Source organism: Channa argus, chromosome 19, assembly GCF_033026475.1.
Source record: "Channa argus isolate prfri chromosome 19, Channa argus male v1.0, whole genome shotgun sequence".
Taxonomy (NCBI): Eukaryota; Metazoa; Chordata; class Actinopteri; order Anabantiformes; family Channidae; genus Channa; species Channa argus.
Window position 1 is genome coordinate 15,506,947 of NC_090215.1, and position 106,146 is coordinate 15,613,092.

At 43.7% G+C, this 106,146-nt stretch overlaps 2 protein-coding genes across 2 annotated transcripts; one reads left to right on the forward strand and one right to left on the reverse strand.

Annotated features, from left to right (window-relative positions):
- Positions 1 to 8,637: 8,637 nt before the first annotated feature.
- Positions 8,638 to 95,205, forward strand: gli3 (GLI family zinc finger 3). Its single transcript, XM_067485853.1, has 15 exons — positions 8,638 to 9,081; positions 24,806 to 24,979; positions 41,164 to 41,409; positions 54,856 to 54,961; positions 71,801 to 72,006; positions 75,120 to 75,281; positions 78,525 to 78,726; positions 80,217 to 80,436; positions 81,514 to 81,627; positions 82,484 to 82,624; positions 88,376 to 88,525; positions 88,624 to 88,788; positions 88,880 to 89,170; positions 90,116 to 90,509; positions 91,022 to 95,205. The coding sequence occupies exons 2-15, from the start codon at positions 24,847 to 24,849 to the stop codon at positions 93,382 to 93,384; spliced, it is 4,893 nt and encodes a 1,630-aa protein (XP_067341954.1). The 5' UTR covers positions 8,638 to 9,081; positions 24,806 to 24,846; the 3' UTR covers positions 93,385 to 95,205.
- Positions 95,206 to 96,238: 1,033 nt separating this feature from the next.
- Positions 96,239 to 105,357, reverse strand: prpf4bb (pre-mRNA processing factor 4Bb). Its single transcript, XM_067485854.1, has 16 exons — positions 105,209 to 105,357; positions 103,522 to 103,600; positions 101,838 to 102,973; positions 101,327 to 101,500; positions 100,978 to 101,136; positions 100,692 to 100,773; positions 100,378 to 100,579; positions 99,200 to 99,273; positions 98,961 to 99,051; positions 98,699 to 98,846; positions 98,428 to 98,565; positions 98,157 to 98,310; positions 97,953 to 98,067; positions 97,723 to 97,874; positions 97,516 to 97,602; positions 96,239 to 97,424 (listed from the first exon to the last, which is right to left on the reverse strand). The coding sequence occupies exons 1-16, from the start codon at positions 105,265 to 105,267 to the stop codon at positions 97,221 to 97,223; spliced, it is 3,054 nt and encodes a 1,017-aa protein (XP_067341955.1). The 5' UTR covers positions 105,268 to 105,357; the 3' UTR covers positions 96,239 to 97,220.
- Between the last annotated feature and the right edge of the window lie 789 nt (positions 105,358 to 106,146).

The following is a 106,146-nucleotide window of genomic DNA, read 5'->3' on the forward strand; positions in this document are numbered from 1 at the left end:
ACAACGTGATACAACTGACTCAGTAAAAGAAAATGTGGTAAATATCAGTTTATTACTGTCAATATTAGTACTTGACATTAATATATAGGTAGTGAATCAGTCATGTGGTCCTCGGGGGTCTCAGTCAAACACAAAACAATGGAAACTAGGGCTGCAGCTTTTCATTGTCAGGTTTTTGTCATGTGTCATGTTATTTTGAAATAGCCTGAAATAGTTTTAAATATACACTACCCACCACTATTGAAACAAACCAGTAGTTTCCTCCTACATGTGGTGGAGCAGAAGCATTAAGCATGGATGATCATAACAAAATGGGCCCCAGGGCACAGACAGGTATAAGGCCTCCCATCAGTCAAACCGAAAGAAACAAAACTACGAGGCGTGTAGCTGACACGTAAAGCTACACACGAGGCGATCGTGCGAACTATTTTTTGGTCATTTTTGACAAATTTTTTGTGTCATTTAGGTCATTAAATATTCATTTTCCTCACTTTTCTGACACCTTTGTGTAGTTTTGGTTGTTCTGGTTTTTCTCCCCCCCATGTTTTTTCCCTCATATCAGTCCTCAGTTATTACTAGTTTTTTTCTCTGGGATTTTTTTTTTGTCTTTGATAATTTTTTAACAGTTTGTGGTCATGTCCGTTTATTTTTGTTTAGCATTTTATGCTCTTTTGGCTATTTTGTCTCTTTTTCTATGACTTCGAAACAAGAGATATTACCACTCAGAAGCTCTGCCCCTTTGACCTCTGGGGCCTCTGGGCCTGTACCTGGTAGGCCTATTCAATGACTAAAAGTACTAATTCATACCAATTTGTGTGCATTCTTTTTCCTTGTACACGCACATATAAAGACACAAAGAAATCATATTTTATGTTTTGAAAGTACTTGAGCTACAACTCAGTCTCTCTACATACAGTAACTACAGACTGTCCCTTCGGGTGAAAGCTTTTCTGCTTTGTCCCACCCTTTTAAATCCTAGAATGGATTAAAAAAAAAAGAATCAACTAGACAGATAAACAGTGAAAGCTTTTTTTTTTCTACAATCGCATGCTGGGAATTTCCACCACAAGGTGGCAGCCCTTGCACAGACTAATAAGCTTGTGGCATGGCAGTGAGAGTTACCAGCAAACACACAAGTTGGAAATGAAACTGCCTCCATCTAGTGGCAGTCTGGATGGTGGGAAATGTCTGGAGGAGGAGCTCTAGACATCCACATTCAAAGTGTAAAATAACTTATTCCCAAAGAACTGCTAATAGACAGACAGATTGATCGTGAACTGCTTTAGTAATATCTTACTGTTCTGAAGAACCATGGTACTCACCAGCAGGGAGAACAGTGAGAAGTAAAAAACCGAGCAGGTCTGAACTGTGTAGTGAAGGATGCAAAAGACTCACAAGTAGAGCAGCACCTGTGGTTTGGGAACATCCCATCCATCTTTCTGCACAGAGGGAATTGTGCATGTGTATGTATGTATGTGTGTGTGTGGGGGGGGGTATTCATGAAGGATATGTGTGGGACAAAGAAAAAGAGGTATAGAGGGAGGACATGCTGAAGTCTATGAGTAATAGGTAAGACAGAGTAAACATATGTGACCCTTTGACACTAAGCAGACTGGAGGCTGGTTCCAAGTGGCCTTTGGTCTGGTTCTGTGGACCACAGAAAGCCTCAGGGAGAATGGCTTTTGTAAAACAACAATGACCCACTGGCTTTGAGCACGATAACAAGCCACATGAAATCATCCCGAAAGTTAAAGTGGCTCGCTGGCCAATTTGAAGCAGATTGTAAACAGTGAAGTAATGCACATAGGAAAGGAAATGGGAGAGGAAGGCTGTGCTGCGTCCAAACAAACGGGATCTTTCTACCACACCATGGTTTAAAAAGAAATGTAATGGAACTCAGACCTCCACAATTCCAGCCCAAACAGGGAGCCTCTTATCATCTGCCATCTCTCCCACAGCTAATATTTCACTTCAGCTCCTGGTCCCACAGAATGAGGGACGTTTCCATTTCACGTCAGTCATTTCCAGGCCTGTGTGTTACCTGTGTGGTGATAAGTGTTTGACTGACTGGGAATGTCATTAGTCACTGTCCGGCTTGGAGTGACAGCCACAGATTGACGCTGATGATGAGAGGAGCAGAAGCCCGGTGTGTTCAGGGACAAGAGAAATGGATAAAGATAAATACACATGCACAAACATACTAGCCACATGCATGTGTTGCGGTGAATTTAATAAACATTTCTTGTCTTTGTAATGACCCAGTGACGGATGACATGCCTATCCAGTTTCACATGTTTTCTCTTTACCATATTTGGTAATGTGTAATTTTATGCCACATATAACTGCAAGAGAATTGTTTCAGTACATTTTCTACAAAAAATTCTATTAAATACCAGGCAAATTAAAACATTAAAATTTTACTTTACTGTGCTGCACTTTTGTAAAATTTTACATTTCTATGTTTATATAATTAATTTAAAGTCCAATTAAATTAATGGTTAGTCATTATTGGAAACCTCCGTATTTAAAATTAGTGAATGTTCAGTTCACCTTCTGTGGACCCATTGAAGGACTACAGGCATTAATTGCCTAGAAAGTGCGGAATCCCTAAATTATTACTGTTGTTTTGGCATGAAGCACAATATAACTAATTTAACAGGTAGCCTAGATGTTTGAGAACTCTGTTTCAATCGTTAATGTGCAAAATGTTACCTGAGGTTGAATTGTTGTGTGTGAAATTTTGTTGTTTTGTGATTCATATTCACTATAGTTTTAAAACTTTTAAAATCAATGCTGCAGCAGTAAGAGTAATAGTAGTATTTATGACGACGCAGTTGAGTTTGCAGTGCTTTTTCAGCCTTTGAGAAACAAGTTTCCTTTTACCATTGGTCTCACGATGGACTAACTTTAAAAAAAGAAAACAGGAAACAATGCAGCACTACAAGGCCAAGAAGTTCAATCTCTGGACATCTCTGGAACATGTTTTCACCCTCACAGTTTCAACCCTTCCTTTTACCTCCTCTTCTAAAAGCGAGGCAGTAAGCCGTGAGATGGATGGGCTGCGTGTTGCAAGGTTACCAAAAGCGAACAGAGTCTGACTGCTGCTCTACCTGAGGAGCAAAAACAAAAGAGCCATCTCTACCTGTAGGACTGTGGGAGTCGAAGCTTTGATCTGGACCAGAAAGAGAGAGTAGTTTGATGAAATATTGATGCTTTTTTTTAACTGTGTCCTGTGGGAGCTCAGTCTGCTCTCAGGATGTGTGCGCTGATCCACAATAGTGCTCCGTGCCTCACTAGATGAGAATGGACTTGACTATACGGCTCAAGGACCCTGATTGGCCCTAATGGGCCTAATGATGACCCCCCATTCTCACCTGAATTGGTCTGGGACTTTTTTTTTTGCTGATCAAAAGAAGAGCTATGTTTAATCAGTCAACATCAATAGCAAAAAACACACATAACGTGTTTGTGTGTCTGACAACATCTTTACAGAGTCTTGACAGCAAAGCCTGCACATGACTCAAATCTTTATTTGGTGTTGGATGAGTTATCGTTTGCCCTTGAAACAAAGACGCAACAGCTATAAATGCACACATTGCACACATTTATAAGTGGAGAAAAGCAAGCACTGTTAAAATCATTTAATTTGATGCAAAGGTCTAAGAGTTGAGATAAATTTTAGATCAAAAAAATCTTGAAATAAATAAACACTGGGAAACTTTGTTTAGAGCAGCTTTTTTCGCCCAATATTTAAACAGCATGGCTTTGTCAAACCCAGTATCAGACCATGCAATATGACTTCGACTGAGCCCTCAGAAAGTTTGATGTGACTTTGTATGAAACTGACCCACATTCTTCAAGCAACAATGATCTCCATGCAAAGAAAGCTGAATATTGATAATTGCCTACAGTGGTTTTGTATGAAAGTTAAGAGGCCAACACTCTGAAATTAGACCAGAAAAGAGAGTAAAAATTAGGGTAAGTGGTGGGGGTGGGGTGGGGGTGGAGGGGGGATTTATCACTCTCTCATGCTCACGTTCATACACAGAGATAGAAGGGGGGCATAATGACTTCTGTGGAAAAAAATGATTATTTAAACTTAGAGGAAGGAGAGAAACGGGTCAAAGGGGGGGAGGGAGGAGGGGTCTTAGGAGGAGCCAGGGGCAGGAAATAGTCTGGGAAAGGTCTTGCGTTAAAGTGGAATTAACATGCCTTTCCATTGGAGTCCATTAGATAATCATATTCATACCACACAAGGCTCTAAACCCTCTCTGTTTCATTATTCCCTTTTAATCCTGCCTGATAAGGGGGTGCAAACGTCGTGGTTTTATTATGTCGTTATTTGGAATCCACATGAAATCCCCACGGGATGCTATCACGGGGAAATTGCTTAAATAATAGTATGAGTGGATATAGTTTTGCGTTTATTATTTCTGACGGATTCAAAATAACTGCAAATATCCTTTTTTTTCTCCTCATGATTGGGGGGTTGAGAGTCTTATCATTCATTCACACTAATGGCCCACTCAAGCCACCCGATACCTCCGGCGGGGGGTGGGGATGAGGGGGGGGATGCTGGTAGGGAAGAAGTAGAAGTGCTGTGTTTAGTGTCCTGTATGAACAAGTGTGTACACAGGTATAGAACATGCGAAAGAAGTGAAGAGATGAGAAAAAGTAGGTGCACACTGAAAAGAGCGATAACACTCTGATACACTCTGTGGTGTGTGTGTTTGGCCCTGATCTGGCAAACAGACCTGTAATCACTTGTAGTCCTAAGGTTAAGAGCAAGCAAACACGAAATCTGTTAAAGGCCTTAAAGGTGACAGTGTACAAAGAGACCGAAAAACACGAGGAGTAAAAGAGCGGATAATATCTAGTTGTTGTACAAATACTTAGATTTGTACACAGTTAACTGATTTCCTCTTGTGACTTACAGTTGAAGGACAAATCCAGCTCCAGACAAAAAAGGAAATATTCACATATCACCGCTAGGTTCTGGTCTCACAGCAATGAGGCAGCATGACTAGGCTGGGAACACATCCTGGAGAACGACTCCTGGGCACTGGAAGATACTGATGAGTAAGGCTGACCCCGCTGACAGACCCCGCTGACTGACCCCGCTGACTGTTTACATTTTTCTAACTATTTTAGATTGTTTCTAGCCAAAACCTTACTGGTGGAAAGCTGTAAATTATTTGTAAAAGAAATGTATCAAAGTAAGTAGTACTGTGGTCTCCTCTGATTTGAAGCAGAGTAAACGTGTCCCGGGCGGCTCTTTCAACAAGTGTTTCCGTGGATCTCATGACAGGACGTGTGTGTGTTTAGGCAAAAAGGGGCCCAGGCTGGTGTCAAAATGGGCACATTAATAATCCACAAGTTACTGTCAATTTTTCCTCAAAGGGACCGTACCTCCACTGGCCATTTCATTAGGTGGACCTGACATTGTAATGGAATGCAACACAGCAGCTCTGTCGTGAATTCTGCTTTTACAGTGTTCTAATTTCTACGTTTTTAAGTTGAAACTGTCACAAAGGTGATTTAAGAGGTGGTTCTCCTGTTGAAGCCTATTGAATGAGGGGTAGATGAATGCAGATGAATACTTTTTACACTGCTTTTTACACTATGCACTTGCTCAACAGCTATAGTTGCGAATCGTGATGTTACATTTCAACTAATACAGTGTTAATTAAGTGACTGCTACTGGTATGAAATGCACGAAATGCACGAAAAGCAAAAAAAAGTGTGCTGTGAAAATTCAAAATGTTCTTCAGATTGTTTTGCTGACACCTGCGGTAATTGTGCAGTTGTGTACATGAGACTTGAATGATAAATACAATATTCACAGTACTTTTGGTACTTGAGGGACTTCTGAGTAACTTCCACTTATAATGAGATATTTTAATGCTGCAGCATTGCTCCTTTATCTTATTTTTCTTTGATGCTATAACACTGCGTCTCTGCTGTGAGAAACACAGGAGCTTCTGTTCTTCTGCACTTCATGCAGCCAGTGCATTTCCAGCAGTCACATCTGTGTGGATATAATATGCTTATTCTACCATATCCATTTCACAGTGACATCTGTCCAGTGGCGAAGAAGTAAAGGCAAAAATCCAAAGGCCTGCACAACATTCGGCCAAGTATTGATTTACTGTTCTTCGTGTAACATATGTGGACACGCGGAGCAATACATATAATTTCAGTGAGATCATGGCTGAAACTGGAAACACGGCTCTTATGGTCAGTCATTTATTTGAAAAACAACCACAGGACACAGACGCCGATCTTGAACGTGCAGCATTTCTTTCCTATTCTTGATTGCGCTCTGAAGAAAAGTGACAGCATGTGAGTCTGTGTGCATGCCTGTGATTGGTCATTGTGTGTGTGTGTGTGTGTGTGTGAGCATGCCAGAGTGTCTACCTTAGTGAGTGCACCTCCCTGTCTGTAGATCTCCAGGTCTGGAACAAACAGTAGTTCCTTCTTAATTGGGGTGAGATCTGGGGCTTAAAAGGGGCCAAGAAGGGACCCGAACCCCTTTCTTTCTCCTCCAGAATCGCTTTGGCTACAGAGGTGCTTTTGATGTGTGCTTTGGCTCTGCGAGTCCTACTTTGGAATATGTTCTTGGGAGACCATTGGTTACTTGCCTCCAGGCAGAATCTCAATCCCCAGGATCCTGGCCCTCTTTGATGAAATACTTTCGGGAGCCGCTAACCCCACTGATGCCCATGTGCACCCCTCCCCTCCTCCTCTTTTACCCTCTTGTTCTCCCCCACCTCATCCCCACCTACTCGCCCTCCATTCCCCCCGCGCACACCCACCTCTACGTTCCTCAGATTCTCTTTGAGAGATCCATAACAAGGACTTTATCTCTGTGTAGTCCAGGCCAGATGAGCACCGCCTGACAAACTGACAGGAGAATTAGTCATGTCTTACAGAACACCTTTGACTGTCTCCTCTCTCGCCCTGACTTCCTGTCTTCACGGACAGTGTACTGACACTGCTCTATATCACAGCTCAAATACTATTGTTGTGCATTGTTCTGCATTTGTTATTTACTGTTATTTATTAAAAATGCATTTCTCTTTAAAACCACTGCATTTGAACATTTTTATTCTGACATTTTGTGAATGAAAAGGAAACAAAGGGCAAAAAAAAAAAAAGAAATGTAATCTGCCTGTATCTGGAGATTTATTGATGAATTATGACAGAATTGGAGTTGACTCCGAACCACGTGCTGCACGGAAATACTTAAAATTGTTGTTCACACATTTGTCATAGTTCGTGGTTTTGTTAACTCGCTCAACTTTGACGTCCCAATATCCGTCTGTCAGAATCTGAATCAAACATTTAGAGGCTTATTGATGACATAGATGCTGACAGTTGTGACAGAAAATCTTGGGCTCTGATTGATTCAGGCAGTAATTAGTCGGTGCAGACTCAATCGGCACAATGAGCGAGTGATTTTGACACGTCCCTATTTTAAACAAAAACTCCTCTACATTACAGTTTTCTTTATTACCCACAAATGAACGGATGATAAACACGCTAACGATGGCTTGATGGACTTGACCTCTCGACCACACACATTCAAATCCTGGTTAAGCGATTAACCAGTGATTTTTCCTTTTCCAAACTCCCACATCTTCATTGATTGAAACAGCACCCCAAAGACTTCTCTTAGCACATAATTTCCCTCTATATTGATTATGTATATTGATTATACCTAACCCTACAGGAAGACTATCCTTGTCTTTAACACAGCAATAGGTATCACTCTGAAAGGCTTAGCCAGGGAGACTATTTTAACCCTCATAAATCAACAGTTTCCAATAGGTGAGTCAAGTTGCTCTAATGTAAATGTTTTCTTAAGGCAGATAATTAGGAAAGAGGCCTGGGGCAGTTAAGACACTTTAGAGTTTAAGTGTATTCCTCCTGAAATATCATATCATAGTTACAAATCAGATTTGCTTGTGACTTTGATTCTCACAAACCAATCCATCCAACTGTTGTCATGTGAAATTTAAAAATGAGGCGTGAGCATTTAATCAAATCAACCGAGTCAAACAGGCTCCTTTTTATATGTTCCACAACTTTATGGTTTCGTTTTGTTTTTGTAAACATACATAGATTAGAACTGCATATTTAAACATTTTTTAAGAGTTTATTTTTTTTTTTGACTGACTGAAAAGATAATTTTACTCACTTAGGAGAATGGAACAAACACAATGCTAAAAATTCAAATAGATTATTAATTTTAAGAAAGTAACATAATGTAACTCCAAGTAAGGCTACACATCACACAAATATGACTCAAACAAACAGGAAACATAACCACAAACAACATTATTTTCAGTATAACCGAAAATTATGAAAATGTATTCATGTAAAATGCAAAAAAGAAATTGCTTAACCAGGGTCAGTTTTGTACTGCTGTGTGTGGTGAAAAGGCCTCTGAGGAACCAAAAAAAAGTGGGTAAATTGTCGAGTGAATTGAGTTTAAATTGAGTTTGTATCTTCTTTTGCTTAGAATCGTCCTTTAACTTTCCAAAATGTAAAGACTAAAAGAAAGAAAGAAAGAAAGAAAGGGGGTACACAAAATGAAAAAGGAGGGAGGCAGTTAGCAAAGGAGGGAGCAATCCGAAGGGAGGAGTCAAGCGAGGGAAGGAGCAGCTGGAGTCCCGCACTTCGCCCTCTCTCTTCTCCTCGAAAAAGCGCACTAAATGTAATAACTCTCCATGCGCTTCTGTGACGCTTCTGTTGTTTTACGCACATCTGCGGTCTGCTATCGGCAGATATTATCGGCAGACTGATGGTGTTAGTCCGGCGGTGGTTGAGCACAGCAACAAACTGTGAGAAGGAGGAGAAAGACAGACAAGAGGGAAAACTCTGGCAGCGCCGCTTTGGAGTTGGACTTGCAGCGTAAAAAAAAAAAAGAAGAAGAAGAAGAAGGAGGAAAAAAAAAAAAAGAAAAGTCCTAGGCAACTCCAAAGGCACATCTGCAACTTAGGAAGAAAGACGACAAATCCTTTTTTTTTCTGAGAAGATAAAAAGTCAAGGACTACAGGAGAAATCACCAAGAAAGAAGTAAGTAATCTTGTAGAAATCCTTGTTGCGCTTTAAATTAATTTTTTTGTTGAACGGTACTTTTAAATCTTGGAAAGCCAGTCAGCAGAGGGTTCATATGTCACAACGATGGGATTTCATACAAGTTTTATAGATGCAGACATGAAGCGGATTAACTTCAGGAAAAAAAAGTCGTGTGAAACACCACTTGTGTTCGAAAACAACGATGAACAAACTCTTCGGTGCCGGACTCCAGAACGCACCGCAGACAGTGTTAAAGTTGGCCTCGCTGTGATTGAGTCTCTGTAAAATAAGTAGTTTGTTAGAGAGCACGGATGACACACTTAACAAGTTACCAGACAGACACATGTGCATCTTAAAACTAGTTTGTAGGTGCACAAAGTTTGGCAATGACGGAGGCGTTTGGATCCTCGATGTGTTAAAACGCAGCGAAAAACACGTGTGTTCAGTGTCGAGCTTTGAACTGAAACTTCTTAAACTGTTTGAGAGATGAAACTTCACTGGACCCCTGCCTAAAGGAACCAGCGTGAGGGTGAGGAGAGGGGGAGACATGCATATTTATGTGCATGTGCGATCATATTTCAGTGTCTGTTATTAATTGAGTTTACTCTGTCTGAGTTCTGCAGACTTGCAGAAAAGGTTAGTGAGGGGCATGCTCAGACACCATTTAATTTAGTTTTTTAAATAAATCCAAGCCTGTGGCCGACCCTCCACTTGACCTGTAACATGTAGACATATTTAATTTTACAGCCATCATGCCTCTTAAACATTTTCAGATGACTGCCTTCTGTAATGTTGAAGCTTAAGCCAATTTGAGGCCTTTTGTTTTGATTTTAGCAAGACATACTGCACTGAAGATATTTTCCATTAATTTCAAATGTTTAAACAAGTGAAAATGATGTGCCACTCAATGTAAAAAAAAAAAAAGTTTTCATCCTTTTCCTTTATCAGTGCACTTTCACTTTGTTTTCTGTCTTTATTTTATAAACCTGACCTCTTAACCAGTCTTTTGTTTTGCTTTCATTCACATTGGAAAGTGTTCAAATGATCTGGTTCACGTAAAAATTCTAAATATTTTAGGCTCCATCAGTAGATAACGGCGTGTTTGAAGGCATGTGCATGTGCTTAGAGAAATTTAAGCCCATTACAGTTGGTTTGTAGTACGGCAGGGGTCCATGTGGTGAGTTTTTTTTTTTTTTTTTTTTTTTTTTGGGAGGCCCCAAGCAAAATGAAAATTAGTATAAATCCACAATAATTATATTTATTACAAATCACAGGAATTGTAATTGAAAACTGCAGGAGAATGTCTAATATATTTGTAAGATTCTCCTCTTATTGTATAGATATTGATTTAAAAACAAATCCAAGCCCTAAAAAAACAATTCACATGGACTCACGCAGAGTGAAAACAGAAAAACGGACGTCTGTGTGTTCATTTTGGGGGACCGGGACATGAAAACGTTCGTGAGCCCCAGAGCCTCCACATGTGCAGATATTTGTTTGAAATTTTCCCTCCTGTCCTCGCCAGCTGTTCCACATTTTATCTGCTTGTCTGCTCTCGGGTTTCATACACCCTGTGAAGGTCCGAGGTGCTCAACCATGCGGTGCAGCTCAAATCCTCCTTTTTTTTTTTTTTTTGACACTTGACAAATTATTAACGGAGGTCTGGCTGCCTTGAGACGGAGCGTGTGTATGAACACCCCAAGTAAGATGTTTAACAGCACAAGTTCACACAGATAAAAATCTCCTTATAGTTATTTTTATGAGGCAGATCCACCATTTATCTTGGCTGTAGATTTGGCATTGAGCATAGTTTTGTTTTCAGATCTTGGTTATATTTGTCGAATAAAATAATGGACTGTCATGTTTAATATATTTTCAATTTTTTTTATCTATAATAATAATATTAATAATAATAATAAAGTAACTGAGCTTTGAAATGGGCATCAAAATGTCAACATAATGAATAAAAAACAGAGATATCAGGCCTTCAACTGCTCAGGCCTAATATGTTATATTTAAAAATGACTAAATTAGAATAATTACAAACTTTAATTGTACACATTAAACAAAAAGAGCAGCTGTACTTTTTACCCTGTATATTTTGCATTTCCTGGCCTGCAACTTCTTAATTAAGCATTTTGAAATGAAACTAACTATTAAAAATGCAATCTAATTAACTCTATTCAAGGCCAGTATTATGATGCCGTCTAATTTTATTTTGGAAGTGTAGACCAATTTTAAAATGATCGACACAAGTGTGATCAATCACATTTGCCACGACGGAGTGTTGGCAGAGAATGCGTCACAATTTTGAAGAGTTTAATAATCTACTGAACACATAATTGATGGCTTTACATTCTACCGTGTGAAAACTGTCCGAATCTTATTTATAACAAATATTAAAAAAGCTTACATATTGCGTAACATTTGAATGTTTATATTAGATTTTATGTGCACACTAAATATTATTGCTACTAGTATTAATTTTGTTTTCCTAAAGGCAGTAGCCAAGGTGATCCTGATGTCACACAGGTGCACCTTTTACCAAGAGCAAGGACTTTGTCTCATTAAGATGCAGCAGTGGGGATGAATGCAGCTGTGTTTAAGATGGAAATCTGCTGGAATGAGATGCACAACTCAAGCCATACACTTACTGTAGCCAGCAAAGATGTATTACTGCCGCTCCCTGCTTCTTCAGCCTCATCTGAGAGGAACGGGCGGATAACGTTTCCCACTGCATGAGTCAGTTCGTCAGATAGCAGCAGCAGCAGCAGCAGCAGCAGCAGCAGCGGCAGAAGCATACTTCTTTAAGTAAAATGATGTACAATGACACTGGCCCAGGACACCCTTGACCTGGTGACCTGGCTGAATAAGGGCTGTCATGTGAATGCATGGAGATGGCAAACTATCAGCTTTAGTGGCCCTCTTCTCTTTTTTAAGGCCTTCCATTCACAGCTAAAGGCGAATTGTGTCCTCAGGCCTTTTGCACCCTGCAGGAAGATTACCTGCTTGTATGCTAAAGGCCTTAATGACATGTGTTTTTAGGCTAATGCTGCATCCTGAAACCCTCAAAGAGGTGGCAAATGTTTTGTTAAAAGGAGGGTAATGTAAAGGAAGTAGATTTTGCTAATGATAAGTCACTTTGCTTGATCTGCAGGTTGTTGTGGCTTGTGTGGTTTTTTTTTTTTTTTTCAACTTTATAAAAAACTTACTTGTTTCTTGGGAACTTAAAGGCATCACATTGAGTTAACAATTATTGCATGTTTTATTTGTTTATGGTAAAATATAAAACAGCCGTCTGTCAGGTTTGGAGTAATTTCCTGTGTGATATGATTAGCTGTTGCTTCCCTTGCATTTAACTGGTGTAGTTGAATAAATGGCCCCCAAAAGAAATCCCTCACTTTGATGATTTGGTACTTTGATATGTTGACATCAAATGAAACAGACACAGTGGGGAGAGAAAGAGGACAAGTCAGAAAGAGCTAGTGATTGAGGGGAAAAAAAGCTGTTCATGAGAGTGGGTGGAAGTGTGTGTGTGTGTGTGTGTGTGTGTGAGGTGGTTTGTAAGGCACACTATGAAAAGTTGGGCTGATGGCAAACCTGAGGAGCGTCAAAATGTCTGGATACATTTGCGTGCGAGCAGAGACAAGAAGGGGTCTTCTGGTGCGTTAGGGCTTCTCCTCGGCCTCCTAATCCCCAGGCCCAGCCATCCCTTCAGGGCATGCCTCAGATCTGGTGCTCTGGCTCTCCGCGCGGACGACCCAGCTCTGCCAGCAGATTTAATATGCTATGTGTTCCTGCTCCCCCGACTCCCCTCCACCTCAACCATCATTGTCCCAGAGTGGGACCCTTGCTCCCCACTTCAAGAAGCCTGCTAAAGGCACCTTTCAAGCCGGGTGATGTCTTTGGAGAAGGCGTACAGTGGGGGGGGGAGAGAGCATGTGAGACCCAAGATATTGTACTGTAATTTTAGATATGTCCATTACTCACATTCAGGAATCTTAATACACTTGAGGCTTTTGCAAACAGCACACTGACACAAGAGTCATACGCTCAACACCCCGTCACACTCCAAATATGTGCATGTACATCTATTCTGCTGCCCATTCACACATCGCTGCCTCTCCCTCTCTGATACGTGTCTGTGTATGTACGTATGTATATGTATATAATATATATGTGTGTGTGTGTGTGTGTTTAGCTTTATGCCACCTCATTCACATTTCCCTGGCCTTGTGGAAGCAACTGCTTATTTTTATTTGTCTGGAGAAACAAGAAATGAAAGGAAAAAAGAAGGAGCTTAAGTTTCCTTAGCTGTTGCTAAGAGAGAGCTGGTTTGTTTTCCATGGCTTTGTCTGTTGGAAAATGGACCTGACAATTATTCTGGTCAACTAAACTCCCAGAGTGAGGCACCAAAGACTGCAAAAAAAAAAAAAAAAAACGGAGGAAAAACAGTGCTTTAAATCTGAATCAAGTGACACGAATTTACGATCACTGAAGTTGTGTTTGACAGCTTAACACACGCCCTGTTGTAGGTCGTGGTAAATTTTATTGCAAATATGCAGGTATGGCTGTGGGAATGTAGAGTGGGCCAGTTAGCGGCCGCGTTTTCTTTTCTCACACACTTAAGGCCAAACAGGACAGGTCGTGCCTGCATGAGGGCGCCGGTCATTCCCCTCCTATGTTTGCTGTAGCTGCCGTAAAAATGTATTTAAGTCTGCAGTGTGAAGTATAGCAGCAAGAGGTGAAGTGCTGCGGTTTGGGGCCCATTTGCTTGTGGGCCGTGTGTAAAGTTTAGCGCCCAAAGACACAGTTTCCTGGGGCTGTTATTGCAGATGTGGCATTGTGTCAGCTTTGATGGGAGCTGGTTGTGGCATCCATGAGGGGGTCTGTGCTTTCTCATTGGAGGACAGTTGAAGCGACCGCTTGCTGTGAACAATGATCTGTCACTTACCCCGTTTCCTAGCGGGAAGCCATGACTGAGCCTCCCGCAACTCCAACAACGTGCGTGCGCACGTTTTCCCCACCAAATTTATTTGAGTAAGAAACAAGGTATATTCAAAACAAAACTCCTGTCCTTACTTCAGTGATTGAGTTACTTATTGTCATGCAATATTGCTCACATTGTGAACCCCATGTGTTTGCAGTGCCGTTCTGCTTGCAGTGGTAGTTATCCCAGAGTCCTGTTGCATCTTGGAGTGGAGGTCAAGAAGGGGGGTCAATTGTTTCAATGTCAAATGTAAATCCCAAGGTTAATACCTGAAAGGAACACAGGCCCAGACAAAATCTCTGCTCTCCAAACATGTTTAGATGAGTACCTCTTTCCCCCAGATTCTTCATTTCCGTCTGCTGTGGACAAGTTGGAAGAGGAGGGGTGCTGGCATCCTGCATAAACCCCTCTAGTGTGTTCTTCTCAGCAATGAATGCTAACAGACCCCTGGCTCTAATAATGCTTCATCTTAGAAAAACAAATGAGGAACTCTACTATCTGAGCAAATTTCTGCCTCAACCTGAAAGAGCCCTTCTTTGACAGTGCAGCATTTGAAGACTAATCGTTTTTTCTCATGCAAAGCATGCTGTTTTAATAGCCAGGCCATGGAAAGAGAGGGGGCTGTGTTTTAACAATACTCCGCAGGGAGTGAGGAACAGGGTTTGGGGAGGGGAGGTAGGCTTGATGGGGTGGTATTCCACTTCTCCTTTGCTCCTTAGACAAAGCCCAGTTCCTTTCAGGGTTGCATGGGGGGTAGGGTACATGAAGAAGAGGAGGGAACATCCAAGAGTTTGAGTTCCTTTAAAAAAAAGAGATGGACTCCAGCCGTTTTTATTGACAGTTTGTCATCATGGATCCTCCACTTTCCAGGGAAAATGTAGGGCTGGCCTTCCAGTGACAGACCTGGAAAGAAGTGGGCCTGAGGAAATTTATAGAGAAACAGAAATATTAACGTGTACATGAGGCCCTAAAACGGCTTTGGCTATTCCTGCCAGACTGGTGTTTTTATTAAGAGAGGTCGACATGCTTTAGAAATATATCTTATTCATGAACATAGCCAGCTTAGACTTCCCAAAGAATTCATTATATTCCCCCAGATGCGGCTTTGCGGGTTGCAGCCGGCCCATCGAGGATGTGGAGCGTGGTGCGCGACATTGTAAAGCCTCCCTTAGTGGGCATGGTAGTGCGAAGGGTACCATTTGTCAAAGGTGCTGGAGTATTTTTCCCTCCTCAACACTTTCCCGGCTCAGTCTCAAACTCATTGTCTGAGCAAAGGCAGGACATTAGTCACCGCAACACCACGGGAGCCTGCAGGGCTAAGGACCAGTGCTCTGGAGCCCGGGCTGGGACGGAGAGGAGGAAAGAGGGGAAAGGGGAGAATGGAGGGAGGGGGGGGAGCAACGGAAAAGGTGAGAGAAAGGAAGGAAAGAGGGAGGAAATCTAGGGTAGATGGAAAGTGAGGAAGAGACAGAGCACAGAGTATGTGTGTGGGAGAGGGAGAACGACCATGGGGGGGTTAGAGGGAGTGGAGTCTGTAGCTCTACCTCAGGGCTCAGTATGTAAGCCCCTGTCTGCCCCCCCAAAGCTGCTTTCACAAAGAGATTTACAAGACAGGTCTTCGGTGTGCTTTGCTGCTCTGCATTGTGAGTGAGTGAGTGACTCTGTGTGTGTGTGTGTGTGTGTGTGTGTGTGAGAGTGTTGCTGAAACGGACCTTTGTGTTTTTCGAGACATGTTTTCTTTCTTTGCATCCTCTACTGTATGCAAGAAAGATATTAATCCAGATTTATCAATTCATGCAGGTCAGACTCACAACAGCCCCAGTGGAGCAGTGTGAATAACCTATTCCCCTCTGGTTTCAGCGTGTGTATGTATGTGTGTGTGCATGTGCAGGTGTGTGCATTCATGTGTGAATGTATTTCACAGATTCACACACACAAGGGATCCTGTTAGCTTTTGGAATTATTTATAAAGCCAGGCTTTGTGTGGCACCCTAAGTCCCTGTCTCCTCCCATTACTGCCTATGACTCTACCTGGTCTTTCTTCAGCCCGCAAATGCTCCTTCACCCACCCTCCCAGCACATTGAACTGAGTTTGGTGTTATAGCTAAACCCTTTTACAGCTTCTAGTTTCCAATAGAGAAGCGTTTAGTTTTTCTTTTAGACTGGGCATTTTTTTCCTCTAGAAACAGAGTCGTCTCGTTTAGGAAGTCATAATTTATGGAGACAAATGCAGTGTGTACACTTCAGAGAGACACACAAAGTCAGAAAAACCCATCCCACATGGCCTTGATTACCCTGTAATCCAGGAAAGTTTTTTTTCCCCCCTTTTCCTTGCACGGACCAAGTGGGGGTGAAGGTTTTAGTGTTTTTGAGATGGTTTATGTTAATGTTGCTTTTATTGAAACAAGCTGGAATGTGATTATAGTTCTGCTTGGTACATATGAGCAGAGAACTGCTCTAGTTTCCACCATCTCCCTCTGGCATAGAGATCAATGCAAACCAACTAACGCAGGGTAATAAGCCATTAGTACACACATTGTTTGAGAGATTTACATACATCGACCAGCAGACTTATAAACTAGGATCTGTGTCCTAGAGGTAAGAGTAATTGTATGTGTGAGTGATTTAGCTGAATGAGTGCAGTGCGTGTGTGTGTGCGGGTTGTGCTGGGCTTGGCGATCTTGTCCCTGTGACTGCCAGTTCTGTGTGATAGGTGCCAGATTGTGTAGCTGGGAGCCAGGTTGTCTCTGCTTGTCAGGAGAGCACAGTGGAGGAGGGGAGATGTTAGGATGATTACAGTACACTGTTCCTCTGATCTGATTCATCACTAACTGTCTCTCCTGCAAAGGGTGAACTTATTATCCCTGTCTCAACTTCCACCGTGGAGCCAGCTGCTCTCTATGCTTCCCAATTAACCCCAGGCATCCGTCAAACACTCCAATTAAGGCCTCCTCCTCCTCCTCCTCCCCCGCCTCCTCCACGAATGCATTTGCCTGCGTTAGCCGGCCCGGGATGCTCGAGCATGTGGAGGTGAGTAAGTGAGCGAGCGAGCGAGCCGGCAAGTGTTGAGTGTGTTTGTTTAGGAGCTGTCCTGAGCAATGGCTTTACAGCTCCCAGATTTATTTGAGGCGGGGCTGCAAACAGCTGAAACGAGCAACTATTCCCAGATGTTTGGCTTCCTCGTGATCAAGTCGGCGGGCCTGAGGGGGCTGCTTTTCTAATGACAGTCTTGTTCCTCACTCGTTATGCCGGGGATTTTCAGGGGGCCATTTTGTGACTGTGAGCTTTTGGAGTTAATGTGAATTATTTATTTCTTTTTTGTTGAACAATTGGTTTATGACATCTGATTCCATATGTGTGTCTGATACTGCGTTGGTATTTGAGTTGCGTGAGTCTTATTCAGTGGGCTGGGAGTTTCTTCCAAAGTCAGCCCTTCAAAATCAGAAATATTCAGCTGTGTGTTTTTGATGCATTGGTTTCTGATGAGCAACACCCTGCGCGTGTGTGTAGGAGTGTTGCTGTAGGTGAGGTACAGGTTTGGTAGTGCTGCCATATCCTTTGAGACTGCTTGTGTGTGTGTGTGTGTGTGTGTGTGAGAGAGAGAGTTTGTATGTGCAGAGGGATGGGGGGCTTAGTGGCTGATATGAAAGTGAAGGGAGAGAGTTGTCTCCTGATGCTGCCGTTGGGAGAGCCTTGAGGGAGCTTGAAGTCTCTGGGAGCTTCAGCTGTCTTTGATCTCACACCTCCACTGTGGTATACTCCACATTACTCAATCGAACACACTCTCACCTGCCGCCAATCCTGTAACACAGACCCACGGTTCACATGGATGAGACTCCGAGCTTGTCCGCTTCACTTACAGCTGAAGGCCAGTGAACCCATTCACGGCATAGTTTGTTTTCTTATACGAGTGGAAATGTTTTACTTTCTAATTTTTTTTTTAAATGGTCAATAATTCTTTGCATTTCTATATTAAATATTAAATGTTGCTGGTAAATTGGCCATTTAGTTTCCAGAGGCCAAGTTCATGTATTTTTGTATTGTTGTCCGACCAAAGATGGAAGCATATCAAACAAGTGTTTCAGAGCTTGCTAATATGCACATTTTGAAATGCTTTGTAATTTTACCAAGTTGATGGAGACGGACAACGCGCACACACACTCATTTTGCCGTTGGATTTTTCTGTTTAGTTTATTACCGGCACAGCTGTCACATAAAGGGCATGTACATTGTTTGAGTGCACTCCCACCCCTTTGTACTCCTGTCCATCACTGACATGTTGAATTAAGGTTGGAGTGCTGATAGAGTGACCTTATTTAAAGATACTTTTTCAGCCTGTCTGATGAAAGATAAGAAGAATGGAGAGATACATCAGAATGATCCATTTTTGCATCTGTGGAATGTGTGACCCAGTGTTACCCTTTTGGATCTGTTCCCATCCACACAGGAAGTCTAGCATTAAAGCGATGCCATTTCTTCATTTTCTCCTCCTTTTTCCCGCTCTCGCCCTGCATTCCTTTGACTGAGTAAAGCTTCATTCAGCATTCCTTTACATCCCAATTTGTTTGCCCCCCCCCCGCCCCTTATTTTTTTTTCCCCAAGTCTCCCCCTGTTTGGGTCTAGCTTTATCATGCGAGAGCCAAACACCAAGACAACTTCATCGCATCCAATTTTCACCCCTTTAATTTGGTTTGGATGGCATGGCCGCAAGGGCCAGGACGGGAATTAATAAGAGCCAATAAAGCTCACCACTGGGGCATCGAGGCCAGTCTTTAAGTAAACATTATGACTTCTTGAGGGGGGATTCAGGGGCAACACTTGATGAATTGTGGCGGAGCTTGGGAAGGGCTAATTTCTCACTTAGCCGTCCTGATGGGGCTAGCTAATAGGACTTGCTTTGCCTGGCTGATTGTCTGCTGGCTTTATTATTGCGTATTATCGCACTGCCCCCTGGCTGTTGTTAGTGCTCGGCCCTGGAGACGCCAGTGCCCGTCATTAATCACATAGCAGCCCTGACTCACTCCGCTCCAACACTTACCCAATGACAGGAATGAAGGAAAGGAAAGGGGGATAGAAAAGGGGAGAGGAAAAAAGGAGAGTAGGAAAGGGGGGATGCCTAACGCAAGGGAGGAGGAAAACTGATTTGAAGAGAAAGGGAACTTCAAGCACAAGTGGGCAGGATAGTTCCACAGTGACTCTGTAACCTCCCGCTGCACGGCTTGCTCTCCGTGGCTCAGTTACCTCAAATAGGGCTGTTTGCTGTTATACACTTCTGTGTAAGGCACTGAGGATAAGAGTGTATTCTGCAGTCCCCTGGGCTAAGTGTGAAGACCTTCTCTCAAAGCCATCCCTGCTGCCACTGCACTCAAACAGGACCATCTATCTGCTTGATCCTTCTCTGAGTGCACGTGTGAGGAGGAGGCAGAGAGAGGTGTGTGTGTGTGAGGTTTTCATCAGTACAGGAATTTTTCTTCCTGCACTCATCCTCTCCCTGGGGTCCCCCCCCCCCCCCACTCTTATTTATGTTCTGCACACATTGATCGCACTTGCATATTGGAAGGCGCGTAGAGCACCTGGTGAATCTACTCCTATACACATTGTCACGCTCACTCAAACAAAGTCTAAACAGTCAGTCTTTCTCTCTCTGTGCCATGGTTACACACACACACACACACACACACACACACTCATTACATAGAAATTGCATTCTTGAACAATGCAGCACACGGTGTGACATGTACTCTTTTGCTGTGGAAACAGAGCGAGGGATGTTATCATCTCACTCTAGTTGTGGCATCGTGCCTTCTCAATCTTCGCGTGAAGAATGCCTCCACAAACGCTACACTGTTTTTACTGGAGATGAGAGGCCCACTGACAGCATACAGACCCCACTCTCCTGTGCTTTACTGTGTTTGCCATGTGCAGGGGTAAACTCAAGTGGAGAGCATGGGTGTAGAGTGGTGGCCGTGACAGGAGGGTAAGTAAAGGTTTAATTGTGCTCCATGTTAATTTCAAAACGTCTACATATAGAAAACAATTTTTCTGTCTTTCCAAGGACCATCATAGTATTTTGCTGAAGTAATATATTGCATTGTTTGTTTTGGCCTCTGGTAAATGGCTGAAGAAGCATATTCTCAAGAATCAACAAACCTGTCTGATCAAACAAAGGCTCTTCCATTTAGCATGGGAAGAAAGTGGGGGGAAAAAAGTGGACCGGGGGGGGCCGATACTGCTTAACTGGGCCACCACAGCAACAAAGCTGAACGCATTACCCATTGTCTTCGTCTTCAGCGCCCCACTTGTCCTGATACAAGTAGCTCATGAACAAATCCAAAGTCAAAATATATAAATAAACAATTTATGAATCGGGGGGCTGTGGGGAAGAGGCACAAGATTTCCATTGTAGTGGATGCTTTATTTGGCCCTTATCTACTGGGTAGCAAGTGCAAAAGAAGCATCGTGTAAGCATTGTGATTACATCGTGTGGGTTTGTTACCCAGGAATGTAAGATGCACTCAGCTCATTCTGCTGTGCAACACACAGGGTCCCTCACCAGTTCTCCAAAGCATCTTAAGTGGAAAGGTCTGAGGGACCAAGACGCATGCGAAGATAATCGTATTAGCTCCGCTGAAAGCTGATGATGGACTGTGTGGTTGCACTGTTTGCCCTTGACAAAAATATGAACAGTCATTTGCACAGACTTTGAATTTTCCCATTTTGATCAGTGTATTTGTAACAGCAGCTGGGATTTTTTTGTTGCAGGACTGTAAAGTAAAACTTTTAAGGCAGAAATGCATAAAATGTTAGTTTTCCCCCTTGTCACATTCAGAAGGGCATTTAGTCAATGGTCTCAAAAAAATTTATCAATTTAGAACGTGGCTGTAAAAAGTGTAACTCGCACATTGTGGTAAAATAATACAGAAACATGTAAACGACTAACAATGTAAGTGGCTCAACCATGTCATACCACACAAAAGGGTGAGAAGGCCCAGCACTAAACCAGTTTGCATGTGCATATCTGGGATTTGGGGTGTGTGTGTGGTGGGGCGTGTGTGTGTGTGTGTGTGGTGGGGTGTGACTAATTCCTGCTAAATGGCCCTTACTTGAGGGGCTGGTCCCCATCAGCTGTAGGCCAGACTTAGTGCCATCTGGGCACAATGTTAAGTTTTACTGGTGAATGGGAGCCACGGCCACCAAATCCCCAAGCCCTCAACCTCCTTCCCCTATTGCCTTCCAGGGCCGAGGGCAAATCTAAGTGTAGTGCTGAATACAGCATGGAAGCCTAAGTATGGGGGTTTCTTCAGACACCCTTTGAGTTCGGGAACACCTCTTGAGTAGGGATTTTAAACCCATGACAGGTCCTCTAACCACCAGCATGCACTTCCACTATCTCCTTAAGGGGCCTCACCCACTCATTGACCTTATCCAATGCAAACTCATGCAACCTGAGCCAGTGCATATTGTTTTATTGCTAGATTCAACTGTTCTCTAAAGGGTTCAGACTCCTCCTCCTCCTCCTCCTCCTCTTCGCCCCTCAGTGTTTTAGTTATTCCAGCTGTGCAGGAGCCCTTAATGTTGTTGGCATAGCTGCAAAATGTGCAAAAACACACGTTGTACACACAGGAAAACATGTGCAGGCATGTAGGGGCACAGTGAGGTGCAACACACACACACACACACACACACAGTCTCACGCTCCTCCCTTTCTCCATTCATTTACTCCCCCTTTTATCCCCCTTTTTGCTCACAATCTCCCACAATCGTCTCCTTCTCCCATCTCTCCTCTCCCATCTAACTCGCTGTGCTGTGGTGTGTTTGTGCAGCGTTGATAAGCCTAAGATAGCAGATCTCGGTGGTCGCTGATGTAATGATGATGAATGCTACGCCGTTGCCAGTCTCCCCCCTCGGGGGGCCCTCGACACTGAACAGTCGCCCTAATGAAATGAACACAAATACAGTACCCCGTCTGTGGGGGGGGGCAAATCTAAGGAGACACTTCAAGAGTTTATATGGAAATATCTCCTAGGTTTTGGTGTGTGAGCCATTCATTTGTAAAAGTGTTCCAATGACCAAATGAATTGAAGGTACACCTAAAGCAGTTTCAGAAAATTAAGCTTGTACAGAAATACAAATATCAAAGAGCAGTGCTTTTTGATGCTGTTAGTACTTTATGCTTGCATGAAGGAAAAAAAAGATTTCTTTCTATCGAAGGCAAAAGTTTGTGTTTCACTTTGATGTGTACAATTTGCAGATGACTTTCAACTTAGTGCCTTTGTCACCAAGGCGTATAATTTATGTTAAGTTGATTTACTTAATGTGCTTATAAAATAAGAATGTTTTTTTTTTTCTGAGGGAACAGTCTGAATTGTGGTATTTTAAACCTGTTTAATCGCCTCCCTTTCTGTGTGGAAGGATTAGAGTTGAGTACAAATAAAGATACACCCTCTTTCTCTCTACTCTAATTGGGTGTAGGACAGATATTTCATAGGAAGGACATTAATATGAAATTAACATTTATTTTGAGCAACAACAGCCTTGTAATTCCTTCTTTTGTACCTGGCCTCTGACACACAACTGATGCAGGATGTCTAGAGTAGGCTCCATACAGATGCTTGTTTCTAGGCTGTCTAACGTAAAGGTCTGGTTTCAGCACCAACATGTAAGTTGGTTTGGTTTGTTTTCTTCAGTGAAGGGTTCCAGAAATGTCTATAGGGGAGCCAAATTACCACACGCAACCTTTTTTCTCCCACATGGTAATTTTATCAAGGTAAACAATGATGCAAGTTTTTCTGTGTTGATGAATTTCTGATGGATTTGGGAGAATGGGACAGGGTGAAAATCAACAGCACAAAAGGCGAACGCAAAGACAGAAACATCTGCAGGATTGGGTGTGGGCGTCCAGGTCAGAGGGATTATGGGTGAAAAGGTCCTGCTTTTAATTGCTGCTTTGGAACTGTGGCCTGCCTTGTGGAACACAAAAGGCTGGTCAGACACGCTTCAGTGGCTTGGACTTGTGAATATTTGCCCGACCAGTGGAATGCCCCGCTTTCTCCTCACCTCCCCTACAAACCCCCCAGTCCTGATCCTCATATTCACAGCACTTTCAGCTATTAAAAAAAAAAAAAAAAAAAAAAAAAAGTTTTCCCTTCTGGTCTGACTTACCCGAGGGCAACAACAAGACAAACATACGGTACATGCAGTGTACGCACATTGCCCACAGAAAGTGTGTTGGGACCACTTTAGTAACATCTGTACAGTAGGTCCTCTCCTGGTTTTTATCCACTGCACTGCGTTTGCTCAGGTTCCGTCATTAAAATTATGTAATGTCAGTTTCAAAGGGGAAGACCAAAAGGTTTCTGTGATCATTTCAGTTCTTGGAAATAAAAGTAAAGGAGTAGCACCTATGATCAGCACGCAGACATTCTGTACATGGGCTGCACATATTTTAATGATTAACTGGCTCATACTGCAAAGACTCCGAGAAATGAAAGCATCCACTCTATCAAACGCATGCTATGCTGATTTGAGTTGATATCTGTGCAACTAGGACAAAAATATCTTTAGTTGTGGATGAGTGCTACACATGTACTCATGTGGGAGTGATTAGAGGACGAGCTCTTGTTTAATTCTGTTTTGATTGGTGGTGGCGGTGGTTGGGGGGTAATTGCATTGTGTTTTTTTTTTTTTTTTTTTTTTCTGTCTTTTTCTTTTCCTTCTTTTTGTAAGCCAACAATTACTTTCAGATGTTGTTGTTGGGTCAGAATGGATGACAGACCCTGGTTTTTCAGGGGGTTTGAGAAAAAAACAAACAAAGCGCACAGTGTTTGTCTGAAGTTTACCCCTCACCACTTCCCTCTTGCCTCTCCTCCTTGGGGAGTTGGTAAAAATCAGCTTCCCCCTCCTTTCTCTTGTAGTTTCAGCAGCACCCTCCCCCATTTGCATTATAGCTGACTTTACAGCTGACCTTTGTATCCATGCATGTTTATAGGGTGGAGGACAATTAAATAGTACACTGTGGTAATTAGCTGGTGTTTATTGGAAAGAAAAGGCTAGTGAGACTAAATATTTCCAGTCATCATCCAAGAGTTTTGGAGTCCAAGTAAAGGTTTTGTATTGGACCAAATGAAGCTGTCCTATACTTTGTGTAAATGAGTGGTTGTGGTGTATCACCGTGTTGTCTCCATAATCAGAGACCTTGATGACCTAGATAGAGCTGAGTTTGTAGACAGCCTCTGAGGTGCTGAACTGAGCAGCATGTCTGCTAGACTGTTGGCTGAACCCCTTCTAAACCCACAGACAGTATTAACTTGAACCACCTTTATTCTTTGAAAGAAAAATTGCCCGGCACCATGATATTCCCAAAAGGGCCTTCAAACAACCCTTGTTTTTTCAGGACTGTGAATGTTTCTCTCTCTGTGGTATCCCCTTAAGGTTTCTTCTTTCTTTCTGGAAAGACTGCTAGAGCAGGATTATCAGTATATCCACAAACTGCCTTTACTTCTATTCTGAGATATAAAACCTTGTCAGGATGTCCTGCCTTGCCTATGTTTATAGAGTTGTTGGATTTTTGCCAAGAAGTGAGAAGTTTATTGTGACACAGTTAAAAATGAATTGAGCTAAATTTTGGGTTTGGATATTCAACCATAGTTTGGCTGAGGACCAGGAGATGGTTGATGGCTTTGCCTTTGCATACCTGTATCTCATTTATATCTTCTTCTTCATCCCCACCAGTTGTCCCATCTCCATGAGGTATTGAGGAATGAGCAATCGCTATGGAAACCCAGTCCCAGGCCAGTTCAGCAGCTGAAAAGAAGAAGAGGGTGGAGACCATTGTGGCTACCAAGGGTTCATCGACGCGCAATGACATCAGTGAGAAGGCAGTGGCCTCCAGCACAACGTCAAATGGTACGCCGGACCTCTAACTGCACACTCATCCACTGTGGTTTAATTTAAATTTAATTTGTGGTTTTTTGAACACACCCAGTTGCTCAGCAGATTGCTCCATTAGTCAGCTTACTAGTAGAGTAATGGGAAGATGGAGCCCCAAACCATGAATGAATATGATGCCACAATCACTAAATAGATGTTATTAAAATATTATGACACTATAGACAGTTAGAAGTAAACCTAGAAAAGATAATACATGTTCAAAACTACTTCTTATTTGTTTTTTACTGGTGACCGGCTTATTTTTTGTTTTGTAGCTGCACCACAATCTCTGCATGCTTATGTCTTTTTAAAAATAGTTTCCTTGATTTGTGGTTAAACATGCCCTTGAAACAGAAGTTTTAACCAACTTTGTCGTAAATCTTTACTTTTTACATCTTATTGTCAAGCATTTCTTAATACTTATATAACATAAGACCTTTGCAAGCTTAGGTAATGATAATGAGACCTAGCTACGGTGCAATACGTGACCAGCCATCCCTCAACATATCTGAGCATGTTTTTCATTACTTTAAGAAGGAATTGCCAGACTTGGAGGTTTAGACACGCACAGATTCTTGGTTATGACTGTTTACTCTCCCCTTGTTCTCATGCCCCATGGTGAGTCATGCACAATATTCACTGGTAGCAAAACTCTGTCATGTTTACATAGCAATGTCTTCGACACATGCTATTAAACGTGGCATGGAGCTTAATGTTCATTAGGCTTTTCATCATTCAGCCTTTCATTCTCATTTCTGATGCTACAAGGCCTGTTTTTCACTTGAAACCTTGGAGCATCAAGATTAAGTCATAACAAAACCAGAGTTGAGATCACGGCAGCCTAAGCTGCAGCTGTGCTCATTAGCACTGAGAGGATTTGGAAAGTTTGGGGTATGGAGGGCTGCCTCTAGTCTCTGGAGGTGGTGGCTTGATCAAGGGTTCTCTGTCACCAAACTCGAATCTGCTGATGTCAAATGCGATAGTCCAAAACGTGAATGCACAAACCGTGCAGGAATGGGTAAAATAAGTTGCTGTGACTTCTCCCCATATGGGAGTTATCACAGGAAGTGGGTAAGGTAATGCATTCTGAAGCATCTTGTGAACATTCTCACTCTTAATCATTCCCAGATGGCCAGCGCTTTTTTATTAATTAAAGGGGCAGCAAGGAAAAAAACATGCAGAAAAAACATGTACGTACGTAATTAGGCTCAGTGATTGTGGATGTTTTTTCAAGTGCTGGTACTTACAGTTCTGAATAGCACAGGGTTTGTCGTAAAAACCTTGCGGGTGAGTCTCCTCGCCACGTCACAGGATACCCTACAGCTTCAAGCAATATTGCGCTCCTTAAAATACTGTAGTCTCCTAATTCACCAGACGATTGGGAGGTATGATACTTATCAGCAAAGAAAGGTCCCTTTTAGGTCCCAGTGTCCCTCTCAGAATCATAAGATAGCTTACACATTCTTTGTGTGGTTATAATTACAGCACATTCCCAAGTCGCCCCCAGAACTCATAACCTCTTATCAGGTGTAACACTACACTCACCTCAACTTTAACCCCCGTAGCCCCTGCCCCACCGCTTCCATCCAAACAAAAGGTAATTGTGAGCAGCTGTGGAACCCCAGTGGCCGGTTCTTCCTAGGTAGGCCTTGTGAAATATTCCCCCCATTGAGTAGAGCAGTGGCCCCTGATCTCAGTGCAGTGAAAACCCCGTCGTGCGGCCGGCAACAGTGTGGTACGATAAGTTGTGAGAAGTGGGAAAGACGTGGAGAGGGGGCAGGTGGAGTCGACACGCTTGGTTTTTGGTTTAGTCTTCAAAGCTGAAGCTGTGTTTGGAATCAGCTTGCAAACCGATCTCAGTCCGATCAGATCTTAAAGCTGATCAGTGGCGACTTAAATCCGTTGTGATTATCCGAAAACTAATATGAAAAGATTTTTATTCGAGTTATGTGCACGACAAGGATGATTCTCAACTTAAAAGTTTTTTTTTCTTTTTTTTTACTTTGTCTTTCCCCTTTGTCCCTAATCTGTAAGTTTTGTCCCAAGTTGAGCAGGCTCACAGTAATTATTGAGTCCTGGTCGAGCGTTCCCACATGGTAGACTAAATGCTGGCTTCATCCTGTGTGCCATTCATCTCTGTGCCCCCTCCTCTTGCACTGACAGTTCAAAAGGGCCGACTGTGCCACAACAATGCTGTGATTGGTGCTCTTTAGGAGGGGTCCAGTGGGGGTGCTCTCCCCTCCCACCCTCATCATTCGGCACGCAGGTGGACCACAAAGTCCCCTGATTCTTTTGTTGGGTCCCAAGCTTAAAAAAAAAAAAGTATCCATGCTCCTTGGCTGAATAAATCCTGTCGTCATGGGATAATTTGCAAATAAAAAAAACAGAAAAAACAAGCCATGGGCTAAAAGGTTGGTTATTTGGTTAAAAGAAAGGGGAAACATTTGTAGTTGGTTGTACTTTTTTTTTTTTTTTTTTTTTTAATTTGGGTGCTTCGGAAAAAGTGACTTACTGTAGGACGAGACTTAAAAAAATGGGGAAGAGAAGAACTGGACACAGTTCAGAAAATTGTCAGGGAAGGCTGTTTAACATAACAGAGCCCTTGTAAAGCAGTCTATGAAGTGGGTGAGTTGGGACCTCTTAATGGTCATGCTTAAAAGGGCAAGAAAAAGGGTCTCCGAGGCAAACGAGCGATGCCTTTAAGGGCTACAAATGTTAGGGTTTCATGTAGGTTACCAGTTTAAAAAAAGGAGAGTGTGGCTAAAGTGTTTTAAAGGAGAAAAAGAACACTCGACTGCTTTGAAGAAGGAAAAAAATCTGACAGGAAGAGAAGAGAGAAGGGGTGAGATAGAGAAAAGAGTGAGGGGCCACCTTCTTTTTAGGCAGCCATTTAAATGATCAACAATAAATAGAGGGGAATGTCATCTGACAGAAATAAAGTTCCCGTTAACAGCAGGGATGGAAAGTAATTTACAGATACGCTGTCCCCACCATCTTTGTGCCTCCCAGATAAGGTTTCATTTCAGAAACGGATAGGAGACATTTTCACTTACGGGCCCCCATTCTGGGACACCTGTGATAACAGCTTGTGGACCCCTAATTGAAAATGGGTTTCAAAATGGATTTTCACTTTTCTTCCTCCCTCCTCGCCCCCTCCATTTACCCCCCCCCCCAGCACCCCACCTCCTCCCTCATGACTAACCTCCCTCCACCCCCATCAACACCCAGCTCTATCCCTTTTTTTCCCCTTGGCGTTCCCTTGTCGTTGGCAGAGGGAGGCAATATTGGAAGGACAGGGAGGGAGAAGGGAGGGAGGCTTGTGGGGAAATGGAGCGTTGGGAGCGGACTATCCCTCAGCCCGTGTCACAGCTATGACAGCCGTGTGATCCGTCTTATTAATGAAATCATTGATCACTTGATGGGACTCATAATCAACTGTTTCTCCACTGTCCTGCCCAATCCCCTCCTCCTCTTCCTCCCTCCTCATGTTGTCAGCTCTGCTTCCCACTTTGTTATTTTAAATCCCTTTTTTTTATGCCAAGTAAAAGAAATGCATTGGCAATCTGATTATTTTTGTGCAAGAAAAAAACAAACAAAACAGATTAATAAACATAGAAAATTAAAAAGAACACCCAAAAAGACTGACAAATGACTCGGCATCAGATTTGATGGGGATTCGATTTGCACGAATATAACTCTTCATTATCTTCAACCGACTTTTATTCTTTGACAGGAAGCAGGCTGGTGGTTACTTAACAACAACTAGTAAAAGGTGATCTCTGCCATCTGTATTTGTGCTGCATGTATTTCATGGGGACCAGAGGAGGAAGCAGGGGGCCCAATGTGTTACCCTGCTCTGGGCTCTGCCTGTGGGGCCTAATGAGAGAGGACTGATGGAGGGATAAGGGACCTCATGGGAACTCCGGCTGGCCCACGGGTCAAACAGCACAATGGAAGAGGCGTTATAGAGCCTGACACACAACCCCACGCAGGAAAACTGGCTTTTAGTGTCAAAAGACCTCTGTGTAGTACATAAATAATGCATATAAGTGCATAATTTTATTTCTGCAAGCAGAATAGCATAAAACAAAATACAAATGTATCTATAAAATTGTTTCCAAACAAAATAAGGAAACTGTACCAGAAATATAAAATGTACCTGTAGATTTGGGTTTGTTGTGCACACAGAGTGGCTGTGCTTGGTGAGCCGTAGCCATTTCATGGGCATCTGCACTGCAGGCAATTTCCTGCAGCAACAGGGGAACACACTTTGGCAGAGCCACAGGACTGGGGCCTGAGGTGTGGGATTAGCTTAGCCTCACTGCTACTTAGGGCAGAGGGGAACCACAGCTGCCCGGCCCAGTCTGGCCGCTCTTGCCTGGCACTCTTCCACCTGCATATATATCTGCCTGCTGGAGCTCCACTTCTCCTTCAGTGCTGGAAGATGCATATAAGCCACTGCCTCAAGACTTTTGCGTGCTGTGGAGATGCCGCCAGCCAACTTCACTGTAGCGGAATTAAAGCTTTGGTTTTGGCCACTGCTCATCCTACTTGTTGTAGCACATTTTACACCTATCGAACTTAATAAAAACTTCAGGACCAGGCCTTGAAGGAAACATTAGCAATTGCTACGATCTGGGAACACACCACAGTGAATTAAGGAACTAAGAGCAACATGAGCTGCCAGCTGATAGGAAAGAGTATGAATAGAGGCATAGTTAATAATCCTTGTTGCAGCGGAAAAGTGTATGAGTGTGTGAAATCCGAATCATTAATTCAGTTTGTAGCAGAAACTACAAAAATTTACTTTGAATTAAAAATTCGAACAGCTGACAATGTCGGTTTTGCAAGTCAGTCACATATTTTTAATGCGTTGTGATAGCTCAGGCTCAACATCACAATGGCTCCTTAGTTGAACCTGAGGTTATTTTCACTGACCCGCTGAGAGCCTGAAAGGCCCGAGATTCAGAGGTCGCCAGGGTCAGGGACTTGTCTCCGAACAAATGACCAGCCTCCCAAAGCCAAATCAGCCTCCCCTGTGTGAGAGAATTGTAGTACATCAACCAGCCTGGCCCTGCTGCATTGCAGCAGCATTGTGGCCATGCAGAATCTCGATCTCACTCTGAGAGGGAGGCGCAGGGGTGACCAAAAGCCCCATAAACTCATAAGCCCATAAATTGGGGAAACAGTAGTTGACTATTCTACCACTCTTTCCATTTGTTGGTAAGCATGAGTGGCCTCCCTCCTGCCAGGACGAACAAAGCAGGAAAGTTCCTGACCCTGCCAGGAGGATTTATTGTGGTGTGTTCTTTTCCGTGTCCTGTCTGTTTTGTTTGCTCACTCACGCCCCCTTACCACAGTTGGGTTCTTGTTCGGTAGGACTCAGAGGATGAAGGAGCAACTAGTGGCCTTGCCACCAGAGGTGGAGTTTATAGAAAATAACTGTGCATGGAGATGGATGGCTACAAGAGAACTGATCCTTGTGAAACAAAAAAACCCACTGAAAGCACTATGGCATTTATTCAGTTTCAATTTTTATTTTGGTAAAATTTCAATAAAAGATTTTTTTGGCACTTTGTTTTAAAGACCCAACACATAAACATAGTTTGCTTGAAATCACATAAAAACTGCAAAAATGTCTTAATGTAATTTCTGTTTTGGTTCATATGTTTTTTTTTTGGTTTTATTTTTTTATCTAAAAGCCGCCTGAATGTATCAACCCGCTTTGCTCCAAACTCACTGGATTAAATCAAGACATGCTTTCACGTTCGAGAGTGCAAAAGGCCCTATACCCTAATCTCTATCCCCTGACCTCCACACCCCCTGGGCCTTGACTCTCATCGTTCTCTCTGCTTCCCCTCCCTTTTGCTGCCCAACTCTCTCCCTCGCAGTGCGAAAGAGGAGCTAGGATCAAAGGCCATAAACCATGGCAGTGATTTCTGGTGATTGATTAGAAGCAGAGGTTGAGAAGCAGCAGCTCTCTCCCCTCCGTTCTTCCCACCCTCCGGTGCTGCGCACGCACTCTCCCAGGGCTCTCGTAAATAGCTCAGGTTTTAAGTGTGAAAAGAGTTGCCACGATTGGCAGACAGAGCCAAAAACACATCCGTGCCGGAGCAACTTGGCCGGTTTTTCTACGTCTTCCTTCTGGATAGCAGGGGGGTGTCAGCTGATAAGTCAGTTTCTTGGATCTGGGGTGGGACAGTGTAATCCCCTCACCCTGGTCTGTTCACAGAGCTGGAGGAAAAGAGCAGAGGAGAAGAGGAGGAATTGATTTTCAGAGAGAGGGCATGCGGAGAATTGAACTCAGATGTGTAGCTGAGACAGGGTTTGAAAGAAACATTCTACTTGCGGGGAAACAAATGTCTGTAGCTTACAGCGGAGGCACCATGCAATTTGAACTTGAGCAAGTCCTTCTAATGTTAATCAATTGCATAGTTGTCTTTCACCTTTCTCTCCCTCAGGCTCACAAGCAAGTGGCCCTGTAAAGGTATTTTAATAGGCCATGGCCATTCAGTGGCACGGAGATTAATGCTTGAACTGAATCTCTCACGTGCATGCTTGTGCACCGAGACACAAACAAACGCACCTCTCTCAGTCTCTCTTACCCCGCCTGATCTCACCTGGAGCTGCACTGAGTCTAATGATGTTCGGAGTGTGGGCCTCGCAGCCACAGTCCCGGGGAGATGTGTCTCATGTCAGACTTTGCGCCAGACAGACTCCAATAAGGAAAGAGGGGGGGTGGGAAGGGTGTTCTTCAATGCAGCTGGAGCAAAGCCAAAACTAAAAGTGCAATTCTCTGAAGGTTTTGTTTTTCCTCTATGGTATTTACAAAGTGATTGAGCACATTTTTGAGTGTCATGGAGTATCTCATTACGCCCTTAAAAGCTTTTTATCAATCCACATGCTCTAAAATATGTACACATGTGTTACATACTGTAGACTCTCAGTCATGCATGAATGCAGACATCTCTCATTTTCTGTCACTTTCATTGATGACTGTACACTCTGTCATTATTACTTGGCGACCTCATGACTTCATCTTTGGTGCTGTCAGGGGCGGCCCACATTATGTCTCCTCACAGCTCAATGGGCTCTTTGTTCTGGCTTGCCTCTGGAGCAGCTCAGCATGGGGCTGCGTGAGTCCAACAGTCCCGCTGCAGCTCTGAATGGAAGGTAGAAGGATAGATGGAGGTAGGTAGTGGATGGAGAGAGGGAGGGAAAGGGATAAGGGGGAGTTGGAGGGAGATTGAGGAGATTTGGGAAATACATGGGAACTGGGAGAAGATCAAGGAGAGTGAGAGGGGAAAGCTGGAAACCAAAAGTAAGTATGAAGGCATTAGTGGGAAAAAAGTGAGAATGAGATACAGGAGGAGCGATGGAAACGGGTAAAAGAGGAGGAGTAAAGGATCGGGGGGGTGGTGTATCACAAGCTATAGGCAAATCTTAAAATAGCGGTAAACAGCCAAGTTTATTTTTAATTTTAATATTTTTAAACAGTGCTTTTCTTCCACCCCACTGATTTATTCCACTAAGTGCACCAGATTATGAAGGCAACGTGTCACCCGAGCTTCAGCGGCCATGAGCAGGATGTAGGATTAATGGCAAAGCAATGCAGAGATTAGAGAAGTAGGCGAGAGTGGAGCGGGGAGAGAAGGATTCCACTGGCGGGAGTGACAGGAGAGGTCATACATGAGGAGAGCTCATTACCCAGAGGGGAGAGCAACAGGAGGGGAGAGACAGAAGGAGCAAAGGAAGTGAGGGAAAATGGACAGATAGTGTTGAAGGGGGGGATATGATGAGGAAAACTGAGAGGTGGAGAGATCAGAGAAAAGAAAATGAAGTAGGAGGCTACTTTATGTGGGTGCCGACAGAGGAATGTGCACCACGTTAGGAATGTTAAAGGAGCAACTTTCACTTTTGTATATTTGCACTAGATGGATCAATCTCAGAACGGTTTTATCCATTAGGGCAAATGTGCCATAACATAGAAACTTAATTGGTTCTCCTGGATAATATGTTCCTTTGTCTCAATATTCTGGAAAAAGTGTCCAAATATAATTGCTGAATTCAATACACATGTACCCAGAACCGTAAAGAGAACGGATTTGAATGCATTTCCATGTCTCTACATTGTTTATGTTATGGTAGCATTTTGTACCATTTTATTTTTTTCATGTCTGTCCAAGCCTCAGATGGCCCCCCCCTACTGACATCAAAATAAAATGAATGGGCTTAACCGTCAGATGCCTCAAGTATCTCATCCCTCTGTTACTCTCTATAATATAAAATTGGTGAGAATGCAGGGACAAAGTGGCACTGGAGGATATTGGATATGGTCTAACCTGTGACATATACGTAATATGACTGGTTCTGGTCACTAGTCCAACATATCATCCAGACCTTCAACTTTCCCCCTGTAATGTGTTGTCCTTTGCATTACAGAGGTATTTTTCTAATCCCACACAAAGTGTGGTGCATCTTCCTCTTCCCTATTGCCTCGCACCTACAGCCCCTTCTTAGCAGACAGTGGTTCAGACTGTTTGGCCAACATGTCAGATCCTCTAATCTGCAGAGCTTTCCCTGTCTGCTGCAGACACTGTAATGAAGGGGTCCAGGTCTCACCTGTAGTTTAAGGGGAGCGGGGGGTGAATTACACCCTGTTTATTAAGTGGAAACGCCCATTCATATCACATGCTGGGGGCAGGTGAAGGTCAGGTCTGGGTTTTTGTTGCAACCATAGCCCAGCTGTCAGTCACATTGATAATAGCAGGTTGGAAGGCAAATGATGATTGATCAGTGTATAAAGGTTTCTTTGTGAGGTGAATTGGCACCTTTTAGGTCTTTATGGAAAATGAGCCAATGGTATTTTAAATGATTAATGTGTCAGGCTGCAAAGGCAAAAAGATTTGAAATTCGTTACAAAATGGTGACTAAATATGTGTGCAGAACAACCCCATCATTGTGGAAACACACTGAAGGAATCAGTTGGGTCGTGTTATTTCACGGCATTTGGCTTGTAATTTGGAACTATGATTGTCATGCTCTTCAGTAAAAAGGCCTTATGTCCGAATGTGACGTGTTAGAAACTGTAAGCATTACCAGCTGCAGCATCAAAGGCCCAGGCGTGCTGTTCATTTAACCCAGATCTGTCACACTCCTGTGTAGCCCCTGATTCAACCTGTAATGTAGACATTCAGCAGAAGGCATTAAACTGAGACTAATGTAGAGTTATGGGTGCAAATTAACTCCCAGCACCTTTTCTACTTGTGTGATGTCAAAGGTTACTGACTATGTTTGAATATATTTGGCTGAAGTTCTGGCGAACGTGAATACGGTGAATAAAAAACATTTCCACTGATTGTAGCCTACAATCCCGTACTAACACACAGAGATCTGCATACTGCACGCCAGCTTTCTGACACCTGTAAATGTTCAAAAATAGTGTACAGAGCAGAAAGGTCTAAAAATGAACATATCAATTAACAAGACGCACAGTGCTGTTTTATGCTGCATGACATAGAAGTTTTAGCCATTAATGTGGATTGAGACCTTTACAAACATAACCTGGAAATGTTATTCAAAGCACACATTTGCCACACTCAGACATTTTCATAATTAGCCTGCTTATTGTGGATTTAATAATTTCAAACATGGCTCTCTGTTTACTGAGCTGCAAAGCAGGTACAGATCAGCAGCAACCGAGCCGGCAGTGAATTAGACAGACAGATCAGAACATCCGCAAGGCTAATCAGCACAGAAGTGAGAGGGAGCGAGAGTCCACTCTGGACTCAGACATTCACCAGTCATTGATAAAGTGCTTAGCGGCAGGAAAATTAATGAATCCGGCCTGACTGGGAGAGGGGGTTTTGGGGTTGAAGGGGAGCGAGAGGAGAGAGGAAGAAGGAGGGCTGTTGTGGGTGTGCAGGGGGGTAATCCTGTTCCAGCTAAATGGCTGATCCCTCTCATTCCTCAGATATCAAATGTCAAAAGTTAAATTAGCCTGCTAGCCTCAGATAGGAGTTAACATGCTTTTAAACAGGGCGGGGATCCCTGCCCCCTCTGGGATGGCGGGCAGGTGCCTTTTGAAGTGTCTAATTATCCAGCTCCTAGTGAGTGCTGCCTAACTATCTTAATGGGGGCCTCCATGCCTCATTGCAGTGTACTCTTATGCACTTAAACACAGTGACAGGAATCTGTGAAGGTGCATTTTTACACAAACCAAAAAAGGGAAAAATAAGCAATACGGTCATAAAGCTTGAGCTTCTAGCAGTTAAACTAAAAGAGTTTTATGATATTATTCTATACTGAAAGGTGGGAAACATTCACAGTGGTATGTTGGATTGTAATTGATGTGCTTGAAATGACTGTATTACTTTTTTTTACATTTTATCCTAACCATTGGCTCTGTGCTTTCTTTGCCTTGGCTGGATATCCATTTCTCTTGGCGAGCTGCTCCTAATCTGACTGCCACAGACTTGGTCGGGATCACTCTGGGTCAGAAGTGGGATTCCGATGCTGAGGCCCTGTGGAAAGCTGGCCCACTCTGGGCCGCTAGGCAGTGTGCCCAGATTTACCCTAAAAGACCCACTTTCCCAAATGAACACAATGTTGCCCTCATCTGCTGTAGCACACAATAAATTCATATTGTTAAAGAGGACAGTGTAAGTAACTAACAGGTTATGGCGGCTCATAGCTGGCTTGTGACTATCTGCAGCAATGCTAATGCAGTGTATAAGCCAATCAGAGCACTAAATGGCATTTTTGCTTTGAAGCTCTGATCAAATGCATCTCTTGGTGTTTGATTCCTCAAAGAATGCAGGCCAAGGTGCCCTCTGAGTGAAAACCTTAAAAGCCATAACTATCCATGGTCAAAAATGCATCAGTGTGCATTTTGCAGTCAGGGCTTTCAGCTCTCTCACTGCGATGCTCATTGCTCCCTCACAATGTGGCCCTGATGAAATGGTAGTGGGGATTCGGTCCGCTCTATGGTGGGCCTGTGCCCCTAATGGGTGAATGAGGGGGTAGCTAGGGGGAAGCGGAGGCTTGGCACGACATACCCCTGCTGTGAGGCTGATTTGAGGTGAGTGCAGGAAAGAAGGAAGGAGCCAAGCAGGCTTTGATTTGCCCCTCCCCAGCCCCGGGGCCTTGAGGCTGGGACTGCGAGATGCTGAGCTCTGGGGGTGTCCCAGCAGACCCCCGGCGGCAGAGAGAACAGGCTGGGCCGTGGAGCTGGGGGTTGGGGCGTGGGTTGTCGGGAGCCAAATTGAGATGTGGGAGTCGTCGAATTTGCCTAGATGAATATTGAAGAGAGCATTTGCGGGCGCTGTTTGGGAAATCAGCAGCTGACAATAGACTGCTAACCAGGAGAGGGAACATCCTGACCTGCCCGTGCCTCTCTCTGCAATTCATCCAAACATCAGTCATTCGCTGATGGTTAAATTATGTACCACTGCGTATTCGCTCTGTGGAGACGGAATCAAACATGTGAGCAAAGTTAGAGTGGGTGAACTTTGTTTGTTGAAGCTCTACAGAGCTCAGATAATTTGGCAGGCCCACAGATATCAAGGTAATGACTTGATTCTTCCTTTTGACATGTAGATGATCTGTTTGTCATGTAGTTTCTCGAATCTTGGGCAGATACAGGAAGGCCTGTTAGGACTCAGTTACCTTCACATAATACACACCTAAACTCTCTTTTTTTTTTTTTTTGGTGGGGGGGGGAGGCACCGAGCCTCTTGTGGCACTAAAGCCAAGGAGTTGATCAGAAAAATACCTCACACAATTGCAGTAATCCCTTACGCTGTTATGTTGGGTTTGGTGGAGTTTGAGCGGTCTCCAGTCTCCCTCGTCTTTCAGTCGGCACTAATTGTGAATGATTCCCTCTGTCTATAGCGCCAATGCCAGGGCCGGTGAATCAGGTACATAAGCCTAAGCTGCTTGGAGAGGTGCTCTTATTAAACTCTAGCCAGCTGCTGGAATTTTTCTTCCCCCTCTTATTGTTAATTGGGGAGTCTCGAGTCTTTCCCGGGAGTTGATTTGCACCAGAAAGAAAAAAAGGAGCAAGAGATTATTGCAGAGGAGGAGAGGAGCTTTGAAGAAGTGTTTTGTGATTTCACTGTATATCCTCTACTCCTCTCCTCCTTGTTCGCTCTCCATGTGCTCCCCAGCCAAAGCCTGTTTGTGTCACTGACAACAGTGCTTTGAGAAGTTCGAAGGTGGAACACTGCATATGTCTGGCTTTGGCTCAGAGGTACAACAACACCCCCTCTGATGTTTTCGGCTTTTAGGAAAGGCGATAACAGGGGGGAGAGTGGCAATGTTCAATGTCCCTTTGTGAACCTATGAAACATACATGCCCCAGCTTTAGAGACTCTATCTGACGGAGTTCAGGCTGGAGGGGAATGCGATGTTGAGAAAGGACAGATTGGCATGTGGAGAAACAACAAATCCTTGTTCTTAACCTCTGCCTCCAGAAAATACCTTAAAACACAACAAACCAAGGGTTTTGTTTCTCTCTTTACTTCTTTGAATTGGCTGGGCACCCTTAACTTTAGCCCCAATTGTCCCAGAGCCCAACTCTCAGAGGAACTGGCCCCACTCCATATCTCATTATCTCTTTTAAAATTTCATTTTGTCATTGCATCCACACTCTTTTTATATCGCCGTATTGAAGGCCATGCATAGGGTTTTCTCTGAAGGTATTCGTACCAGATCTTTACAATAGAGACCCCAGACAAGGGGAAAAAAGGGAAGAAACCTGGGCTTTAGGATTTAATGAGTGGCTTGCTGGGGGTGAAAGACGGATAGAAAGCAAGTGGGGGAGAGCGAGAGAGAGTGCATTTGTAGAGAGGGAGAGAGGAGAAAGAGTCGTAAGGGAGGAAGAATGCAGGAATGGAGCACCAGGTACTATTATAGTGGCAGAGAAAGCTCCTGAAATACTAGAGCTGGGGCGTGTGCTCTGATCAGGACGGCAGTGAGCACAATTACCTTCTTTTCAAATCCTTCAGTGACACTGCGGGAGGAAGGACTTTGAAACTTGAAAGGCAGGAGCTCGCTTTCAACCTCAAATGCGAGCAGGAAAGGGTTCTGAAATTTGTTCAGTGCTCCCCATCCACCATTAGCTTGTTTCTTCCTCTCGCCTCCAGGCATTTAAGCGCTTTTTGAAAAGATGTTAAGAAATTCAATCACCATAGAGAGAGAGAGAGAGAGAGGGATAGTTCTTTTTTCTGTGTTTTTTTTTTTTTTTCAGAGGCATGCTTTCCTCTGGTCCACAGAGGACAGGCCTGCTGCTTTTGTGTTGGGCTGAATAGACCTGCAAACTGGTAGAGGACTGGATGTGGCAACCATGGGAAAAGAGAGGGAAATAAAAGAGGAATGAAAAATGAGGGAGGGAAAAAGGGAAGGGTCTGTTGGGCGGATGGTCAGAGTTAGAGAACTGTTGCAGGGTTGAACTTTTCAAAGTAACTTGTTGTTTACCTGAGTCGGCTTTGTCTTCATTAGCTCAGTTTTGACAGCTACTTGACAGGTTATAAGGATACAAAAAGTTTCCAGCAGCAGGTAGAAGCAGCACAGAAGAAAATCTTTACTTTAGACCTCTGGTCCTCTTCCACCAGGCGGAGGAGTCAATTGACCCTTGTACTGCTCAGTGTTTGTTTAAGTATTTAAGGTGCTATGAACTGAAGTAATAAAGCCCCTTAAGGTAGTATATGGTAGAATGATGAACCCCCCTGTGAGCTTGCCATGGTGACCAAAGGGGGTTGGTGGGACTGTGACACTGCTGTGATTGAACTATTAGTCGCTTGACCTCCCTTGGAGGAGAAAAACATATGAATAGCAGTGGGGGTCACTGGAGGAGGTGAAAAAAGAAAGATGGGGACAGAGGGGGAACAATACAAATTAAAATAGTGACAAATAAGCAATGTACAGTATATTTGTTTTTTTAAATTAAACTGTTGTATCTTCCTAGTTGTTTTTCATAAGTTTGACAGAATGTGTTTCAGGCTAGTTTAAGTGTCTGGCGGCCTCCTAACTGCGATATGATCGAAGGCCCTAGTGGTGGATTTATTTATAAAACATTAAATATCTGTATGAAAGTAAGAAATTTAACGCTCATAAATATGTATATGAGTGTTTTTACTTTCCCAGATATAATGCTAGATTTTGTGGACATGAAAGAGATGAGAGAAGTCCGCGCTGCACAGAGCTACATGCTCTACGCTTAGCGGTGCTTGCTCCCAGCGTAGTTTACAGCCTTGACTTCTTTCGGTCCATGTCAGGAGATGAACCCAATTCTGAAATCCCTTTATGTTAATATTGCGCTTTGCAAGAGCAGACCTATTAATCCAGCTTTAACCGTATAAGTGCCATTATTCCCTTAATAAGATCACTGGCTGTGCAGTATAGGATTAAATACTTATATCATAACTGACACTGTCATTTCCTGCGGATGAGTGCGGCTTGCCTCTCCGGCAGTCAGTTCCGCGTTAAAAATCCCTGATTCTGCCGCCAGTGCTGCACTGGGGCACAGCTGGCCTGAATGCAGGTAATGGATGTGGGAGAGTGAGGAGAATAAAAACAGGACCCGTGGGTTGGTCCTCCTGCTTTCTCTTTTCCTCTCTCAAGCTCATCCTCTCTTTCTGTTTCTCTCTCTTAACCGCCCCCTTTCTGATCGCTTTCTTTCTCCCATGAAGTGCTGCAGCATTATGGCGGTCCTCTTCAGTGCTTAAGGTAGTACTCTTTAATCTGGCCCCTCTCCTCTGTTCTTAATTAGCAGTTGGATGCTGTTAGGTTGCAGCACATAGTGGGGGAGCCTCGCACTGCTAATGCTACAGAACCTCTGGCGCCAGCTCAGCGGCATTTTGCCAGCTTCCCAGTGTGCGACATTAATGCAAGAGAGAGCACTGGGATGTGCTGACGACTGGCCCTCTCAGTGATGAAATCACAATTGCTCGCAACCAGAGCCATTCACACCAGCAGCTCATGAAGGAAACAGGGCCCGAATAGACTTTTTGACACTATAATGTGCCATGTATCTGGCCTTTATCAGCATGTGCTGACACATCCATTTGTCCTTAATTTAAAACAATACTTCAACAAGAAACTGCCAAGAATCAACTTAGAGTGTACGTTTGTGCTCTAAAAAAAAAGCACCATAAAATCAAAATATTCTAAATCAGTCCGCAGATGCATGAAAAACAGTCAGTGTGAGAAATGTGTATTTCATGAATTATAACTTTTATAAAACATTATATGCAATGGTTTAATTGCAGATGAACAGAAATTTTCAGCAATGACAAACTATAATACACTCAAAGTATTAAATAAAGATCCAACTTTATTTTATGTTTTATTTTAAAGATTAAATTGAAAAAATATATATAGATATAAAGAGATAGATAGATAGATAGATATCTTGAATTTTGACTCTGTTGTGCTCAAAACAAAATGAGATGAAAGTCTGCATGGTATTGTGCTAGAGAAAAGATTAATATTGGATTGGGAGCCTAGCTGGCCCTTAAACATTTCAGTTCAGAGGTCAGGCAAAAGGGCAAGGGTCATGTCTTTCTGGTGGACTTCATCCCTTGAACTCATCTCCACAATTATCCCCTTTATCCTGCATGCTAGAAAGCTTTATGAACTCTCACTCTCTCCCTTACCTAATTTTGCCCTCAGAGAGATAAATATTTAGTTTGACAACAGAAAGACACTGATTAATGGAAAACGTAGAGTGCTCTCTGGGAGCCCATGTTGCGACTTCCCTGTCTTAATAAAAAAGAAGAATCTTCAAGAAACAGATGTTTGGTGAGTAAAATTAAGAGGTTGGAATTTTTTTCATCCATGGTTTTCATTTGCTCAAAGCTGTCCGCCTCTAAACTCCCACAGCTGGAGCTGTGCAATGCAAAACCTGGCACATTTACATCCATAATGCCCAGTAGGTTTCAGGTGCACAAAGTTGATCTCCTGCTCCTCCTTCTACCCATTCCCTCTGTTCTTCTTCTGTGTGTGTGTCTGTTTGTGTGTTTAAGACAGAGACCAAGCGGGAATGAGATTCTCATACTTGCTCCCAACTTTCACTTTGGAGAAGCTTAAGCTTCATTATAAGCAGATATCAAAGCCTAAAACATAAGATTCACCTCCTCTAATTCTGTTCATTCTTGCAGAGGATGAGAGTTCGGGAACACCTTACCACCGTGAGAGGCGCAATGCTATCAGCTCCCAGGCCCCAACCCCCGGTGCGCACGACAGGAGTGTAAATGAAGAGCCCTCCACCTCCACAGACGAACGCCCCTCCCTGCTCAAGAAGGAGCTGCACGGTTCCATGCCCCACCTGGCTGACCACGCTCTGCCATACCGGGGCACTCTGTTCACCATGGACCCCCGCAATGGCTACCTAGATTCACACTACTGTAAGTCCTCTTGCAACAGAAAAGTTACCCCTTTTTAAAGTGGAAAACTTGTAGATATTTTAAAAGTTAAGATACTGCACAACTCAAGGACATGATTGTAGCTCACAAAACAGTGGAGCCAAGTTTGTCTCCACTGTAGGTGAGAGGCAGGACTGCCAGATGCTTGATTAAATCTGACAGATTAGCCTCTCTTGCACTCACTCCCCGCCTCTACACACACACACACACACACACTTGTGAACACATGCACGCACACTTGTCTTGTTTTGTGCCTGGGAAGTTAGTATGGGGAACGGCCAGCGTAGCTTCTTAATTCCCTCATTAGGGGCCTGTCTGAACATAGTACTCCACTTTCTCTCATCAACACACACTTCAAAGCCCCAAAGCAGTGCCGAGTCAAACCTCACCCCCCCCCCTAGTCTGCTTCTCTCTCTCTCTCTCTCTCTCTCTGGGACTCAGAGACGATGTGAGAGAAAGGCAGTGAGAGAGTGAGAAAAAGAGACTAATGGAGATGAAGCTTGAGAGATTGAGGTGAAGGGAGAACTGTGGCTTGAGTAAGTTAGTGATAATTTTAAAAAAAAAAAAGGTGAGATAGACAGTAGTTGTTAGATGAAAGTGAAGCTGTGTGTGTATGTGGAAAGAGAACAGGAGATAGATGATTGGGGAGTAAAAGGTTGATTGGGAGGTTAATTCGGCAGCCACTGTAGCCAGGACTAGCCCACAGACAAGGATTTGATGTGATGGCTTGTTTAGTTTGGTTCAATTGACTCTGAATTGGGGCAGACAGAGTTGGACAGAGTGATTTTAATCCAGTGGCAGTAATGAAAAGTCCAGTGGACCCCAACCTTATACTGTAACTCTCTTTATTCAACTCCCTTTTGCTTGGGTGCTTAGGAGTCACCAAGGTGCCTCTTTAAGGGAAAGGTTACTTAAAACTAGGTAATGGTGCTGTGGACAGGACCCTCGAGGCCAGAACATTACTGCCCATTAGATCCTGACCTAACTCAGCAACACTGCCACTTCTCATTTCGTGTATGTATGTGTGGGTACGTGTGAAGGAGCTCTGGTGGTTCCAGACCACTAAAGCCTTGGGGTAGGAGTGGGGAGGGGTCACTCTGAGACTTAGGGTCATGTGGAAAAGTCACAGTCTGAAATGGAGAGTTCAAAAGCAGCAGGAAAATGTCAAAAGGGCCGCAGAGCTTCAAGAGGCTTTCTTTGTGCTCTGGGATTGAAGAGGCTGGAAGGCTGCAATCAAACGAAGCAGAGCAGAGCAGAGCACAGTGATGCTTGCTGGGAAATTGTCGGCATGATGCACATAGATTTTACTCTCCTTCTGCCCGGCTTCTTCCACTGTGTATCATAAAATTCTTTAAATGGCAAACTATCCTCCAACAATTAAACCACTGACTTTAATTTACAGGTTCTTTTAGTATGATTTTTTGCTTTCTGATATCATTTTGGACTGAATCTTATGACTCTGAGAAACCGAGTAACAATTTGTATTTTATAGCCAAAGGAATTTATTAAACTGTAACTGCAGCCCAAATGTCTGTGTACATATATGTCAGAATTATACAAAATATTAAAAACTGATGAGGTTTTTTCTTTATATTCTTGACTTAATATCATAAGGTCCAAATGGCTTCTATGTTTTTTATTGATCTTCCGTGGCTCTCCTCCGGAAGACCTATGATCCAAGATGAGAGCATTGCTGTGTAAAACACCTCCTCCTGGCCTCAGGTGTTGAGGACATGGGGTGTCCCTGAAGGCAGCGGTCCCATTCTGTCTGATTGAACCCAGTACTAGAGCTCAATCCCCATGAGCTCCAGCGGTCTGAGGGTCAGCACAACGAAAGGGTTCCCCTAAAACGCTTCCCCTCCCTCCGTCCCTCCCTCCCTGAGCTGCTTTGAACAAGAGGCTTGTAGTGGCTGTCGTGCAAGGTGTAAAGACACACACACAAACACACACAGAGCTCTTACTGCACCAGTAGCAGCCCCTCTCTATGAGGGCTTTGTCACCTCCTAAATTCATCCCAGGTGTGTGTGTGTTTGTGATGGAGAGGGGGCCCTAAGCCTTTGTGCTGTGCTTGCATAGCAAGCCACGCCACGCAGCACACAGCCAGGTAAATCCGATTACTCTTAGTGCTGGTGGATGTCACTGCTTAATGGGCCTAAATGAGATGGCACCTGCAGCCTCCCCACACCTGGTCGCTGGGTCGTTGACGTCGTGGCGAAGCTCTGGGAGGCGTGGGAGTTGAACAATGAGAAGACAGAAAGAGGGGTTTATCTTCAGGGGTCTGCGCTCTGGGTAAATCTCTGCTATTCACCCAGACTTGTGATCTCCCACTTCTCTTATGTCCGTGGCCTAAGACTGTGTTTACTCTCTTTTTTCTTTTTTTTTTTACACCCACTTCAGTGCAGAAAAGAGGAGGCACTAAGGAAACATGGCTCCTATTGTTAGCATTAGCTAATCGTGGTGATGCCTGAGCCTTAGCCGCTTTTCTTGGGCAAACACTGGATAAGAGTCCATATCCTTCTTACCACAACACTAATACATGGGGCTTTGCTGTGGGATAAGAAGAAAGGATTGAGATGGGGATTAATGAGGGAGAAGTCTTTTTTTTAAGATCTTAATTGTGTAGAAGTGTGAATGGGCTGCATGGCGTCGCCAACTGTTTACATTGTTCACTGATTAGCTGGTCAGTGGTCCTACAGCAACAGTAGGACCACTGACCTCCTTTGAGGGGATCGCCTTCTTTAAAGGGTATCTTTTCAAAACTCTCGACAAAGTAAACACATCCGTGGAGGGAATTAAATCACATCCTTTTTAATGGCCTTCTTGCAAATGTTAAACTGCACAGAAACACCCAAGAATCCAACTAGAGCAATGTAAATTTGCCAAGCTTTAGACACGATGGCAAGTATTTTGGCACCGGAGAGACATAAGTTTTTGACTGCGTTGGATCTGTGGTACAGTAGGTCACTGATGGGAGCAGAGCAGACAAAGTGCATCTCCAGATTGCGATGGCTGCCTATCAGTCCAATAGACTTTGGGTTAGCTCCTTCAAAAAATCTAGCCCAGATCTTGTTGCCAGGGCGTAATCCCCGCACTAAAGCCTCGCTGTCCTCGACTGATCTCAGAAACCAAGCCTGCTAAGCTAGAGGCAGAGGAGGTATGAATCTATTGGTTGAAGAAATTCCTTCACATGTATCACAGTAAGGCTGTGAGCCTATTCAAAGGGGACGGCTACCTGGATCACGCTGGCCCTCTGCTCTGGAAAAGCCAGTGGGAACACTGCGTTGTTGTGTAAAACCTGTCGTGGGCTTTTATGGTGTGGTAGTCAGTGTCCAGTCGGAGGGGTTAAACTCTAAACTGCTGTGTCAAGCTGATCCCAGGTCCACTGAGCCGTAGCACGCCAGCCGCTGCACCGGCGTCAGTCTGTCTACCTCAATATCAAAATGCAGCTGACCACTGAACTGAATGAGCTAGCTGTCACCAAACTGAACGTGATCTGCACAACAATGGCCCCGCACTTTCTACAGTTAATTACAGTTCTTAGTCATTCATTGTATATACCTCTCGAAAGAGTAAGAGCAGCAAATAGGCCAAGAAAGAACAATTACAAGTGTGTGTACTCTTTGGAGGCAAAAAGTTACAAACGGCTCCCTTTGAAACTCGGAGAACAAACTTTCAGGCCTCTTGTTGCTTTAAATGTGAAAGTACTGGCTTGGATACAGGTTCAAACGCCCTCCCCCAAAGAACTGGGGAGTACAGAGGAGAGCCTGGGGTAAGAAGACACGTGCCTGTTTCAAGGGTAAGTGTTTGTCTTTGTGATTGTTTCAATATTGGCTTTTTGAGTGTGGTGGCACGGTGTAGTCCCCCAGTGGTGTGCCGGCACAGAGAAGCCTGGGGCACACCGCAGGCAATTGAGAGGGATCCCTTCCATCCACCTCCTTTCATCAAGAAAGAAAAACATGGGCCTATGCTCTGCTGTGGCCCCTTGGTCCAGCACACCAGGGATAATCAGATCATCCCCTTTTATACAGCTTATTAGAGGCATCTCATGGTGTAAGACAGGCCATATTCTCACATGCATGTGCCTCTTTGTAGCTCTTGATGATTTAACGGGGTTAAGCAGAGTCTGAAGTGCTACGAGAATGAACTTTCATACCATCTTAAGGTCATGTGGTGCTCTCACCACAGAGCTGATGCGTGTGAACTGAATATCTCCGAATAATGGCAGTTCTTATTAACAATGAAGAGATTAAAAATGAAACGGCTAAAGAAGAATTAAGAAGAATTTCCAGACAACTTAAGATGTTCAAAGAAGAAAACTCAGCATTTCTTGGTATCGCTGTAGCAGCATCTGTCAGTGTGTTTTACTTCTTTTCAAATGAGATTGGTTAATCAGTCAAGTCACAGATGCACGTGGGAACAATGGCACATTGCTGACGTTGGGAAGGCTTAAAATCAAGATTTGCCGGATCTTGCTGCAAACACCAGTGCCATGTTGGCAACAATAATATTAAACTCTATACTATAAAACAAGAAGACTAAATGCTCATCAGGGCTTCTCTTCGAATAGATGGCTAAAGCCGTAATATCTTGAGCTTTTTTTCACCGCCTTTACTTACCCTGTAGTCTCCAATAGGATAATCACCTCTGTGCGCTGTGGGTGAATCGGTTAGTTCATGCAGGAAACATGTTTGTTTCCTGTTTATCCAAATCTCATCGCTCCTTTTTGTGTTCGCATCCTTCTCACATAGTGGCAAAGATAAGCGCCCTTATCCCTTCAGCCAGCAACTATCTTGCTCTTGTCTCTGGATGCTTGCAAGTTGTTCGACATGAAGAGGAGGCTGATGAACACAATATAATTAAAATGTTTCTGGTAAAATGGAAGATATCATTGGAGAAAAAGGAAGGAGGAAGTGAGGCTGGGCTGAGTCTGAGGGTGTAAGTGAGAGAGAGAGAGAGAGAGAAAGGGTAAGAAAAAGAGACAAGAGTAAGGGAGACTGGAGGGGGGGGTAACAAAGCAGAAAATGAAGAGAGACATAAAAGAATGGGAGCTCAAGGAGGTCAGGCCCATCACAGGCTTTAGTGTTGCCTTCAAAGATGCCTGGGACAGGTGGCAGCTCCAGACAATCTCGCACCACAGAGCAGCATCCTCTCAGGAAGAGATAAGGGATTCCTCCATCCAGGCATCCTCCTCCTCCCAACTCTCCTTCGCTCACACTCTCCACCTCCCTCATGCCCACCCGCTCCCACCCCCCCCCCCCCCCTTCCTCCCATCTCAGGGTTCTCCCAGGCAGGCTGCTTTGATGTGGCTCAGTGTGAGCAGGCAGCTGTAGGCCACGGGGCTGCAGCAGCGCTGCTGGTCCACTGGGCCGGCGAACCATTGGGAGCCAACTCGAGCGCGGCTCAATCAGTGGGGCTCTCCGGTGCCCCGCACTTTCAGGTCTCATAAAAGCGCTCCGGCAGGGTTAATCCTCTTTAAGTTTTACATGGGCCCCAGTTTGTCTCTCTGCCCAGGCTGAGGGAACCCCTGGGCGCCACCTGCGTGACAAAGACTCAAATCACTGTGACACAAGTTCCCTTCGCCTCGTTCACTCCCCTTGTAAGCTCTCCTCTCTCGTTCTCCATGGCTCTTACTTGCCTCCCCTTGTGTATTCTGCCTCTTCTTTCCTTCCTTTCCCTTGATAGTACCTAGGCCTGTTTGTAAGTCTTTTAGGATTATTTGGATGGAATCTGTTGACAGGGATGCAGTAAATGGATTACAACTTTGTCCTTGTTTTGGGATGTTGTGAGAAGGGAAAGGGGAGAGATCGAGAGGATGCGCTTTGAATAATGAGAGAGGCAAAGAAACAGAGAAAGGCCTAGAGTGGGATTAACTGAAAGAATTAGGAAGATGTGCAAAAATGAGAGAGAGAGAGAGGGTGAAAGTGAGGGTAAGGTGACAGCAATGCAAAGAGCACAGAGAGTGGAAAATAAAGCGAATCAGAGACTTTACAGATGTTGTTGGACTCAAAAGACCTAATTGGTTCAGAAACATCAACCTCTGTCTGGCCCTGCAGAGCCCAGCAGCCATTTGTCTGATTGCTGTGACACGGGGCTTTGTCTTTGTTCTGTGACACACAGTTTCCTCCATTAGCCTAAATAATGGCCATGTACCTCTAGAGGCCTGCACAGACTTTGTCTAATGTCTGTATATGTTTGGTGGAAAATGGAGGAAACACAGGAGGAAATACCATTTAATTGTAAAATATATTAGAGCACAGGTCTGGTTGTTTTGACTGTTAAAAACACAGCGTGGTCTAATGAATACAATATGTGTTTTTGAGTGGGTTTTCAGTTTTCCATTCTTTAACACCGTATAACAATTAGGTTGCAGAGGCCTGAGACATTTTGTTTCCAATTATGAACTCAATCTTTTTCTGAAAGATTTTCCAAGAGGTAGATTCCAGCATTAAAATTGTTTATTAATGACTTACTTTTTGGCAGTTTACCTTTTAGACTTGGATGTGAAAGCTTCCTTGAATGCAGCACCAGAATTCCAAGCTGGCTCAGTCTGTTAACCACATGCAGTAGTACTTTTGAATAACCTTCTTTTAGATAAAGCACAGAAGAGTTTCTGCCTCAAAGTGTAATTTTTGTTAACAAAATGCCATTAAAATGAATGTGGCCGTGGCCTCTTGGCATGTTTCAAGATTGAGAAGTGGCACTGGTTCCCCAAACAGTTTCTAGCTTTTGTGCCATTCCAATGCAAGTGTATTAGCCTCACAGTCTCTATCACACAGCCACACGCAGCTTTAGTATCATCTGCACAGGAGGGAGCCATAGCACGAGGCTATAGAGGCTCAGTCTGTCACAGACTAGCCTGATACAGCTGTGGCAGTGGCTCATATCAATCAGAATAGTTTACCATATGATAAAGGAATTTGAAGTTTGGATTTTCAAAAACACACTGTGGACAAAATGCATGTTTTCCTGTCTTTGGTGGCTCCACTTCCTAAATAAAGATCTCAAAATAGATCAAACACAGCCTCGTATTTCAGTAGAATAAATCACACAGGAGGAATTGAAGCAAAATAAATGTAGCAAAGTCCCAGTGTGTTAACCTGAGGTTTAAATCAACTCCCTGTTCTCTGAGAGGTACGGTTGTTCAGAGAGGAGACAGACATATGTGAGAGATAAAGAGAGAGAAGGGTAGAGAGGTGCAGCACAGCGTTTCAGCCACTAAACTGCTACGTAAATCTCTCCTCAGCTGGGTGAGGGAGAGGAGGCTGGAGGGTTGAGGTATGGGGTAGAGAGGGTGCTGGAGTGAGGGGAGAGGGCCAACGCATAGCGCTTTGTTCTGCTCCCCAGCTTATCCCAATCTGGAGAAATTCAACAAATGTAGGAGATAGATTGGTGCTCCACAGAGGCCTCGTGAAATAACCTTCAATCCCTGATACACACTAGGATACAGGGAGGAAGGAAGGTGGGGAAGGGAAGAAAAACGGGGGAATTGCTGAGGCTGGATGGTGCTGGGGCCCCCTGGAAGAGCCATGTGCGTGCTTAGCTCCACTCTCTTGCAAGGCAAAAGTCTTTGGGCTGGCGTGCAATTTGTTAAGATGGAGTTGGCTCAGTTAAATGTCTTGCAGATGCTCGAGGTATTTGTGTGACTTATGTAGAGGGGAGGAGGAAGACGACGTAACTTCAAGGAAGTTCATGCACAGCCTGCATCTTGGTCTTCGTCATTCTGGATCCTGAATTGTGGTTGCTGAAATATTTTTTTTCACTCTAGGTTAGTTTAAATTAAATAAAATTTAAAATAATCTGAACTTTAAGATAATGATTGGCTGGAAATTGTTGCAAGTCATGTGGATGATGAATGAGTTCAGTGAAGCCTTGGTTGAATGAAAAATGATTCTGCACTTAACTTTGTAAATATTGGTGCAAAGAGATAACCTGCTTTAACACCAAGTCCCAGTGCAAGTATGCAAAGTCTTGCAGAACCATGAAGAGAAAAGATAGGCACTGACCGACTTGTTCAGTCTAGACAAGCAAATTACTTCTGACAGCGAGTAGCGATGGAATGTACACTTGAACAGGGAGCATGTTATCGTGCGTAGCTGATGTTTCTTTCTCTCTCTCTTTTTTTTAACCACTTACTTTCCATTCTATGCCCTGTTTTTGTCTTCCACCACGTAAATTGCTTTTACCCACAGAAGGAATGTTTGTGTTTAGGGGTGTGAGAGCAATTGAGCAAGAGAGACAGAGAAAGAGAAAACAGAGGAGAACACAGCCTGAGAGGGAGAGAAAAAAAATCAGTTGATCTAAAGAGGAAGGGCAGAGTGTGATCTGCCAACTTGCGTAGAAGATGAATGGCAGAGAGATTGTCAGGCCAGCACTTAGCATTCTTCTTCTGTTATTTAACCTCTGAGCTGGCTTTCTTCTCCTTCCTCCTCATGATTGCTCTATGCTGGATAAAGGCTTGTTTTCATCTTTCTCTGTCAGAGATAATGCAACGGCAGTGCCCGAGCACTGCTTACAGTAGAGAAAGCTCCGCACAGCAAGAACATTAGGCTAATTTATACAGTGGTAATTAGGCCATTAGACCTGAAACAATCTGGGACCCGTAATTAAGCAAAGCGCTCCAAAAGTCAACAGCAACTCCCATTGAGCTTAGCTAAACAGTCTCCGAAAGTGTTATTTACATGTCCAAACAGCTTGAGGTCTCAGTGTAAGCAAACATGATGAGAGAGTGGGTGTGAAGGGATTGATCAGAAGGGGAATTTGCCTTAAGTACAGAGCCAGCCTCCAAACAACTTCTACTAATACTCTTTGTAGGGCTACATCTCCTGCCAGCCAGATAATGATGGCAGGCTCAGTGTCACATTTCTGAAAGGAAGTAGGATCATCACAGCGAGTAGTTAAGTTCAAGAAAACACTTAGTTATGATTCTTACTCACAAACAAGTCCTGTGTTACTTTATGTATTTTTGAGGAATTATTTAAAGAGAAATTGTTGTACATTTTACATCTTATGACGGTGAGCTGGTGAAACACTTTTGGGGGTCAAAACTCCTCCAGAGGTCACGAGCACACAAACGTAGTTTCTTCTTTAAATGTTAAAAGGTTGGAAACCACTGTTCTCCGGGGTAAAAACCCCACTAAAGAAACGCACCAGTGTCCTTTTCTGCACGGTGAAGTTGTGTACATATGCTTGTATTCGCGTCCCAAAAGCAGCAACACACACATGCGCCTGCAAACGCCTGCAAACAGGCAAAGTACGGAGCGTCTTTCACACAAGTGTTGCAGCGTTATGGTGTAACTGTGGGCCTTGCTGCAGATGAGAGTGCCTGAGCAGTGAGATCATGAGCAGGGAGAGAGGTGGCATAATGAAATCTGGCAGCCACAGCCCCGGCACAGGCTTCATATGTTCCACATTAGCAATTCACAAACCTCTGGAGCAGGTCCCAGCAGCCCTTTTCTCACTCCGCCTTAGTCGCTTATGACAATCTGTCACTGGCTTTTTGTGCTCTCGCAGCGGCGTGTCGATGAGAAGTGCAGTGTTTATGGAAGAGTGTTCCATCCTCGGCTGCCGGTGACACTCTGTTAGAGCAGAGTCAGTGAACCCTCACCAGAGGAGAGGAGGAACCCAGGTTTAGCCATCAAGACAATAAACTCACAATGCTGACTTGACAACAAAAGACAAAGATGAGAAATTGTTTGTGCATTATCAAAACCCAAATCAGAACTGTGAGTGACAGCTCAAATTTTCTTGAATCACAGATGTTCCAAAGCCCAGCGAAGATCCATTGCGGTGAAACTTTCACAATGAAAGAAGATTAACCAATAAGGATATTGCAAATGATGTGCTTTAGGCTTTATCCTCCCATTGTCCTCCCCCCTACTTTTGAAATAATTCAAGTGTCCAATAAAAGACAAGGCAATTACCATAATGAAGAGGAAGCTGGCTTTTGGTCCTGAGCATGGTGAGTTTGTGTTGAATTAGAATTAATGAGCCTGGTCAAGTTTTCATCTAAATTGCCCTTTCATTAAGACCCATTTGTAATCATGTTTTAATGACTCCCTTCTTCTAAAAGAATAAAAAAAAAAAAAAAAAAACCTTAAATGAACACTGCTTCTAAAATATTGTTCTGGAGTCATTAAAATATTTGAGAACAGATCTGAAGAGTTAAAGAAGTGATAAGGAGCTGTGAAAAATGGTATCTGTATTACCCATAATTCAACCAACGCATGTCCACAAAGTTTGCAAACTATGACATTTAGTGTTCCTAGATTCTGATTGCTCAGTCGACCTTCTATAATCTCTCTCTCTCTTTGTCACTGTTGGTTTACCGTGTGCAGCCAGGTCGAAACCGTCATGATTACACTTTCCTCAGGAATGCAGGAGCTGCTGGTGTGTGTGTGTGTGTGTGTGTGGCCACAGCGGGAAGGTAAAAATTGTTGTGTGCACTGGATTCATATGTGCCTTCTAGCTGTATTCTGCACTAGAAGACGAGAATACCCCTGAATATCCAGGAGAGCAAGGGCAATTTAGTCCTGCAGTAAACAGTAAGGAGTCCCTTCAGGAAACACTGGAGATGGATCGCAGGATGGAGCCTCCCCCTTTCCTTCACTCTCTGTTCTTTGCGACTGTATACATTCCCTTGAGTGACACAGGGCTGTTTGCCTTACTAATGGAGAGCTTTGCCGGCGTAAAAGAGGTGGCAGGCTCTATTTAGAGAGGACCACGGTAAAGTAAACTTCTGAGTTGGATTTAAATAAACCTCAGTAGGATGGCTTGCCATGCGGCAAAGACATGGGCCACACTGAAAGGAGGGAGGGACGAAGTGATGAAGGATCAAGGAAAAAAAGGTCCAGTGTAGGCACAGAGCTATGCTGAGTGAGGAGCTCCAGAGACATAAACATAGGGATCTGGGTAATTCAGTGAGGAGTGGTGGATGTGGGAATGAAGGTGTGTGTTATGTGGAGACGAAAGGGTGGAGAGCTGGAGTCTTTAAAATGATTTCACAGTTTGTAATCTCTACAGTCAACCACTATTGCCCAACAGGACAGAGACTAGTATAAATTTCCGGCAGTGTGGGCAGGGATCAGTAAGATTAGAGAACATGAAGCTTTTACTCCCATCAAACCACAACACAGTACACAGACCCCGGTAAACCTGACGGTTCATTTCCGAGCCTGACAGAAACAGGCCAGCAGCCCAGAAGTGGAGCTGTGGAGAGTAAACAAAACCGATTCTGCCCCTGCCTAGCACCAGCACATCGCTCCATCCCAGCATCCCTTCATCCCTCCCTCCCTCCCTCAGCAGCTCTGGAATCAGCCGAGGTGAGCCAGGCCAAAACTGAGTCACCAGGAGGAAACTATCAAACAGACACTGAGAGACTTGAGTGGTCAGATACTTGCCAGACGTGTATGGAGGAGGAGGAGGCCTTTACCACATATATCAGCTATTGTGAAAACAGGATGAAAACCCACAAATGGTCTCTAAAAGTTTCTTCAAGTTTTGTTTTCACTCACTGAGCACATAAATCGAACCCTATTTGCTCTAATATTGCTCTGAGGGATATTTCAGGACTTATTTGTGAACATAAATAATCAACAGGAAGTACTTAACATTTAGAGACCTTTTAGTGGTACTTAAAGATAGTGGGTAACTATTTTTTATGTTATTTTTAAAAAATATGCTTTAAAACTACTTCATGTGAAGAGGTGCTGTCAAAGCCCCCGGTGAACCAGGTTAATTCAACCGCACTGGCAGCAAAGAAAAGTTTCAAAAGCTGTTTGGAGTGAGACTCGCCCTTTTAAGGGTTGGAACATGCTTTCTGTGGAGCATCCTGAGCCCTGCTCTTGCTCTCTAACACAGCACACAGGAGAAGAAAGCAGGCAAAGCCAAACATCATGCTTCTATGGTAAAACTATGCAAATGTTGTACAGCACCTGTGCTGAAATCCACTCGCTTTCACGTTGTTTTTGAATTTTTGGAATAACGGTGGCTGTCTTATTGTTGTCGCTGGCTGCGATGGCGTAATTGCGGCATGCACTGGCAGTTTGGTGCCACCTTCTGCAGCGATGGTGAATCCCGCTCAACCAATCCCACACATTTTCAATTGGAGGTGTTGCTGAGTTTTACAGACCACAGAGGGACCGTGAAGGCCACATACATTATGTAAAATGTAAGATGCAGGGCTTTTAGTGTTCGACTCACACAAGGAACTTAAAGTCAGTGTGATTTCGACTCTGCTGCTTCAGTGTTGAGGACTCTTAGAAATGTGTCTTTTGCACATTTCCCACTTTGAGTGCAGGATTACAAACAACAGCAAGTACATCTCCTCCTCATTGTTGCTGTGTTTGCTGAATTTGGCTGTGATCAACCTAATGAAGGAATGAGGGATGAAGTAAACAGACCTGGGAGGCGCTTGGAGATCAACACCTGCTGCGTTGCCCAGTGATGCAGCTGTGTTTGGCACGGACCGACGCTGTTTGGGCATCGGCCCTCTTGGCACAAATGTTTACAAGCAAAAAAACACATAGCTAGGAGCCTCGCAGGCCTGCTGCATGAAGGTAGGCAGATGTTGACATGCTTTGCCTCAGGGTGGTGATATGCAACATATCAATGCTTCCAGGCAACAGGCAATAAAATATGTTGTGGCAATGAAGAGTTGATTAATTTGTTGCTGTTTGGATCGTGATAATATTGCACAGTGCACGACGGTAATGTTCTGTGTTTTTGAACCAGCTTTAACGCTTTTCAGTTTCCTAACTCGGCGCAGAGGTCGACAGCGTTTGAGCAAAACGCACAGTTTACCCGTCGCAACTTGTCCAACAGTGAGCGTGCGGTTGCGACACCAAAATCGAATTATACTTTTTGAGATTATGGTGTGGAGAGCAGTTAAGGTTAGAAGATGAGTGCAGGCACACAGTTTCACTTTCAGGGGTAAAAATAAAGAAAGGCCTGGCAGCTCATATTATGCAAATATTTAAATGTTTTATCAGGGGGGTGAAGAAGCCTCTTGATTCTTTTTGTCAGTTGTGCCAAAACACTGAAATGAGGAAGGATATGTTTGTTCTCATTCAGCACGTTTCCTTGATTGTACTTAAATGTTATCCTTTGTTCTCAAACCATAACGGCATTCCTTTCACTTCTTTTCTTATGGTTATTTATTTATCATTTATTTTAAGTTCCATCAGCCTCGAGACATTTACAAAGACTTCCTCAGTAAACATTTTGGAGCCGGGCAGCGTCTAGTTCAGCGCTTTTAATGAGGTCTCATTTGGGTGGGTCTGCTGAAAGATAGCCATCAACTACTGCCTCTCATTATAGCTTCTATTTGGATTAGCCAAGAAAGGAATGAATTCACATGACAGTATGTTTTTACTAGTGTTCTTAAACGGTGAAATGAAAATGTCTCTAATATTTTACTTTTGTTCTGTACAGCTGCACCACATTTCTTCCCTACCTTCCATCCTCCTGTGCCAATTGATGACAGACATGCCCAGGGACGTTACATCTATGAGCCTTCCCCTGTGCCACCTCTTCATGTGTAAGTCTCCTGAATCGATCACACACTCACACACTCTGATAGCTGATCATACCTAAGCGCACATTTGGGGGGAACGATAGCATCACGGGGCTAGAGCTCTCCACTCTTTAACAACGATACAAATCAAGGCGCTAAACCTCCTTCCGCTTGTGGGCGTCGAGCATCCTCCTCATGGGTGCTGGGCGCCTCTCTTTGCCTTTCGGGATCAAAGGCCGTGGCCCCGTACGTACGCAACATGAGCCGCGTGTCAGAGACACGCAAATGAACATGTGTCAGAGCCATGGAAATGAGAGCCTGGGAGCGTGTGGTTCTCATAAGAGCAGTGATCAAGCCCTGTCAGGAGAAGGAAGCCTCGGCTGACATCTGCCCATCTCTGACAGACATCAGTGGGCTACTGACACACGAACTGTACACAGCTAAGCCTCTCACACGTTTTATAGGAAGTGAGTTGAAAACATGGCGTCACGCCTGGTAAGAAAATGTTTAAGTAGGGGAAGTCTTACTACAGCACTCTCATATTTCCCCCGAGTGCCTCTCTTGGTGCAGGCCAGGCCAGCACAGAACTTCAAAGCACTCTGCATTTCCTAAGCTCACTCACTAACATACACCCATGCACAAATGACTTTTTTTTTTTTTTTTTTTATATATTCCTCCTCACTTTCATTCTTGCTGTCTCTTTTTCTCTCGCCATCATTTGTATTCTTTTCGCCCGAACAGTAAGCACCAAAAGGAGATTCTTCATTGTCCTTGTGGTGCTTGTTTCTTACTTGCAGACACGAAGGAAGCGATCACCACGAGACGAGGACAAATTGGATGGGGCAGCTACTTGGGCCGCATTATGTTTGATATTCTTCATCATTATCAACTCCCCCCTTCTCCTCCTCAGGAGTCATATCTCTCCCTTGCTGATGTGCCACTAAGCGTAATGAATTTTTTATGTCCTCTCCCCCCCCCCCACCTCCGGCCCACCCCACCTCTCAACCCCTCGTCTACTGCTCAGGAACTGCAACAGAGGAAAAAAGGGGGAGAGAGGCGAGGAAATACAAAAAGAACGCGAGGTGATTGATGCCCTGTGTCACTGCAAACAAAATGGCAAATATAATTTAGCATTTAGCTTATGCGAAGATAATGGGGCGAACACGTGCTGGCAACATAAGCTTAAACAAACAGTCTGGGTTGTTATCTGTCAGGAGCGCTTTAGTACGACCTGGAGCACAGGTTATAGAGAGGAGGAGGAGAAAAATGAGGAGGGGGTGAAGGGACAAGATTGAGTCAGGGAATTGAATTAAGGTGGAGAAGTTATGCAGCACTGCTGTCTTCAGTCACTCTGCCCGAGCAGGAGTTATCTATGCGCTTGGTTTGCTGTCACTGGAGACACGGCCGTGCTCTGCCATGCTACTTATAGCCTATTTATCCAAGCCATTAAGCATAGAGCTGTTTAATATGACACGCTACGCTGAGGGAAAGAATTTGTCATTATTATGAGACAGCTGTTTAGTGGCTAGAGCTGTTTGAAAGCAAGTGTGAGAACACACCGTCAAACACTGATCAATGAACTTACGTGGGCTTCGTGCACAAATGATCTCAACCACTTTTGAGTCTTTGCACTGGGAAGCGAGAATATTGCCTGCTTGATTAAAAAAGCAGGACCGAATTCCTCAGTGAGCAGAAGCACTCATCAGTCGTGGTATTACTGCTGGGCCAAACCACCTGATGGCAAATTGGAGATAATTACACTCCCAGGTTTGGCTCTGTGCAAGTTTAAGCTGTGGCAGAACTTTACAGCGAAGAGTAAATCTCTTTGAGTATGTAAACTGATGCATTGTACTTGGTAATGTTGCTTGTAGGCAGCCCGAGCAAGTAGAAGCCGGCAATGTATATTTGTCGCTTCGGGGGAAATGGAAGACAGGAGGCGGCTTATGGAGAAATATTGAATTGTTTTAAGACAAGTTCTCCTCGGTGAACAGAATTAATCGTTATTAGCCCTCTCAAAGATATGCCTAAGTACACAGGCACTATTATTGCAGTACTTCCCCATGCAGCTTCTCATTACGGCCTGTAATTACAGTTGGGTTGGCCCTGCGGCAGTTCCATCAATCCAGCCTGTTTCCCCCCGCCACGCACACAAGCCAGTCACCACCGGGCATCCATGGCTCTAGAAAAACACCGCGAACGCCCAGCAGCTTGTTTCCTCTCTGCCACAGTGACACATCCACCATACATACGTGGCAAATGAACAGAATCATATCCTATTACTGTGAAGGGCCTAATTGAAACATGTTTATTTATGGCCCCTGTTCTTAGACGAGGAGCGGGCGTTAGCAGCGCAGCTAACGGACTCTAGCGATATGAGGTGGTAGAATTAAATTAAAAGCTCATAAAATGAAATATGCTCTGTATTAGCTGTTTGACACTTAATTTGCCTTCAAATGAGCAGAGGAAATCACAAATTAACTGTCCTTTGTTTTTTTTTTTTTCCCCTCTTTACCTCACCTCCCCATTAGGCAAGGGAGAGCGCAATTACAGGCAGAGGCTAATCGTTTGGTTTATGAATTCTTGTGGGGAAGGTACCAATGTGCCATTCAATATTAAAGCCTCAGGGTCAGAGCGGGGGGGGGGGGTTGTGGCTGCCTTGTTGTGGCTGCCCGATTTACTCGGGAACTTGTGCAGTATGTTCATATCAAAGAACGGCACTTTGCAAGAGTTTCAGCAATCCCAGCATCGCGCTTCTCGTCTAACCTTCCAAATTCAGCAAAGGCCTAATGTCTACTGATCCAGGATCGGCAGGGGAGATTTTCTACCCTAAAGCTTGTGTTTTTTCCTCCTCTTGGCTATCTGGTCTGGAAAAAGCTGACCTCCAACCTCAAGCAAAGCGAGAACAAGCCGTCCCTGCTCTGAAAAAGATGCTTTTTGACTAAATAAACACATTGATTGGTGAAGAGCTGGCTCTCCATGGGAGCTCTGGTCCCCTTTGCCACCACTATTGTGTGGGATTAGCTTAATGGGAGTGTTGGGAGGGGGGGGGGTCCGGGGCCTAGGGAAGAGACCGCTTCTTTCACTGAGGCTTTATTGCCTGACCACGGTACACAGCAAAACAAAACAGCCCTCTCCTGCGGGCTCAGTGCCGGCCCTCTGTCACCCGGAGACCGCTCCGAACAAACAGAGGTATTCGTCACAAGTCAATTATCAGCAACAGAGTTGACTCTGGAGTCCCGGGCCCTCGTGCTGTGAATGGGGCCACTAAAACAACAAAACATTCTTATGGGATAAGTAATTGACTCACCACCTCTTTGTACAGTTACTGTATATGCAAAGTTAGAACCACAAACAATGCCCTGAGCTTTCTAATCTCGCCCGAAAAAAAGTTTGTGTCAGCCAAACAACTGCTTTTACTGTGTTTTATTGGATTTGGGAAAATGCAACAAAGATGCCAAAATATTTGACATAAAAGCAAAGTTGACAGTGTGACTTAAATCATGAACTGTATTTTCTGACAGTGTGGGAGTAGAGCGCGGGTGGGGGCTGCGAGGGTGTGTTTCCCAGCCTGTGAGGTTATTTCATTCAGGAGTGTGTTTGTTCAGCTGCGGGCCCGGTCTGACTGGAAGGTATTCTGGTGGTGTCGGGAGAAGCCGCGGCACGTCTCTGTCATCACAGCGCAACCGCAGCTCTGAAACCACGAACCAGAGCGGCGTTAATTGATTTAAGGGATGCGTGAGCTGTTGCGTCGGGTGCGTCGTTGCTTGTTAAGACGGCACCATGGTAGGAAGAGGAGTCAATCACCTGGTTACCTTCAGATTCACTATTTACTTCCTGTAGGCAGCTGAGATTCTCACTGATTTCACACCTTTTTCCTACACCATCTCCCACATGCTTCCCATTTTTGATGGAGAGAATGTGTGTGTGAGCACGTGCTGTTTTTTTTGTTGTTTTTTTTAGATGTGTGCCATGTTGTTTTGTTATTTACATAAACTGTTGTCAGAGTGCCCAGTCTGGGCATAGAGGAGTTGGTGTATTGCTTTGCATAAAGACCATGGTCTTATCTCAACACTTCCTTCCAGATGGGACAAGGCCAAGCATTGCAGCGCGCGCACACACACACACACACACACACACACACACACACACACACACACACACACACACACACACACACACACACACACACACACCGCAAAACAATAGAAAGACAAAAGCTAGTAGTGTAGCTCCTATAGAAGCTGGAGGAAAGAGTTAGGTGTAAGACTTCCTCTGTGTATGTTTATCGTGTGATTTGACTTTGCTGTGTCAATGCCTAGCTTATAAATTCATATTTCAATGTCAGGCCATAACTCAAGACTATTTTTTACCTATCTATCAAACATGTGGCACATTAACTTTAATTTGTAACTGCTGTAACTCTTCTTTCCATAGAACACTATAAACAGTCTTTGCTATAGAAATGAATACAAATTGTGGCCTTCTAAAATTCACATTTGAATATTGTCTAGACTCAAACACCAATGTGAAGTGAAGCCATAAATTACATGAAGAATTAATGATTATTTCATAATCGCCTCTGATAATCTCTGTCCAGATATGGCTGCTGTCACAGGAAAGCAGGGGAGAGAGACGATGGCCACTTTTTCATCTTCCTCTCTAACTGTCTGAAACCTATTCTGTGTGACTTCATAGGTCACCCTTCTCTGGTGCAGTCACTGGTTCCCCTCAATACCCCCCCATCTCACTTTAATACTTTCTCTATGGAGTAAGTCAGGGGGACAGGGGGTCACGCAGTAGCTGGCTTCATGATTAATGGTGTTTATTCTTGACAGAAGGCTCCTTTATTTATCTGCATTGCAGTTTCACTGATACTATCAGTCACCTGAATGAAAAATATTCAGTCATACCAATTTTGCAGTATAATTGAGTAGAGTCACTTCCTTTCAGTTTTTTTTCCCCCTCGCTCTCCTCTCCCACTCTATCTGTCAGCCTTATCATCGCCACAGTAATTTTCGCGCTGCGTTGTTTGATATGGAGAGGCTGGCTTTAGCCATATTTGACATAAAGCCTCTTCAATTTTCAGTGGAGAGAAAAAAAAGGGGGGAAGAAAGAAAGTTGTGCACCACTCTGTGAAAATGTGCGAGGAGGGGAAAATATCCACACACACCCCCCCCTCCTTTTTTTTCTGAGGCAATTTCAGGATTTAGAGAGAAAGGAGATAAATGCCTAAGCAGAAATGTGGGCAGACTGAAGTTACAGTATATCTATTTTTTTGTAATACACCACTTTCAGAACTCTAAATGGGCAGTGCAGTCTCTTTTTTTTCTTTTCTTTTTTTCTTTTTTATTATTCAGTCAGTGCTCAGGACCATGATATTTTGAAGGTACCTGTGTTTTTGGAGAATGATGGATCCAGTAGCTTAGGGAGGGGAAAAAAAGAAGAAAAAAAATTTAGTTTGCCACAGTAGATATTTGACAAGGTCTGTAAAGGTTTTAGGGCTGAGTCATTACCCGTGGAGATCTGTTAAAACCTGTTCCAAAACTCTACTTACCAGGCTGGGATCACCTACGCTGAGGCTGCAGCAGCCACTGTGCGTGTGTTTGTATTTCTCTACGGTTATTAAATATCACAAGAATTTTTAAAACACTTTTTTCTTTTTTTTTTCTTTTTTCCCCCCTTGAAAAATGGTTTGTGACTGATCAGGTCTTAAAAGCAAAACGTGCCGTAATCTCAGCCAAAGAAAAGACTTCATAGCATTTCCAATTTATAAACGATTTCTTACATAACACTTTTTTATTCATGCAAATCCAATGCTGTGTGAACATTCGCTCAACAAACATGATCTATTCATTGTCATTTCTCAGCCCCTGGTTGAATTTAATTTTAGGTTCCATTAAAAATATTCTTAATAAAAGCTACATGTCAATTTAGGAAAAAAAGGAATACATTAATCTCTGATACGAGGCCTGTGAATTTCTACATGTAACACATTAGCCGATTTGATTTTCTATATACAAGTCATTTGCCCCCTCTTCATGTTTGAGATCTCAATTTGTAGCTCTCCCATGGAGCACAATGGAAAACCAGGTCTGAGGGGAAGAGATAACAGGCAGGTGCCAACAGCTCTGCGCTATTGTGAGTGTGTGTATGCGTGTATGCTTGTGCGTCCACGGACACACACACACACACACACACACACACACACACACACACACACACAGAGAAACCTACACCTTAGTCACAGCATTTAGTGGATCCTTTTGTTTTCTGGCCTATTTTCTTTGACATTTTTCATATCTTAAATGTTCTCAAATATAAAATATTTTATTTGGTTTATTTATAATTTAATTTTTCTTTGCGTTTACTGGCCTGTGATTAGTCTACATTCTGCAATCTATATAGGGCCTTCAATAACTAACAAGTTTGCAAATTCAAGATAAAGCCAAAATAGTTGTAATAAGCATTAAAAATACTGTAACTAATAATTATTTTGTTGTTTTTATTTCATGTTCATACTGAAAATGTATGGTAACCTCCCAAAGCCCAGGACAATTTATTCATTTTGCCATTGCTATCAGCCCATAATCCCAGACAAACCTCAGACTGGGGAAGCTGCTGAGAATTTGTTTTTGCACATTAGCTTTAAAAATATTACATTATTATTTATGAATACAGTTCCTATATGAATTATAATAAATTAATTTACTAAACATTTTTAATTCCAACCCTCAAAGAACCTTAAATAACATGATGTATTGCATTCATAAAAGGGACATAAATAAAGGCTTATAAGTTTGCGGTGGTAAGTTATTTGATGGGTGTGGCTCTTCATTAGCTTTGTAAAGGACCCTCCTTTCTCCCACTGCTTTCCAAACCCTCACTAACTGTGGAGATATTCCCCAGCTCTGGCAGTTACGGCACCTCACGTTGTCTCCACAACCTCAGGCACCCACTATCCTGACGCCTGGTCTTCTTCACAAATCGTGGGAGTAGTTTCGGCAGCTTCCCGAGAGATCATCTGAAATCACCTTTCTGCAATTAGATTAAATACAGATTTTAAAAGGGAAATAGTTTTGCCTTTACCTAATTCACAATAATCAGCTTTAGTTTAGGGAACTGGGAGCAGCCTTTTCTGACTCAGCCTGTGCCCTACAGGCATCTTGCTGTAGCAGTGTAGAAATGTGTAATTTCCATTACTCTGATCTCTGGGCTCCAGCCCCTGCGATCCTACTCTGGGGGCCAGTTACAGCAAGTAACGAGTCCAAGCGAACAGGGTCATAAATCCTCTCCAACTCTCCTCATTTTCCATCCTCCCTCAGTGCCTCCCTTTCTTCTCACCCCCCTTTCTCCTTTGCCTCCATCTCTCCTAGTCGGGCGTTCAATAAATGATTTTGGAGAAACATAAATGGAAGAATGTAAAATGTAACCACATGTTGGTGCTAAAATGCCCTCGCTAAAGACAACTGACAGTTTTAACGTGGGAGGAAATGAGTTAATTGCCTCTTTTACAGCTTCTGCACCTCTTCTCCTCCCTTTTTCTACTTATCTTCTAAATCACGGAAAATTTCACTCCTTTACACTCTCCTCACCAATGAAAATTAATTCATATCGCATAAAGCGATTCTATTCTCCCAGCCCTTCGTTATCTCCCTTATCAGATGTGGCGTCCATTACATCTGATAGCATGATAGAGAATGGTTTCATCTAATAATGTCGTCGGGAGTTTGGAATGAGCCAAAAAGAAGCCCTTCACTACTTCTGTGTGTTTTTTTTTCTTTTTCTTTTGTCAATTTGTTTTTTAAAAAGGGTCAGCTTATGAGTTTCCGGTGGGAGTTGCACAAATATGCACAGTCAGGCCTCTGCAGGGTGCCTTAAAGGAATGCAGCAGCCTTTTTGTTCAATGCTTGGCCTTGTCCATCACTTCTTTGAGACTATCCATGGCTAATTTATTGGTAATTAGAAAATACAGTGTATTTAAAGATTTAAATAAAGCTAGGAAACATTTTGTAATGTTCTTGGAATTAAAGAAGCGCTTTCCAAAGCAGGCTTATTGGGATGTCCCCATTCATGTCAGTTTTGTTTCATTCCAGTAGCAGGTTTGTGAAACATCCTCCTTCATGTAAATCCAAAATATCTGCAGGTCTGTGTTTAAGCCTCCCGAAGCTTCATCAAGCCTGAGCTTGGCACTGCCGCGCACTCATGATTAAATATCAAGGAACTCCGCTTGACATTTTATTAGTCCAACAAGATGGATGAAATGGCCAGAATAAAGCAGCCTGTGTCTATTCACTTTCCCACCAGTGCTTGCCTTTCTTCTGTCCAGCTTTTTTTCTCTTTCCCGTCCCCTATGAGAAGTATGTATTAGGAAAACGTGATGGATTTCATTCTGAAGAGGAGATTTTCAGTGCTGAAAAGGAAATACATTTTTTTGTACCTGATGCTCCTGTTCTCCTCCCTGTGTGTCTCGGCTCTCCCTCCCTCCCTCCTCTTCCTCACGACCGCCCCTCCTTTTTTTTTTTTTTTTTTTTCTGTTGTTCTACCTCAGATCTCTGTCTGAAGGATTAACCATCTCCAGCAGTGTGTCTCTGCTGTCTTGTTGCGCTGTGTATTGTTTATGATTTGCTCAGGCCCATCCATGCGGCTGCTTATTTCAGCAGCCCAGTGTGACGTGGTGAATTGAGCGGGATCATGCAGAGCCGTCTCACGGATCCACGCCGATCCTCGCAGCCCTGGGCCACACTGATTCTCCTCACCTGCGTACACACACGGATGTGCACCCTCATTACCTGACATGTCAGGTAGTGGAGGCGATGGGCTGTGGAACCTGAACCTGTTTAGCTGCAGGCATCAGCTGAGGTTTTTGTGTAAAGGCATCAGGGCCATCGAGACACTACTTGAGAGGAAAAGGAAAGATAGATGTGCTTCCTCCTTATTTATTAGAAGTTTAACACTTCAACACCCAGGAGTCCCCTCCTGTCTTCTCTCTAGCCCAGGGCATGCCAGAGGAACTCAAAACACTGACTGAGAGCAGCTCTAAATCCACCTGTGCTTGCTTTGGAAAAAAAAAAAAAGCAGCAATCAAGTGCAGAATTTGCAGCGAGCAGAGATAAAGGTGGATTGTTCCATGCAAACTTTAAGGGAGAAATCAAGCAATAGGAACAATCAAAAAGTTACCCCCCCCCAAAACAAAAATCCTTTTGTGGTCTCATGTTTGTTCCCTGATTTCAGCCCCCTTGAAATTACAAGGAAAAAAAAACCCAAGTCAGGCTTATTTTGTGTTCTTTCACTTTTATGTTTTCGTTTACTTGCATTATACTCTGTTGATTCATTTTGGTAGACGTTCTTATCTCCATAGCTGAAATTACATTTAATTGCAGTGTGAAAAAGTGGTTTTGGAAACAGCCCGTGAATAAAAACCCCTGCTGCGTGGCAAAGCCAAACATAAACTGTTGAGAATGACGATTGTGTTCGGGCATAGTTTGGAACCAGCGGAAGTGGTGTAAAGATGTGATTCGGCCTTTCTTGATAAAGAAAAAAGAGTAAAAAGAGTGCCGGGGAGCCTTGATCTGAAACAACAAACATTTTTCATATGTGACACACGTTCAGCGGGTTCGTGACTCCTCTGGTTTTCACACGTGACACCTGGGCCCGTTTGTTGTGAGTCGAGCTTGTCGCACTCGGTGACTCCTGGTGATAAACATATGTTATCACTCGGGTAGCGTGGAAACGATCGTGCCCACAGGGATGTGCGTATGGAGGTGATGTAAGTGCGATTGAAACGCACAGAGGGAGGAGATGGAGAAAACTCGAGGAGAGAGCTGGACAGCAAGTGTAAGTATGTGCGATGTATGGGAATGTCTGGCACGCCTCCCGAGGTATCCCACAGAGAGGGAATCCTGCTTGATGTGACCATGAATAGAAGCCTTCCACACCCCCTGAACCCACGCGGCCCTTTGATGTCGGAGGGTCACGCAATGACCTCGCAGCAACGGGGGGGCATAGTTACCCTGAAAGCCTGGCAACCTCATCATGGCCTGCCAGGTCTGCTTTGCCCAGCCAGAAAAAAGCTTTAGCCCAGAGGAGGAAATTCAGATTACATGGACAACAAACTATTACTGTTGCTGCTGACAGAAAAGGCTAAAGGACGGGGTCTTGGCCTTCGTTTAGCTCTGAAATGCACTAATTGAGCTCTAGGAACACGCAAATGTGTTGGCCTGCTCTGAGAGGAAGAAACCGTTAAATATAGTCAGTACATCGTTGGTGTTTGCTACTTCTATTCTGTGTTACCACTGATGTGTTCTACTATATTTTTTTTTAAGTTTGCAGGCTACAGTCAAATGCCAAGACACTATGGAAAACCTAAAAGCCTCTTCTCCACCTATGACCAAATTGCATTTAAGAAAATTTGTGAATTACTTAAGCTTAGTTCATTGTTTTTCCTGAAGGTTTTGATGAAGCTCTGGAGACAAAGCATGCGCCCACAGAAACAATGCTCTAGGTCATGCTGTAGCCAGCATGCACCACCCCCAAAATATGGAGACCCAACGGCCAGTGTTGTGCCGGTTCACACCTAACAGCAAAAGCTGGCTCAAAGTTGCATTTTACACTGATTAAAATGAAAACGCTCCCTTTTACAGTTTTCTTTTTAAACTATATAACTTTATAGTTGTTTTTAAATTTTGAGTTCACAGTTCCGAAAATGTAACTAGCTTATGTTGAGTTCCATTACATCAAAAACAGAATGTCTGAGGGATTCTTGTTCGGTTAGCGGGGTGGGGTGGGGTTTGGTGGCTTCGGTGACGTGACCTGACACGATATGATACAGTGCAGTACAATATACTTTATTATCCCCATAGGGAAATTTTTCTTAAGATGATAAAAATGCAGCAATATCAAAACATCAGGGAGACATAAAAGTCCTTGCAATATAAAACATACTGTTTTACACAGCTAACAGATTGTAGTGTCTAACTTAATTCCACTATAATAAAGAAACATTTGCACATTGAATGAATGAATGATTTTCTTTTAGCATGTTTATGCCCAACACTGCACCACATGGAGGTTGCACCGACTGCGTTTGTTCACTACTGAAAGTTGGTAGGAATTATTGAAGAGAACATAAAGCGAGTTGAAGATGGAGCCGGTCATCGTTGCCCTATCTGATTCAGCTGATGCCGAACTTGCTGCTTTTGGATCAAGTTGGGGTAGTAAATGTAAATGAATGCCATCAAACTGGGCGACTGTGGCGCAGGAAGGTAGAGCGGTTGTCCACCAATCTCCCAGTTGTTGGTTCAATCCCCAGCCCATGTCAGAGCCGGGGCTGAAAAATACCTCCAGATGACATCACTCCTATTATGTCATGCCGTTGCTTGTACTGTGGAGGTTGTAGTCATGGTAAACTTGCTTTTCCGGAGCTCCTTCAAATTACATCATCTGAACTCTCTAAGTGATGTCATCTGGAGGAATTTTTCAGCTAGGAGCCGAGAATCTTGAAGTCGCCCTTTTAAAAATGCTGATTATCAGAATGGTTGAACAAACTAATAAAACATGAAATATTAGATTCTGTAAACCTAAACGCCACCTGTAAATTCAGGCTGTTGGCATGGAGACCGGTGGGTTTGATAACAGAACTAGAGAAATATGTTAGTGACAGCTCCATTTATTGTGTAAAAACCTATAGAGAAAAGCAATCAACGAGAAAGTCAGTGGTTAAAGAAAGTTGCCTTTTTAACATCGCTGGCAACCAGACTTATGTCAGTCAAGTCACTGAATGATTTATGACATGACAATCATGTGTCAGCATTTTTGACAATCCTTATTTGCCATCTGCATCACACCCCGTCAAATGCATCCACATTGGATGTGTTTTTTTATAAAGCTTCACTTTGTAGGTAGGAAACGCCTGGAAAAAAAATCCTGTAATTTTAAAAGGGACAAAGTTGGTCTGGATGCGTTGGTTAATTATTTGCTATTCAGAGACAAGCGGTTTGACATATAGTACACTGGATATAACAGTGTATAAAACACAGCTCAGTTTAAGCTGCTCTGTTATTGTCATTGCACTAATGTGGAAAATGAAGTCATTGGAATGTGTTTAAGTGGCAAAAGGTAATGAAGACTTTCCCAGCGACTCATTAAAAACCCCGAATATAGCTGCCTTCTTTTGTTTGTGTCTGTCTCTGTCTTCTTTCTCTCCTTGTCTCAGCTCCCTTTCCTCTCTCCTTGGGTCTCAGCTGGCTCTGTTCCTGTGGCTCTTTGATCTCAGTGAAAGGGTTTGGAGCTTTAAAGTGCTTCTGTTTCCGCTGTCAGCAGCCCCTCTCTTCCTTTTCTCTGGTTCAGGCTTTCAGAGCAGTGGCAGCCTTGTGCTGTGGCTGGGTGGGTTGGAGGTTGGGGGGCACAGGTTGGTCTGTGAGGTTGTGGGGGTGGGCATGTGATGCTGTCAGCTTCGGTCGGGAGAGGGTCTGATGTGTGCCTGATCCCAGCTACATCCAAAACCCCAGTTTTCCCACCTCGCTCAGCCCCTTAAGGGCCACAGGCGAAATGTGTCAGGTAGGTCGGGTCTACAAAGGTTTGACCTGCACGCTTATTTTTGTGCTTGTTTCACCTGCAGAATATGAAAACACAATTTTCAAAGCATTGTGCATTTTTCATCACCCTATGATTTAGTGAAACCTGACTGCAGGAGTGTAACTTTGTCAACCAATAGAGTTTTTTTTTCACACTTTTCACATCGTTCTCAACTGGAAGTAACTGAGTACGGGCCACTTCTGCTACCTAGTATAATAAAAGTGTGTTTGTTCTGCATTTGTTATTGTGGAGCCAACAACTAAATGTATTGCATGAAATTTCTCAGTGTTTTCACAGTGTTTGAAATAAAAACCCACAACACATGAGCACTGGAGATGCCACAACGGAGAATACGGACAATAACAAACGCAACAACAAGAAAATCGCCCTAAAGAAAAACTGGACCTGGCTATTCCCACAATGGGAACAACACAGTTCTACTTGTTTCCTCAGCTTGTTGTGATCAAAGAGGAAGCAATACGTTTTCAGACGGGTCTGAGCCGAGTTTTGGTGTGTAACCAACTAATTTTCAGTCCTGTTATGTATCATTACTAGAATAGCCTTTAGTGTAGTAGCAGGTGAACAGGAACTCTGCTTATGATCCAGACTTTCTTATATCCGTATGAAGATGTTTCTCACGAATTCTAATTATTCTCCCGTCTTATGTCGCTTTACAAAAGAACATAAATGTGTGAAAATGTTTCCATTTATTTGCTCTTATGTTGGTGTCTTTCCAGCTTTTGATTCTTTTTCTTCTTCTGTGTTTCGGAGCAATCCAGCAGCTTACACGATGCTGCACAAATATTCAGAGTTGTTGGGTTATTGAATTTGGACTCGCCAGTTTCCCTTCTGTTAAAATACTCTTTTCTTTTTTTTTTTCATTTCATATGGAACCGCTTCATACTTGAGCTGAAAGTGTTCTCCAAAGAAAAGCTCTTCTTTTAGCTGTGTCAATACCACCAGGTCTAACTGCTCCGCCACAATGATACGTTCAGCCCTAAGTGAAGTCATCAACCTTCGCCACAACTGTGGGTTTTCTGCTACAGCTTTCAAAAAAAAGTTATTAGTGTTGATATAACTTTGTTCCAAACAAAGCTTCAAAAGTTTACATCTACACATAACCTTCTATGAAGGCTCAAAAAAAAACATTTGGGAGCATATTTACACTTGGCAAGTGTATATTCATCCGGTGAAATAGGACGACAGTTTAAAATCCACAGGCTGCCCTGTGTAAACATGCAATGTCTTAAAGAGGCACAGGCTGGTTTAAGCAAGGCCACGTGAAAGGAAATGGCTTCCATATGTCAGGAGCTCAGGCTTTCCTCGTGCCCTGTTTGTGGGACGTCGTCTTCGAGGTTGAACAGGAATTATAAACCTGCAAAGGAAAGTAGAGGAGTGCGGGGAAAGTTTTTTTTCTTCTTCTCCTAAGAAGACGCCTGAAAACCCTGCGGTACAGGTTTGATGTAAATCTCAAATCAGGTGTGACTAAGACACTACTTCTCTGCGCACACACTATCATAACGTGAGTGCACACACACACACACACACACACAGGTGAACATTCCTGCACACACACGCTGCAGGTTGTCAGATTACTTCCTTTTGTAATGTTGATTAATGCACACTGGCATATGCTAAGACGATCGCGGCCCTGCAGGGAGCGGCTGAACACGGAGGTTCGGACGCTCTCTTGCCTTTTCTCTCCCATGCACAGAGACACACTGCACTCCTCCACCAAACATCCATCTCTCTGTTGTCATCCTCAAATCCCCTCACACCTGGCTCTGCACCCCTTGAGACCTCTTTTTCTCTCCTCTTTCTCCAACTCCCCCTCTCCCCTAACTCTTCTCTGTCCGCCCTTCCCTTGCAGTCCATATCTTCACACACTCCCTCCTCCTCCTCCGCCCGACTACTGTTCATACTGTCTCTCATGCAGCCCTCCCTCAGATCCTCTCTCCACACCTCTCATCTCTTTTACTTCCCTTTTCAGCCTTTCAACAGGCCGAAATCTCCTTTTTCTCTTCCTTTCAACCAACATATATGCATTTTTTCTGTCCAGCTCACCTCCTTTTTCAGTGCTCCCACTTTGCCAGAATTGCTTTGTTCTTACTTGCTAAGTTAATTTGGAAAACAAAGCAAAGCAGAGGCATTTAGCCAGGGTCAGCATGGGGAGATGCAGCCAACACATGACAGGGTTAATCAGTGTCATGGCAGCCGGAGTGGGTCTGGCTCTCCTCAGACAAGCATGAGGAGGCTCAGGTGAAGAAAAGAAGTCGTGAAATTCTCCTGCCTTTCCTCTTGGGTTCTTATTTCTGGATCCAAAATGTTGTATGCTGTCATTTTATGGACAGAGAAAGTCTGTATTTGCCCTTAACTGGACCTCTGCTTTTCTGGTATTTTCAGCTTGTCTATAGATGCAGTAAATTGTGCATAAAATTATGTGGTCGTTTGTTGTGCGTTTCCTTAAGTTGAGCAAGCCAGTGCGTAAGTGTGTGGTCGGCGGTGTGACGTCAACGTGAGCAGCGCTCTGCAGCACTCTTGTGATACATGCAAATGAGGCCTGGTGGCATTTAAAGTCATACACACACACACACACACACACACACACACACACACACACACACACACACACACACACACACACACACACACACACACACACACACACACACACACACACACACTCCCTCTCTCTCACCTGCTTTAAAGTTGCCCACAGTGTGGCCTGCTAGGTGTGGAGGAAAAAAGCCATTTCTCAGCGGCTTTGTTGCAGCAGATGTGCAGAAACTCACTGACATGGAGGTAAAAAAAATTCCGTCCCATCATGGGGCAACGTCAAATAGGCTCTGTAAATCTTTCACCTTTTGCACACTTGACCAGCAAGGCTCCCACTGAGATTCCCCTCAGGACTTCCACTCCTGAGATGATTGTTGTCTTTTTTTCACACGCACACCTGCTTCGTCATCACCGAGACAAGTTGTCACACACTTGAACACAGCGAAAGCCTTTAAAATCGACACATAGCCCCTTTAAGCTAATTACAGCAAGGCTCCTGAAGACGTTTGTATGTGTGAATGCCCGTGTACACATTCTGTATACGTGTGTGTGTGTGTGTGTGTGTGTGTTGTTTCCGCTCCTCTGTGCTCATTATTGGCCCCGGCCTGAGCTCTTTCATTAGCAGAGCTGTGAAGTGGAGGGATGGAGAGGCCAGTAGGGGATCAGGGGATGGGGCGGAGGTCGTAATTGGGCTGTTCCGCTCCCCTGGCCTTGCTCAAGGTCACTGTGAGACAAACTCTGGGCCAGGTCTCTCACTCTTTCTTCCCCTTTCTCTCGTCTTTTCCCACCCTTTACCAACGCACCTCCCTTTTAAACCCCCTCTCGTTTTTTTCTGCTCCCTCCCTCTTCCGCTCATCCTTTCCCTCTCCTGGGGTCTTTTGTCACAGTAGACCGGTCCACTGGGGAACCATAGATGAAGTAGAGGGGCTAATTCAGTCTAATCTCTTAGCCTGTTAATGTCTGGCTGATATGTGGATTTCTCCACATCCTCAAGGGAAGGCCTTTGTGGTGAAGGCCATCATTATGAAGTTTCCTTGCCCTCCTAGCCAATTATATGAAGGGAGACAAATTAGTTCATCTTAAAAAGTTTTCCTTATTGTTCTAAACTTTATTTGCCATAAAGACAATTCACAGTAAAGTTTTTTTGATAAAGAGAACGGCCTGATAGTGCTCATGTTGTTTTCTGTTTGATAAAAAAGACTGGGCCTCATGGCTTCAGCTCAATGCCAATCAAACCATCTAAGTAAAGTGGTGTAGCTTTGTTTGTCTGGTGCTGGCCAGTGGTGAGCTTGGTCTAAAGTTTCCCTCTGATTAGGACACAGTAGTGAAAGCTGCCTTTGATCTGAGGAAATGTCTGTGTAGGGAGCAGTTGGAATGCAGTGCTCTCCTCTCTGCTTTGCAGATGGAGGGAGAGAGATAGAGACAGTCCATTTGTCTGGCCAGTCAACCCACTGTATTGAAATCAAGATGTTCGGTTGATGATGTCCCCGTTAATCTGTTGGGACAACCAAAGTCTTCATGTTTTGTTTTCACAGAACTGGTCGCATAAGTGGAACCAAAGGATGTTACTGCTCCGCATCTGGATCAGTAAAAGCATAACCATGTTGTGGAGCGTTATCACATAAAAATCCACGTCCAGTCATGATGCATTTTCTTCAGGAAATACCTGACGGCTTTATTAGCAATTGTAACATTTTAGAAGCGCACTGATTTCTCCCATGTTTCTCTCTGCAGGCCTCCTGCGCTGGCGGGCAGTCCAACTTTCTCTGACATCTCCCTCATCCGGATCTCGCCCCAGCGGAACCCCTCTGTGGGGGCGGAGTCGCCATTTCACCCTCCGCACCCCTACATCAACCCATACATGGACTACATCCGCTCACTCCACAGCAGCCCCTCCATCTCCGTTCTGTCAGCCACCCGGGGCCTCAGCCCTGCAGATGGTAAATAAAGAAACATACACTGTTGCGCGAAGCATGACGCATATACAGATTGCACACACACATGCACAACTGCACACAACTCCCAGTGAAATAGAAATGGGTGAAGAAGCCTCAGAGGACCCTTAAAAATAAATGCTGGAATTGATTAGTGAGGTTCGATTTCTACTGGGAGTTAGCTTGATTTTTTTTTTTGTACCAGTTCAATTCTTGTGTGAGATCAGAAGAGGTCAGGTGAGAGGCAACTAGATCCATCTCTATTAAGACCCAGGGGTTGCTGAGATGTTATCTGAGCAAGGGAGCGCGTGGATGGGAGTATTATGAGTGCGCTGCCATCCGTATGGGTGGGGGTGCAGGTTGGAGAGAGGCTAATCCTTTTGATCTGTGAGTCATGTCAGAGACCTGGAGGATGCATCAGTGAGCGGCAGGGTCACGTACAGTTACACCATGCACACGAGGGAGGGTCGGATTCAAGTTCAGGGTTTTTGTGGAGGGTGTGGGGAGGGGGTTGTGCTATCCTACAGGGAGCAATTGTTTCCTGAGACCAGGAGATAGATTTGGCCTGGAAAATCAATTAAAGTGGACAAAGAACACCAAATACCAATGATCAATATTGAAAATGTAAAAGGGAAGTTCACACACATGTTGAGCAGCAGACGTTGATTAAGTGGTCTGACCAAAAAAAAAATTTTGGATCATTAATAATAAATTCAATTTCATATTAAGCAATAATGTAAAAAGTACAGCAGCTGCTTCCCTCTCAAATGTGAAGATTAGCTGTTTTTATTTTTTATTTTTTTTTCAGTTTCTATTTTTCATTTGGCCAGACCTGTAAACTGGTGTATTATCAAGTCGGGCTACAGGACATTTTGAAGACTAATTGAACACCAACATAATCTACACATGAATCAACAGTGAAAAAGCAGCAGCATGTATTGCTCAGTGCAGGAAAGTAACTATACCAACAAAAACTACTGCAAATGATCATTTTAAATAAGTAGTATACTTTGCCAAAAATGTACATCTACTTAAAAGTCTTGAAAAGTGAAATGAAATGGCCTGATGACACGTTATGGCCCTAAAGCCCCCCCCCCAATCCCCACCCCCAATCAACCACTTCAGCAGCAGAGCCCCACTTCAGCTCCCCACCTCGTCTTGAAGTGTGTTTCTGAAATGGCAGACAGACCGGGCATTTCTTCTGCACCAGCACACTCAGCTTCATCTCAACCAGGTCTGGTAAAAAGCCGTCTTAAGTGAAGACCAGGACTCTCTGCTTGCAGCCCCACTCAATTCCTGTCCTGCACTCTTGGCAAACAGGAAATAAATACTCAAGCTGAAACTCTCCACCCACCAATTTGCCATTAGCACAACATCATGTACACCCGCCTTGGCTTCCTTTAAATCAAAATAGTTTCTCCAACCTACCACATGATCCCTTTTCAGTTCATAATGCTCGGAATTGTGAATGAGACATCTAATTACTCTTTTAATCAATCCCACGATTAATTAACCCATCAGCTTTTGTGTTGTTAGTATATCACAGCACTTACAGAAAGCCTCCTTCTTCAATATGCAAAAGACTTTTTTCTGCTAAAAAGTACATTTGAATAACGAATTAATTAACAGAATCTAATGAAGATTTAAAGTGGGTGGGATTTTGTGCCACCCTCTTACTGCCACACATCTTTTTTTTTTTTCTTTTGCTCCTCACAATATTTCTCTATTTTTCCATGTGCAATGGAGTTCAGAGGTAGGCTTGCCCCTGATCCTATTGTTGTTCTGAAGGTGCACCCGGTGGCTCACAAAGTCCTGAGGCAAGTCTCCATGTCGGGTGCCACACTGACAGACTTCCCCCGCTCCCCCCTTTTTGCCCCCAGGATCACCCTCGGATGCCAACGTTTCTGATTTAGAAATTCCACAAAGCTCCTTTCTGTGCGTGGAAACTGAATGGGTCATATTATGGCTGAATGCAAAAGCAAAGCTAAGGCGGAACAGCAGAGACAATTAAGAAACTCCCCCCCCTTTTACTGAAGACATAATACCCAGATCGAATTAATTTAGATTTTTTTTTTTACATTCATTCAGCGGATGCATATTGCAGGCATACAGGCCAGCTTTAAGAGGAAATCTTCTCATACAGTGTTTATTTATTTTCTCTTTATTTCTTCAATTGGGGGGAAAAAGAGCTGCAGCACTCTGTGGGTCTGAACTGATTCCATATTTGCATCCAAAACCACAGTGTTAGTCTTTTCCTTCTCTCTTTCTTAGAATATTTGCATAAGGAAGCCCACCGCCAGATGTTTATTTTTAGGCTATGGTTCAAGGACTTACAGCACTCTTATAACTGAGGGAACGACTTGAAATGGAGAGGCAGGAAGAGAGAGAGTGAAGTGGAGGCAGAATCGTTAGTTGTATCTTTATGCGTGCAGATATATCGGGGCAGATTTAGGCCTTTTGTTTTCCTATAGAGTCTAAAGGAGGAGAGAGCAGGTTGCATATCTGCAGACTGCAGCCCCGATGTGTACAACGCACAAGCACCCTCTCTGGCAAAAGATGTGTCAGCCCACATAGTCCTACCACACACACACACTCATACATGTATATGCACTCTCCAAGTGATCAAGGAACAGTAAGGGGAAGAGAAAAGGCTGTTTAAGAATTCTTTTGTGAGACGATCAGTTATCCTGTGCTCTGCATGAATGCATCAATCAAACACTAATGCATACTCAGTATAATCTCTGAGCAAGCAATCCAGTAATCCCCCAGTGTGGCTCTCCACTTCAGGTGATGCTCCCTGTGCAGCTGTTTTGCTTAACTTGATGGTGTTGCTAATGTGCTCATTACTGTTCCGCTGAGCTGATTAACATCTAATGTAAATGAATGCAGGTTTGTAATGCACTGCAGGTGCTCTCCCTGCCGTGTTTTTCCCACCAACAAATAATTTTTCTCCTTCCTCCGTTTGTTTTTTCCTCTACTCTCCCTCCTTCCCATTTCTTCCTGAAGGATAATCCACAATTGTTCTTGTTGTGCATCCCCTCCATCTCCTCATTTGTCACATTCCATTTTTTGGTTACCTTGTTTCCTCTTTGCTGACCGGACCTTTTCTCTTGCTCCAGCCCCTCACGCAGGTCTGACCACAGCTGAGTACTATCACCAGATGGCTCTTCTGGCGGGCCACCGCAGCCCGTACACGACTGACCTTCTCCCGTCTGTGGCATCCACAGCTGGTGCCAGCAGTGCTAGTGCCCTGCACATGGAATACCTACAGGCAATGGACTGTAAGTTTGCACTGATCTCACGCATGGTCACACGGGGCATTTACTAACATGCGTTAACTACAGCGCTGATCCAGGATTAAAATCATTGTCTTTTTTTGTACCGGACTCTGTAAATCACGGCATGTCTGATGTCTGGTTTGCACTTGCGTTTGTGAGATTTCCAGTGCAGACGTTTCAGAGCTTTGTTTTATTAATGACATTTAGAAATCAGCTCACCGTAATAGTAACCAAGTTATGTTAAAATTATTGGGTTCTACTGTCCATTTTGTTAGGAATTAGAAAGCCAATTTTTCTATTCTTACCTCCCCCCATTTGAAAACCATGTTTCTCCAAACATCATATTATTATATATAATAGTTTTTCTTATGAAATCTAATATTTTTAAACTCACAATGGAAAGTTAAATCCATTTTTTTAACGCCATTCATTTATTTTTAGGTAACGGCAAAAAAAAAAAAAAAAAAAAGAAATTATTTTGCTTTTAAAACTAGATTTAGGTCCGTGGGCGAAAAGGCACCTACCACATTCTTCCACACTGAAACTGTACCTTTCAGTATTAGGTGCAGCATAGCATGGGTGGCCCCAGTGGGAATTTGACCCTTAAAATACACCTTCACAATACACCTACTATATATAGAACAAACCACATTAAGAATGAACCTGCAACTTTACTTTGACATGATTTAAATGAGCTTTTGTCTCAATGTGTTGGACTCAGGACTGTGTGCAGAGGACTTATGCTAATGAGTTATTTTAAAGTGTAAATAGGAAATTAAACGCACACTGAATCTTAGAAAGGTCAGACAGCCTCACCCCGTTCTCTTTGATGAGAATGTATTTAGTCAGGCAGACGCCGCTTTCATGGAAATCCGGGTTGAAGTTCCTTCTGTTCCTCAGAACAAACTAATTAAAACTAGCCAAACTTGTGCGGGTATCAGAAAATTAATTGCTATTAAGTGGGAATTGGAATGTCCCACCATTCATCACGGGAGAAATCCTTTCTTCTGTGTCACTTTTTAAGATTAATAGACTGAAACAAAACAATTAGGGCCAAATTTAAGTGGAGATGCAGCGCTCCTCACTTAAAAATCGCCTGTGATCATTGCTGCTAATAACTCCTCATGTTGCAACAATGTGTGTTCCAGCATCTGAAAAATTACAGCTTTAAAGCTTTGTTGGATTTCAGAAAAAAACCAAACAAAATAAAGAACAGAGTCTATCAGGAGGCTTTCGCTGATAATCTGGTCTACCATGTCACTGCGGCTATTTTGGTCTATTTCACATCAGTGTAATTATCTTCAGAGAGAGTTGTGGTAATGAAACAATGGGCCTGTCCTGCCTATTTGTGCCTTAATGGGCCATTGTCTACATTCATACTGCCTAATTAGTACCATAGCTCTCATAGATCACTACACCAATGTCTGCATTTGTGGTCTTTATTAGCTGATTTTAAATGTCTTCGCTATTTTCTTTTCTACTGGTGATTTAAATTTTTTTTATTTTTTTTAAGTAATAGGTTCACTGTTGGTAACGTTTATGATCCAAACAAACTATTTAATTGCAGTAATTAATAATGTATCCTTAGGTGTAAATTCGGCACATTATGCAAAAAAGTATGGCGCATGGTCTTTATTTAGAAAATTCATAAATGTCGAAAAATGTTTTATATCTTTTTTGTTCACTTTTCTGTTGCACAAAAATATTGAAACCAAGGTGCTAGACTGCGTTAGTGCCCCTCCCAGGTGGGCTCAGAGTGTGTCGGACAGGGTTCAACCCCAGTTTTTGGAGCCAGCTCTTCCATCCAACGACATCAGTCCGTCTTTCCAGAACCTTCTTTGGCCGTGAGAATTAATGACGCCGCGTGTAACCAGCCATCGCATCCATAAATCAAAGGGAAATTAGAGGGACAGTCCTGCTATGAGCCAAGACGCTCCTCTCTCTGTCTCCCCGGTTGGCCGATTTATCATTTGGGCCGCGCATTAATAAACACCACTCCCATGGGGCTTTGCAGTGGTAGGACACTGGCCCTTCTCCTCAGCAGTCCCTCATACTCCTAATTCAGCTCAAGTGGAGGCTGTCCCTCACACTCACGTGGATTAGTCCGATTTTGGACAATGGATTTGTCCCGGCCGAGAGCAAAAAAGGAAGTTTTCATTCTGCGGAATTAAATAAACATTTTGAGCAGAGGGAAATGATAAAAAAATCAGACATGTCAAAGTCACCGTAATAAGCTAGTGCTCATGGATTTGTATGAACTCCCCCAGCCCCAATGTAAACGGGGTGTTCTCCATATTGCTTCGTGCTCTAGTTGAGAGTCAGGCCTACGTATGCCAGAACACCGCCACTGCTGCCACTGAGGCATCCACACACACACACATTCACATCCACACACTCTGATTACCATGTGAATGGAGCGTTCTGTAATCGCCGAATGTGTCAAACGAGAGATGGAGCATTTACGTTTGGGAGATGGATGGATTGTGGGGGATGTAAATATGGAGGGGGGTTATCGGGGCTGCGTAAGCTGGTTTTGTTTGCCTTTATAAAATAACTCAAAATGTTTTATTTCCAAGTCTTGAGTCACAAAGTCATTGTGTCAGTTCACGCACAAAGCACGACATCCCCTCAGAGCTTTTTCCCCTCCTTCCATCTCCCTCTGTTTTTCCTTGTCTTGTTTGTGACATCTACATGTGAAAAGACAACAAAAGTCATGTTTTAATCTCTACCCATGGCTCATTGTATGTGGAGAGAGAATGGTTGTGCCGTTTCCGCCTTTTACCTTTTCAAACCCCCTTTTAGTATTTCCAGTCAACACTGATTGCATTTGAATAACGAGTCAAATTGGACTTGATTAAATATTACCATACACAGTCAGAGCATTTCTCCAACATAAAAGGCATGTTTTCTCATGGATGAAATGCAAGCAGTGCATCAAGTGACAGCTGAACACTCATTCAGATAAGCCTATTGTCTGATGATTGACAAAAATGTCATCCTTTAGGGTTAGACTAGGTTAGAGTCATGATGGAGTCAAACAGAAAATCATGCATAACCCAGCTGATTTTTATTATCAGTAAAAACCAGTGTTATCACTGATGTTCATTCCAGAAAGCAGAAGTTGAGGGGAGCAGCCCAAGATTCATTTAGAGTTTTGCATTTTAACCTTTCACTTTTACAGCTGCTACTTGACGGTCATTGTTTCGCCTCGCTGTAAAAATCACCTTCTTTCTCCTCATCCTGAAGGCTCTCGTTTCCCGAGCCCGCGGCTGCCATCACGGCCCAGCAGGAAGCGGCCCCTGCCTATCTCTCCCCTCTCTGAGAACAGCTTCGACCTGCAGGCCATGATCCGCAACTCGCCCAACTCGCTCGTCACCATGCTCAACAACTCCCGCTCCAGCTCCTCCACCAGCGGCTCCTACGGGCACCTCTCCGCTGGAGCCATCAGGTATTTTGAAAATGATCCTAAAAATAGCCTGCACAGTGTGTCAGCTTTTATTAATGTGTCCTTTTAGACAAACTTACAAGAGGACAATTTGTTTTAATGGTTATAAAATAATTATTATGTATTGAATTTTTATTTCCATGTATTTCTATATAAATACTGTTTTTGATGGCCTTAAAGGAGCAACAGCGTGTGTCTTTTCCATCTCTGAAGGCAAAGGAGGTCTGAGCAGCAGCCACCGTCTTCTTGGGATTTAGTCCAGGAGCTTTGATTGACTGTTACTTTCAAGGTGGTAACAGGGACTTATATGTGCCGATAACCCATCAAATAGTGCGATCTTCCTGTGGGACTGACGCAAATGGTTTTCTAATCGTATTGATTTGTGTTTTTAATAAAGCAGCTTTGCAGTAAAAAAAAAACCTACCGTGTCCGCCGTAATTTAACTAGGACACAATGTTAAATTGTGTTCTGTAGGGAAAAATGGGAAAAGAAAGTGTGTGATATAGCGAATAAGTGTGTGTGTGTGTGTGTGTGTTGTCCATGTCAAACCCCCATGTGGGTGATGATCTCCCAGCCAGCCAGTCAGCCTGCCTCCCCCGGCGGCTCGTGTCAGTCATGCACTACACCTCATGGAAACATCACATACATCACGCCCCGGTACCAGAGGCGATAAAAGGGAAGCAGAAGAAAAGAAGAGAGAAGGGAAAAGGAAAGATCCAGCGCCCCACCCACAACCATTGATCAGCGATCTGTAAGAAGAGCCTGATCAATCACACGCCGCGCTCAGACACTGTCCCGGTGACAGGGCCCAAATAGCCAGAGCCAACAGACTGATGAGTGATATGACAACCAGATGGGCCCCCAAATGTGTCTTGGCCCATTGATTTCCAGTGAGCTGGTAATAAGGTGAGCAGACATATGGGTCGCAGTGAGAGCCCGGGATGGATGGAGGCCACTCGCTGCCGTCGAGCCACACAGGTCTGTGTTTATTTCGTGGTTCACCTGTGGTTATGCATGTCCCAGAGGAGGTTTGTGGCTTCTGGGATTTTGTTCAGGATTAAGAAAACATTAGCTCAGTTCCAGGGTAAATATACTGACGGAACGACTCTGTTGCAGGAACATCTTTCTTCCTTATTTACAAGGCTATACGTCACACTCCAGATTGTTTATCTTCCGTATCATTTGCCCACTGGAAGAATGACATACTGCCTTACACAGAGCACGCGATAATTCACTGTATGTTAACAAGCTGAACATTCATTGGCAGGGATTGTGCCGACAGCCCCGTGGTTCCAGCATTACCACACCATCTCCTGTCAGATTGTCCTCGGGGATGAGGAGCTATCCAGAACAATCCATTTATTCACTCTCTATCCTCCTTTTTTTTGCCTCACTGCCTTTGCAACTGATGTTTTATTGAAGTTGTACTTTAGTTGTACGAGTATTTTACCCAGCATGCCTGCTTTGTCTTCCCCTTTTTCTGCTCTTTCCAGCCCAGCATTGAGCTTTGCCTACCCTCCAACTCCAGTGGCTTTGCATGTTCACCAGCAGCTGATTGGCCGTCAACCAGGCATTGTGGGCTCTGCCTTTGGCCACAGTCCCCCTCTCATTCACCCGACGCCGGCCTTTGCCACCCAGAGGCCCGTACCTGGCATCCCCCCCTCTGGACTCAGTGCCAGCGAGCGCTCAGCCATCTCCAACGACTCCTCACAGGTGAGAGCGGCGGCAGGCAGCCTGTGCGATTCATCATCACATGTAATAGATAGCAGCGTCGCATGCCAGCCACATCCTGGCGAAATGCAGCGAGCTAACATGGTACAGGCAGGACCCCCCCTTCACATGCTCGTCTCCTGGGAGTTTCCTCCGACTTGTGGTGTGTCTTGTTTTTAGACTGCCAAGCAGGAACCAGAACGTGCCTGCAGTAAACAACAAGGGGCTTGTTAGCATAGAATCCCACTGCTGACTCCATTAATCACTAGAGAGAGAACAAGGATATAGAGAGGGAATATTGACATGGATGGATGGATCCAAAGGGGCTTTTTCCGTCCTTACTCAAGTCTTACTGTATTTGTGGACCCACATTTGATGTAAATATTCAGTGTTTATTACCAGTCCTCCCTGCTGTTTCCCATCACTCGAATTTTGTGTTATCACGAATGAGGCCTTATTCAAATTGGCCACACCTAAATTGCCTTTTCCTCCTCCTGAATAAACACGATATTGCTTCAGGGCCACAGCTGAATCTCATATCTTTCAGCAAATGTGGAGCAGGGACTGACGAGCTGACTACAGTTCTAAGTGTCCTATGAAATACCATCAACATCATGGGAGTGAATGTTTTCAGAAACAGCAGAAAACTAACAACTTGTTTTCTGAAGATTTAAAGCGACTTGTCAATTCTTTAATTTCGGCAGGCTTTGTACGAAACAAGAATTCCCCCAAGGGTGAATTTAAGCCAAGGCCATAGTCGGGTCATCCGTCTACTTAGCGAATGGTTCACTGAATTGGTTCGCGAGTTTGTTTTAACTGCAGTGATTAGGGCAGCTAATGCGATGCATTGAATTGCATAGTTTGTCATTAGCACAAGCTCTTGCCCTGGACCGGAGGACATGGAGTCATTATGGTTCAACAACTACAGTTGTTTTTCTTCTGGATGATTAAGGAAATGATTGGTTGACTAATAAGCCTCACTCAAGCATTTTTAATAATGGTAGAGGGGATAAAAGAAGGAAATGATCAGGAAGCTGAAGATGAGAGGTATAAGTTGTGAAGTATTTCCTGTTTCGTCAGACCAAACCAACGAGTGAATCGGCCGTGAGCAGCACGGGGGACCCGATGCACCACAAACGCTCCAAAATGAAACCAGAGGAAGAGTTACCGAGCCCAGGCGCAGTAAGTGTGCAGGTGAGGATGGTCTGTCACCACTTTTCCCATTTATTTATGACCAGCTCCAGAGACGTTCTTTGGTTAACTGGCAAAACTATTGTTGATCTAGCAAATACAGTAATATCACGCTGCATAGTGGTTGGTAATCCCAGAATTCAGAAGCTTGTTTTTTTTTTTTCCTATTAAATTAAGAAGTCCATACAATAGCTGGTCACCTGCCAAAAAGGCTGCAACAATACCTGATCCTACCAGCCATAAAGTGTATCTGCATTTGCACTTTGTTGGTGCTAGTTTCTCACATTGCTCTTATCAGTTTCCGAAGTTGAACAACCCATTGATCTTTGGGACCCTAGAAGGAAATTGTTTTTTGCTTTTGTTTAATCAAAATTTTAAGTTACTGGAAAGGGGAAAGAGAAACGTGATAATTGTAAATTGTCTGTTGCATCTGCAGGAAGAACCTTGCTGTAGTCGATATTCTGCTACAGATTCGGTCTGGGCTGTGTGGTGGAAGCTGCAGGCTCTCCTGTATTAGCCCACACCAACTCTCTGCTCCACCTAACTGTGACAGTGAAATATGTCTGGGCTAATAGAGCAACCTACAGCAGGAAGAGGGGGTTAGATTCCTCAAACGCTCGGCCCTGTCGTATAACCACCCCCAAATACAGAGAGGGGCTTTCAGTGCTACATTTCCTCTCTCCCAGGCGCCCAAAAACAAGGCCAGATTCACAGGGGCACTGTGGCTGAGACCTGTGACCAAATCACTTTTGGCTCTGCCTTTCATTTAAAACAGCAGGGTGGTAAAAAGAAATGACGTATAATACAGACTTGTGCTACAGTACTGCATGCTGTATTGAAAATTATTTCCCTTTTTCAGGATCATCCAGATGGGATGACCCTGGTGAAGGAAGAAGGGGACAAGGATGAAAACAAACACGAGCCAGAGGTAGTTTATGAGACAAACTGCCACTGGGAGAACTGTTGCCGCGAGTTTGACACGCAAGAGCAACTAGTACAAGTGAGTACAACACACACACACACACACACACACACACACACACACACACACACACACACACACACACACACACACACACACACAGACTCTCACGATAGAGTTACATTTAAAAACTGTTGCACAAGCTGGTGATTTTAGGTCCAATTCCAGCAGAAACCCTGTGATTCTCTGTGTGAAGCTGCACCAGGCATTTAATCCTGAAATTCCCTGTGGTGGCATGCCAGTAAACCGTGCACAGGATGTTTATTTTAACGATTTAAACCATTTAGAAAAGCTGACAAGAGAGGCAAACCATTTCATTTTGTTGAGTCTGGTTACTCTGATCCATGCTTGCTGTTCTGGAGCAAAAGGTTTGTGATTCACTCTTCAGCTGCGATTCATTGTTTCCTGTGCAGAAAAGTGACCCAAGTTAAGTGTGTTCACAGCTGTTGGATTGTGTGAACTCGTGCATAAAAAAGTGGTATCGATGCACCAAAAAACACACCGGAAATCCCCACGTGTACCAAAACTACAATTTAGTTTGGTTTGTGTGCTGCAAGAGTTTTCCGAGTGGCAGCTGTACAATTGTGGATAATGCCTGCTATCAGGCCACAACCCCTGCCTGCGTGTTTTTGCAGCAGTAGTAAACAGTAAAGTCCGTGCTGTGGGTATAGACGGAAACTGCTGCTGCTGGATTCCTGATTGGATCCAGGGATGGCGGTAATGAGCTCAAAAGTTGGAGAGCACATCTCACAGCTGAACGGTGCTAAATGATTTGGCGGGTTAAGCCTCCCAGAGTCAGGATGTGAGCCTTGTGTACTACACTGGACATTCCCTCCTCCTGTCTGTTATCAGAACCTTCACACGGCCCGGGAGATGGACGGCTCTCATCGTATTGCGCCTGAGGGTTCACTGTTAAGCTAAACATTAATGACATTATAGCAGTGTCACCCCCTCTACGGCTACTTACTGTGACGCTATTAGCTCTGCTGCTCTCTCTCGCGGCCTGTGAACAGTCAGCCAGCAGAGAGAGCGGATTGAAGTTGGGAGAAGTGGTAAAAAATACGGCAACGTGACGCGCACATACCCCCCCCCACACACACACACACGAGCACGGGAAACACACATCACCACACATCTGATAGAAAGATTCTCAGCTCTTCACAGCTGTCTATTTGCCTCCTTGACATTGCAATCCTCAGCTGCGGTGGTAACCCCTATCTATAATTGATATCCTCACCGCGGAATGGGCTGCCTCCCGTGTTTGAAGGGCTCAGCTCTAAGGTTGAGGAGCTTGACAACTTCTTGCCCCTGTTTAGGGGAGCGGGATGACTTAAGGTGGTGGGAAAGGAGAGGAGCCAAAGCTTGCTCACATCCTCCCACTACTGTATTCGCACCAGGTGGCCATCCGAGCAAAGCATAGTCCTCCAGTTCCTCCACATGTGCAATCCGGCCCAACCTTGCCAAGCTGCACTTCATATCAGATATCTGTGTTGACAGACACCAACAAAATCCTTGTTAGTTTTTCATTTCTCCATCTTGGAATTGTTTTGCTTTTTTTTCCCCCCCGCTCAGCATTTGACTTTCTGATATTGCATTTTATTTCTCATTTTCTATGCGCATACAGCTGTGATGAGAGATGCCAATAAAAGTCTTCGCCTACAGAATCCCTCCCCTCTAATTCAGCAGAGCGGACGAGAAAATGCTCTTATCTCTCTGCACCCCCACCCCCCTCAGTAATAGGATAAGTACAGTATTTGGACCACAGTGGCTCTCCTCACACACAGGGAGGGGTTTGGAGCTGAGGTGGGGGGATTTCCATATAACCAAACAATGGAGCGTCCCTTCCCCCTGTACGTGTCGTCTCAAATGGCTTTGGGAAAAAAAACATTATGGAAAAAAAAAAAAGCTAGTTTCTCCTTGGTTGTAACCTATTGAACCACTTGTTTTTGCACATCGATTCATATGCTGTTTCAGCCGTTTGCCTTCTGCGTTGTGTGCGTGAAGTGTAAATCAGGAATCGTGCACCGATTCAAAGATCCCGTTTTCTTTGCGGTTGGCCTAATTTTACAGTTAAGCCTTCACGCCACCCTCACCACTCTCCACCTTGTTCAAAAGCACTCCTGCCGTGCTCTTGATGCATATTTTTACACTCTCAAACGTGTTCTCACCATGACATGCCGTGGCGTCCCTTTATCATCTGCGTTTAAGCGCTCTCGGTGCAGTTGATAAGATAAACATCAGATCTGTGCAATTTAGCTCACTTATCTGGCCTACCCAGTCAGCAAAAGCGAGGCGGGTGTCAATTTTAGTTTGCTGTATTTATTTCATTTATTACATTTCAACTCTCTATACCTCTCCATCTCCATCTCCCATCTCCACTCAGCTCCACATTCTTTCACTTACCCATTTTTGGGCATAAACCTCTCCCTCTATATTTTTCTCTTTCATTTTTTTTTCTCCCTCCCCATTTTCCCCTTGGAGGGAGTACTTTTACAGATAAGGCCTGGTGGCTTCTTTAATGTCTCTCTTGAAGTGTTCTTTTTTTTTTTAAGAAAGATGCCAGCCTCCCATTCCCATAATTTTCTTAATGTGGCCATGCTCTACAATCTTTTATTATTTTCTCATTGATCTATAACTGCAGTTGTATGAAGAAGAATTTAGTGATAAATGGCAAAGGTTTTTTTTTAAAATAAGTAATTGCATATAGGGCATATGGGTGGATATGAGTTTGTTTTCATCATTGCAGTTTTGTGAATTTTTCTTAGGTTTACTCGTTTGCTACACTTGGTTTTCTTCTTAGCTTCCCCACTTCAATGGCTGAACTTGCAAATTCAAGTTCTGTCCTCATTTTCAGCCTGCAAATAACCGAAGTTGTTCAGGAAGTTGTTCAAGACTATATGTGGTGTGTGTGTGTTTGTGTGTGCGTGATCGGGTTGGTGGTCTGCGTGTGTGTTCTGACAGCTCATCGGGACTTTTCTACCCTCCGCAGTCTTCCGCTCCACGTTTCAGGTCGTCTACATAGGTGGCGCTGTGATGTCCTTGTTCTTCGATGGGAAGCCGGCTTGTTAAGACTGCTGCTGTGCACCTCCCTGGTGTTAAGGCGAGATAAATGTGGGCGCAGTCTGAAGGCAGCCCCCCTCTCTGGCTGCTGGCACAGGCCTTTAATTGGTAAAATGCAGATTTTTTTTGATCAGGAGAAGGATTAGGCCCCTTATCTGTCTGGAGTATCTTACTCCAAGATGAAAAGACTGTGCTGAATTACACATGCCAATTCTAGCTCCCTGCCCCCTGTTCCCTCACTCTCACTCGCTCTCATCCTCCCTCCTTCTCTCGCTTACTCAATCTTTTCCCCCTTTTTACTCCCTCCCTCACTTTGCCTTGTTCATGCTGTTTTTTCCTCTCTTTACACAAAGCACTTCAGCAACTGACATCACAAAAGAGCATATGATTTATTAGGTGGTGTTTGATAAAGCTAAATGGTGTTGCGGGTCCCACAGCTTAGTGAAATTGCCTTGTAAACAGGCGCTCTTTTCATGCACGCTTGCATTCTAATGCATGAGGGCTGTGTCCCAGAGAGAGTTTGATAAGCAGACATGGAGATGGATACTGAAGTAGGCAAATGCTGAGAAATAGCAGGGAAAAAGATAGGATTCTGTGTATTAGAGTAATTCGTGTGGAGGTGCATGGATTTGAGGGACAGAAAATAATTTCACTCAGTGGCTTTTATTTTTCAGAGAACAAAATAAAATAGTTTGTGCGTCTTGGTGTCTTTATTTTTATTATTATGTTTTTGCCGTGCACCTAAGCAGCAGGGGTCTGGACCAAGAAAGCAGTGTCTGCACCTGTGTTTGTGTGTGTGCTCCTTTCATACGTCACAGTCGGCTTTCGTGTCCCCTGTGTCCGTATCCCTGGCGCTCCCTGTCGTGCGACTCCTTCCTAAATCCATCTTGGTGGCGTTTTTACAGTTGTTGGCCGATAAGCTGGCAGGGGGAAGATGAATAACCTGCCGTGCCGCCGCTATCAGCACCTGTTTGTCGATTTAGCCGGCCAACGGGGCCTGTCTGCTCAGCATGGAGATTATTGATTCAATAAGAATTGCCATTAGATCATGCCATTAGGTTTCTCGGCGGCCTCTCTGTCCCCCTCTCTGTCAGCTCAGAGGCTCATGCATCACACCCGTCAACGACCTCCTTCATTTGTACAAACAGGGTGTGAGTGTGTATCCATCTGTGTGTGTGTGAGTGCGTGCATGCACTCTTGTTGTACCAGCCACCAGTGTGATCCAGCACCACGGCGCTCTCCCCATCGCTCTCAGCCGGGGGATATTGAACGCTGCTCACAACAGACCCATCTCTCCCCACAGTGATTCCCTCACAGAGAGGAAGAAAAAGAGAAGACAAGTCAGGTTTTCTGAGGCTCTGAGTCAGGTGGGGAGGAGATCAATCTTGGGGAAACTTCACTAACATCTGTGGCCGTCCAGTCCCCAATCATTTTCCCTGAAATTAGTCTTGTTTTGTCACTTTAAAATTAAAAAAGTGTCAAGTTAGAATAATGGAGGTCTCTTTGCAGATATATTAGTGTCGATTTTAGTCTTTGCTTTTGCTGTCATACCTGGCTGTTACTGCGCTGACTCATTTGTCGATACACCGCCTTTACTGCGAAGTGAGTGCAGTGGTTTTATGGAGACTTGGAGACACTGGGGGTCAAAATGTCTAGAAGAAAGACTTAACGTAAGGCTCTTTCTTTCTCTTATGTTATGTGGGGTCATGGCCTTGCCAGTGGGCAGGGCACTAGTGAGGTACAAAGATGGCATTGTCATGCCTGGAGGGGAACTGACCTTGGATACTTCATTTGGTCTCTTATGGAAAGCATTGCTTCCCCGGTTATTTAAGAGCATTCAGAGCCGAGTCTTCATCTATCCCCTTCCTTTTCTCCTGTTGCGTTTCGTCCTTCTTCATTCCCCCTAGGGAAAAAACGACTCTTCTCGGCTACTCAGGAATGTAATAATACCAGTTTCTTTTGGTCAGGATATTGTGTCTGTTTCCCTGGGTTTAAAATTGCTCTGCAAAAAGACACTTCAGAGGCCACAACACAGTGTTGTCAATGAGAGAGAGCCAGATGTTGACTTCATTCTTTGCCTACAAAACACTAGGTAGTAGGAAAAAAAGATGGAGAAAAATGGAGGAAGGCGCAAGAGGAAGGTGGTGCAGATGTGATACTCGGCTGGAGTTGATAAACCTTCACATTTTAGGTGTCTTGTCTGAACTTTTGATTTCTCACCCTTTTCTGTTCACTTCCCTCCCACCTTCCCTTCCTCCTAAGTCTCAGATTGGAAGTTGCCACGGCAGCACAACTGTCAGTACTTGTCATGGGGTGGCGGCATAGGCCCAAGTGATGCAAGTGACAGGGTTTTATTTGAAAACCCCGTTCAGATCGGACACTGAGACTCTCGAGTCGGCCTTTTTTTTTTTTGCCAGCCTTTGTGCACGTTTCAACAGAGAGAGAGAGAGAGAGAGAGAGAGAGAGAGAGAAAGAGAAAAGCAAGGAAGTGAGGAAGGAAGGAGAAATTAAATGGAGAAAGTGCCACAAGAAATGAAAAACAGGAAAGGAAATTATATTTGCCTCATATGCTGCACGCAAAACATTCCCTGAAGCTGATCAACAAATCAGTTCAAAACAAAAAGATATTACACTTATTCATTACTTCATTGTCATGAACACGCATAGCACAATCTGCTCTGGTTTAAGTTCTTTCATCTTCTTTTCTAGCACATCAACAATGACCACATCCACGGGGAGAAGAAGGAGTTTGTGTGTCGGTGGGAGGAATGCTCTAGAGAGCAGAAGCCCTTTAAGGCACAATACATGCTGGTGGTCCACATGCGCAGACACACTGGGGAAAAACCGCATAAGTGCACAGTAAGAATTCTCCTATGTGCTCAGTTGACTTATTTGCAGATGCTAACACAAGCCCTGGGCCGAATAAGTGATGTCCCCCTCTCTCTCTTTTCCTGCAGTTTGAAGGCTGCACCAAGGCTTACTCCCGCCTGGAAAACCTTAAGACTCACTTACGGTCCCACACTGGAGAGAAACCTTATGTGTGTGAGCACGAAGGCTGCAACAAGGCCTTTTCAAATGCCTCAGATCGAGCAAAACATCAGAATCGCACACACTCAAACGAGGTACTAACAAACAGTTTACGAACCTTTGACTTTACTGTCGAAATGTGTTGACAAGAAAAATCCACATTTCATCTCTTTTCCTCATTCACAGAAACCGTATGTGTGTAAAATCCCAGGCTGCACCAAACGCTACACAGACCCCAGCTCCTTACGTAAGCACGTGAAGACGGTGCATGGGCCAGAGGCGCATGTCACTAAGAAACAGCGTGGAGATTACCCCCGTCCTCCTCCTCAGCCTAGGGAACCTGGGGGCAACAGCCAGGGCCGATCGCCAGGACAGCTGCCCCTGGGCGGGTATGGGGACCAAAGGGAGTACAACCATGCTACCTCAAAACAAGATGAATGTCTGCAGGTCAAGTCCATTAAGACAGAGAAGCCTATGGTGAGACTTACTTCCAGCTTTTATAACCTATTTCCTCTGACACGCGCATCCTTATATTCCTTTAAGGCTAATACCACGAGTTCTTTTACTTTTAGGTAGTATTTTGAATGCGGAGTCAGTTTGTGTGTGATTTAACATGGAACTGGGCCTTGCATGTTTAACCCCAAAGTCTTCTAATGAGTAAATGTTTTCTTCTATCCAATGCTTCGGCAAATTGCTCCTTTCTTTACTAAGGACAGTGGGTAATCAGGTGAGATAGGTGCACCTTCACGTTGCATTTGTAAGCTTTTCCAAATTATTTGTTACCTATTTTTACTCATTTGTTTTTTTTTTTTTTTTTCTGTTGGACCTTTTCATCCTATCACAACTGCTTGATACTTTCACCCAAAACATGAAAGATTTGTCGTTTTTTTTTTTTTTTCTCCTTATAGAATTCTCTCATCATTGACATTCATAAACTTATCATTTTTTCTCATTTCATTGAACAGCACTTCGATATTTAGTTTTGCTCAAACCGACCAGGAGTTCACTGTGCAGCTAAATGAATGTAATAGTATCTAAACATCCTTGATGCTAAAGTGATTCCATTATTCCTTCCTGAAATTCAGTAAGCAGCCTAATGAAGCACAAGCTGGTCTCACAAGAGGCCTTTTTTCCTATATGCACATCCCCTGAATGGCTCACAGGGGCGAGCATTACTTGTTCCCCAATAATAAACAAAACCTTTTTTTTACATGGTGGCATGGTGAGTAATTATGGCCGTCTAACATTACAGGGACTGCATCCATTAAAGCAACTACATTTTGTCATTGTTTGTCACATACGTGTCTCTATACACTATTGTATTACCTGAAATAAAATGTATAATCATCTGCGTTCATTTCTTTTCCCTTTTTGCTCAACCTTCTGTCTCTCTTGTCTTTCTGTCTTGTCTGGCTGTGTTAGACGTCTCAGCCAAGCCCTGGCGGTCAGTCTACATGCAGCAGTGACCAGTCCCCCATCAGCACCTATCCCAGCAGTGGAGTCCAGCTTGCTGTGAGCGCCGGACGCTCGCCAGGGGAGGGACTGGAAGAGGACGAGGAGAAAGAAGAAAATGAAGAGGAGGTGGAGGAGGAGTGTGAGTGTGAGCCAGCCCCAATCATGGACTCCACAGTCTCCACGGCAACCGCAGCCATGCTGACCCTGCAGGCGAGGCGAAGTGTTGGCCGCCCCTTGCGCTGGATGGAGCACGTCAAGATGGAAAGGCTGAAGCAAGTGAATGGAGCACTGCCCAGGCTGGGGCCCCTGTCCCCTACACCACCCCCCAAGGTTTCTACACTACCTAACATCCTGGGGAAGGGTAAGATTTACTTAGACTTGTTAAAATGAATTTAATTTAAATTTAATGGGAAATTGTTTCCGATTGCAAAAATATTTTACATACAGCCTAAACAAATTCCGCATGTAGTAGCCTTGTTTTCACACATAGCAACCTCTTGTTGGTATTATAGTAAAAAAAAAGCACCTGTTCCCAGAATTCACACATCACCACAAATGTGTGTACAAATCACACTTTGAGAGATAAAATATCCTAAATTCCATCTTTCCTATTTTGGCTGAAGCATTTACTGTTCTGCTGTAAAATGGTGTCAAACCCATATCAAGCTGTGCTGTATATCATATCTGTAAGCTCAGCATGTAACTGTGTTTCATGGCAAATCGCTGCCAGTTGTCTATGGTAACATCTGTTTGAAACATCTCTCCACACGTACAGTTATTTGGCTGTAATCAGCCTTCCTCCATGTTCTTCCCTTGTTCTCTCTCTCTTCCCCAAACTTTCTTCATTCCTTTTCTCTGTCTGTTCCTTCCCAGGATCCTGCTTGGGCAGGCAGTGGGGGGTGCCTGCTCCTCAGCCACCCGGTCATGCTGAGCTGGGCAGCACAGAGCTAACTGTGCTCAATTTGCTCAGAGACCGACGCGACAGCGGCGGTAGTGCTGCCAGTTCGGCCTACCTGAGCAGCAGCCGACGCTCCTCAGGCATCTCCCCCTGCTTCTCCAGCCGACGCTCCAGCCAGGCTTCCCAGAATGAGGGTACAATGGCAGCCGCCCACCACCGCCGCCTCCACAACCTTAGCTCCACGGACTCTTACGACCCTATCTCCACTGATGCCTCCCGCCGGTCCAGTGAGGCTAGCCAGTATGGGGGCGGGGCAGGGGGAGGGGGTGGGGGGATACTATCAGGTGGGTTCTGTGGAGGTGCAGGAGGAGTAGGCATAGGAGGAGGGTCACAGGGGATGCTCAATTTAACCCCAGCACAGCACTACCACCTTAAAGCCAAGTATGCAGCAGCAACTGGTGGCCCACCTCCAACACCTCTACCCAACATGGAGCAAATGAGCTTGAAGACGCGCATGGCCATGATGGACGAGGGTGCTAGTGAACACTGTTTGCCTCCTTTAGTCAGGCCACATCACTGCAGTGATGCGATCGACGGGTACACGACTGAGCTTATGGGACATGCTATTCACAGGAGGAGGGTCCTCTACCCCAGTGAGGGAGCACTGAATGGAAATCGAAGGGCCAGTGACCCAGTGCGGACGCAAGCTCCTGACATTTGCAGTCTGCCCGTGGTGCAACGCTTCAGCAGCCTTAACAACCTCCACCCTCTTCCGCCTCTGTCTCAGCATTTAATACCTGAAAATCGCAACTTTAGCCTACAGAACTACACCCGCTCCGAAGGAAACCTGCAGAGACGCCTCCAGCATTCACCGTACACTCCTAGCATCACAGAACATGCAGCCTTAGAAGCCCTGGCCATGGAGGATGATGGGGATGCTGGCCTGTTGCTTGGGGATGAGGACATGCTGCCAGATGACCTGGTCCAGTATTTCCACTCCCAGGTTCAGGTGGATGGTGGCTCCTACGTGCAGAGTGAGGACCAAATAGCTTCTAGCCAAAGGCACGCTTCCCAAACATCTACGGAGGAAATGGAACAGATCCAGACATCAGGATTTAATATGAACTTCTTTGGATCCAATGGTCTCCAGCAGCAGCAGACTGCAGAGAGGAAGAGCCCGAGTAAGCTTCCGATCCAGTGGAATGAAGTGAGCTCCGGTAGTGCTGACAAGTCTCCTCAGAGGGAACAAAGCCAGCAGACACTGTGTGGAAGGTGGCCTGACACCGAAAATGGACCTGCATCTGGACCTTTTGGCAGGTTTGGAAACATGGTAGTTCAGCAGCAAGGGTCGCTAGATTTACAGAACAACAATGTTCCAGCTAATCAGTCTCAAAGTGTTTTCTGTGGCAACCCTGGGGTGAAGCTAGAGACATCGCATAACTCCTGCATGGAGATGAGAGGCCTTGGTCCTAATTCAAACACCTTTGGCAGGTCTAACTTCTCACAGACCATTGATGGGCCTTTTCCGCAGGGCTTTAAACAACAGGTCGGCAATGGACCTCAAAAACAGAGCCATTACCAGTTGAACCACAACAGCTCTTGCCAGGTTGGGAACAACCTAATCCTCAGCAGGGCATCCATTGACAACCTTCCCAGCCTCTCCCAGGAAACTGCTCTTCATCACAATCGGCAGGTCCATGCCCCTTGCCCACCTGTCAGAAGTTACAGAAACTCAGTCAGGGCCCAGCAGTACCTCAATCAAAAGAGTGCTAATGAAATCCAGACTAGTTTCAGCCAGCAGAAACCACTGCAAAGGAATGGGGACCACTGTTCTCTCGCACATCAGGCATCTGGCCTGAAGCTGGAGGCCCCAGAACATGGATATTTAGAACAGGGCTTTGGTGATTGCCTGTCTTACGAACTAGCGGATAGTAAGGCCTCGTCGTTCCCTGTCCGAGAGGACCAGTGCTTGCTTGACTCCATAGTAGGGCCTGAGAGAAGTAGCAGGGGGAACTCCGTTGCTCTTCTGTCCTCTGGTACAGACCAGGTAACCAGCACGGTGGATGGTAATGTGCCCAGTGTGCTAGAGGAGGCAGTAAGCCTGGCCTTTGGTACCATGCTAGAAGATGGCTATGACCAGGGTAGCCTGGTCTCAGGGGTGTTGAGTCCCTCCATCTTTCCTAGTCTGTCCAGGACCTCATCGCGCCTGACAACTCCTCGAGCTTCTGCAACCTTCCATAGTGGGGCCACTGGCCTAAACAACATGGCCATTGGAGACATGAGCTCTCTTCTCACCACCCTTGCTGAGGAGAGCAAATTTCTGGCTATCATGCAGTAGCTGCTGTCTCTCTCTCTCTCTCTCTCTCTCTCTCTCTCTCTCTCTCTCTCTCTCTCTCTCTCTCTCTCTCTCTGCTTTCTCCTCCCTTAGGAAAAATGGGGGAAAAAAAGGAAAGGAAAAAAAAAACTATGGTGTATGTGAAGATTAAGATAAAAGCGGCAATTATGAGAATTATTATGTACTTAAGTGTTCTGGCAGTTGCCAAACCCAGTTATTTTGTAAAAATGTAATCTCACACAGAAATGGGATGTGTCAAAATTATGTATAGATAAATAGTTATATTCCTTTTCTGGAATGAAGGCTATTTTTGGAAGCCCTTCTCTTTGTATAACCACGTTAATGTGAGCAAAAGCTCACGTCTTTGAAACAGTATTCTGCATATTGTTACTGTTGGAAAAAATGCATGCGTTCAAAATTAAACATGGAACACTGTCTATTTAAATACATAGACTAGATATAATGTGTCAGGCTTCTACCGTTCTGGTCCCACAGGACACTAAGTTCATTCCGGTGCCAGCAGGTGAGACATGGGGCATTAACTTAATAGGCCCTGATGATAACTTTGTATATCATAGGTTTTAATAAGTGATATATTTACATTTGCTGTCATTTTGTTTGTATGTTACTTTTGTGAATCTGTAAATGTTATAGTGCTTCTACCAATTTTTCCAAGCGGTGTTTGTTGTCAAGATGGTATTGAGTCTAATGAAATGGACAACACATCCAAGTCTTCAGAGCACCATAGATAGTCGTCTATTTGATATCTAAATGGCTTGATTTAGTTAGTCTGGTAAGGTACTCACAAATGTATATAAGTGTTTTTATATTCTGTTTGTGATCATCAGACATTTGACATGACATTGCACGGTTGGACATTCTCCCCACAGTGATCAAAGGTCCCATTTGGTGCTTTATGTATGCATACATGAATTGATAAGAGTTCGTTATGGTTTTAATCTGTCTTTACGGCCAACATTGGTCCCCCTCCCCCCGCCCCCGACAAGCATTTCCTCTCATGATGCTAAGTGCTGTAGTGATGTTTTGTTTTACAGGAAATAATGCATATTCTTTTCTCCAAAGCTCTTATGTTCAGAATGTGCCATCAAGTATTGCAGTGACTTTGTCAACAGTGTTAGTATTATTGCCTTGCAGTCTTATGTGACTGCACACAGAATATTGAGCAGTTTTTATTCAGCGTCAGAGCAATGAGGTACAAATTGTTTTCTTGTTCTTTGGTACTTTTGTCATTTTTGTAAGTGTGTGTTGATTGTGACTATTTTTTTTTTTTTTCAAAGGAGTAGAAATCGTTTCCTTTGAAACAAGGAAATTACATTGAGATATGTGCCTTATATGTATCTGCCTGTCGGTAAAGAGAAAGATCACTGCCAATCTTCCATTGTGAATTATAAAAAAAAAAAAAGATACAATTAAACATGTAAAATGTCCTGTGAGCTGAAAAATATAAAATGACAAAACGTTTATATGACAAAAGTCTGAATATTAGAAAAGTTAAGATTTGCTAAATGCATTCTACTTTTCTTTGATTTTTATTTTTTTTTTAAGTTCACATGTATTGTGCGTTTATAATGTGTAAATACAATACTCTTTCTGTATGTTTAGCAGAGGAAATGGAGAGTATTCTGGGGCCAATAAAGAATTGACTTTAAAAGCAGGGATTCCTAGGCCCTGGGTAGAGGCCAGACAGATCTGGCTCGGAGCAGAGAGTCAAGTGCCCAGCACTGCCCCTCTGCCAGAATAGCCACTTTGCTCTTTTATAACAGACTACAAATGTTTGTATGGTTTTAATAAAAAATGGAAATCATATTTTAAGTCTCTTTCCTTTATGCACTGTGAAACATTGTTTTGAAGTATGTTTTTAAGGTGACAACAACCTAAGCGGATAAAAAAATAAATAAAAAAAAGCACAGATGCACTTTAAATAGAAACCAAACTTGCCTCATTAAAGTCTATTCATTGCAACTTGGCCGTGCAACGGAATAATGCGCAGATGTATAAACTACAGAAGCAACACAAAAGTTTGAAGATCGGTTGCTGTCTGCAGTCTGATAGTTAGTGCTTCTAATGCCCTCTTCTGATCACCACAGGAAATTACATGTCAAACAGGAGTTTAAACATTTTGTGCATTTCCTCCATGAATTGGATAACACTGGTTACATGTTTTACTCTGGTTACTTTAAAAGCAGCAATGGCCTCGTCTCCCTTTAGAGATTAAAGCCAGATGGTGTTAACATGCCTGCTCTGTCACACCATCTTTACCAGTGGTTATTCCACTATAGCCCCTACGTTTCAGACTCCTTAAAGCTGAGAGCCCATCAGCTCATAGCAGACGTCCTTTAAATGCACTCTGACAAAGCACAGACAGACCTTGCATCATTCCCCAAATTTCCACATGGAGTAAAATGGGAAAATTTCCTTAGCGAGTCTCCTATTATGTCTTTTTAAAAGCTCAACACAAGTGCAATCATGAGACGGAAATGATGGGTACAGTTAGACTTTCCTCTGCAGTAAAGTGCCACGAGAGCTCGTAAAGTGTTTCAGCTGCACACGAAATAGGCCATTTTGACTTCTGACGGTCTGAAGCTGCTGCTGTCTCAGTTGTAAACAATTTTCTCCCCCCAATTTCTACCATTCCCTTGCCATCTTCGAACCAGACCAAATAAATTGCAGTAGAAAGACTTTACGGTAAGTCAAACGCCGTTTTTGAACAGCCGGAACATAGTTTTGAAATCTTTTACATGTTCCGTAACCAATTTAAAGAAACTGAGATATTGTTGTGAAGAACACGCTCATGTCTGTGATTCTAATGTATTGGGGATTAAATGATGAAAAAGGGTTGGTATACAATAGGAAACATTTTATTACTAAAAAGTTGTCTTATACTGAAGGTGCTCTTTCAGCAGCGTTTCCACAACTATTCTTTATTGAAATCACAAGATTGTTTTTACCACATAATGGGGAAAAGAAAAATCATACATTAAATGACAGTAACTATGGACTATATACAACAATAGGGGAAGAGGGTCACAGGTGTGGCTTCAATATGCCAGCACTGTTGTTTCAACATATCAGGCTCATACAGGAGGCACTTGAATGTGAGAGCCTTAAGAGCCAGAGCACTGGAGGGGGAGGAAGGTAAAAACCATGGAGATGTCTAGCAAAAGAAATCAATGACTGAAATTTGAAAGAGAAAAATAAAACCTGTTCAATGGGTACATCGTATGCATCTATTTTCTCAGCTCAGACATTGGGTGGGGGCTGCTGTCACATGTGGGACACTGATGCACACACAGAGCTTTTACACAGGCCTGCACCACAGAAATCTAGAGCACAAAGGGTGCACATTCAAAAGCATGCATCGCCCCACAATGAGCAATGTGGTTATGAAAGAAATGATGTATTTAGACATCTGCAACTACAACAAAACTCAACTGTCTGCTGCGTGAGATTGTTAATGCAATAGACATACAGTATTTACAGGAATTATACTTTTTTGTTTTTTCTTTTAAACATCTGTCGCTCCAATGCCGGTTAAATAAAAATGAAGTCCATAACTGCATTGCCAAGTATGAGTGCAAGTTTATAACGGTAAATCGCAAGATCATTTGAAAATTGCAAATTAAGAATGGTTACCATTTCAATGACCTATGTACAATAAAACACGGTTATGTATCCGTTACCAAAATAAAGTTGAGGAAGAACGAAAAATCTATGACATTCTGAGAAGATGTCTGTGGTGGCTGCCTCGCTGCAGAGTTTCTGACAGAGCTGGTTTAGTGGTTGGTTCTCTGCTCTGGGAGTGTGTGGAATTATGGGTGTCAGATCTTTTCCTGGATAAAGGGGTGCTGCAGAGCCTGGTTGATGCTGATGCGTTTGGCTGGATCCAGCATCAAAGTACCATCCAGCAGGTCTTTCAGCTGCATCACCTTCTTCCTCTGGTCCTCAGGTAGTCGCTGGCCTCCTATCATGTCTGCCAGCAGGTCTTTGGTGGGGTTGATGGTGCTCATCACCGTCACCTTTTCCTGATGTGGCACAGACACAGAATACTTAATTAATTCAATACATCAATTATTCTATAGTAAGAAATGTGCTGTGGAGGACCAGACACCTTACCCTTTCTGTGACTTTGTCTACTTCAATATACAGGAAGTTCAAGTTCTGATCAAAGTGCTGGTCTTTGAACAAGCCTTTACGAATCATCTAAAAAAAAAAAGAAACCCACATTAGTGCAACAATTCCTCAGCACTGTATGGAACAGCAATACTCTGTCTGAGGAAGGAAAACAATAGCTTGAGAAACTGATAGATGATGAAATTGTACCTTATTAGGCATTTTGCCTTTGAGGTCCATAGCCAGTTTCAGCATGTGATTGTTGGAAGATCCAGGTAATAAGATTTTACCAGTATAAAGCTCATAGAGTGTGCAGCCGACAGACCACATGTCGATCCCATAGTCGTACGGCTTTCCTATGACTGAGACAGAAACACCGAGTAAGGTTCAGCTGCTTAATGGTGAGACTAGTGATTTTAAAACAAATAAATCAAACTTACTGATTTCTGGAGCTCTGTAAAATCTGCTGACCAAGTATGGTGTTATATCATTATCAGCAACATGTGACGCTGAACCAAAGTCACACAGCTTCAAAATAGTCTTTGATTCATTCACCTATCAAGGGAAAAATACACATTACACAGGACTGCAAATTTTCATCTCTCAGTTAACCGATTTGACATGATTTTGCAGTTAGATCGTACCAGTATATTATCTGGCTTGATGTCAGCATGGAGGATGTTACATCGCTTGAGCAGCTTTAGAGCCAAGAAGAGCTGCTGGCTGTAGGAACGTACAGCCTTGATGTGGAGCCCAACATCTTTACCATATTTCTTCAGCACCTCTCGTAAATTCATACTGTGGATGAGAATAGGTTATTAACTGGTGATTCCATCACATAATTGCTACCAACAGCTGTGGCTGCACATGTCCTAAGTTAAGAAAAGAAAGGACTTGTGTTTCTTCTGTCAGTACCTGAGAGGCTCAAACACCAGACAAAGATGCTGTTTGTGGTAGAAGTGTCTGAAGAGACGGAGGCAGTGGAACTTGTCATCAGGATCAGCATCATTGAGCTTCTTGAGGAATTCCAACTCTTTCAAACCCGTTTTCTGCCTGTTCACAGAGGTTCATATATGCCGGTTATTAGCAACAAAAATCAAACATACACATTATTACTGCTATATCTGCATTGACTGAATATGCAGTTCTGACTTCCATGTCAAACTCCCAATTTCCATAAGCTCACATGAGTTCGTTATTTCGGATGATCTTGACTGCCACCTCTTGGCCGGCCCTGGCAGTGTCCCTGGCTCTGACCACATTGCTGAACACACCCTGGCCAGTGTAACCATACACATCGTAGCGTTTGTCCAGTGTCTCCCCGATATTTACTCCTAAATAACAACATTAATATTAAGCTGCAACAATATTTTACTATGCACACCAAACAGAAATTAACGGGATTTCCCCGGTACTCAAAAGGTACGACTTAGAAAGCCAGCACTTACGGTAGTAACCTTCGGCATCAGTCCAGTTGTCCCTGAGGTTGGGGTTCTCCTTGAAGTCTTTTCCTACACCTGCTGCTCTCATCCTAGCACTCTGCAGAAACAATCCAAAAATGAGGTCAGTGGTACAATGCGGTTTTGTCAATTTTACTTTTCCTAAAAACACTAAATGAGTCACTGTGCTGAGGAATATTGTTAAGAGCAATTTTCAGATGCCCTACAGTTCATTTTAGAATACGTACATCAAAGTTTGCAGCAAACATGTCGTCTGACTCTGTAAACATGTCGGGGGCTGAAGGCTTCTTTGGGTTAGCGCCTGAAACAAAGAATAATAATTAACCACAAGGTGAGTTTTCTAGTTGCTCACGGTGTTGTAAAACAGAATATCTGGAACATGTGTTTGATTCACATACTCTGCAGAGATCAAAACATGGTACTGGTGGCAGAGACACCCAGGCTTTGGATTACAAGCCAGCAACTGAATGAACACACGACAAAAAGAAACAAAATTAAAACCCCTGCATCATACAACTCTGCATTCCTCGCACACAAATTATTCCACTAAATCTTTTTATTCCATTAATCGTTTTGACTTGGCCAGTGTGTGATATGTCCCAATTTACATGTAAAAATTCCAAATTGTCCTAAATTGTGGGGAAGGACCAGTATTAATGCACATTTAGGGTGTCTGTAATTTAAAGTTTTCACCTTTATAAATTCCACTCTCTCTGTATCGGCTGCACTTCGGACAGCGATATGTATTGTAACAGCACTGAAAAAAATTCAGCGTTACCTGTTTGGCTTAAGATTTTCTTTGCGTTCACAGAAAGACATGCAGTCCAGTGTTGAAGGGGAGCAGATGCAGTGACCCATGTGCCTTAAATGACTGCATTTCAAAATCTTAAATGACTGGTGAAGGAAGGACAGAGTATGATAATCTGCAGTTTCTTGAGTCAAGCTAACTCCATCCTGCTACAGATAGCATACAGTCCCCTCTGTGTTTGAAGTATCCTACAGAATTCAATTTTTAATTTCCAACTGTTCCAGATTAAAAAAAAAATACATTAAACATATTTGCTACATTTTATTATTCCCAGTAGATATGATGGGGAAAAATTATTAGTATTACTTGGCACGAGTAAGTGGACAATATCCACTAAATCAGGTAGTGTTTTAAAGTGTTTACTGCAATGATTGATCTGTGTGTGCCAACTGCCACATAAATCTGAACAATTTCTGTGGATATAATCAGAGATTGTTCAATTTTGCACGCCGTGGCAAGCATCCACAAATAATTTTGGATAAACTGATTGAGATGTGGACACTTGGAGTTAACTGTGGAGCACACACACAAGACCATAAGGTTCATTCAGTTGGCCTTGTATGCCAACAGACATGATAATCCTAATCAGGACATTACCATCTTTCTCCTGGGCGATGAGGTTGTGCTTTGCTTTGATGTTGGCCTCGAACGTGTTCAGGTTCTCGCGCTCATATTCTTTGACATCTGCGGCTACACGCTCCAAGATGTCGTCAGGTGATGGTGAACGGCTGCGTGTGCTGCTCTGGGGGCTGCTGGGCTCTGAAATCATGTTGGTGTCTTCATTCACGACCTTGTATTTCTATATAGCAAAGAGACATTGCAGCCATAAGAATACATAAGAATGCATGTCAAGCATATGTAATTTCTGAATATCCAGTGAGTTATTGGTCGTTTTTCTTTTTAACAGAGACCTGCACAATGGCCATGCGCTGTTGACGGCGCTGTTCAATAAGAGCTTCCTCATCTATTTCCTCCCCATCAAAGTCTTCCATCCTGAAAAAAAAGAATGTTGTTTAGCAGTCATTTGAAATTGCTTTATCCTGACATCAAAATAAAAAGTAGCCAAATATTCTCTTTATGACTTTTCTCTTTATTTTCCTGAAACATGTGTCAGGCTGAGATAGAAAATTATTTTAACCTAATTATTTTCCCATATAAAACTCAAGTATGACTTGCAGAGAAACATAATTTACTCACACTTCTTCTTCCGAGGATTCTTGGTCGACTTTCATACCCTCTGAAAGACTGCCTTTAAACTTGTCCTCATCTCTGCTGCGCCGCCTTCTCCTCTCACGATCCCGAGACATAGAGCGCCGGTACTGCCTGGGCCTACCATACCTGTCTCTCTCCCCAGATCTGCAATGAGAGATAGTTCGTAAAACATACATCATAAAACGTCCACCTACAATAGATATTTTAGATGGGAAAAAAAAATAAAAATAAATAAAAACTTGCCCAAACTCCCTCAAAAGAGAACCAATTACTTATAACCTCCAAGTTTTCCTTTAAATACATAAACCACTTGTGTAAAACCCATATGCTACACCTGTGTCTCAGTGGAGACCTGCTCCGCCTTCGAGGAGAAGAGCGGGAGTGTCGTCGAGGTGATTGAGACCTCCGTCTCAGAGGGGAACGACTTATCCTACGACGAGATGACGATCTTGGACTTTTCTCTCGTGATCTCTCTCTGCCCGGCCCTGCGTCTGCCCGGGAGCGTTTCCTGATCAAACACCAGAGTGATGGACAGACAGGCTGAACTTGGTATTCAACTAAACTGTTACAATTCAGATGAAGCGTGACAGACATTTAGTGAAAACATTCAAAGACTGTATGTTTGAACATTATTCTTAACAATTTGTCACTCACTCTAATGACTTGAGCAGTTCCCAAAATCACTCACAAATCTCATGTTTTATAATAGACAAGCCGTCGTCGACTGTATCCTGCACATCTTTAGAATTAGTCAGTTGTGTAGCACTGCACTCTAAAGCATCTGCCACATGCATCTTTTGTTAAAGTAATAACTTATACAAGTTACAATAACTGTGTTTATCAACCTCAGAGGTGAGTCCTGCCTGTCAGCATCCCTCCTTCTAGTGTCTGCTGAGCGGCTGCGGCCTCTCCTGGGCGGGGACCTCGTTCTGGATGGAGAGTGGCTCTGCTTCGACGTCCTATCTGAGGCACTAGCTGAGGGGTGGTGGACATCTCTGTGACGAGGGGAAGCACTGCGTTTCCTCGTGGGGCTGTGAGCCACCCGTCTATGAGGGGAGCGGTTCTCTTTCCCTGATGATGCATCCTTGGATGGAGACTTGGCTGGCCGCTTATCTCGGTCAGTGTCAGATCGGCTAGGTCGCTCTCGTACAGGTGATCTGGAGCGTCTGGATGCTCTTTCCTGGTTTGGTCTGTCGCCCGGCTGTGGAGAGGAACGTTTATCAGTGCGGCTGCCTTTCTGCTCTCCTCTCCAGGTGGAAGGGGAGTTGGACTTCCTTCTCTCCTTGGACCTATCAATGCTGTCCGAACGCTTTTTGTCCTTTGACCTGCTCCTTCCGCGCCCTCTGTCTTTTACACCTGTATCCTTGGCGCTTTTGGTCACCTTCTCTTGCTTTGAATCTTTAGGGGGCCTGTCAGCAGACTTGCTCCGACTACGACGCTTGAAGCTGGATTTACTCCCCTCCATTGAGTACCGCCTGGATTTCCCACTCTTCCCCCCTCTGGGAGAGAGAGTTTTGCCTGAGCTACCCCTTTGACGCTGTTCTCCGTTTCTTATTCTGGGATCTCCATCCTCTTCTGATCCAGAGTTATAACCCTGAAGGATCAAGCCCATGCCGGACTGAACCTTGCCCTCCATTAACTGGCTGTCCAACTCAGCTTTGATCATGGCCCTCTGTTTCTCCAAATCCTCCAGCAAGGCTCTGTCATCCAGACTTGGATTTCCAGAGGAGGGAGATGATTCCACTTTTCGATGGCTGGAGGGAGCAAAAAGGCCAGTGCCAGAGGGGGAGGAGCCCTCTTTGCGTTTGTGTTTCCTGTGTTTGTGACGATGCTTGCGTTTGCGCTCTTTGTCCTCGTCAGAGGCATGCTTGTGTTTTTTGTGCTTACTTCTATGCTTGTGTTTTTTCCTCTTATGTTTACCGCTGCTGCTGTGATGTCTGGACCCCTCCTCCGTCTTGTCACCATTAGTTTCTGCCTCCGCCTAGAATGGAATGAAACATCAGCTTAACAGTAGATTCAGGTATCAGAACAGGTTGATATTCAAAAATGTTGATGTAATGCGTTTACTTTCTATGGTTGCACGCTGCCAGATTGAAAATGCATAATGACAATGTAGACTGTAGGATTATTAAAGGCTCACTAAGTTGTAACACATAAACCATACTACTCATAACTAAATATTTGTTATGGTTTGAAAGAAATAAAACACATTCAAAAATGATTCTGCATATTTTTAAGAAAAATTAAACTCCACTCAGGAATAGCAGGAAGGCATCCAGGACCCTCAAATAAAATTTGATGTGTTGATGAAAATGGCATGAAAATGCCAAAACACTGTGACATTCTGACAATAAATGTGTGTGTCTGAAGACAACGCTGTGGTGCAGAACACCAGAGCCACCGCAGTTTGAGATTTACAGTTACATTAAATATTGTTAATTTTAACTTAATCTGAGGCAGAGAGCTTAGATCAGAATCAGGCCATCATACCACTGAAGATATTTAGGTGTTGCTTCTGTCCATCCCTACCTCTTCATCCTCTTCCTCCTCAGACATGTCCCCGCTGTCTTCATTTGCACTTCTTTCATGGCTTTCCAGTTCCTGCTTCCTGTTTTGTAGAGAAAAGAAAAAAGTGAATGTACATGAAGATTACACACATTACAGAGATTTTGGCATCAGCCATAAAATGACAAACCTACTCTTCATAATATTTCATTGTCAAATTTATTATGTATGTATGTGTTTCTGCTGTGAATTTAAATGGTTCAGCGCAACTGTATGGAAATTAATTCAAAAGTCCATACAATGAGCTATTGAGACTTTAAACGTTAGCCCACACCCAAAAACACAAGAACTAAATGTTTTGAAATCAAATGATTGACTTTTCTGTCAGTTAGAACAACCAGAAATGGATCTTTTTACCATTTGTACTAGTTGGACAAAACTAATACTTCTAGGCCACAAATCTCTAGGTTGATGTGAAAAATGTCCTTCCTTTACATTAAATTTACCAAATGAAATAGAGTGCACCTATAATTGTAATATTATCCTTATTACTTACTCTTCTTAGGTCGAGTACGTTACATTGCAATATAAGACTAGAAAAAGAACAACATTCTTACATTTGGGTGTTTTTGCTTAAAACCAACCTAATCATTGAAATAGTTGCAGATTTCTCTGGCAACTAATAGACCAGTTGCCTTAGAATTTTCTCTAAAATGCTGTATTAACTGTTGACAACAGTCCCTAACCAGCTGCAGGCCACAGAGCTTTAGATCTTTCTGTTTCGTCTCCTCCTACGTTAGTAACCAATAGCAACCTGGGCACCAGTAAAGTTTAGTGTCATTGGGGGGAAATGTGTACTGTGGCGGAGTGCAGCGTCTTTGAATCTAACTCTTATTTTTTGCGCTGGATTTGCATCATTACTTCATGACAACGGCACATAATTGTGTTTGTAACCACACAATAAGTAGCCATGCTAGAAATAAACACGGTGCTTATGGCGATGTCGCTCGCTCAGAATAAATCTTAGCCTTTACCCGGAGGCCGGTGTGTAACACAAAGCTACACAAAACTACAAGTTAGTTCAGACGGCAACGTTCGGTGAACCCGCGTTACGTAATGCCCTCAATTTAGCTAGAAACTGCAGGTCAACCAAGCCGAAACGTTAAAAAAAAAAGAAAGAAAGAACAGATGCAACCTTTACAGGTGGGAATATTAGCGCGGCGATAGCTGCGACTTAAGAACTTCACACGTTCGCTCTTCCTCCGCGCACGAGCGCCGAAGAGGATTTTCACTCATTAGCGCGGTTATGCTAACCGTAGTTAGCAAACCTTTAGGTAGCGTACTGCTAAGCCATGCTACCTTACGGTTACAAGATAGTCCCTCACTACCAAACACAGCTGGGTGTATACAGTCTGGCACGTACATTTTGGGGAAGAAATTCCATAACTACGAGAGTGAGGTACACTTCCGTATTTTGTGATTTTGAGACAACTCAATGCCAGGCAAGCTAAAGAACATTAGCCAGTTTGGCTAAGAACGTTAGCCAGCCGTCGGCATCCGATTTAGCTAACTAGCCCCGGCAGCAACGAGAAATTGCTACTCTGCTAGACTCCGTATTTCTACCTTGCACTACAGCTTACCTTTGATTTTGGATCCGGGATTACTTTCAGCGTTTTACAACAAATGTCTAATTTTAAATTAAACGACTTACACGTGTTCGTTCCCATTATTCATTCTCCTGGACGTGATGTCCATCTCTACGTCGGCCATTTTCCTCAGCTGAGGGGGCCTTTTCTTTTTCGGTTATTTTCACCGAAGAAGTGCAACGATATTACAACGGGGACACGCCCCCTGTTGTGGTGGCGGCGCACTGCACTACAGACTTGTGCGTCGAATATGTCTCTTTTCCACCAGAGTGCATCCGTGTGTCACCAGTATTACCCCCATAAGTCTTTTTGTTGGGCCCCTATTAATCCCCCTTTGTTCATGAAATCTTTTCTTCTGGCTACTCTGAAAAGCAGATACTGTGCATGACTGCAAAGGTTTGGGGTACTTCTTGATGGTTATTTGTCATTGTTTTCAAGCATTATTATTTGCAAACTGCTTATGTTTTTATGACGTATAACAATAAAAGGGGCCATTTTATTCTGTAATGAATATAATTAATTTGAATACTTACATACGTACATTACGCCGTCTATACAGACATACTTGTACTTTCAAAACATTTTCACTGGATGACGCATCTTCAATGTGTAGTATAGTACTTATAGGGCATTTTAATAAGTAAGAAGAATAAATAACTATTGTCAAGCTTTAATTAATTTGTGTAAAAAAATACCCCAAAGCACTTATGTGATACATATTTGTTACATATAACACAAATTATTGTGCATGCTGGTTATTAACAAATCTTTGTAAATTATTACACTGAACCCAATTATGTCAATGTCTTGCTTATAGTCAGTGTTTCTTTTTTTTACTGTTTATAAAATATCCTTATTTTTAAAACAAAAAATAAATTTTAAATAGAATCTGAGGGTTTTCTCTGCAAGCATGAAGAGCTGGACAATGTTGAACATTGAATTATTGCTCCAGGAGCCTTGGGTGCAGCTTTTAATATAATCCACTAAAGGGAGAAAAACTGAG

Excerpts from the sequence above, each read along its gene's own strand:
- prpf4bb (XM_067485854.1), bottom strand. The coding sequence starts at position 105,267 with ATGGCCGACGTAGAGATGGACATCACGTCCAGGAGAATGAATAATGGG. Across the intron at positions 99,052-99,199 it reads TGTTTGCTGCAAACTTTGAT|AGTGCTAGGATGAGAGCAGC; the intron begins GTACGTATTCTA and ends TTGTTTCTGCAG. Across the intron at positions 98,068-98,156 it reads TCAAGCCAGATAATATACTG|GTGAATGAATCAAAGACTAT; the intron begins GTACGATCTAAC and ends TTCCCTTGATAG.
- gli3 (XM_067485853.1), top strand. The coding sequence starts at position 24,847 with ATGGAAACCCAGTCCCAGGCCAGTTCAGCAGCTGAAAAGAAGAAGAGG. Across the intron at positions 24,980-41,163 it reads CTCCAGCACAACGTCAAATG|AGGATGAGAGTTCGGGAACA; the intron begins GTACGCCGGACC and ends TCATTCTTGCAG. Across the intron at positions 88,789-88,879 it reads ATCGCACACACTCAAACGAG|AAACCGTATGTGTGTAAAAT; the intron begins GTACTAACAAAC and ends CCTCATTCACAG.